Source organism: Vigna unguiculata, chromosome 8, assembly GCF_004118075.2.
Source record: "Vigna unguiculata cultivar IT97K-499-35 chromosome 8, ASM411807v1, whole genome shotgun sequence".
In the NCBI taxonomy this organism is placed as follows: Eukaryota; Viridiplantae; Streptophyta; class Magnoliopsida; order Fabales; family Fabaceae; genus Vigna; species Vigna unguiculata.
The window spans coordinates 628214-771903 of NC_040286.1; the positions used below are offsets into that span (position 1 = coordinate 628214).

Below are 143690 nucleotides of genomic sequence, written 5' to 3' on the forward strand. Positions count from 1 at the left end.
GCATAAAATTGTGTGAACGTGCCTATTGAAAGATTTCCAATTTTATAATGTGTGAACCGTGTGATTACATGGTTTATTAAAATTAAAGTTTAATATTTTTATTGGGTTATGTTACCAATAAAATTAATATTAATTATTTTATTTATATAAATAATTAATAATTTTATTTTAATTTGTAATAATATTTATGTTTGTTATTGTTAAATTAAAATTAATTAGGAAGCTATATAAAGTTTATAGCAATTAAATGTATGTGTATTTATTTATTTGAAATTAAGTATGATAAATTTTGTTAGTCACCAAAGTGGCCAAAATTTTAAAGTTTATATGATTTCAAATTATTAATGTTTTTTATTTTAATTACCCATAGTATGGATGCTAGATTATGAATAATTAAATTTATGGGTTAATTAAAATTCATTAATTATAAGACATTTAAGGATCGCCCAAAGGTTGATTAATTCTTCTCATAATTAATGAACATGATTGTAAATAATTTTGTATGCGTCACTAGTTTTATTTATATAACCAAAGGTAGTAGGTGATTCTAGTTGATGCATATTTTAATTATCAATAATGTTATAATGTGATTAGCATCATTATGTTTATGTTTGTGTATTAGTGGATCTCCCAAAGGAGAACATTAGTATGCATAGAATGATTGCTTATATCTGAATCTGTTTTTACGTTTAGTTTTATGACTCAAAGCATTAATGTTAGGCATGTGTTAATTGCAGTCTCTGTTCCGGTATCTTTACACGCGCATGCTTCGTCTGTTCCAGTCTTTAATGGGTTGAATTTCCCTGACTGGAGTGAGCAAGTCCAATTTCACTTAGGTGTGTTGGATCTTGATCTAGCTCTTCTAGTTGAAAAGCCGGCTGCTATCACGGATGCTAATAGCAATGAAGAGAAAGCCTATTACAAAGTCTGGGTAAGATCAAACAGACTTACCTTAATGTTTATGAGAATGAGCATAACAAGCAATATAAAGTCAGCTCTTCCCAAAACTGATGATGCAAAAGAATTTATGAAATTTGTGAAAGAGCGCTCCCAAACTGCTGATAAGTCTCTCGCTGGGACACTGATGAGTACGTTGACCACTATGAAGTTTGACGGTTCTTGTACTATGCATGAGCATGTGATCGAGATGACAAATATCGCAGCAAGACTTAAGTCTTTAGGAATGGCAATGGGTGAAGGTTTTCTCGTGCAGTTCATTCTGAACTCATTACCGTCTGAGTATGGTCCGTTCTAGATGAACTACAACACCATGAAAGACAAGTGGAATGTGCATGAATTGCACAGTATGCTAGTTCAAGAGGAGACCCGACTGAAGAACTTAGGAAGCCACTCTATTCAATATGTGAAGAATCAAGGAGCTGTTGGAAAGAAAGTTGCTAAGAAACATGGAAAGGGTAAAGGACCACTGAAGATTGAAGAGTCCTCAACCAAAATCCAGAAGAAAAATGACAAATGTCATTTCTGCGGGAAGTCTGGACATTTCCAGAAGGACTGCATAAAGCGTAAGGCTTGGTTCGAAAAGAAAGGTGAGCATAATGCTTACGTATGTTTTGAATCAAACTTAACTGAAGTTCCCCATAATACGTGGTGGATTGATTCTGGATGTACGACTCATGTTTCTAATGTGATGCAAGGATTTCTTACAACCCGAACCATAAACCCAAATGAGAAGTTTGTCTTCATGGGCAATAAAGAGAAAGTTCCAGTGGAAGCGATCGAGACTTATCGTCTAATCCTCGACACTGGATATCACTTAGACCTTATGGATACTTTTTATGTACCTAGTATCAATAGGAATTTAATTTCTTTGTCTAAGCTTCATATTGCTGGATATTCTTTTAAGTTTGGGAATGGTTGTTTCAGTTTGTTTAAGCATACTTTTATGATTGGATCTGGTACACTTTATGATAGTTTATATAAATTGAATTTGGATAATTTATATGTTGAAACTCTTATGACTTTGCATCACACTGTTGGCACTAAACGTAGTTTAGTGGATGAACGATCTGCTTATTTGTGGCATAAACGTTTGGGATATATTTCCAAAGAAAGAATGCAAAGATTAGTAAAGAATGAAATCCTTCCGGATTTAGATTTTACTTATCTGAATGTGTGTGGATTGTATTAAAGGCAAATAAACTAAACACTCAAAGAAAGGAGCCACGAGAAGCACTCAGCTTCTTGAAATCATACACACTGATATATGTGGTCCGTTTGATGTAAATTCTTTCAATAAAGAGAAGTACTTCATCACCTTTATCGATGATTTTTCGTGTTAGGGACATGTCTATCTACTGCATGAGAAATCTCAGTCAGTAAATGCCTTGGAAGTTTATATAAATGAAGTGGAAAAATAATTAGACAGAAAGGTGAAAATCGTAAGGTCTGATAGAGGTGGTGAGTATTATGGAAGATATGATGAAAGTGGACAACACCCTGGTCCGTTCGCTAAGTTCCTTGAGAAACGTGGTATTTGTGCTCAATACACAATGCCAAGCACACCACAACAAAATGGTGTATCAGAAAGGTGTAATCGAACCTTAATGGATATGGTTAGGAGTATGTTAAGTAATTCATGTTTACCTGTATCATTGTGGATGTATGCTTTAAAGACTATCATGTATTTGTTGAACAAAGTTCCTAGTAAAGCTGTTCAAAAGACTCCTTTTGAGTTATGGACGAATAGGAAACCCAGTTTGAGACACCTGCATGTTTGGGGTTGTCAGGCAGAAGTAAGAATATACAATCCACAAGAAAAGAAACTGGATGAAAGAACAATCAGTGGATTTTTCATTGGTTATCCAAAAAAATCAAAGGGGTATATGTTTTACTGTCCTACCCATAATATAAGAATCGTTGAAACTGAAAATGCTCGGTTCATTGAAAATGGTGAAACCAGTGGGAGTGAAGCTTCACGAAATGTGGAGATTAAGGAAGTTAGAGTACAAGTTCCTATAACTAGTACTTCTTTATCAAGAGTTGTTCCACATGTTGTAGAAACTTACAACAATCAAGAAGAACAACAAATTAATGATCCCGAGGTTAATAATGAACCGATAGTAGAACAACCACGAGAAATAGTATTAAGAAGATCTCACAGAGATAGAAAGTCTGCTATTTCGAATGATTATGTGGTTTATCTACAAGAGTCAAAAAATGACTTAAGCATTGATAATGATCCAATTTCTTTTTCAGAAGCCATTAATGGTGACAATTCTGATAAGTGGTTAGATGCCATGAAAGATGAGCTTAAATCAATGACACATAATGACGTTTGGGACCTTGTGGAATTGCCAGAAGGATGCAAGAGAGTTGGGTGTAAATGGGTCTTTAAGACTAAGCGTGACTCTCAAGGCAATATTGAACGTTACAAGGCCCGTCTTGTTGCCAAAGGTTTTACTCAGAAGGATGACATTGACTATAAGGAAACATTTTCGCCTGTTTCTAAGAAAGATTCTTTTAGAATTATCATGGCATTAGTAGTTCATTATGATCTTGAGTTGCATCAAATGGATGTTAAAACTGCTTTTCTGAATGAGGATTTAGAAGAGGATGTCTATATGGACCAACCGGTGGGGTTCGCTGAAGAAGGAAAGGAGCACATGGTGTGTAAACTTAAGAGATCGATATATGGACTTAAACAAGCTACTCGACAATGGTATCTTAAGTTCAATGATACTATTGTGTCCTTTGGATTTAAGGAAAACACCGTTGATCGGTGTATATATCTGAAGGTCAGTGGGAGTAAGTTTATATTTCTGATTCTGTATGTTGATGATATCTTGCTTGCGACTAATGATCTTGGTCTATTAAGTGAGAGTAAGAGGTTTCTCTCTAATAACTTTGAAATGAAAGATATGGGTGAGGCATACTATGTGATAGGAATATAAATATTCCGTGACAGATCACAAGGACTGTTAGGTTTGTCTCATAATGCATATATTAATAAAGTTTTAGAGAGATTCAGAATGGATAAATGTTCAGCATCTCTTGTTTCAATACAAAAAGGAGACAAGTTTAGTTTCATGCAATGTCCAAAGAATGATTTGGAATGGAAACATATGGAAAATATCCCTTATGCATCTATTGTTGGGAGTTTGATGTATGCTTAAACCTATACGAGGCCAGATATTAGCTTTGCAGTTGGTATGCTTGGTAGATATCAAAGTAATCCAGGTCTGGAGCATTGAAAAGCTACAAAGAAAGTTTTAAGATACTTACAAGGAACAAAGAATTACATGCTTACTTATAGAAAATCTGATCACCTTGAGTTGATAGGTTATACAGATTAAGACTTTGCCGGCTGTGTGGATACAAGAAAGTCTACATTTGGTTATGTGTATATTTTAGCCGGAGGAGCGATTTCATGGAAAAGTGCGAAGCAGTTTGTCATTGTTGCATCCACCATGGAAGCTGAATTTGTGGCATGCTTTGAGGCCACAGTTTAGGCTAATTGGTTGCAGAACTTTATTTCAGGACTTGGAGTAGTCAACAGTATTTCCAAGTCGCTGAAAATTTATTGTGATAATTCCACAGCAGTCTTCTTTTCTAAAAACGACAAGTATTCTAAAGGTGCTAAACATATGGAGTTGAAATACTTTGCCGTTAAAGAAGAAGTTCAAAAACGTAAAGTGTCAATAGAACATATTAGCACATATCTTATGATTGCTGACCCTTTAACAAAAGGGTTACCGCCCAAATTGTATGCTGGTCATGTAAAGAATATGGGCATTATGTCTACTAGTGAATGTTAAATGTTGAATGTTAATGTTTTTAATGTTTATGTGACACTCTGAGCTCCCTAACGTATAAATTTCTGAAATCTGTGTTTTCTTCTTTATGTTTATGCATGCAAATTATGATGAAGAAAACAAACTATGTTATGTTATTGCTTTGTAAAATGACATTATGTTTGAACCCATTATGGACTTCTCGTTTTAAGGTCATATTAAGGAGAAAGGGATGATATAGTAGTACATGGAAGGGATCATGTCGATCAAATGATGTGTGACCGCCATGACTCTTATTATGTCTGTATCTTTAATTATGAATAATGATGGAACCAATTTATGCAAGGTCTTTTATTGCGCATTATGTTTATGTATTAAATCACATAATGTTATGACATCATATGAGTCAAGTGGGAGAATGTTAGAATTAATTGACGAATTAATTCTATTAGTGACTCATTTGAAATATTATGATGGGCCCAATTGTGATTTAATAAAATATAAAGACTTATTGGTTATTATTATGGGAAGTGATAATAAAATAAAATAAAGATAAAGATAAAATAAAAACCAACTTGATGGACATTGGTTTATAAAAGGAATAGGGGTTCTGTCTCTGGCCATAAGGTTCTTTTCACGGTAACCCATCAAAAACGTGTGAGAAGAGAAAGAAAGACAAAGAGATAGATTGGAAAATGGTGGTTGAAGAGCACACAAGATTACAAATTTGTAGAACGCATATTCACAGGATCTCTCATGGATCAAGGTTAGTGCTCTATTATGTTTTATGGAGTGAGAATCATAACTCTTAAAGATCCTTAATTAGTTTTACAGAAGAACCTTGAAAATGGCCATGACTTGAAGATGAGTTTTTCAAGATGAGAATGAGAAGGTTTTGAGATTTGTTATATGAATGAAGAGAAAAAATGTGTTTGTATTTATAGCCCATAGTTGAGTGAGAGAAGTGTTGTTGCATTTATTTACCCGTGTGAAAGTGAAACTAATCTATTCCATTAAAGTGGGTTCCTTTTTCTCTCGTTCAAGGTATATATTATAAATTGTTGGAGATTTCTAAAGTAATCAAAATTCTTTTTTGCAAAGAATAAGCGATGTATATATCTATGTTATGGGCATTTGTTATATGCAACAAATAATTATAGTACAGAGAATAAATAAATAAATTTTAGATTTCATGGTTCACTTCAAGTTATGTCAAATTTAATTTGTAAAAATATGTGTTTTATTTATCAAAAAGGTGTAAGTGTCAAAAAATTGTGTGTCTATTCGTCAAAAGATACACGTATAAAATATACTTTTTTTTATGAAAAAAAAAAACGTTTGTCCTTTTATACAAAAATTTAAATGGAAATAGATTTGAAGTTTATACCAATATGGTCCTATTTGATTTTATTTTATTAAAAAAAATTGTGAATTGTAGATTCTGATAATTTTGTTATTACTTTCTTTTTTGTTTTTACTCTTAATCACCATTGCCGGTTTAGCACTAGAAACATAAAATAATAAGTAAGATGATAAAAAAATATTCAAAAATGAGATAAATAGATTTTATTTGAGGGTAATAAAAGATCTTACATATAATTTTCTATTATTTTTAATTTATTCAAATAATAAATTTTATATTACTCATTTATATTTATACCAAAACAATGTTTCTACGTGTGAAAGTGTGCTTGAACTTTTGAATAATTATTAGCACACATCTCAATCATTTTGTTTCATAGTAAGCACCAACTCTCGTCTCTTGTAACCCAAAATAACAAAGTGAAGTTTGGACAAAAATGTTGAAGTCCAAAGTCAAATTTAGGGCCATGGGTCGAACTTAAGAAAGGTTTTTTCTCTGCACCTCCATAATTACTAACTGCACCTCGTATTAATAGAAAAAGGCTAAAGCACCTCCATTGTTATATTACATCACTGTTGTTATATTTGTTCCTAAAGTTTTAGAAATGAATATTTCGGAAGTCACTTCTATGTATAAAGATAAAACATTACTTTAGAAATTATGGGGGTGCAGGACGAAAAAAACCTTAAAAAGTTTCAAATTAAAAACGAAATCTATTAAATACATGTGTAATTCAAATTATTTAACCAGTTTTTCTTAAATTTCATTAATATTAATGACGTAGTAAAATATATTATGAGCAGTTTTTAGCTTTGCAGCTAAAAAATGTGTGAATCGACGATTATACAACCTGATTAATCTCTTCTTAAATATCTCATAGATCGTATAAATGCTCTTTAATTGAATTATGAGTAAAAATAAACAATTAAGTAAGTGAGTTCATTTTAATAAATAATATGAAGTTTGAATGTATAAATGATTAAAAAGAGAGTTAGATTATTCATATTAGCTCGAGTAAAACTACTTATGATAAAGGATGAGTATAGTTTGTATAAAAATAATTCTAACATTCATCTTCCAAAAATAGAGAAAACGAACATATATTATAAATCATTATATTTAAAACTTAAATTAATTTTATTAATATCACTCAAAGTTTAAAAATATTTTTTATTTAATTTTCTTCTAAACTGGTAAAAAAAACCATTATTCCTCAAGCTGAAATATCGTAATTTTGAAAACAAATTACGTCAACCAAATGTAATTTTTTTAATGAGCCCAGTCGAATAATTTCTTTAAGAGCACTAATTTCTATAAATTTAAGCAGAAATAAATAGTAGGAACAATGAAATCGCCTTGTAAAATATATATATATATATATATATATATATATATATTATATTCACCAAGAATAATTGAATTTAATAAAAAAATCAAATATTAATATACTCAATGCATACTACAAAAATTTACCAGCCACTTGCACTAAATTTGTTTTTTCATTCAAAAGTATTCAAAATTGACTTCAGCTCGAAAACTTTCTAACATTGACAATTTCTTATGTTATTTTATTGTTAAAAATTTTCCTGACGTTTAAAACTCCTTAATAAACCTTGAAAAATCACCACAAGTGGTTCATTATATAAGTAGTTCGTGGAATATCTGTAATTCTTTTGTATAAATAGCTTATGTATAAATTGAAAAGAAAAAATTAAAAATTATATAATCAAATTTCTCACTAAATATTTTTAATTTATAGATTTTTTTTCTATGGAGCTCTTGTAAAAAAAAAGTATATAAACATGCTAAAGGTAACTTCTCCACACTATCAAACAAAAATAAATCCACGCAATTGGACAGTTTCTCATGACGAAAAAAAAAAGGTTTAATTAATCGTAAGGTACCCAGTTTGGTATTAGAGTCTCAAATTGGTACCCGCTTTTAAAAATGTGTCAATTGCATCCCAACTTTTGAAAATTGTTTCAATTAGGTCCCTTTCAGACAGAATTGACTAACGCCGTTAGTCAACGTGCCACGTGTCAATCTGTGGTTTTTTTGATTTTTTTTTAATTTTTTTTTTAAATTAAAAATGCCACGTGTCAAGTCCCTGTGTGTGCCACGTGGCATTGTCAGTGCCACGTGGCATTGTAATGCCACGTGTCAGTGTCACTATTAGATATCATTGTGTTGATTTCGATTTGATCCCCACATATGTCTTTTTGTTTCAATTTAGTACCTAAGTATGTGTATTTGATTCAATTTTGTCCCAATTTTTTTTTTAATAATTAAAATATTTTTGTAATCCATTTTTTATAAGATTAAAAATAATTAAGTATAAATATTTTTACAAAATTAAGTACTAATATTTATAATATTTCTCTCAATTTCAGACCAAATTTATTATTTGTATGAATGTTATGCTATTTATAAGTACTAAAATAACTTTTACCACTAAATTTTAATATAAATATCAAATACTTAATTTTTTTAAACTTTTATACTTAATTACTTTTAATTTTATTAAAAAATATTTTAATTATTAAAAATTATTAGGTCAAAATTAAATCAAATACACGTACTAAATTGAAACAAAAAAACATAAATGGGGACTAAATCGAAATCATCACAATGACATCTAATAGTCACACTGACACGTGGCATTACAATGCCACGTGACACTGACAATGCCACTTGTCACACACAGGGACTTGACACGTGGCATTTTTAATTTATTTTAAAAAAAATTAAAAAAAAAAGTTAAAAAATTAAAAAAATAAAATAAAATTGTTTTTAAAAAAATAAAAAAAACCACAGATTGACACGTGGCACGTTGACTAACGGCGTTAGTCAACTCTGTCTGAAAGGGACCTAATTGAAGCAATTTTCAAAAATTGGGATGCAATTGACACTTTTTTAAAAGCAGGTACCAATTTGACACTCTAGTACCAAACTGGGTACCTTACGATTAATTAAAAAAAAAATAAAAATTTTGATGAATAGCGTGGTACAAGGAATATTTTGGTAATTAGCTTTCTTTTTTATCATTATCACTAAAATTAAAATAAAAAAATAAAGCAGAAAAGTGCAGAATAAAGCAAAAAAGTAAAAAGTGAATTTCAAATCCTAATAAGACAACATTGAAAAGACTTAGGTAACTACCTAGCGGATTAAAGAAGAAGAATCGCTATTACATGCAATTGATTTATGTGTCACTTCTTCATTCAACTTAACCCAAAACCTTTTTTCTTCCATGGAATCATTTCTCACACTTCAATGTTCAATCTGCATTCAACATTTTCAATCTTTCGCTTCTCTTCAAAGATGGAATCTAATATTTTTCTTTTTTAGTTTTTACTGGGGTTAAATATATTTTTAAAAATCAGAATTAGTCTATATTAAAAATTTTAAACTAATTTAGTTTATTAACTCTGTAAATATGTTTATTTAGTCACTTTAATCAAATTTTATTAATCAAATTTTATTAATTTCATGTGATGTTTTAAAAACGTTTCTCATATATTAAAACGAATATGTGTTAAATCGGTGTAAACATTAATGTGTTTAACATTCAAACAAAATATGTTTGAAACGTCAAATAAATTTATAAATAAATAATTTAAAGGACTAAATTCATATATTTCTAAAAAAAAAACTAAATTAATTCAAAATTTTTTTTAAAAAAAATCTAATTACAATTTTCACGTTAAAAAATCAAATTATTCGAACTCACGAACAGCACAAAGAATCGAGTACTATAATTCAAACTTTTTTATTCTTCTTTAAGTAATCCATTCATGTTTTTCCTAGAACCCTACCCTATAATTTCCATGCTCATTTAACCATTGCCATAGTCATAGCATGAAATTAATGTGTGATCCATTTTATTTTATTTTTCCCTAATCACAACTAAATAAAATAGTTATGAACCATAATTCTGAAAATTTTGTTCCCTTTATTGGTGGTTTAGATCTTTGGCACTCTTGTTCTGACTTTTGGGTGTGTTTTGCTCTGCCACATACCTTTACTTAAAAAAAGAACCTGATTCTCTGAACACGAGGCACCAATTACTTTCCCTGCCTTCTTTTCCACTGAACTCAACCAAAAACCAAAAGCCAAAACCAACCACTGTGTTTGTAGTGTTAACATGTAAACAAGTAAGCACCGTACAATCTCACTCTCTTTTTGTCTCTCTCAACCCTTCCATTTCAACCTCACCGGCATAACATCAAACACCTTCTCCACCACTGAACCTTCTCTTTCACTTATCACTATATTATTATTATTATTATTATTATTATTATTATTATTATTATTATTATTGTTATAACTTATCATTATTGTTGTAGTTCTTGTTGTTGCTGTTTGTTTGTTGTTTTTCCGTGGAGAAATGGACAAAGCTCGAAACGTGAGGCGTGGAAGCAGTGTGTTCTCAAGCACCAACAAGCGACGACACAAGCGCAAGCACAAACACAACCTCCTCGCTGGTAAATTACACAACACCAACTTTTTCTGCGCTACGAGACAAAACCTATTTTACATTTGTCGTTATTCCTGTCTCTCTCTTTTTTTTTTTTTTTCTTAATATTTTACGATAACGAAGAGTTTGCAGATAACGCTTTCTGTTTTCTCGGTTTTTCTCTCTTGTTTCGCTGCGTGCGCTCTTACCTATTTTGGTTTGTGAGGCGTAGTTTTCAGCCGTGGGGACCTTCGATTCACGGAGAAGTTGAAGAAGGAAAAGGTGAGAAGCTTGAGTGCGGTCGGAACGGCGTCGTCGAGCTTTCAAATGAGTTGCCATCTCTCTCAACCGCAACAGCAACAACAAACACGTGACTCTTCTTCAGCTCTCATTGCCACCGCCAAGAGATTCAAGCTTCATAAGAATGTATGTTCTTCTTGTTATGTGCTTAATATTCTGTTTCATGCCTAATTTTTGTAAAAAAATAAAATAAAATCGAAGCAGAGTTTCGTAAACGAAATTTAAGTTGAAAAATTAAAGCGAACTCTCTACTGGTTAAAATTGATTTATTCTACACTAATTTATACAAACTTTTCTCTGTTATTAATTTTTCTGAAAGATAATTTTAGTTTATTTGTAAACTGTTTTAGAGAAGTATGTTTCATTTTTTTTTTCTGGGAGAATCGCTGAAAGAAACCTCCATGTTGCGTTTCCGTGTGGTTTTTCATTCGGAATTAGAAGTTTATTTATCTGCATAATTACATTATTTTTGACGAAATTTTATTATATGCATAATTTCATTTTGAATGTACTAAAAGCGTATAAGGAAATGGGTTTTTATTTTTTATTTATTTGCTTACCTTCTAATTCGTGGATATTTTTTCTCACTGTGACGAGTTTCTTGTTTCTGGTTCTTTCTCTACTTTGAATGATTTGACAGTTTTTTAATGACTGCAACGGTGCTTCTGTTCCGCGGAAGCTACGTTCAGGTGAGTTCAATATTCGAAACCGAAGCGTTTTAATGTGTGGATAATATGCATTTTCCTTTGTAGTTCTCTTTGGTTGTTGTTGATTTTGGATTAGAGTTTAAGCAATCTCTGAGAAGCGTTTTTTTTTTTTCTTTTTCTTTTCTCTGTTTGTTTGTTGTAATTGTTGGACTACTGATTTGGTTTTGTCTTTTTCTTTTACTTGTGAATTATTGCAATTGTTTTAGTTCCACTGATATCTTCATATACCATAAACTTTTAATTGACCCAGTAGTTTTCTTCTTCTGCATGCAATCTTGTGTAGAAAGTGGGGCAAAAACATTGTTTGCTGAAAATATTATGATTTTTTTGTTTTGTATTTTGAAATTACATAGCCACGAAGAAACGGGGTCGCGAATCCATGTTACTTGATTCAGAAAAGGTGAAGAATAAGGTGGATGGAATAGAATCTCTCAAAAAGGATAGTGTAAAGAAGTCCAAAGTGAGTGTTGTAAGTAAGACATCTGTGGGCTGTGTTTGCCAGTTTCAAAACTTGACACTTTTGCTTTGTTGGTTTAATTTCTCAGCATTTTCTGTTTCCTCAACTTTTGCTTGGAATTTTATGCTTTTGCAGAAACAAGGAATAAGACGACAATGGACCCCAAGAGAAGTTGTTTCTGGGCCCATCACAAAAGATGAGGAAGAGGTTGCTGAGACTCTCTATGCTTTGGCTGGAATGTTCCCTGACAATGCCTCCAATCACAATAATAAGGAACTAGAAGGGGAATCTTTGCCAGATAATTCATCAGTTTTGAAAAACTTGGAGGATAATGCTAGTGCTGCTCGTGCTCTTGAAGGTTATTTTTCATTCTCTCCCTTATCTGGGATACTTGTAAAACTATTTACTCAACCTTTTTCACGCTCTTTATTATTCATTTTGTCATGGATTCTATTCTAGCCTCAGCAACTATTCATGAGAGCTCACCTGTAGAAGCTTCAAAAAAAAGTTGTTTGAATGAAGATTTTGGTCAAGAACAACAGCCTGATTTTCCTGAGAGTACGACGCCCTTCATGCCATCTCATGGCACTTCTCGAACAATAAATTCCCAGGTCATGCCTAGTGTGATTGTTAAGAGTGAAAATGGCAACAGAGTTGCATTGCACGACCCTGAGTTAAGTCTAGCAATGGGGTGGGTAATGTTTTTGTTACATTCTTAATTATCTCTATTTTTCAAGTCCTTTGTCTGTTGGTATTGACATGCTTCATCATCATATTGCAGATTCAGTATGCCCAGACAATCAAGGATTTCTCAAGTAGAGAGGAAACCACCCGTGGAATTTGAGGTCATGAACATTTCAACTTTTACAATTTATTCGGTCCTACCATAACTTCTGATTTCTGAGCTGGTACACTTGTATTTTTGGTACTATTGGCTTGCATTTAGGCCAAAGACGTTGATTGCAAGCAACAGCATATGATCAAGGAACAAAAAGGAAATGGTATGATCCCTCATTCTCGAAGATCAAATGCCCCTTTTGATATGGTTGATATCTCATTTTGATGACTAAAGTATAGGCTAAAAGTTTTTTCCTTAATTTTGCTGATTCTCGAACTTCTTTTCTTTCTTTTTTTTTTCAGAAGGCCTTGCATTGTGGCCAGGCTTGTCTCCATTGGCACCAACTGGCCAGCCTTATCTTCAGTAAAGTTTCTTTCATTCTTCATTTTCGCCCAGTTAAGTACCTTCATTACTGTTTGTCCAATTCTGATCATTTTTTTTTTCATTCCAAGGTCTTCTTCTATTAAAGCTCCTGATTGGCTTGAAGCTGCAATCCGTGCCTCCAAACTGGATTTGATGGAAACTTCAGCTTGTTCGTCAAGTGGGAGGGTAAGGACTAACAAATTTACTATCACTGCTGTTTTTGTTTGACTCTATTATGTTAAAATCTCTTGATCCTAAACTATGTACACTCCACTCAAACAACAATTTATCGTTGCCAATAACAAACCATGCAGGTTTTTATTCCCAAGAGATCATGGAAAAAGTGTGCAGCTCATATTCACATCAGTCACATAATCAAGAGTTTAGAGATGCCAAAAAGACAGGTTACCAAAGAAACCAGGCTTTTTGACTGTCATCAACCGAGAGCACATGAAGGATCAAAGCGTGGAGTTCTTTTACAAGCGCACAGCTTAAACGGAATGAAAAATGGAATTACTTCTACTGTGAGGAATCCCAATGAAAGTAAGAATATTATTCTCCAGCAGCAATGTCATTATCGAGAGATATCACAGTCTGCTTCAACACCTGTGGTTTATGGCCCTCAAAAGCAAGTAAGCCTGAGGTTAATTTTGGTGATGATGCCCCTCTTCCTCATGCACTAATGATTATCCTTATTATGCAGAATTTCAACTTCTTGTCCTTGTCAGCAGGAAGTAATGGGTTAAAGGTCGACAACAATAATAATAACAACAAAATTGGAAATAGGTTGGAACCATTATCAAAATTGCAAATGCCTTATTTTCAGTCACTAGCACAGCAGCATGGGGTGGTCATGCCAATTCCTGTGGCTCAGAGTCAGTATGCCTCCACTTCTTTCCTTGATCAGCTTTCTGTAGCAGGACCACAGGTATTAAATATCTCTTTCGTTGCAAGAGCAATGTTATTAAAGTATCATTAATCCAATAAAATGGGCTCGGAAATCTAGGGTCCGACTTTGGTAAAAATAGTTTAATGTGATTATGTATATGAAATGAGGTGCCTAAAGTTTATTGCTAGTAATGAATTGAACGAACTAGCGTGCAATTTAATATCTCATAAATATGCACCCTTATTGTCCTGCTAGTATCGTCACTCAATGCTTTAATTGGGTGCAGGTTCGGTTGCAGCAACCTCATTATTTTGGTAACCCGTTATGTGGAACTAATTATAGTTCAACGCTCTCACATAAACAAGATCACCGAAGCTTTTGGGGGTTGCAACAAGCAGAGCAAAGTAGGTCCACAGTAAATTTCAATATAACGAGGACCCAATTTCCTAACTGGCAAAGTGGAAGGCATGATTCTTCGGCAATGAGTCCATGCTCCCAAGCCATTCTTCCCTGTTCCTCTGCATCACAAGATACGTTGGGATCTAAGATTTCTTCAATCCCTGGGCAACAGAAGCAGCTCCTTCCACCCTTCCAAGACAAATGGACCAGACCTTCATCATCTCCCTTCATTATATGAAGCAACAATGTGGCTGCCAATGCGATTGTAAAGTCATGACCAACATGAGTACGATTCATTGTTTTATATTTTCTACAGCGCAGCTTCTAGAGCTACACCTTTCATATTAAAACTAGCACAGAACTCTTTTTATTCGCACTAAGATATCCCCAACCGATAATACGTGTCTAATTCATTGCAAGACGTAGAGACACCAACCTTAGAAGGATTGCCCCCTAATCATTTTTCATTTTGCAGGAGACTAGCACCATCTAACTGAAAATAAAACACCAGTATCTGTTCCCTGATGATTCATCGGTACCATCATAGTAATCGATTTTCATTGCATATACACTACAATTGCCCACTTATATTCTATTAAGTGTTTTGCAAACTGTCAAGACGAGCAAATAAATTAAAAAAAAAATACAAAATAGAAATCGACAATAAAAGAAAGGCTATTGAAAACCCTGATTTGATTAACGTCTTACAAATATAAACATAAGCCGAATAAGATGCGTAGGTAAAGGGTACTGAATACACGGCTCAAGAAAAAATATTTTGAAAATTCTGTATCACAATTGAAATGCAAGAATTACGCCAAGGGCAAGAGCATGTCATCGAAACCTCCAAACTGCTACGACTGCAGAAAATTAATGTATCACTCCAGTTTTTCCAGTTCCCCCATTCTCTCAATGATAGCCTGCGAGCACAAAAACATGTTTGTTAACGAATTGAGGTTTTCTATGTCAAAAAATTTACACCAAAAACTGCATTTTCACGGAGAAATGTGTAGGAAGAAGAAATAGAAGTAGACAACTATGCCTGAAATATAATACACACTTAAACCTTACAGCAGCAGCCACACATCAAGTGCTTAGTAACCTAAAAGATTCATACCTTCTTGCTTGTTTCTTGCAGTTCACCCGCTAGAATGAATTCATCAAGTATAAGATAGACCTTCAAAACAAACAGGTAAATTACATGAGTAAGTAAGCGATAAAAAATAGTAATAATATTCTCTGGAAAGAAAATGCGATCAATATGGTGGCCAATAACTACTCCAGTCTTAACACTGAGCCACCATGAACTGAACTCAGAAAGAAAAACAAAACAGAGATCGGTATAAATCATTATATCAGACATACATGCATACACATCCACTGGAGAATGTTGATGTATATAAACGATGACATTACATATTACATATTACATATTGATTATATTCTTTGGTTTTCCACAGGTATCCTCCACTGGAGGTAATCCTGTCTGAGAACCCTTTTCAGACATCAAGTTATAGTGTTACATATTTATTAGTGCAGCAAAATAAACAATGTAGCATATCGATTATTGTCGGGTATGTGAATGGGTATGGTTTGTCAATATTGTAATGTAAGCTCAAGAATATAGAAGGCAGAAGAAATCAATTAATAGCAATACTGTGACTAGAAACTACCGCTTGTAGACATCTACATCCACATAAACAGTCACAACTATTTTGCTGAAAATAAATTATAAAATGCAAACAAGGGAGTGGAATTAAATAAACAATTGTAGAGGGAAGATAAGATGAATAATAAACAAACCTTATGGAAGTTAAAAACCAAATCGAGCTCACACACATTGCTGAAGAAGTGATCCAGTATTTCCACAAACAAATGAATGCATTCTAAGTATGCCAATTCATTATCAGTGATATCAACACAGAGTGAGAAAAACAAGCCAGCGTATCGCCTGTATATTATCTTGTGCGTACGAAACTGCAAGACACGTTACCATCAAACTGTAAGAACACAATAACACCGAAGGACAAAAACACCCAAAAACGTTGTTGTAACAATTCAGACAGCCTAAGGGCGACAGAACCAGAACCTCGTCGCAGTTCCATAACATCAATCAATAATCAGATAAATAACAAATTATATGATAATCAAAAGGGAGAGAAAATTGACCTCGACGAAATTAGTGTACTTAGGATCTCTGTTTACGACGAGGCGATGAACCTGACAAATTAAGGTGAAAATTAGGTTAAGGCGTTGTGTTAGTTGTGACAATAAGAAATGGAATCGTGTGTTGCTATTACCTCGTATTCGACCTTGTGTTTCTCGGAATCCTCGAGAGGAACGTAGTATTTGGCAAGACGGGTCTTGCCTTGTCTGTTCTGCAAGAGAATGAATCGGATCTGCGAACAGGAAAAGGGTAAAACAACTTAGGTAAAACGAAATTGAAAAAATCGGAATGGAAGCGATTGTGAGCATGAGAAATTTACCATTTGCGACGATGATTTAGGGTTCCGGAGAGGGTAATTTGTGCAATTTATCTCAAATGCGAGAGACGAAGAAGATGATCATACCAACGACTTTACTTTGAAACGCTCTGTTATTTATTATTGTTATTTTGTTTCTGCGATGCTGCTAGCGTGTAATGACGACGCAGACGAGAGACAAGGGTTTTGCCCATACTTACCTTATTTGAAGTTTGAACATTCATATTAATTTTGAATAAACACTTCAAATAATTGATCAGTTATATAATCTCTATTTTATAGTTTATATTTACAGCGAAAGAAAATGTTGTTTTAATATTTGTAATAAAATAGTTTTCTTTCCTTTAAAATCTATAATTTTTGTTTTATTCCTGTAAAACATGTAAATTTTGATTTCTGTCCTTTTAAGTAATTTTTATCTTTTGTAGTTTTAAAGTTTATGTTTAAATATTTAATATTAGATGCATAAATAATATTTAATTTATACTTGATTTTTTTTTAAAATTTATCACGTGCATATGGTAACAAATATTAATTAAGAACAGACAAAAGAAATTCTGACTGATGAAAATAAAATATTAAAATTAATTTGTTTTAAAGGAACAAGTTCCTTAACTTATCTTTTTGTTACAATAATAACTGCTATGACTTTACAGAATTTCTTTATTTATTTTTTTCATGTTTCTTCCTATTTTGTGATTCTTTTATTTTTTTCTTAAAAATTATTGTAAATTTAAACCTTACTGAAACAAATTAAATGTATTCATTTTGGTGTCAATCCACTGAATCATAATACATAGTACACCAAGAAATTAGTTAAATTTTTGACATTGTTTAAATTCAATTTTTGGTAGCAATAACTCTTCATTAAACTTTACTCTCTCTTTTTTATTGAATTAGATTATTTTGTTAAACACTGGTGTTCAAACAACAACAACAACAAAACTATACCAATCTATGAACTAACAAGAAGAGCCTTGAATAATTTACATAAAGTTGAAATTTCAATACTACAAATGAAGAATCTTTTAGTTGGATTCTTCCATTGGTTTCTTATTCTTGCCCCCAAATGCACCATCAAGCAGAAGGGGTACCAATAATTGCATGCATGCTACCTTAATGATTTAAGGTAAAATGCCCTATAAGTCTTGTTTGTAGATGGAGTTTGAAGCAGCCAACAGAGCAGCTCCTATGCCAGATCCATCTTTTGTATGCTCTATCACCACATTGTTTGATTTTTCAGTCCCTAACAGTTCTTTCACTGAATCTTGCAAATAAGTCCTGTATTGAGAATACTTTTCATATAAGCCCCCATCTATTGCAACAACACTTCTGTTCCCATTGCCAAAGATGAGACCTCTCTGATCTTCTTCCATTTTCTGCAGAATCCCCACAATTCCTGCACCAGCTAACCTCCCACCTCTCCTTACAATAGTCTCACAAACCTCTAAAACTGTTTTTCTTTCACTTAAATTGGATTCAGCCTGAAGAAAATGAGCCAGTGTCAAATGAAAAATAGTGATTGAGTATTACATGCAATATTCTAAGTAGATATGATAGAAACACATAGCTCTTGTAATAATATAATCATAATTCTGCATCATCATCTTGAAAACCTGATGCACAAGGACATTTTTCTCCATTTTACTTAAGCTTTTATATTTGGATTGTAAAATAACCAGATGGTGCTTCTTTATACTACTATTATAGTTCTCTTGGGAAATTACCATCTTCTTTCTTTGTGTCCATGAAAAAACTATCTGTTAGTAACTTGGTAATGTTGAGTTATGGAACATGTGCTTAAACTGCATTGTCATCAAGTTTAGGTCATGAAATTTTTACCCCTAATATATCATAGAGGAGAGACCCAACTGCATGTAAATCGCCAGAATAGTCTTGCTGCATAGCACATAGATCTGGGGTTCTGTTAAATTCATATAAAGGCATATTTCAGTTCGAATATAGCTCAAAAGTCTTAAGCCAAAAATATACCTTAACCAGTGTAACATGTATATGATAGGAATGTGTAGAGTTACTACATGTAAAGAGTGAAATATGAAAATTGGATGCATTGATGTATACTTTGGAGAAGGAATAATTGACAGAAGATTAGAACTACGTGTACAACATAGTTACTGTTATATGATTTTAACTTGATTAAAATTTACCCGAGTATGAATGGTGTAGATAGTTTTTGTGGGACAAATTTGCCAAACAAACCACCCTCTTCAGTCATTTTCAGTAGCACTCGTCTAACAATTTCGCCTAGATAGAGTCCTGAGATTGTCTTTTCAAAGATCTGCCAAATAACATGAAGAGAATGAATGACTATTGTACTTGCTATTTTGTCATAAGAACATCTAAATAATAGAGAAGATGGTTCAAAAGTTACCTGCTCACCTGGATTGATGGTAGCAGCTTCCATTTCCCGGTCAAACTCGGTTGAAGGGAGACTATTTGAGAAAGCTCCCCACTCGGTGCTAATGATCTGAATCAAGGAATTTTTTGGTCAGATTAAGAAGATATTCTTCATGGTTTAATTAGTCTTTGTTTTTGTTAAAAAATTTCAAGTTAGTCCTCCTGTTTTTTAAATTTCAATTTGGTTCCGATTTTTTAAAAATAATGCAATTTGGTCCTTTTTGTTAAATTTCTTGAAATGGACCAAAGCTTTTTTATAAAAAATTGAAGTTGTTAATAAGAATGATTTGTTTTATTGGTATTATTAACATAATCCTAATGTTAATTTTGATGAAAAATACTCTATCCGTTTTAAGAAATTCAACAAAAATATCAAATTGCATCAATTTTTTCAAAATTCAAAATCAAATTGAGACTTGAAAAACTAGAAAATTAACTTAACATTTTTTTATGAAAAGAGTACCAGAATTGTAATTAAACCTATTCTTCGTCTATAGCATTAATATGAAGGAGAGTAATGAAGTCTATATCAACCATTTTGCCGGAAGAAGAAACATGGCCCTGTAACTTAGGAATGGCACTGATCTGCTCAACATAGCAAGCGTTGGTTCCAGTACCCAAAATGACAGCAGCCACAACATCACTGTCCCAGTATTCTGCTCCAGCTAATGTTCCCACAGCATCATTCACCTGTTAGGTACCCATTTTCTAAAATTATATAACAATTCATGCTTGGATCAGTCTATTTTGGTTAAGTTATTGAACTTCTATAGAACTATTGGGATCAAAACAACATACCAGAGCAGAAACTCGCATATCTATTCCCTGTCTTTCCATTGCCTCATTCAGACAAGCAACCACATCTCTTCCTGCCTGTGTAAAGAGTTTGAAGTTTCAGCCATGCCAGAGTTGGGTTCATATATTTCAGTTACCATTTAACTATATCAAAACACAAAACTCTAGTTAATGATACTGATTAAATGACACAACTTACATTGTCCCTCATAATGCACAGTGCCCTTGTATTAAAAATTATCGTTTGTTTTTAAATATAGTTGCATTGCAACTATTATCCGAGTTTTGTTTGAAGTTTTTCTGCCAATGAATGCACACCAAGTTAAATAATTTGTGAAAGGTAGATAAATATACATACTGTTCCAGAGACTGCAAAACCCTTTGTCCACTTGATCAGTATACCAGAATCAATGGATGTCTGCTTCACAGGAAATGAAAACGTGAATCCAATCTCTCTCTTTCTTCCCGGTGAGATATGAAATCTCCCATCCTCCTTCGACACAAACTTTGCAAGCCCCGAAGCAATGAAATCAAACAGCTCCTGCAATGAAACTCAGTATCTGTTTGATGAGAAAAATAATCTCACCTATTTTCTTAAAATTTGTTTCAAAAATAAGTGTTCATAAAACCAAATAGCAGAAATTGTGCTGAGATTTGAAAGCACTATAGAAAACAAAATGATCATCATATACAATGCAAATAAATGAATTAGTTAGTTACCTCTGATGTAGCAGACATGAGATCCTGTGGTATAGAAACTTGATCAAACTCAGTATCAATAACACGCTCATCTTTCCCACCCAACTGCACCCTCATCACACGGAAGTTGGTTCCTCCAAGATCCAAGGCATAGAACAACCCTTTCTCATTCCTTACATTCCACAACACAACACAATCCAACACAACACACATCAAATTATTAATAACAACACTAGCAATCTCAATATAAGTTTAGCTCAATCCTAAACGATTAACATGCCATAAAGGTATTGCCTTTGTATACTGTGATTTTTTAACATAATATTAATGAAAGTGGATCTAGAACCTTGACGAATAAGGCAAGCCAGAAAGAAAGGGAACATAACATAACATAACATACCCAGTGGGGAGATTTTCAACATAGGTGGGTATCATGGGAAGGCCGGGCTCAAGGCCAAGCCCAAGCCCAAGCCCAGCTCGCATATCATCAGACATGGCTTTGGCCACTTGCTGAAGAAGGGGGAGAGGAGTGGCACACTGGCGTTTCAATTCCGTCAATATTCTCGTTGGGGTCGTTGAGACGTCAGATCGGAGAGCCACCGAGAAACTCCGCCGTGGCGGTCGTGAAAGATAGGAGCCTGCGGCGAAGGAAGTGGCGGCAGCGACTGTAACAGACATCATGTTTGTTTTGCTCTTTTTTGTTGATCCAACACATTCTTCATGTGACACAAACACACGACACTGATTAAAGTCACTTATTTGCTCTCTTTCTCTCCTTCACTTCGTGATGAACCATTTTCAGTCCTAAAACGGTTATGTTTTTTAACTTTTGAGTTAGTTAAACACGGGTTATTTTTTGTATTAATTAATATTATTATTAGAACAAAGTTAATCATACTTACAAAAAAGTAATCTAAGAAAAACTTATAAAAGAGGGAAACAAATTTAAAGTGAAATATTTAAACCGAAAAAAATACGAATATAATCTACTATGATGTAGATAGACAGAAGTGTTTGCTCTATATACGATTAATAAGATATTTATTAAATGCTTAGAATTTTATATAAGGATAATGCCACTGCAAAGATTTTCATTGTGGGGTAAAACATTTTATTTCATTTATAGAATAGATTATATCAAAGTGCATTCATACATCAAAGGCCGTTAAAAAAAATTTAAAAACTGGACTACATACTAAGTACTGAGATAAATTTTGTTTTTCTCTGGTCTTTACCAATGCTGGGCTGCGGATGATAAAGCCCATGTATTGCACTCATTCTTCCTTTTGATGGGCCAACCAAACATTGAGCCCACAAGCAAGTCAAAACTTGATGCCGTCCAAATCCAGTGAAATATTGAAATTTAGTAAGGATATAGTATTTTTTACAAAATTAAAAAATATTTGTTAAAAAAAAAAAAAACTATCTGATTCTAAAATATTTTCCTCCCGTATATGGGTAGTTCCTAATAAACACGCTAAGAAAACAATTTTTTTAATACAACAGAGAACAAACATTACCAAGAATTTTACACGATTTAATTGACATATCTGAAATCATTAACATAAGATTGGAAATTTTAAAAATCTAGTTAGTTTTTATACACTAATCAGAAAAAAAAAAATTATATACGTAATTATAACTATAATTATTTAGCTTAAGTCTGAACAAAAAAAAATGGCATTTGTAAGAAAAAAAAGATTATCCCAACCACACGTCTCCATTGCTACAAGTTTGTTTGGAAAAAAACTGAAAAATGTGATCAGTTAATATTCAACTTTCTAAAAGTAATCAGTTAATTATGACCAATATCATGGAAATTTAATTATTTTTACAACTCATAGAAGAAAAACATGTATAAAATGAAAAGAGTTAAATATGTTTTTTGTCCCTTAACTTTAAGTGAATTTTGGAATTAGTCAATTTCGAAAAGTTAGACCAATTTATTCATTAATCTTTCGAAATGCATGAATTTAGTTCTTTTAATCAAATTTTATTAATTTCATTTGATATTTCAAGCATGTTTGATAATAGTATTTGACTTAACATTAAGACAAAAATATGTCAAACAATATAAACAACTCAAATACAATTCTGAAATGCGTACGAAATATCAAATAAACCTAACAAAATTTGATTAAAAAGAACTAAATTCACGTATTTCGAAAGATTAAAGGTTAAATTGGTCCAAAGTTTTGAAATGGACTAATTTTAAAATTCACTAAAAATTAAGGGACAAAAACATATTTAATCCAAATGAAAAAGTTATACCTATTCACAAATTAGTATATTTTTTTGTGTTCCAAATATCCTTTTAGTTATCTCTTAATAAAGAGCAAAAACCTTTTAGTTCTGTAATTCGGGAAGCATTGAAATATGATTAACTCTACTTATAATACAAATATAATTAATTTTTTTTATTTATGGGATTAGAATATGTAAAGAGTAAAAAACACTTTTTCTCTAAAGTATATAAAAAATATTTAGGATTATCTAAAGAGGCTATAGCTTTTGAGAATGGTTATAAGTGCTAAGAATGAGAAACCCAGAAACCCTAAATTTGTCGTTTTTGCTGTGGAAAAGCACTACAACTTTAAACCTAGTTCTTAATTAATGATTAAGAAAATGGAAGCAACAAAATGATGCACATTACTTACTCCTCTAGCAACAAGAGCTTGTGGGATGTTAGATTCGGTGGGAAAGTACTGTGTTTGTGTTTGGAATGCATGGCTTGTCCCAAAAAAACAATCACACAAGACAGAGAGAAAAAAACAGTGAAAAATGTCCATGTGCTGGTGCATGTGTTTGCAATTATCACCATCATTATCATCTTCTGTTGTTCTCCAATGAACCAATAACCCTAATATACATGCCTTCAAAAAGGAACAAAAAAGGAATAGAAAAAGCAGTGTTCTTCATTATGCTTTGCTCAGTAAAGTGTTGCTGAGAGAAGGACAACCAAAACAGATCACCACCCAACTTGCTCCTCTTTCTCTTTTTTATTTATTATTTCAATTATTATTGTGCTTAATGCAACAATTCTACCTCCTTAATTTGTTGACCATCATCATCATTGTGTCTCACTCAATTCTTAAATCATAATACTAATCCTTCAAATAATTAATAAAAGATTTTCGCCTTCGAAGAAGAAATTCTCGTAAACCACGACAAAAAGTAAAGTTTATGGTGATAATGAACAAAGTTGACAAAGAAAGACTGTCTTTTTATTTTAATATATTTTTAAGATTTATTCTTTTAATTTCTATAATTTTAAAAAAGATCGGCCCTTTTTCAGCGTTATACCCAAATGTCATAAAAGTAATAAATACGAAATAAGTTATAAAAAGATTATTCTTTAATTGCTTGAGCGAGAAATTTAATCTGTTTGGTAGATAAAAAATAAATTCATTCTTAATTTAAATGATTAAAAATGAGAAACAAATTACTTACCATGTGATGTATTTAAATTTCACTCCTTTGAAAACTTGGAAGTAACATTAGTAGTTGCACCGTTACCAATGGTCATCATTTTATTTTGGGAAAGACATTTTTGGTTTTGTTTATAGGTAGAAAACTGAAAGAAAAAGAAAAGCGTGGACTTCCTAATTATTACTGGTCCTTCCAAGAGAACAATGTTTTTATGCTTTATATGCCATCTTGTCTCCCTCACACTAATCCTCCATTTTTTTCTTCATCTAATTACTCCTAACCATACATTAACACATTAACATAATCACATTACTAATTTAATTAAAGCCCTAAATGTCCTCAAATGCTAATATTGTTCCATAAACTCATACATTCTTAATCAAATGTTGTGTATAGAAAACAACATTCTACATAAACTTAGAAAAATCTCATGCAAGAAAAAGTAACTACATTAAACTGGGTTCCACATCCACCTTCCACCATAATTAGTTGGTCTGGCAGAAATAGCAGAAAGTACATTACAACATTCTAATTCCATAACTCAAGAACCATGATGTTCTTACACTTTTACATTTTCACTATTCCACACCCCCATGTAATTAACGATCAATAAATTACTAGTTATCAACTTGTAACTGAACTATACAATTACCAATAACTAGTAACTTATTCATTGTTATTTGGTAGAGTTGTGAAAATTGAAGTTGAAATTTAAATATACAGTACTACCACAACGGATCATAGAAATAATTTTTTAATTTTGTTTTCCTTAACACGAAGGCACTTTATAAATAACCACGAAACAAGGAAGGATAGCCTTTGGATTGAAAACAACCAACTCCTCGAGATTCGAGTAGATTCCAGCGTACCCGGCAACAGAATCATAGGACGCAACCGACACGTGTTCCTCCTCCGACGGCGGCGTGTCCTCCGCCACGCGCTTCACGCGCCCCGCAATCACCCGGCACACCAGCATTGCCCTCCGCGTGCCGTCGCCGCACACGACGGAGTCGTGTGCCCTACCGCTGCTTGCGGTGGTCCTCACGCCCTTGCCTTTCGCGTGGTCGTTTCCGCCGCCGCCTTGGAAACCGTGCCTGATGATTGTGCAGACACCGCAGCCGGGTACGGAGGCGCACAGCGAGGATGACCCACGTGCGCCCAGTGCGCACGTTAAGGTGGTGCAGTGGAACCGCAAGAGTTCGTTGCCGTCGGCTGCACACCTAGGGTTTTTCTTGGTGCTCCCCAGCGCACGGTTCTTTACCGTGTCCCTGCACTCCTCGAACCGTTGGATGGTGCGTTGGGTGTTGTGCACTTTTAATATCCGTTCGATCTTGCATATGGGATTATCCTTCTTCAACCAGCTCGACTTGAATATTATTTCCACTATGTTCCTCCCCGAATCCTCCGGTCCCAGCTCCGAAACTGTTCCCCAAACACACAATTTAATATTATTATTATTATTATTCAACGTAAAAATAGAATATAAATATAAATACTATAATTAAAGAAGTGATAGTTAATAGAAAATTTGCAATTGTCAATTTTTTGTTATATTTGGTGGGTGGTGCAGTGTGGACCAATAAAGAGGTGGCGCGTTGTGGAAGCAGATCATTTATCTTCCTTGGCAGCAGACAGCTGTGATCTCTCGTACGTATTCTCCTACACAACAAGTTATCGAGGATGTTTTGCCCCCACAAACTAATGCACTGAAATTTTTGGTGGGTGCATTTTCTGAATTTCAAAAATTTATCATAATCAAGTTTTCCAACATGTTAAGATGAATCGAATCCTAAACAACAGTGTTACGAAGAGCAAAATTATCGGAGAAAAGGTTCCATGTTTCGGATTTCGAAGCTGACTTTTACGTTTTAACCCCACAAACACGTTCCCTCAAGCACAAGGCAGTTCAATCAATTAACTTTGACAGAGACAGAATTGTTAATAATGCTTCAAACAAATCCATCAGATCTATCTATATCCTACTGTTCCACATCGGTGCTAAAGTTTTTTTTTTTTTTTTTTTTAATTTCCTCCGTAAAGTGAAACACTCATGATATTAATTAGTGAAAGGAAACCAGAATCAAAATGTTATTATAGTACCTTGATTAATTGTTCTATTCATTGAAAACAAAAGAAGTTATATACCTTCATAAAAGAAATAAAGTCAATGGATGCACTTAATGAATTAATTAAAGAACATTAAATTCGTTTTATAAAATATTCCAAACTGATTTTTAAGTTTAGCTTGAGACTGCCAGGTTGAAACCACTGTATGATGCTTTTTCTTAATTTAATTAAATGTTTTTTTTTTGCATTTTATCTTTTTATTTCTGCATGAAAATAAACGTGTGTGCATAAATTAAGTGAAAAATAAAAATCTAATAAACAACGACAAAATAATTAACATTATCTTAAATCTGAAAAAAAAAACTACAAAAAAATCACACTTACAAAAGAAATAGAAAACGGAGGAAGTATAACATATTTTTAATATCATGAAAAAAACTAATTCTTGGAGTTAATGATAGAAGACCTTTCTCTTTGAGGATTAACGATATAAAACGTAACCTTTGTTAATACTAGCACTCAAGAACGAATAAATGAATAATTAAATGGCATTAAAGGAAAGAATTAATATTTTTCTGAAAATTAAATTAAATCACATTACGAAACGGAATTATAATATATGATGCATGTATATCTTCTGAAAAAAAAAAAAAACAGAGAGAGATATTAAAAATACCAGCATGACGAACAGCTTGATGAAGCTCCAAACTCTCCATTTTAGGGAAGACCTCACCACAGTGAGAGCAAGAACACACAGTGCTCCTTGCAACTGGTAACCTGAATTACCATTTTTGAAGCCATTTTCATTAAATCAAGAGTTTGAATATATATTTACTATAAACAAAACTTAATTAATAATCAATTCAGTAGAAATTAAAGCAATTAATTTGAAGTGACTGTATAGTAGTACCTGCTAGGGTCAATGATCATGTGACATTCATAACAGCCAGATAGCTTTCTGAACTGCATTCCCCTGGAAGAAGAAGATGATGATGATGATGATGACGTGTAGGTTGTTCCAGCGTTTGATTTTGCGGGTGTGGAGCGTGTAGAACCAGTTACCGGTTTCCTTGTGAGTAAACCGGTTTCTTGACCCAGAGAACTACTCTCCGGTGAAGAGTTATCAGACCTATGCACCACACGTGTGTTCCCATGAACAACGTCTCTGAAGCTGCATATGGAGCTGCAAGAAGACCCTATCTTCGAGTACCCTTTGGAAGGGTCATGAACCCTCGAACCTTCCACCTGTTTGCAGGTTAAGAGGTTCTTGATTTGATCCCATGAAGAACCTGGTTTTTGTTTCTGCTTCTGTTTCTGTTTCTGTTGCTGTTGCTGTTGCTGCTGAGGTTGTCGTTTGTGGCGTTTTGGGGTGGTGGAGTGTTCAGGCAAGGAAGTTAAGAGAGCCATGAAAGAGAGCTTCGTGAAGCAAAAGGGTAGTTCTCTCTCTGTGTTTCATACAAGGAAAAGGTTGTGTTTTGAACAAGTTTTGATTTTTATTTTTTTTTTCTCTCTGGTGTAAATGAGAGACAGAAGAATAGAGGATCTCAGATGAGTAATAAAGAAGAATGCAGAGAGTGGTGTGTGTGGTGGGACACACACTCATTATTTATATTTATTTATATTTATTCAAACAAAATGTTAGTATATAATTGAGTAAAGTAACAGTATTTTTATCGTATCACAATTTAATTTAATTTTTTTAATTTTTTATACTATAGTTATTACTTTCACTGCTTTGGACCTACAAACGCGTGAAATTAAAATGCACTTACCTCTGGTACAATATTGGGAATGTAATAAATAAATGTTACACTAAGATTTTGGACGTGTTCAAATACTAGTATATTTGTTGGTTATTCTTTCTTCATTCATGTTCGTATATTCTCTCTCCGCTTTAAAGTTTTTAACAGAGGATGGTGGTGGGGGTGCTTGTCCTGCAACTAAAAATTTATGGTACAAGCGATGGGAGATTTGAATTTCTGAGCTAGAAGTTGGGGTTTGATTTTATTTGAACGTGAAAGTGCGATTGAATGTCTTAAAAAAAATTGAAAAATATGAAATGGTAATTAATATTTGATACTTTTTTAAATGGCCATGTGAACACCCCTATAACTGGGAGGTGTTAACTGTGTTGGAGGGTCTTCAATTGTATGTTTCAACATTCACCCCATCCATGTGCATATATGTAGAGTTTGTACTTGTATACATGTGAATATAACTCATCCACAAATAAGAAAATTCTACACTTTAGTATAAATGAAGAATTGAGGGATAAATAAGAAAAATAAAATTTGCAAAATATTAAATTTTATGTCAGAAAAATGTTAAATATATATTACATGAATAATTTATATATTAAGATAAATAGTGGAGAGGAGTTAGTTTTGTTAATTAAGAACAAATTGTTATGAGAAGATGGCGCAGAAATAGGCACTTGACCAGGATGTGTGGTTCGTGAGAATGGTGCCATTAATGGAACATAAACAAAACAATCACTTGTTGCATTGCATATCTACGTACGGCAACATTTGTAACTATCCCACATGTTTTGCAAGTGTGCGTTTTAAAAAATTTGAAAAATTATATTTTGACTACCATTCTTTGTCTTTGATAATTTACTTTCTGATGTATGATGTGATTTAGTGTGAATCATTAATTCATTCAAAAAAAAATAATGGTATATTAATCAATGACCTACATTAAGTCACATTATGAAGTAAAAGATAAAAGTCATAGTATCATTGTCCAATAACTCGTATGTTTTTTAATTGTTTGTAAGTTTACATTTCAAAACATAAATAAAAGTATTTGTTACACAAACTTATCGAATTTTAGTACATCATCGGCCAAAATAATATATTACATTATCAACCCATTAGAAACAATTATAAGTATAGTTATTAAATTGATAATTGCAAAATAATAATTTATGACTAAATGCAATACTCAATATTACATATTAATCTAGAAAAAGACATTGTGTTAGTTAATTTAGATGTTTTATGCTTTGTACTACTTTCCTTTTAAGAAAAATCATGATCTCACAACAACAAATAATAATTCTTTATAACAATAATAATATTTGAAACAATTAACAACATTTTCATAAGTAATTAAATAAATGGTTGGTAATAGATTATATAAATAATATTAGCTGTCAATATATTACTATTTTCCTTTTTTGACTATATATAATCAGTTAAATTTATAGTCAATTATTACCTTTTGTTTTCAAACGTTTTTTTTAATAAAAATGTGTAATTTTTTCATAAAATTTGTCACTTTATCTCCTATAACATTGTATTATTTTTATTTTAATAAATAATTTCTAACATTATATATATATATATATACTCTTTCTTTATATTTTTAAATGATCTCATCTTTAAAAATATTCCACATGTAATAACATAAAAAAAACACTTTTGTCTAAAAACTAATAAAAGTATTAATTATGTAAAAACTGATAAAAAAGAAGTACATTTTTATGTATATTTACATTTTTTTAATAACGTAACAACTGAGTTATAGTAAAAATTATCGATTAAAGTTGAAGCTTTCATTCATTTATCAAGTATTTTCGTTAAACATAGATATAAAGAAAACATTATTAGTTTATTGTTTTCCTTTTGGAAAGTTCGTCAACATGAGAATAAAGCAATTAGAATAGTGTCAAATAGATCCGAGAAAGTGAATAGTGCAGTGAAGCAACTTGTGAGATTTGGTTTGAGAAAGTGTGGATTGGGTATTTCTATTCTTTAATTTTGCTAAGAAGAAAAAATCATATACAATGGACCCAAGATTCCAAAAGGAAGCAAAAGTTAAAAGCATATGAGCCAAAAAAACATATGCTAATTTGCACCTTCCAATCTCATTCCTTAGTTTCTTTTTTTTTTCCTCTAAGAATATAATGTCCACTAATTAAAAGAGATATTTATTTAGATGATTCTTTTATGAATTTGTTTTCCATAAATTAAAATTTAATTTATATATAGATTGTTTTGTATATATTTTAACATTTATTTAAAATTCTCTGTTGCGAGTGACATCAATTATCCCATAACTGAGACCAGATGGACCGAGTTACAATCGAATCATGGCGCTTGAACTCATACACTCTTAAGTAGAAAGAGTTGTGTTCTAACTATTTATAGCTTTTGGTCAAATGATAAGCGTTCGATCCAACATTCTCTACTTACATAAATAATCAAACTCTTACTGTTTTAATAAAAGCTTCATGGAATTCAACTATAACACTACTTTACATAAGTCAATGTTAATTATTTGTACATAACACAAAAAAAAAAAATGAAATAATTTAAGTTAACATGGAGTTGGTGTTATTACATATGGCATATTCCATTAGTTTGTGTGAGATTCAACGTACAATGCAAAAAAGAATGAGAAATCAATTTGAATATTTAGTAAATGGGGACAAGTCACATAAAATTAGTATTATTAGGTGAGACACAGATTTGGCCAACCATTCAATTAGAAGAATTAGAATAAATAAAACACATAAACTACACATCACCGATCCAAACCCTATTTTTTAACACAAAGTATCTTAGAATAATAATATTAATAATAATAATAATAATAATAATAATAATTTAACAACTAAAATGAAAAGACATCATCTACCCTACAAGAGCATAAATGGGTTACATATCTTATCTTAGTATGAATTGTTTTTTAATTGTCAATTCAATTACCTAATCATTCAGGATTAAGAAATTGGTTTATAATCAATTCATATCCAATCTGAAATGGGATGAAAGTTATATGTTTTCATTCATTTAGAATTCAACAGTATTGATTAATTGAATAATATTCGAAATGTAATTCAAACAAAAAAAAAATGTTATGAAAGTTAACGATTTGCAATGATAAACTTCCAAAATATATATTTGTAAAATCAATTATAATTTTGTTAAATGTGGAAAATATTTATTTTGTAAATAATTTATTTTTTCAAAACAATTGAAAATAGAAGGACTAATTTGCGTTAAATAATTATCATAAGCGCGATTAAAAATAAACATATTTTTTCTGCATTTAAGGAATAATTATACTCAAAGTAAAAACAATTTTAAAATTGAAAATAATAATAATAATGAAGTACTAAGATAAAATCTTTTACAGGTATATAAGGATACCAATTATATATTTTTCGTACTATTATTATATTTCGTGAGACTTTACAAAATTTACGCACAAATTGAAAATAAATATTATTTTCTTAATAACTTTTAGAGAAAATTTAGGTACAAATTCAATTACAACAGTGTTAATTTTGTTGTTATTAACAAATATTATTTGTATTTCGTTAGTGAAAGAGATGAACCATTAACTTTTAATATATAAATAGTTTTATAAGCGTTCAAGATAACATGTATATAAAGATGTGGAAATATGAGTTTTTTATTTTTTTTAGTTTAAACAAATTATTATTGGCTGCTATAAAAATTAGAGTGGACTGAAGTATACATTTCCAACATATAACTTTTTTATATTTAGAAAACTAAAATAAAAATGTTTGGGTGAAGATTTTAAAAAAATAATAATATTGTTGTGAAAACATAGAATGTTCCATTTAGACTTTCACGTTACATAAATAATACTTTTCAGCTAGAACTATAAATATTTTAGTCGTTGAAGTCTCACATTAATAACATATATAACCAATACACCATATATAAATATATTCAAATCTCACATTTTAAATTGTTCATTATATAGGTTTAAATTAGGTTTAAAATTCATATTTAGTACTTAACATGGTATAAGAACAATAAATTAGGTTTATTTTAATAGAATTTGTTATTTGTTAGATACATTATTTGATCAATTATCATTCACTATTTAATCATTACCTTAGAAGATGATTTTTTAAGTTCGAAGTAGACTTACAATTATTTTTTAATATAATTTTTATTCTTTTAAAAATAAGTTTGATGATCAAATTATTTTTATATAAGACTACTATAAACATTGGCATTGTCGTATATATATATATATATATATATATATATATATATATATATATATATATATATATATATATATATATATATTAAATATTCTATTATTTTAAGTTTTTAAAAAAAGTTATTTGGATTCATAACCGATAAATTGATATGCTAAAAATGTCTAAAATAATGAATAATTAACAAATTATTTGAAAAATCTAAATTCTTAAAGTTACAAAATTACATAAAATAGAAATATAGGTTAAAAGTTTTAGTAAATTTTTAATCCAATTTTTTAGTAAAAATATAAATAGTTTTTAATAAAAATCTTAATCCAAATTTGAAAATACAACAAAATCAAAATATTACCAAATAAAATATAAATAAATTTGAATAAAAATTTTAATCTAAATCTAAAAACACAACAATCTATAAAATATTACCAAATATCAAATAAATATTTTTTAGTAAAAATTCTAATCTAAATTTTAAAAATAAAAATCAATTTTAATCTAAATATATAAAAAACAAATAAAACTAACCAATGTCAATTTTATACGATTACCAGTTAATAATCATATTATTAAGCATAGAAACAAATGTACTAAAAAAGATAAAATATATTATCTTTATATATATATATATATATATATATATATATATATATATATATATATATATATATATATATATATATATATATATATATATATATATATACTATTTTGTTCAACTGAGAGAATCAATATCTTATATTATGTTTTTGTTACGGAAGAATAATTTATTTTTTAATATTCAATTAAGATTTTCTCAGGATTTATAAGAAAAGGTCTCCCCAATATTTATAAATGCACATTTCGAATTAATTTAAAAAAAAAATATTTTTAAAGAAATCGTGATTAAGATCCAATTACACTTAAGAAAATGTAATCTAAATTGAGTTGGGTTGTTTTCCCACCCACTTTTAATATTCAAAATTATTCCTATTTAAAATACTCATTTTCTTTTCGTCATTACTAACTGTACCAATATTAATATCCCTCTACTGTTACAGCTGTTATTACTACCTCTGCCATAATATTATTTCCGAAAATAATTTTATGCTTTTCAAAAAGTTTATTTTGTATTTTAAAATTTGTATTCTAAAAAGTATGACACATTTTTGAAAAGTTTGTAATCAAAATTTGTTCTTGAATACTTATTTTAGAATGTTTTCAAAAATTTATTGTAAATTTTTTATTTCAGAAATCTTATCTTAAAATTTTTGTTATAAGTATATCTCTAACAATATATAACAATATATAAAGATAATTATTTATTTTATATTTATATTTTAAAATTTCAGTTTTATCCTTTAAAATATAATATTATTTATTAAAGATTTTAAAATTAACTGATATTTTAAATTTCTTTTATAAAACAATCTATTTCTGTTTTTTTTCCTATTTATATTCTCTCATTTTTTATATATTTTATTTTTAATAAATATAATTTTATTTTATATATTAACTTAATAATATTATAATATTATTATTTACTAATATAAAATTATATATATTTAAAAAGATCCGTACACTTTTACGCTAATTATTTTACGAATGAAAATTTTGGAGGTGCAGTAACAAATGGTGGAAGTAAAGGAAGAAATATGCGAAGTCGTCGTTAAAAAAGTTCGTCAGAAGTTAAAAAGCCCAACATATTTCTAAGAGAAGGCCCAACCCAAGTTTACGAGATAAAACGCAACGGTTAGTAGTTCCTTTTCTAAAACCTAATTCTAATTCCAATAGTACCCTAGTTTCACTGACAAGGGGTTTATGCATGTGACGCAACACAAACCGCTTAGCACGAGAACACTAAAACGGCTACACGATCAAGAAACACGTATAGTTTAGTTGAATCATATTATTAGATCTTTCTCTGTGTGTGTGATTGAGTTTCATCGTGAAACACTCAATTTAGGAGTTTATTTATTTAAATAAAATTGTGAAGAAGATGAACGAAGGTAACAGTAGCAATGGCAGAGTCACTTGGGAAGGTTGCAGCGTCTTGCTTGATATCAACGACGGAGACCGTCTCGTTTTCGCTCGTCTTTCTCCTGCAGCGTAAAGTTTTTTTTTTTTTTCTTTTTTGAGTGTTTAATATTATTTGTTGGTTTCTAAATATTATTAAAATTGGTGTTGCAGGAAATTGAAGATTGGGAATAAAAATTGCTCTCTGCAACCTTTAATTGGTCGTGCCTTTGGTACCGTTTTTCAAGTGGATACCGCTCCCGGTGGACCTTGTCTTTCTCCCGCACAAGGTTCACTCATGTTCCTTTTCATTTACTTACTTTTGGCCATTCCCATTTTGAGTGAAGTGTTATTTGTTATCGTTGTGCATTCACTTCTGATTAAGTAGTGCAAAGTAAACTATTTTTAATGTCAACAAGTCGGTAATCACAGTATGACTGTTAAGGTAGGTAGTTGCTGTAAAAGTAAGTAAATTTGTCTTGCTTGTTAATTTGTGATTAGAGGATGATAGTTTAAAACTACATTACGGTTTATAGATAGTTTTTTTTTTTTTTTTTTCATTTGCCATTTAGATTGTACTTTGTTATTGAGTTGCTCTGTTTTATAGGCTGTAGTTTGTACTTGGGTTCATATGAGATGTATGTTTGGTGGTGTTTTTTTAAGTAGCTGCCGCGTATTATTAGGTGGCGCGGTATTTTTGTGTGCAGGGGTTATTATAGGGATGTAGTTTGATGATAAAGACATGTGGGGGGAGGTGGAAAAGGTACAACGTGTTTGAGTTGTTTGGAATGGTTACTGCTACTGTATCAGTACACTTAGTACAAGCAAATATGTATGGAAATTGCCACATACGGGATGAGTTGTCGTGGTTTTTTTAATTATTTTAGATACCTTTACGGAAAGGGTGGATTAGTTTAAGGATGAAATGTAAGGGTGGATCTGCCATGTTTTGCATTGTCTCAAGCTTTTTGTCGTTCTTGTAACACTTTGGTTGTTCAGTTTGAACACCTTGTGCTCAAGTCTGATTTCAATAGCTTTTCTGCCTCTTCATGAAGAAAAACTTCCATTGTTCCGTTGTATGTTTATTTGTGTGATGTGAGTGTGAGTGATTGAATGAGGTTATATGTGATTGTTTTTTTGTGTATTTTTTTCTTTATGGTTAGCGAAGCATTTTTCTGCACTCTACCATTGTTTTCTCTTAATCTAACATGTGTGGTTTCTCTCTATTTGCAATTCAGTTAATGTTACTAATGCTGAGGAAATAGGAGATGGTCAAGGGAATGATGAGTGGAGGGACAAAGTTAATGTTAATAGCGCTGATGAAGTAAGAGATGGTGCAGTGAATGTTGAGTCAAGAGACAATCGTGCGTTGGTTGACAATAATACTGCACAAAGTCTCACTGGTGAAGATATAGAAGCCATGAGAAGGTGAGTTCATCTTGTCGTGGTTGAATTTCTGTTCTTGGTGGTAGCTTTTAAGGTTTAAACGAATATTGGTTCTGTGACTTTAATATGACTTGTACTGTGACTGTGGTTTTAGTGTTGTTCTTTGTTGAGTTCATTTTTTTTTAATTCTACATGCTTTTCTGAAATGACCTATCAATATATTATTTCTTTGCCAATCTTGTGGGATTTGATGGTGAAAGGATATTCTGTATCTTTTATGTAGGCAGGGTGCAAGAGGTAATGAAATAATTGAAGCTCTCATTGCCAATAGTGCGACATTTGAAAAGAAAACAGCATTCTCGCAGGTATTTTGACTTATGAAGCCTTTATGGTTTACTACGGAGTAAATATACGAAAAGCTTTTTGTAAATTCTCAAACAGCTTTTTTTCTTCATTGAACAAAAACAACTCGATTCGATAATTTAAGCTATCCAAAACATTCTCTAAAGGTACTGCAACAACTGATTTCAGGACCCTATATGGTTGTAGGTGGGAATGTCATTCCATGTAAGCATTCTTCAGACAAATAGCATTATATATGCCTTTAGTAGGGTATTATTTTACGTCAGTTTCTCTGTTAGGGTTCACAAATAACCAATAACCAAATAACGGAAGGTTGAAACTGTTAGCATGTTCGCAACTTTGTTTGGGGGACTACTTTGTAAACCTTTGGAGACCAACATATCATAGTATTATCTCTTTGGGACCAAGTTGTGTGTGTGTATATATTTTATTTTAGGAATGAAACTGAAGTAAATTTTGTGCCATTTTTGCAGGAGAAATATAGACTTAAGAAGCAGAAGAAATATGCACCAAAAGTACTTATGAGGCGTCCTGTTGCCCGAAGGTTTTCATTATTATTTTTCTTTGCTGCTTTTATTATTACATATTGATAATGTTTCACATAATTTTGTGCAACTGATCACTGTGCCTTGGTTATAAGAAATATACCTGAAAGATCTATCCTATATGGACTTCCTGAGTTTTGTTCTGTTGATGACAAGACATTACGCTGTTATGCCATCTGTCATTGTAGTACAAACTGTTTGCTTATGGTGGGATCAAGCAGCATTATATTGATTCAATAAAAGTTATACAAATAATTGTGTAAAGAAAATCATATTTTTCTATAATGAAGTTGTTTGTGACTTATATTTTGACTGCCATATCTTTAAATGTATACTGTATCAGTTTTTGATATTTCGAGCCTCTACTCTATTACTTACAGTTAGTATTTTTTTTCTCCAGTATATGTGAAGCCTATTTTAAGAAGTATCCATCCAAAATTGGGTAAGTATTATCTTCAGTTTTTTTCCTCACGTGTTTAACTATCTGTATATATTGTCTATTGGTTTGAGTTATTCTTATGGAGCAAGATGTAAATTATGAACAAGTATTAAAATATCTTTGATATACGCATGTGGTTTTAAAACAAAAGAAAAAGAAATAGAAGAAAGCAAATCTCAACATATTGTATATGTTAAAGTTTCGCTGGATAAAGAGGCTGTACAATTTCTAATTTTCTGGTTTTTATGAAACCAAACTCCCAACTTTATGACTACAATACATATTCGGCCGTTCATAAAATTAAAATGGTGGGTTTATGTTCTGTAGATGAAGTGATGCATCTATCCTTGATATTGTCTCTGACTAATTATTAATGCTTCAGATTCTTGCGGGTAGACACGTTGTCCCTTCTACTTTCCATGGCTAACGTTTCTTCAAATTCTGACATTCTCGTAGTTGATATGATTGGTGGCCTTCTCACCGGGGCTGTGGCTGAACGTTTAGGAGGTATAGTATACATTAAACTAAGTTGGCGATTTAGATAATAGTGCATTTTTCCCTATTAATAAAAATGGTTCTTTTACAAAAAGAAGCTGTAACAAATGGGTCCTAAATATGTAATTAGGTATTGATTATTGCCAGTGAATAATATGGTAACATAAATGAAATAGCACTTCACTGTTGTATATATACGTATATTCTGTTGTTCTAAACGTTCTTCTGACTAAGCAAGTGATACACATGTGATAACTTAAATATTTTACAGGTACCGGTTTTGTATGCAACTCATATTTTGGGCAGGCACCTTATTCCATGGATATCGTGAGAATATTTAATTTAAGTGATGAAATCTGCAAGAGGTCAGATGATGTGTTTTATTGCATTAATAATTTTTATTTGTTAAAATCATCATAATCTGTTTTATCATTCTTGCTGTCGTGAATGCCTTGCATATTTTAAGCTTTAATTTTTCAAAAGCAGTTTTGGATGTTCTTTTGTAAACCTGTATATTTTTTACATTATTAAAAGATCTTTTTTTTTTTCAATTCCAGACGAACAGTTTTAGACATTTTTTCTTTGAATTTAATAATTTTATGAAGCTCCGAAATAAAGAGAGAAAAGTTTATGTAGGTTTCTTTAGAGATAATGATGGATAATTTAGTAGAAATAATTGTTATATTATGTGCTCCGTTCACCATATGAATCTCTTATATTCGTATAACTCATATATTAGTTTTATGATTCTATCTGGGAATCATATAAAATGACTTTGAACTGGTTGTTTGATCACTGCCACATTAGATGGGTGTTTTGAATGTCTGTGTTCCATCGTTTTGGTTCTTGTCTCTGGCTTTATGATCATCATCTCTTATTTGTTGTAGAATTCTACGTTCTCCCATTTCCGACTTGTTATCACCAAAAGAATCTTCTGAAAAAATTCTGCAACATGATGTCTGCAATGTGGAAGGCCAGTCAAATGTAAGTAGCATCTTCTTGATCTCTTGACGAGTTCTATCTTGTTTGCAGACTAGAACAAGTTATGATGTTGCAGGATCAAATATCTGCGTCGGTCAGCATGGTGGAAAACTCTCATTCTTCGGAAAATGGAATTTCTGATATTGGGATAGATAATACTGAACCTGCTATAGAAGTTCGGAAAGCTCCAAAGGCTGGAGAGAGGGCGCAGAAAGAAGTCATTGACTCGTGGAAGGAAAATGGTTTTTCTAGGTATCTGACTTTAAATATGTCCCTTACTGTTCAAAGAATAATGGAAATGAACATTTTCTTTTCCATTTTACAGTCTAATTGTTGCTGCACCTGAGTTGGATACTTGGACAGTGGTTAAAGATCTCTTGCCCCTTTTAGCAAACTCTGCTCCGTTTGCAATTTATCACCAATATCTTCAGGTATTTTCTATGAATTATTATTTAATTTATTGTTTTCATGAATGATAATATTTTCTATTATGAATACAAAATATTTTAAGAAATCAAATGTTTTCTGTGTTGCATCTCTCTGAACCGATTTCTCCAATTCTTCACGCCATTGTTTCATGAAATTTCCTTCCTTATCCTTTTTCTCTTGTCCTGTACCAACGTGCCTTCAGCTAACAGAATCTTCGTCCACTGTTGTATAAAATGCAGCCACTTGCAACCTGCATGCACAATCTACAGCTTGGGAAAATGGCCATTGGATTGCAAATATCAGAGCCTTGGCTTCGTGAATACCAGGTACACGTTATTTATGTCATTCATATCATTGTTACGAAATTAGAGAACTTTTACGAAGTCCTTTAGTTACATAAGTTATTTATATTACTCATCAAATTTTTATGGTACAAAATACAGATCACACCCTCCCTTTATTCATATATGTATATGTATATACAGGTACTTCCATCTAGAACTCATCCATGCATGCAAATGAGTGCATTTGGGGGTTACATTCTCAGTGGAACTAAGATATGCAGCACAGCTAACTCCGCAACTCCAACAGATTAGTTTTGCTCTGATTACCCACTTTCTCCATTTTCATCCTTACTCTTTCTAGATCAGTCCAATTTCCAGCTTATGCATATATATTGGATAAATAGCACATGAATCCCAATGCTTTCAGGGGCAAATTGTCATCTTTTCTGCTGCATAATTTGCTCTGTGCAAATTTAACATTTTTGAGTTTCCGACACGGTTTTCGTCGGCCAAAGGCTAGACATGGAGATTGTACACTAGTTATTTATTTCAATGTTTACTGCCAGCAATCCTTTTAACTGTCACAAATTTTATTGTTGGCTGTAATCTGATGATGTTTTTACCCTATACAATATTTATTTGACCATGCTGTCCTTTAACCTGAGTAACTTCAATTCTGTATTAGCATATCTTTCATGAAGCATTTGACGAATTTAACTTTGGTGATGTTTGGGTTAACATATTTCCAATTATATTAAGCTTGTTTTTCTCCATTAGAACAAAACTGCAGTGCATATGGTGTGTATGTGTCGACTTAAAAAACTTAGTAACCATGTCATCCACATATTTTCATTCTATATAAACTGTTTTAAATAACTGAACTAACTTTTTATTCTAACCCAATAATTTTATAATTTTTCATGGACCCCACACTTTTGAATGCAAACCTATTTGTTTTTTAGTTCGGTAGATTGATTTGATGAAATTAATTTTGAACCTTTTAAAAACATAATAAGGCACTGCAACAGTGCCAAAACATGTACCACAAATCCGAAGAATTAGTGGTTGAAGTTTACCAAATAGGCACTGCAACAGTACAAAAACAAAATAGAACACTGCATCAAGTGTTGCTATGAGATGCAATTAAAATAGTTGGTAAGGAGTTTTTAAACATAAAACAACTCTGGGACCTACTAATAAATGAGAAGTGAGATATAACAAACATGAAATTAATTCAAAGTTGTTTATTTAATACTAATTAGGGGAAAATCCAACTGAACAACTCCATCAAGTTGTTAAAATTCATTCTGTATAAAACTCACTCTTCTCCATAGTACTTCATCAATTTTACCGCTTTGAACAATTCAAATAACCTTTTTACTCTAACCCATAACTAAAATATTTCTCAAATTGGCCTCACAATTTTATTTTTGATTATTTATTTCTACTTTACGGTTTATGTGAGATTACAAAAAGATAGGAAAGGAACAGTTAAACAATAATTGTTGATTGTTATGGCATTAATGCCATTAAGAACAATAGATGCTTCCACTAGCAAGGATGGTACAATGCTGGTGAGGGATCACTCTCTAGTGATCTTTAATTACTATTTAATTTACTTTTGTCTTTTTGATGCTTTTCCAAGGAAAAAAAAAAAAACCTTTGATGGTGTACTTGCTCTTCTTGTTAAAGTTGGTGTCACCTAATAACATCCATTATGTATAACTGCATATCTCTTATTAGTAAGCAGATGAAAGGGTTACATAGTGAGAATCACATAAGTGTATATTGTATAGTATTGCATTCTATTGTAATGCCAAGAGGGAAATTTAGATTCTCATATTGACCTTTTTTTCCGGTGTCTCTTAAATGTGTTATATTAAATTTTTTTAATGGTTAAATATGTTTTGGATTTTTAATTAATTAATCTCTTTTTTAAATTTTGATCAAATTTAGTTTTTCAATTTTAGAAATTTATGAGTTTAGTTCTTATAACCAAATTTTATTGAGTTTAATTGGCGTTTCAAAAGATCTCAAATATATTTCTGATTTAATATTAAACAGGGAATGTATCAAAGAAGGTAAACAATTCAAAACTTATATGAAATGCATCTAAAACATCAAATAAACTTATAAAATTCATTTAAAAAAATTAAATCCACTCATTTATAAAATGAAAGACTAAATCATATCAAAATTTTAAAAAATAATTATTTTTAATTTTTACTAAAAGTTAAAGGACAAAATACATATTTTAATTTTTTTTAGTATATGAACATTAATATATTGTTTAACAAATAATGACACTAAACATTCTATCAGAGAGAATGTGGACTCTGAAAGAGTTGGTTAGTGATATTTCCGTTAGAATTATAATGAGAATATTAATGTAAAGTATATGAAATGGGAAAGTGACAGTGTGTTGAAGTTTGCCTACTTTTGCAGGGTTAGTTGGGTTGTCAAGCTCAGAGGTTTTACATACCAAAAGCAATTGCAAATATAGGTCCACTTTGCTTATCACATCCTCTCTTTTTTTTTTTTCGTTGTTGCAAACACTTCAAACTAATCCCTTTCTAACCTAATCATATTCTAAAGAACAATGAATGTGATTAATTGTTAATGAAGATATTGAAATGTTTAATAGTAATACTATTAACTTTATCTCAATTAGTTGAATGTATAGATATAAAAATTATTATATCTACTTGAGAACTGTACTACTGATTGAATGTGACTAAAATAGTGCAAATTTTATTCTCTAGTTTTTTAAAAAAATTACAAGTTTAGTTAGGTATGATGAGAAGGTACGACACGAAATAAATAAAAAAATCAAATGAAAACTATTTTACGCATAATAACTTCTTCAGTTCAAGTTTGTATTCTCTCACAACTTAACCAAATTTATAATTTTTTTTAAATGTTTCTACTTACCTAAAAAGCCAATAATTTTACACTATTTTAGTAAAAAAGTTACAATGATTAATATTTTCATTTACATGCACCACAATAAGTTTGTATTATCTTGTTTCCTTTCTCATCAAAGATATGCTATGATATAAATTGATTAAATTCAGTGAACAATGAAAGGATAAGATTGTTAAAAGTCAATGGTAACGGCTAGTGGGAAAAAATTCCCTTACCCAAACCCTTGTCATGTGCTGAAAACTCTTTTTTTTAACCCTTTTGGGATGGGAAATGGTACAAATTATTCTGCACTCTCTTTTTTCTATTGCGCAATTATAAAGAAATCAGACAAATTTAGCATGAATTTTCAACTTTAGTATATTACATTAATCAGAATTGATTTTTTTTTTCGATTTTCACACTAAAATTTGAAAATATTTTTTTCGTAGAAATTAAGCACTGCGTATAAGGGAACTTTTAACAATTCACATATCTTGCTCAACAAATTAAGTTTATCTCTACAATTTCATTCTAATTAGTAAAATCTTTGAATGAATTTATATATTTTAAGAATTTTTGCCAAAAATATAGTAAACAATAATTTTATATTAAAATATTGATACCCATAGTAAATATTATGTAAAAAAAAAAAATCCTTGCAAAGTGAAAGTGAAGACTTAGTTAACAATATATAAAATCTAGTGGATTAAAAAATGACCAAGTCTTTGTTGCAACGGTTCAATTTGTTATAAAATTCCAAAGTCAAACCGAAGTTAAATAGTATATTGAAAATGTAAAATTCTGAATGCTTTTGACAGTTTACTTTTGAAAATTGGAAATCATGTAGAATTTCATAGTTCAACTTTCTACTTGCTACCACGTCCCGTCCTTCACCTAAAATCTTATCAAAGTATTCACATTATGGAATAAAGGAAACTCATTAAGGTAGAATTTAGATAAAGAATTCAACATCTCAAGGCTATTTAAAATCAATGGAAATGTAAATGTTTCAAATTTTAAGTATGTCTGTACTTCGTCTATTATCAGTTTTAAATATATGACATTTTTAAAATCCTTATTATTATTTATAGTAAATTTAATACCAATCGTATTTTAATTAGTAAATCTTAACAAATATAAAACATTTTATTACTTTTCTCTTTTAGAAATTAAATCCCTAAGAGGAATATATTAAGGTTTTCAATTCATCAATCTTATAGAAAAATAAAATTTATCCTTATTCGAAACTTTGATATATTTTAATTTCCAAACTTTAAAATGAATGAATATAAGTTATTTTAAATCAATTTCGTTAATTTTTTTACTTATTAGACATGTTTCCTAATTTCTCCGGCCGACATTGAAGCGAGATATGTCAAACAACTTAAACTATTCAAATTATAGCATGAAACATGTTTGACACTTGAAAAAATTTTAACTTAACGTAATTGCATTCAAAAAGATTATATTAATTTAATTTTAAAGTTTGAGGACCAAAATATATCAAAGTTTCGAATAAGGATAAATTTCAATTTTGCGTCAAAATTTAAGGATTAAAAATATATTTAATCCTAAAAAAATATAATATAAAAAATAATTATAAATGCATGAGTAAATCATAATTATTTTTAATAAAAATTGAATGCTAAAAGTAAATTATTGATTGAAAAATATCAAGAATTTAAAACTAATTTTTTTTGGGGCTAAAAGTATATTTAAACCATGTTTCAATTAAATTTTAATTTTATGTAAAACAATATTTCAAATTCTTCATTAGCATAATATAATTCATGAGAAATTAAGTTTTGAATTTATTTTTCAAAAAATTGTATTTCAATATAAAATTTATAAAATGTAGCTAATGTTTAAATTATAAACACAAAAAAAATGTTAGAAATTGAAAATTTTAAAAAAATTATTAATAAAATATTTGACATAAATGATACATGAGTATAAGAAAATAGAGTATCTGATATTTCAATTTCAACATAATTTGTAATTATGAAAACCGTTTTAAAAGAGAAAAAATAAGCATTGATAACTGTTTACTAACTAATTTTTTAACCAATTTAAAACACTATATAATAACTATTTTTTATACAAAAGTTAAAGTTTATAACAACAAATAAAAATTTTAAATTTTGTATTAAAAAACAATTAAAGTTAAAACTCATAATAAATAAATAAATTTAAATTTATAATGAATGATTTAGGTTGCGCTATGTTTAGCCTTTCTTTTAAAACTCTTTAAATTCAATTTGAAAAACGAAAACGATTAAAAAGAAGATAATTTGAAGTGATTAAAGAGAAAGTTCCAAATTAATTACGAGGATGGTGTGCAAAATACACACATCTTAAAATAAAAAAACAAAAAATATTATGTAAGCTGTTTGATTGAGAAAGTATTGGAAAAAGTAGGAATCTCATTTTTGAAGTTGTTAATGATTAGGGACATAGAAGTACAGAAGAGAGTATGGGAGAGAGGTTGGTGAAAAAAGATAACGGGCATGTGATAGATAAAGAGATGTAAAAGACAACAAGTAGACAGAAAAACAAAAGCATAGGAGAATAATAAGATGCTGAACAGAAAGACAGAGGAGGGTATACAGAAGAGATGAATTGGGATCAAAAGAGACGCTGAAATAAAATAGAAAATACAATAAAATTGAGATGCTAGCCCTTCGAAGAATTTTATTTTTTATAATGTCTTCATTTTGCTAAAAAAAACTTTGTAGATGTACCAAAAAAGAAAATTCAGACAGAAAGAAATAGAAATTGAGTATATTACTGTTGTGTTTGTATTGATGACAGCAATCAATAACACTGCCATGCGGATTGTAAATAAAATTTGTGAAACCAACTTGGTTTGGTTGATGTGGTGCATAAGCAACCTGCTTCACCTAATGCCTGCAAAAAGGTATTATGGAGAGAAGTGGGCAATTAATGAAATATTCTGCCTTCCCTGTAATGAAAAAACTTGGTAATACTGTTACACCAACATCAAGACCAGCTATACAAAAGCATCCGATGGAAACTAAGTCCATATAAAGTGGCATCATCAGGCTACAAATGCTTCCATGCCATCACAAAATTTATGAAAAAAATATATAAAATGAAGCAACAAATGGAATGGAAACTTGGGAAAACAGATTTACATCAAGTTCTACAACAATTCAATGCTCATAATTGTCCACCTACTTCCTATTTCAGGCTAAAATTTTGACAATATTCCGCGTGCTAGCGAGTTCCTGCTGATCGGGTTTTTCTTAGTCTGCCACGTGTTAACCGAATGCTTTCTTCCATTATGGTTTCTTTGGTAGGAGTAGGAGGATTCCCATTTACATTTACTGAAGAAGATGAAGATGGTGCTTCGATCTGCTTTGCCTTTGCCTCTGCCTCTGCTGGTGCAGACTGGATGCTTGTTTCAGGCGCAACATTAGACTTTTGAGTGCTCAAAGCAGCTCCACCAGACTTCTGAGTACTCAAAGCAGCTCCACCAGACTTCTGAGTACTCAAACCAGCACCACCAGACTTCTGAGTAGTCAAACCAGCTCCACCCGATTTCTGACTACTCAAAGCTGTTGCAGATGTGGCTGCTTTAGGAACTTTTGGAGAATCCAATTCCTCTGCTACTTCCCTCTGGAGCTGACTCGAAGATGTGCTAGAGGTAGGGGATGGAGGTTCCTCAACTTGTGGTTCTGTTGCAGCAGCTGGTTTCTGACTTGCAGGTGCTGGTTGACGGACCTTCACACCTGGGCGTTGCTGTGGTTTCAAGAGCAATTTGTTTTCTTATTGGTATGCATAAATAACAATGAGTTGGATGATTATTGTATCCTTCTCAAAAAACAAGCAACTAATAATTTACTAACTGAAGTTACAAATAGATAATAACTGTATATAACTTTTAACAACGTAAAAACAAGAAACCAAAAACAGTATCTTCATTTCAACATTATCATGAAAAATGGAAATATTACTTAGAACAATATGTTCCTCTTTCTTTGGAAAAAATTAGTATAATTTCAGGTATTAGTTTCTTTCTTTCTACAATATTGTTTTAAGAGGAATGCAATCGTTCTGACCGGCACCTTTACACGTACTTATGCATAAATTTAAAAAAATACATATTTTATTACTAAAAACCAGAAAAATTCAGGATAAGTGGCACAATTCAATCGCAAATTTCGAAAGCCGATAATTGATATTCTAGTACACTTAAGTCAAACTCGATCATAATAGCAGACACAACCAGTGCATAATCATAATCAACTACCTGAGCAGGTCGAGGTGCTGGAGTCGATTGTGCAGCAACAAATTGCAAAATGTCATACATTCTGGTCTGACCATAACTGAAAGCTCTTTGCCAATACAAAACTGCAATGTCCCCTGCCCTTGTCCTCAGTTCCAACAAGTTGCGATCAATCTCCGTCTCGTGTTTGGCAACATATGGTCTGAAGAAGGAGTCATACACATATGTTGTTCCCTAACACATCAATATTAAATTTTACTGTCATATTGAAGAGAAGCAAATAAGAAAGTAATAAAGGATTTTATACCATAGTAAGTAGTTTCATACCTTAGTTTTGGGATACCAAAGAAAAACGAAAAATGCCAACTTAGCTTCACTGTACATTGGGACCCTTCATGAAGAAATCAATTCAAAGCTAAGAAGTCATTATAAACTCTTTTTTTTTTAAATAAGGAAAGCAGATATTCTTTGAGCACATCCAAGATAGAATCCTCTACCATGATATAAAAGTATCACCAACCCTCTCACATACAGTTAAAACGGCCACCAAGATCCTGCAACACGGGGAAAAACAAAGTTGGTATCAGTATTTGTCAGTAGAAGTTATCACGTTAAGTTAAGCACAAATAACTAATCTATAATGCGTTCCAAATTAGCTCTATTTTGAAGGGGAAATGGATTATTTTCCAGCAAAATCATGAAAAAGCTACAGAAAACATATATGATTATTTCTCTTGCCAACAGATGAAACAAACATGGTAAACGCATACCAATACTGGCACCAAAAGCGGAGTTGTTCAATTTCCGGCTTATTCTTTTCAACCGCTTTATAGCATTCATAAGCTGGATAAGCATAGCCAAAGACCATCCTGTAAATAAATCAAAAAGACCAAATAAAACGATTAACCTTCAAATCTCACACACAAACCATTCGTATCAGAAAAAAAAAAAGAAACTGGACTTTTGGAACAGCAAAAATACATACGCTAGCGCCCAGGTAAGAAAAGATCCTATCATTTTGTATCCCTGACATTGAAAAAAAAAGGTTACTCCAAAACAGCATAACGTACTAACATTCAAGCAACTGAAACTGAATAACAGCGATTGCATTGCCATATCAATTAATGTATCTCAAAATATTTTACATAACAAATCCAAAAATCGTCCAATTCCAAGCTCGTTAAAATGTCAGCATGACAATATACTCCCTACAGCCTATTTTTCTCCACAGAACCACAATTCCTTCAGTTTTATTTCCAAACTTGAACAGTAACAAGCGCAGTGTTCTTAGAACAGCAATAATCGTGAGTTGTCAACCTAGATAATGCTCATCAGTCTTCGCAATACCTAGTCGTGGAATGCATAGAAAAATGCAGAGGCGGAAACCAGTGAATCGAAAAACTAGGTCGAAGCAATGCGAAGTAAATTAAAGATCAGCGTGTAAGATGAAAACTCCACAACACTAGCACGGGTAACAGAACCGTCAAATGCACTAAAACCGTTTGATTTAATCTGATTTGTTTCACACGTCGCAAATCAACAATGAAACCAACATTTAAAGTGAAAATGAAGAACAAATACCTAGAACCGAGTGTATTGCGTTGAAGAAAGAGAACGAGAAAAAAAAAACAAAATGATAGTCGGAATCCGAAAGGAAAGGAGCAGAGGTAAATCTGGCGGCGGAATATGGAAGAGATCGGCGACGGCGCCGGGAACGGCCACCGCAGACCGTTACGCTGTCGGCGAGAGGTGTTGGAAGAAAAACAGTGCTAAGAGGGAAAAAAAAAAGGAGAAAAGAAAGAGGATTAGGATTTTGGATTTAGAACAGACGGAGCGTTTTAAATGGTTTTTCTGTTCATTATATGGATCAGTTGTGAGAGTGTGTGTGTGTGCAGTGTATTAAATTATAGACTATTGATGACTCACTACTACAGTGTAGAGAGTAGCTAGAGAAAAGATTGTGTGCGTGGAGGTGTTGCAACCTTTGTCTGTGGCGTGATCCTCGCTCATCAATTACCCTTCACCTACACTCTAATACTCATGACACCACAAACCAACATTTTTTATTGCCTCAAGCACATTCATGTAACCATCATCAATTAACACAATTTGGAATTGATGAATTGCTTTTGGGAAAATTTATATAAAGTTTTCATAATTTCAAAAGAATAAAAATAAAATTTATGATATATATTCGATGTAAACGAAATTTGATTTTTTATTATTATTTCTCTATCTTAAATTCAAAATATACAAATGAATACTTATTTGTATATTTTAAAATTTATTATTAGAAAATTTAATATGTCAATATTAATATATCTCGAAGGGTTAAATATATTTTTGGTCTTTAAAAGTGAACTTTAGAATTGTATGAATTTAGTTTTTTTAACCAAATTTTGTTAAATTAACGCTTCAAATACGTTTCATGATAGTTTCTTAGCTAATAATGAAGTAAAAAAGGTGTTAAACAGTGTAAATAACTCAAATACTATAATCAAATGCGTTTTAAACATCAAATAAACTTATAAAAATTTGGTTAAAATGACTAAATTCATGCAATTCTAGAGTTATAAGATTAGATTAGGTCAAAATTTCAAAGAGAAACTAATTACAATTTTGCCTAAAAGTTAAGGGATCAAAAATATTTTTAACTCTATTTTTAATGTTCAACATAAAAAAAAAAAATGCAATGCACAATTTAAATTTTGTGCAAACCTCATATTACAAATCGGTTTTAAAGATTAAGTGGGTTTGAAATTCATCTTTTATAATAATATCAAAATCATTTGGAGAAATTTATTACTTATCTACCTATCTTTCCGTCTATCATCATTAATATCTAATTTCACGTTTAAAATATTGTAAAAAATATATTAAAAATCTCACATCGATCGTAAAAAAGAGAAATGTATAGTATATAAACCTATTTTATAGTTTTTCTTAATTGAAGACATGAAAATTGGGTTGGGATGATTATTATGTTTGAGCGGTGGAGTGGAGGGCACGGGTCTTGGAGGGTTTTTGTCAACCACAAGAAAGCTAAGAGAAGCAACGAAGCATGTGTCCATGGTAGATTTATTGGGTTCAAAAGTAAAAGCTAAGAAGAAAAGAGCACATCCTCAAGTTCATTTCAGAAAGGCAAAGGGACCCTAAGATTAGATGACACTATAAGGGTATCATTAATAATTTATGCATTATAAAAAGGTAAAGAAAAGGGAACCATGTGGAGATTGAAGAAGTTGATGTTTCCTCATCAAGATGAAAATGAAAATGAAAATCAAAAAGAAAAAGAAGGGAAAGCCTTGGATTCTACGTTTCTTCTTAAAGTTTATGAATGATCCATTTCATTGCATGTTATGGGGCATGCCAATGTTGAATATAGATATTTTCATGTACCATCATAACAATTTTCCAAAGTTCAACATCAATGTTCATTGTTGCTCATTCCCTCATGTGCCACCTAATTATTTCTATTTGGTACCCTTTCGCTCTCATTTTTATCTATATAATACCCATCTCCTATTTAAAACCTTTTCACTTTCTTTCACACATAAACTCATTTCTACTTTTTCGTCCTTTACCTTATACAAAATCTATGAAACAAAATCATGTTTCATATTTCTTTCTTTCATCGATACTTCACATTAGGTTAGTGTATTTTTAGTTTATCTTAATTTTTTTAAAAATTGGAATCATCACCATAATTACTTTTGAAAAAACTATAGAAAACTATAAAAATAAAACAAATATGCTAAAAAAATGTTAATTTTTCTGAGTCAGAAAATCAGGGTTGTTCAGATTTGGATTTTGAACCGAACATGGTGGAATTATAAAGCAAATGATAACAAAACATAGATGGCATAAACATAATGTGTTTGGAATGCTATTATTTGGAATAAAATTCAAACGAATTATTGTGTCAGAAATAAAATGTGCATGCATGTGATGTCGTAATGTGTCTGGAGGGTGTCCCAATGAAAGACAAAATCAAATTTCATAAAAATCAATATAATTGCTTTAAGAAATTATTATTATTATCAAGAAAAATAATTAGAAAAATCTATCATTTTGATAAGGTTGGTCTTTCTAAGAAAAATAATTTTTTCTATTGATTTTGGGTCAGTTTTTAGCACTGACAATGTCACAATGAGAAAGAAATTGATTTATAAAGATGGACAAAATAACGAAAACTAATTTATAACGTGGGCTAAGCCCAGTGTGAAAAGGAGGCGACAAACTACAAAAGACAGCTTCTTTCTCCACCTCTTTTTTTCTTCATGCACCTGTGTCGGAAACGTCTAATTTTTCTATAATTTACATTTTCAGATATGACATTTGAAAACAAATTTTTGAATTTCAAAATTTGGAATATGTTTCTACATTCAAAAACATATTCCAAATTACATAAACCAGAAATATATTACACAATTTACAATTAAACCAGAAAATCAAGTAAAATTTTATAATAGATAGTAAAATTTGTCAAATAATAATGATAATAATAATTAAACGATAAATTTTACAATTAAAATTAAAATATAACACTGAAAATCAAGTTTCCTATCTACTTAAACCAAAAAATACATTAGACATGTTCACATATTTTCAATCTCATTAAAGATGCAACAAAAACTAAAAGAGCTAGAGTTGGGCTTTACAAAATGACGGGCTTAGGAGTATTAAAATAGACTATTACTTTTTCCACCCCATAATCACTAACTATATCCCCACAATATTAGAATATTGCCGTAAATATATTCTGGAAGGCATTTTATGAGTTTCATTACGAAAATCATATTCTTAAAATTTCATTTTAGTAATTCTGTTTTAGAAATTTCATTCTAGAAATATTATTCCGGAAATTTTAAAAAATTATTTTGGAAAATTTTTGAAATATATAATCCAGAAATAAATTTTCCAAAAACCAAGATGTGATTTAAAAAAAATTTGTGTTAAACAAGAAACTAGTGAGTGATTCATTAACAACTCAAGACGGTTGGTGGAACAAAACGTTAAAAAAAATTCATTAAAATAGACTTTAATTTTATGTTAAAAGTAACTTTTTAAGCCTAATTTAATTTTATAAAACTAATTTGTAACATAAGAATTATATCAATTTATATATTATAAATTAATTTTATCTCTACTCAGTCAAACTTTACGTACAAATCAAAGCATTAAAAAAGTAAAAGCGTTAAAATATGATACTAAAGAATTGAAATAAAATGCAGGATGATGAGGATAATAGAGCCACGTGTAAGATGGGACAATGACTATGTGGTCGTTACTGCCACTAGTTTTGGTTGGATGACGTTGTTAGGAGTTTCATTGCCTCACTTCTCATTCTTAACGATTCCTTTTCAGTTCATTCCAGATATCACAGAAACTGATCAAAATATAAAAACAAAATTTTAATTGAAGGGAGTGAGAGATGACACTGTCTCCTTCTCTTTCTCTCCCTAACTTCCATTCTTCCTTTCTTTGTTGCCCTCTAAAATCCAAGCCTTCTGCAACAACTTTTATTCAACCAAAACCCTCTTCTTATCCACGCATTAGAGCTCTGGAACTTGATCAAAACACGGTCAGTTATTTCTTATTTCTGCAACTTAGCAAACGTAATCTTAATTTGTCTTTGTTGTTTTCAAATTACTTTTTGTTTTTCAGGTAGTGGCTATAAGTGTAGGACTCGTGAGTGTGGCTGTTGGAATTGGCATTCCAGTGTTCTACGAAACCCAAATCGATAATGCAGTGAAGTGTTTTTACTTTGCACTATACCCTTTTGAATGTGTTCTATTTTTCATCTCGTGTTTTGGGTTTTTCATTACAGTTTCTCTTTGTTGCAGGCTAAGAGAGACAACACGCAGCCTTGCTTCCCATGTAGTGGATCTGGTGCTCGTAAGTTTTTATTTTCTATATGAAGCATTATTCAATCAGAAACTGAAACGAGTTTAATTTCTCAATTAATCAGAAATTATTGTTATTACTATGGTTTATGCTTGAATGATGGTATGAATATTCTTTGCATTATCAGAGTGCATACACTGTTTATTCAGTCGTAACTGTTGAATAAGGATTTGTTTGCCTATTTAGCTCAATTAAGAGTTTCTCATTAGGTTCTTAGCACATAAGAGGTTGTAGCTCAACTCCACACAGAGTGAAAGTGTACTTGGTTATACAGTTCCTCCTATTTAGGTAACAGTTATCACCTTTAAGTAGGGAAAAGCAACAAAATGGTGTAATTTCTTTTTTTAAATTATCAAAATGAGCAGATTTTAAGAATCACATAAGTTGTGTCAGCTTAGTAAGATTTATTGTGGAGAAGTTATGTCGGTTTGACACGATTTCAGAAAATTGTGATGTAAACTGACTCAAAAGTCATGTCAAATTCACAAAGCGTTTTCACATAAACTTCTTTCTTTCCTCTGAATTTGAGAGTTCAAGAGTTGGTAGGTTTTTGACCAATCTTGTTTGAATTGTTATACTGTGGGCAGAGAAATGCAGATTTTGCTTAGGATCTGGCAATGTGACAGTTGAACTTGGTGGGGGTGAAAATGAGGTGTCTAGATGCATAAACTGTGATGGTGTTGGTTCACTCACATGCACAACTTGTCAAGGTTCTGGAATTCAACCTCGTTACCTTGATCGCAGGTATGAAGTTCTGCAACCTTATTCTCTTCCTTTGTAATTTACCAACAACACCAAAAGTTTTGTTCCATTAGTTGAGATCAGTTACATGAATCATACCATGTCATATCTCTAAAATGTTTTTGTGTCATATCATACATTCATTCTAACATTCTCATTTATGCTACTCCACCCATATTATCTAGTCTTCTAAAGTCCAACTTTCATTGCCATAGCTTTCCCACAAAACTCTTTTTGAGTTTGGTGGATATTTTCTATCATAGTCAGCCATCCACTTGAATATTTTGTGTGACATATGTGATGCATCGTTATTTCAACTTACGTCAGGTCTGACATGTATCCGTGTTCTATACCTTTTAAAATACTTTATTGATACTTATCAATGAAGTATTTCATCTATAAAACAGTTATACTTTTATGATGACAATAATTTTTAATTTTTTTATTTTGACAATGTTTGATATGTATGATTTTAATTTGGTTTCACACAATATCATAATATACCCTATCTTCCTCTTGCTTAAAATCTCTGTTTCCAAAAGAATGTACCCAAAAATTTACCTTAAAAATTACCAAGAACAAATTTAGTGAATATGCATACCATGGAAACTTTGTCAATCAGCATTCATTCTGGTATAACAATAAGGCTATAAGGAATGAGTCAGCATATAAGAGGCTAAAAGGATGAAGAGTTTTGAGAAACCTTAAACTATTCTTCAGCAAAAACATGAGCTTTGCTTTGGTTATTCATAGAAAAGTTTTCAAGTCTTCTGTATTGTACTGTTGACTACTGTTTTTGTGGTTCATATTAATCAGAGAATTCAAAGATGATGACTGAGGCAAGCTAAGAATAATTGGCTCTGATTTTGGATCTGATATGAGGTTAATGTACTTATTTAATGGGTTTGATATGAGTACACACCTAATGCAATTGGCAAAATCAAAACCATGTTCATCCTTTGATTTGTTTACATTTTAATCAGTGATTTGATATTATTAGGCTACTCACTTTTGTTGCCTATGTGTGTTGATGTTATTCTTTTTATCATCTTCTAATTTAATCCAAACATTGTACATCAACACATTCTATCAAAAATTCGTTATTTCAATTTCTTTTCATTATTATGTTTTTATTGTTTTAACGCTTAGAATTACAATTTTTAGAGGCATTTTAAGGTGCATGGCTTGGACTAAAAGTACCACACGGTGCATGCTGCTCTAACCATTATTAGCAAATTTATTAAAATTAAGTAATTAGTACACATATCATAATCAAACCTATTCCAACAAATCAATAATTTTATTTTGAAGCTAAATTAATTTATTTAAACAAATCATTGGTTTTGTTTAAATAAGATTATATTGACTTAATTGTAAACTTTGCTGGTTACATAATTCTTTATGTTTCATTACAATTTACACGTACCAGTTCACTCGAAAAAAATAATAGAATTATTAGTTATATTAACTTCTAGTACTCAAACTTTACTACTTTCTAGTTGTTTCATTGTCAGTTTTTTTTTTTTTTTATTATTCCATTAAAAAAAACAGCTTGTCCTCTGTGCTGAAAATATGTGTAAAAACTTGTCCTGTATTATATTATACTAAGCAAGATCTCTGTTAAAAATGTTTCTTGTATTAATGAGATTAGTGTGAATAAATTTCAAGCGCTTTACTATTGACATTAAATAAAAAGATCATTAAAGCACGAAGGAGTTTGAACTTACAATATACTAATAGTTTTGCGTATAAAAAAACTGGGCGTTATTTTGAACCTAAACAAATAATTAAATACGTGTTATTTTTTGTAAGACTGACGAGTATAACTTTATCATTAAGCACAAAAAATATTAAATGGAAATTAAGTGAATATTGTATATATAAAACGCTAATTTTTTATTTTATAGAAGAGTGTTATATTTGCACAATTGATTTTTTAAATGATAAATACAAAAGATAAATTTAAAAGATTGACAATTCAAAAGGGTGAGTAAACACGAGTTGGAATAATGAACATATAATAAGGAAAATAGGTTTAAAAATGTTTTAAAAAGCCTTGTGAAATAAATGTATTTTTATTCTGGTTCCTAATTTTAATCTCTCTAGAATGAGAATTGTAGTTATTAATGTTATAGAATATATGAAATTTGGTTTCAATTCCTGTAAAATATTATTATTTGTCTTTCATTCTTTTAAAATTTCAAATCACTAATTGTAGTGTCCAGCATTTAGAATAGACAAATAGCACAAAAATTTAAAAGTTCTTTTTGAAGATTTGATGTGATCACATTACTTTTGGTTCAACATATAAGTAGCTAAGAAATATCTGGTAACAAATTAAAAATAATAATTTACACTTTGAGGAAATAGAAAAAAAAATATATTACAAAAACTAAACATTTTTAAACCCTAAAAACTAAGTGGAATAGTAAGTTGAAATAATTTAAAACAGAAAAATAAAATATCATGCGACAATTTTAGCAATAAAGAAGTATTATATGTAGACTCCTGCTCAGAAGGGTGCATTTTCTCGGCTTTTGATCTGAATGAACAATTGAACATAAGAAAATGATTTTATATATTTTTAATCAGGTAGCCATTGATTATACAGAACTCTTCTGAATTATGGCACAGCCCATGTAACATCAAATTAAACATTTCCAAAAGAAAATCTGATGGTAATTACCTTCGCCCTATGTGGATTGAAGTTTGATGTTCTTGTCATTCTAAAAGGTTGACCAAATATACATTTGTTCACACACCAATAAATTGAGCATGCTTAGCAAAGCATTAGATGACTTAAATCTAAAGGGTCCATAAATTACCCTACTAACATGAGTAAGACACTATAACAACATCCATCCATTAAGAAGAATGGTATTTGAGCATTTTCAACATAAATAGTTTACATTCAGTCAATAGGATTAGCAGGTTCACAAAAGTCATATTCGAAAAAGTAACTATAAATCCAGTTGAAAAAGCACGTTGTATAAACAACTACGGCAGGTTGTAAAAGTTGAAACTAGGAATGGCATTACTTACAGTCAAACAAAAAGGAGGGTATAATCGACTGAGCATTGTGTTGTGACTATGAAATTGAAATCTATTCTGATGATTTGGATTTTCTAATGGAAGGGACTTCTACTGCACTTTCCCTGTAACCATGTCAACCTTATCTTGACACTTTTTAGAGAAATGAATGTCTCCCTTAAGCTAGGGTTCTCAAAGAGATCCAGGGCAGAAAAGTAGAGCTGTTGATCAATACCTTCTATCTCATCTAGAGCCTTAATGCAGTTTGTTATGGAAAACTTGTCATCACTTACACTTGAAACGACTGCCCTTAACCTTGAAACAGCAACCATATCTAACAAGGCTTCTGCCATAGCATTGCAGGTGTCTTGATCCAGACTAGTTGTTTGTGTCTCGTACGACCGTTTCCGTTTCCTATCTAGAGAATTCTTGGTCATCTTCTCAGAAGTTGAGATATTCCCAGGAATAGATTTAGATGTTGATGGGTTTTCATAATGTGAGACCTTAGCTTCTGGACATGGTGTAAAGCCAGATGCTTCAGTTCCAAAAGATTTGTCCAGCTCTTCGTAATGACTAGACTGGGCGTATTTCCCATCAGCTGCAGAATCTATGAAGATTGTGCATAGTTGCTCATATATTGGACAATCTTTCCCTTTAACTGTTTCGTGCCTAGGCTGTGCCTGCATACAAAAAATAGCACTATTCAGGTTACGAATAAAGAAAGGAAAATATCGCTACAATGAAAGGAACTTACCCCTATATCATCCCACTGCTCAAAACCAATGCAACAGGAATCATCCATTACAAAATCATTATTCTGATCATAAGCGGATTTCAAATTGTAGAAGCGGGTTCGAAGAACATCTAGATGTTTCCTCAATTGATTGTTGTTGAAACTAAGGTCTGTTTGCCTATTAAACTCATCACGAATATGATTCCATGTTTTCTTGTCAAAAACATTGTTTGGTCTGTTTCCCAGTTGAATCTGCTTGACAACCAAGTCTGCAAATATCTTGTCAAGGGATGTTGTCCATCTTGTCCTTGATCGCTCTTGCTTGGGCTGATTGCTGGCTTCAAGTTCCATCCACACCTGCACAAATGATTATAATTCAATAATTTACTCAATAACATCCTCAGAAAAGCCCCTCCTGTAGTGATCCCACTAAAATTTAAGAAAAAGTAAAAGGGCCCCCTGAGTTTGAAGCTTAAACTTATTACCCAAAACAAAGTCGCATATCAACAATTTAATTTTTTCAAAAGTGTCACATTATCCATCACGACAATAAAAGGCATTGAAGAAAAAATGTCACTCCAAACAGCATAACATAATAACATTAAAGCAAATGAAACTGAATAACAACGATCGCATTGCCATAATAATTCTTGTATTTCAAAACACTACAATTCAAAGCGAAAAATCCTCCAATTACACACTGATAAAAACTGCAACATGACAATATCCAATAGACTATCCCTAATTCCTATAGCCTAATCACCTTCAAAAAATCACAATTCCTTTTGGTTTTCTTTCCAAACTTAAACAATAGCAAGGACTCTGCTCTTACAACGACAATAATTTTGAGTCGCTGAACGTAGATAGTGTTCATTAGTCATCTCAATACACAACTGTGGAATGCACAAAAAAATGTAGAGGCGAAAGCCGGTGAATCAAAGAACTAGGTCGAAGCAATGCGAAGTAAATTAAAGATCAGCGTCGATGATCAAACTCCACAAAACCAGCACAGGTAACAGAACCGTCTAATGCAGTTAAAGCCTTTAATTTAATCAGATTCGTTTCACACGTCGCAAATCAACAATAAAACTAACATTTGAAATGAAAATGAAAAAGAAATACCTAGAGTTGAGTGTGTTGCGGTGGAGAAAGAGAAGGAGAAAAAAAGAAAAGGACAGTGTGAATTCGAACGGAGAGGAGTAGAGGTAAATCTGACGGCGGAGGATGGAGGAGATAAGCGACTGCGCCGGGAACGGCCACCGAGAACCGTTACGTTGTTGGCGAGAGGTGTCGGGAAAAATAAATAGTGCTAAGAGAAAAAAAAAATAGAAAAAAAAGAAAGAAAAATATTAGGATTTGGGATTTAGAAGAGAATGAGCGTTTTAAATGTTTTTTCTGCTCTCGGATTGTTATTAATAATCTAAATCGCCTTATTTCAATATCAGATTAATTATTTTTTTTCTTAAGTTTTCAATTAAGTTTGACTTGTTTTTAGAAACAGAGTAATGTAGTCTTTTTAATTTCAAATCGACGAAAACGACATTAAAACTAATACTTTATATTTAAATTTAAAATTATATTTTTTTTATATTATGCTTGATCTTTTATGTTATAGTTGGATTTTTTTTTCTGTTATGGTCAACAATCTAATGTTAAATTTTCAATTTTTGTTATTATTTGATTTTTAAATTATGAAAATATTTATGAAAAAAACAATGATAATTATTCGAATCATAAACACGTTGTTTTCGGTGATATATTGTGTTGTAACTCAAATTTTTAAAATCAAAGATAAATTAATATTGGTTAAAATTTTAATGTCTAAAATTTTACTGTTGTCAAGGTTGATTTTTTTTTTTTAACCCTTTTCAGTTCAATAATGTATTTAAGTCTAATTTGACTAAGATAACATATTACAACTATGTATCGAACACCAAGAACCACTCCACTTTGGCTCTAATCTGTCATTTTCGATTAAAAATTGACTTGATCTTAAAATACATCAAACTATTGTCAATTTATAATTATTAAGTAATCAGTTTCATGCAATCGATTCAAAATAACCTTGGGGAGCAAACGAAATTTAAAAAGATATCCAGAAGTTGTTTCAACCATTTCTTGGGGTTTAGACATAAAAGGATGAATCATATCTTGGAAAACAAAAACTACAACAGCAACTCAGAAGGAGAAAATGTACTATTTCATTTTGTAAAAGTAGGTTTCATTTTTAAGTCTTCAAGATTTAGAAAAAATGACTCCTTACTGGGATGTAGAAGAATACGAATCTTCTGAGCACATTCTCATGCGAACCAATTTTAGTTTTCAACTGGTTTTTGAAAAAAAATATGAAAGAAAAATTTTTGAAAAATCTATTCAAACATATTTTCTTACCATATATGGATGCTCTCTGTTTAACATAAGGAGAAGTGGGTTTTCATTTAGTGATGTTAAATGTCCCTCTCTAAATTCTGATGCAAGCCAGCGGAGATTTAGATAGGGAAAGTTCAAAGAATTAGAATGTTTGTAATACAAATTATAATGCATTTTACTTGATCGTTTTGGCTTCTTGTTTTGATCGTTGAATGCGTTTCTTATTACTCTGATATTTGGATTAATCCATGAACACCATTTTCATTAAAACATCAGAATTACGTTTAACAATGTATAACAAAATCGGTAACAAACAGGCTTCTAAAGAAAAAAAATTCTCACATGAGGGCTTTCCCTAGAACATAATTTCTAAATATCACAATTCCTCAGGTTGCCATGATCTCCCTCCAAGTGCAACTATTGCCGATTCTGTGACAAACGTTATGAAATAGCATTAGAACAAGCAGTAAAACCATATACAACATGCATCTTATCACGAAATACAAATACCACATGGGAATTACTACGGAGAAAAAGGCCATCTGAAAAATACGTACAAATTTTATTGAAGGCTACAATGTCACAACTCTGGACATATTCACTGATGGGCTCAACTGTGAGATATTCCTCAATAAGATTGTCAACAGAAACTAGGTCATCCACAATAGTAAGCATAATCTGTAGTTTCTTGATGCCGTACCCAACTGGAACAAGTTTGGCTAAGGAAAAAAATTGATATCAGAATCACATAAGAGGAGCACAAAGTACGACTTTACTCTAAATCAAAGACTAGATAGAGAGCAACATATATAATAACATTTACAGATACAAAAAAATTGAATCTTATCATTCAACTATTTTAGCAAGTGGATCAAAATTAGAACAGTTCAAAAAGTTCAAAACATGTACAAATAACGACAACCAAAGCCAAAAAAATGTGATATATATATATATATATATATATATATATATAAATGACATACATGCACCCCAAAGCAACCCTTCCATGCTAACAGATCTCACTGCTTCCTCGAGCTTCTTCATGTCGGTTTCATCGTCCCATGGTTTCACATCCATGAGAACAGATGATTTCCCAGCTGAAAAATGGAATCAGCAAAAAATCAATGCCCACACAAAGTGCTATAATCATGGGAGGGAGCAGGATAAAGTTTAAAGATAAGTGGTAAATGACCAAACTAAAACTTACACTCTTTCTTTTTTCCAGATGCCTTCACTGCAGCTGCCCGTTCCTCAGCTGCCTTCTTTTCTTCCTCTGTCTCTTCCCCAAACAAATCGACATCATCGTCATCATCGTCATCCTCTGCTGCAGCAGCCTGAAAAACAATTTGCACTCACAGTTAAGCCATACGATGCAGAAAAAAGCTATGAAACTAACACCACAGTTGAAATATCTATCACTAGAAAGAAACTTGCCTTTGTATCAGCAGCTGGGGGAGTTGCAACAGGCTCGGCAACAAGAGATCCCTTAACGGTTACACCGGACCCCTCACCAGAAACACCACTGTGGATACAAAAAATTGGCATACAAATATAATCAGATCCATATCAAGTATTACACATATAATTGGCGTTCAAATCAAGGGAATCAAACTTACGAGATTCTCAATAGAGCATCAATGTGTTTGTACCACCTGGACACATTCACATACTCAGTTGATGGAGCAGTTGACAAAGCTGCATAGACAGTGAGATCATCCTTTGAAGCTTGGTACCTAAGAACACGAGAAATTAATTAATGGGAAAATACATGAATAAGAAAGATTAGAAAAGAAAAAATACAAATGAAGATGGATAAAAGCCATACCCTGTGATGTAACTGCGTGAGAGAAGGTACTCGTCAAGCTTCTTCAACCCAGAGGTAGAGCTAAGGTCGTAGAATGTGACTGCCATGCTTGCTATGTACGTTAATTCTTCTGAAAAAATTACGAAACATGAATTGCAACAGCAGCAATACGAATTTCAAAATTAAAAAACAAGAAAAACGAAATATTCGGTTCAAATCCATTAATAGAATGTTTCAACTGCGAAATGAACTAAAAAGGCATTAAACCCAACAAAACTGTAATATTTACGAAGATAATTCGGAAATTCAGATAGAAAAGTGCTACAATTAGCATATGTTATGGGAACACAAATTCCAGAGGAAGAAGAAATCATGTATCGAAAGAGGTTTCTTACCAGTGCGAGCAAGGCAAAGGAATGCAACAAAGCAGAGAGATTGCGAGTGTAAGAGAAAGATAACCTCCTTCTATTTGCTTGAAACTGAAACCCTAAGCCCAAGTTTGCAATCGGGATATGGGTCATCTAAAACTGGGCTACATACCTGTTGAACGGGCTTTTACTATTCTCACCAAACTTTTTTTGCTAAGTTTACTTCTAATTTATTATAGCATTAGTTGTTCGTTCCTTCACACACTTTAATTCAAATGAAACATCAGCATCTCCTCTTCTCCAAAATTCTAGGGTGATATACAAAAAAAATTCAAAATTTAATTTTAAATGTCAATATATCATTTTAAAAAAAATGGTTGAATATATCATTTTCTTACTACAATATTCTATCGTTGTTATCATTATCTATTTAAAAAAATGGTTTTAAAAATCCTATTTCAAAATATCTGCTACTGTTCTGAAAATTTTGTTTCAGAAAATTTAGAAAAGTTGTTTCAATTTTTCTCTAAAAACAAATAATTTTGAACTTACTTTTATAAAGGAAGGGTAAAATAAAAATTTTAAAAATCACGGAGATGTATCTAAAAATTATGGAGGGTGCAACAAGAAAAGGTCTTCAAGAACCCATCTACAAATATGAAATTGTTGGGCTTAAATATTCTGACATTGATGTTTTTACAAAAAAATAAAACATATTTTTTTAGTTTTGAAAAAATCAGAGATTTTCAATTTCATTATTTTTGTTCTGTTTTCTTCTTATAAAATTTGAAATCGTCATTTTTAGGAGAGATTTAATCATTAATTAAATTATGTTTTATTTGTTTTTTGTTTAACGTAATTAAATTTAATTAAATTAGGTGCATTTTTTTATTCTTTCATTTAGCAACTTAACTAATTAGGTCATTAAATGGAGTATTTTAAAAATATATTTATTAAAAAAGTACCTTAAAATTATTTTTTATAATATTGCTTAGTAATTGTATGATAATAAAATATAATACATACGTAAATTTCATTTGATAAAATATAATAATTATGATAAAGGTGCTATAAAATAATATTCTTTTATTAAATAGTTGGATTGAGTCGGATTTATCGACTTTGAATTTTATGAGTTCTTCTAAGTCTAATTTTAATTGAGTTTACTCAATAAAATTCAACCAAACTCAACCTATAAAAATGTAATTGATCTTGTTAAATTAAGTGAATGTATGGGTTGGGTAAAATCCACTTATACTCCTATTTTCTAGTCCATCTAAAATATATTATTTTTTGGTTTTAGTCTCCATAAAATACTGTCCTTTAATTTTTTTCTCTTTTTGAAATTTGAAATCACTACTTTGTAATTTTAATATTTACTTTAAGATAAATAAATAATACTTATATTACGAATTTTTGTATTTTTTTTAGGTGTCACATGACACTAAATCTTTACACATGAAGTCACGTCAAATAGTTATTTGGTATTTATAAAAATTAGTGATTTCTAATTTTGGTGAGGTTAAAAATTAAAAACATATTTGATCTTTTCAGCAGACCGAAAGATACACTGTTTTAATTTTTATTATTACCTTAACTTTTCCATTATTTTTTCGAAGTAATGTTTATGTAGGTAGTGTTTCCATAGATTCGTTTAGTGTATTTAGATAAAATAATTTAAAAGAATAATTTACTTATTCAACGAATTTTAGTTTTTTAGAGTAAAATAAATATTCTTTAAATAAAAAACAAAACCTAATGACTTCAAAAATATATTTTAAATAATAAAAATAATAAAATTTGAAATTCACCTCCATTTCATATATATACATATACATAATATTTTTTTTAATATTTAATATAATTTTTAGTTATCGTTAAATGTTTTATGCATTTACTTGGTCGAAAAAGAAAGAAAGAAAAAAGTGTGTTAAAAGACGATTCTGAAATTTTATATCCTAATTACATGGATATTATAACTATTTATAAAAGAGTAACATACTAGTAGTAAGTCATTGAATAAATAATAAATATTCGTTATCATATGAATGCTCTTGTGTTATTAATACATTAGCTGAAAAACTTGAAAATATGAAAATATTAGTTATTACTTATTGAATGCGAAGTTATTGTTAAATTAAAATGATAAAAAATAGAAATATTTTTATAGCCAGTTTATATATATAGTTTCAAAAATATTCATAAATTTAGTTTCAAAAATATTCTCCTTGTAAAACATGTAGTCAAATTTAAATAAAATGAAAACAGCACGTAGATATCATACTTTCAAAAGTTTTTTAGTATGATTATTGGAATATATTGCTGTATAATAAAAATAATAAAGTAAATGATGTAACGATTAAAATAAATAATGTATTATAAAATATTAAAATAATAGAAAAGAAGAGAGTCTATTATGATTATGAATGTGTTGAATTATAATATTAAAAAAAAGAATAAATTTTATTGGTACTCCTTAAATTTTTCCTTTATTTGCATTTAATATTTGTTTTTGTCCTGTTTACAACAATCACATCTTAAAGAGGTAGATGTTAATATTTTGTTAAAGAGTTAAAGCAGATTAGTGTAATGCATAAGGAGTGTTAATATTAGTTATTAGTATAGTGTAATGCATTGGGAGTTAATTAAGAAGCTCTATTGGTTCTATAACAAAACAATCACTAAAAAATAATCCAAAGGGTCTAAAACATTTTATTTGGCCTAATAAATATGATTAATAAATTGATTAATTAATTAATATGATGTAATGATATGTTTCCCAAAAAAATGCACATCCCATCATGGATTCCAAATATCTGGATTTGCAACATTAAAGTACTGATTAGATACATGTTAAGAAATTAATTTTAAATTTAATTTAATTTTAAAAACTTGATTTATAAAATAATATTTGTATTCATTTGTATATTGTAAATTAATTTCATTTCTAATAGATGGAAGATTTTTAACATATATAAATAATGATATATATATATATATATATATATATATATATATATATATATATATATATATATATTGTACTTAGATCGAAAATATAGGATATATAATGTTGTTTTACATAAATTTTTGTTGTTGTTTTTCCAATCGTTCATGTCTCAATACCTTGAATTATTATGTCTTTTATATTGTACTTAGATCGAAAATATAGGATATATAATGTTGTTTTACATAAACTTTTGTTGTTGTTTTTCCAATCGTTCATGTCTCAATACCTTGAATTATTATGTCTTTTTTTCACCATCATGGCATGAAATTCTAAATTAGTGATTTTTTGTCGCTCACTCAAATAATTCACTAATATATATATATATATATATATATATATATATATATATATATATATATATAATCTATAGTTTCATGAATTGATTTTTGCAACATGATTCTTGGCTCTTACAAAAACATGTCACCATGCTACAAAGGTCTTCTCTATTTTATGCATATATAGTTGATAGGTGTATTAGTAATATGCCAAGTGGCTCTTTCTTCAGCCACACCCATTGGAGTAGATATATAGTTGATAGGACGTAACCGACTCAACAAAAGCCATGCTACACAATAATTAATTATTAAATAAAACATTATTTTTTTTGTCCCTTTATAATCCTATTTAATGATTCCCATTACCCAATTTTAATTGTATTTTATCATCACGTATTTTAGTTTGTCAATATTTCATCAAACTGTTAAATCTCTTCAATTGACATAGAAGAAATTTGAAAAAAAAAACATAATTCTGATCATATTTCATCTTATTTATTTTAATTTTTTTACATATCGATAAGTGTTTACTATTATAAACATACATTAAAATAAAATTAAAAAAAAAAAAACAACGATGACAAAATTTATACAAAAACAACTTAATAAATATTTCAAAATGATGATATAGTTTGTTGTGATACAATGCATGGTTAATCTTAAATATAAATGAATAAAACCTATAACATATAAAATAAGAAAGACTTATAGCTTTGTTTCTTCTTCTACCTTCTAAAGGATATATATAATTAAACATGAAAAAAACTTCAACCCTAATTATATAATTTGTTATGTGAAACCACGTTATCAACCTTGTTAATTAAATAAACCTTGCTCAGTCAAATACACCTAATTGAAGTAGTATTTCATGGTGAAAAACCCTATTAATTAAAAAACTATAAGTTCAATGTTCAAACCGACCCTATTGTACAGTCAATAGTCTTCCTTGAATTAAATATATGTAATCAAATAATGAAGGATTATGAAGTAATGCGTGTGAGGTTTGTGTTTTATAATAATATGTCCTTAATTGCCTTTTGGAAACACCAGCCTCACTAATTATGATTAAGAAACAAAACTTTATAGTTTCGATAAATTAGAATATAAAAAATGCTGATAAAAAAATGCGTTTTATTTGTTTAATAATATGACCCTGTTATTTCATATATTTATATTATCAGTTATATATCAAATAATGTGCTAATAATTTTCAATAGCATCATGTTATTTGTACAAAATATTCAACAACTTTAGTGGCTCACAAATTTTAGTGTATAGTTTTTAACTGATCCCTCCCTTCAACTACATGTTCTTTATATTCAAAATTATTCAAACCTAAGATCATACTTCCATTTTATTCAATAATATCTCTTAAATATAGTTCCAATTAATTGAGATGTTGTTTTCAATTACTGTATTCTTTATATCAAATTTTAGTAAAAAAACTATTTCTATCTTTTTTAATAAAGCTAAAAAATATTAAATAATTTTTCAATCAGCATAAAAGGTTAGATAACTTTATTTATAATTCAATATCTATCATATATATACACTAAAATTAAATCCTAACAAAGATGATACACTAGTTTACAAGAAGTAGTGTGTTGGAAGTCTTATATCGACTAAAGATAAGACAATTTCATAATATATAAGTGATGTGCAAACTATGAGATTGACTTAAGTTTAAAGTTCACTTTAAGAGTAGTTTTCCAAAGAAATAACAATATATCATTTTGTTACATCAAACATATTCAGAAACATGAATTCACATTCATAGGTGGGTTGGTAATTTTCAAATCATAGAAACATAGAAAAGAAAAAAAAAAGAAAAAGAAAAGAAAAGAGATGATAGAAACAGAAAGAAGCATGAGGCAACCACCACCTACCTGAATTAGATAAGATTGTGGAGAAAGCTCTGAATTGGATAAGTCTGAAATTAAAGTGTGGAAGATTCACTCATTCATATTGCCATAATAGATAGAGCACTCAGAAACTCCAATATATGTTTATATATTATTTCTTTCAATTTACAATATTAATTAATTCATTAGGGTTCATATAATGGATGATTTGAGCATAGTTTAATATATGAAAGTTTGTGTTTTTGGAGTAAATGTTTAATAAAAGAAAACAAATGCAATTTTGTAAATGAAAAGAAAAAAAAATTAGAAATCCAAGCAACAAGCAACAAAAGAAAAAAAAATAATTAAAGAATTGAGAAGCTGAATATCCACCTTTTTTGTGTTTTGTGTGTGGGACAAGGATTCCATGATTGTTTTGGTTCCACCCATTATTTCTCACGTGGCATTATGAATATTGGAAAGTGGAATTTATCATGGGTGCATTAATATTAGATATATGCTTTCTTGGAAATAATTATGAGATTGATCTTTAAATTAAAGTTGATAGTCAAATTAAATATTTTCAAAATTGGTGATAAGTATTATATAGTTAATAAAATGAGGTTGAGTATAATGATAACAAATTATTGGGCCCCCTTTATGCATCGCATCATATATATCATTAGGTATATATATATTAAAATATTATAGCTTGGAAATTGAAGCTTATCATGATCGAGAGATAGTCAAATAAAATTCTTAGTAAATAATGAATGATGAGTATTTTAAAATTAATAAATATTGTTGATATCACTTATGATTGAAAGCCTTAATTAATTAAATTAAAAATATGATTTTCTTATAAGCGGACATTTCTAAACAAATAGTTAAAGAAGTAATTTCCTTCATTTATTAAAACAATCAATGCAATTTATTTCTTTGAGTAAGTCCTTTACTCAAAAATATTAAATTATTATATCTCTATATTTGAGGAATTTGTATATTGAGAAGTAACACTATTACAAAAGAATTTTTTTTATATCAGTGATGCTTCTTAAAGGTAATTAATTAAATAAGATTCTCATATCATCTAAAGTTTTTACAAGTTTTGAAGCACATAATTGCGTAATTTGATGATTTAGTATTTAAAATTAGTGTCCTTGATGAAATTATTTCAGTACAGTAGATCAAACAATGATTTTTGAAAATACGTTGTTCAAGATTTTATATCAACTAATAATACTATAAGATCATCAAATTATGAGGTTTTCTTCTAAGGAGAGATATACAAGAACATTTAATACTAATGAGTCGTAAACAAGTTCATATAAAAAATAAAGACACAATTTTTAACCCTTAGTTAGGATTATTCATTTACTTTACATATATCATATTTGTTTGAACCGTACAATCAACTCTGATATTATTATGAGAATTATTACTTTTCACAAAAAAACCTTTCAAATAACGAGTTTATGAACCATTCTATTTATATATTATCTAATGTGCAACTTCTAAATTACCTTGAATTCTTGACACAAATTACATAAGTAAAAACAATTATCATTACTACAAGTTGTTGCTTTTGTAAAAATAAGTTAAACTTGAATTATGAGTGATAAAATTGCTACCAAACCATAACCTAAAGTGACATATATAGTTTCACTTTTTTAATATAATAAGTAGTATAAAAGCCATCTATGTAATTTTTACCGAATAGACAATATAAAAACTCACATTAGCTGCATATGAAACAATAGTCTTTAAGAGAAGACAAATGGAAATGTTTATAATTTTAAAAGAGAAAAAAAAATAAAAATTAATGATATTTTGACTACTAAAATTTTACAACTTTATCTTATAACATGAGGTGTTATCTTTTAAGTGGGTTTAGAATATTGAGAATGAAAAAAAGAAAAAATAGAAAACCACTTAGAAAATAATACTCAAATTTGTAAAAAAAAAAATTGTCAAAATTTAGTAGTTAAAAAATTATTTTTGAAAAAATAAGTAAGTGTTGGGATGATAAATTGAGATAATGATGTAAGATATGATGCATTGCAGACATTGATATGTGATATAATGGTGTGGGAGGGAAGGGGGCATCATAGAAGATGAATCTCATTCCTCTCACATTATTTAAGACAACAATTCTCGATTCTCAATTCACATCACTTTTCTATATTATTGTTATTATTATCTTATTATAGATTGCTTCCTTCTTCACTTCTCTCTTCTCCAAGTTAACATAACATATAACAAAAAAAAAAAAAAACAAACACCTTTGCATCCTATATATACATTGAAGGCAAAATCAAATTGTTGAGTTTTGGTGTTATAGATGGAAATTGAAGAAGAAAGCCTGATAAAGATGAAGTCAAGGTTCACACGTATCTGTGTCTTCTGTGGAACCAGCCCTGGCAAGAACCCTAGCTACCAACTCGCTGCAGTCCAACTCGGCAAACAACTTGTAAGTCGTATAATAATGTCGCAACACAACTCATTCTCATTCTCTTCTTCTACTCAATCATTAACCTCTTCGGACAAAACCATGTTGTTATTTTTTTTCAAATTCACAAATTAAACCATCTTTGTTCATAATCACACAACTTTGTCTCCACTCTTAAATTCTCTTAAAAACATCTATCATATGAGAGTGTACAACACCCTTCAATTTTGTTTTGTTCTTAAAACGGAGATGTTAGAGAAATTTTGAGTACTTATACTCTTAGGTCTACGGTGGAGGTTTTACCGAGGAGAACAAACACAAATGAGACATGAGTCCAACCACATAAGACATTGACATCACTCGCAACCCAAAATCTTAAGGCGATGGGTTTATGAGTCTTAAACTCTTATATAGTGTTCAACTTTCTCATTTTTACTCAATGTGAGACTTAGACTCACACTTAGATTTTTAATAATGTCCTAACATTAATCTTTTCGTAACGAGAAATGATTGAATTAAGGTTATTGGTTATTAGATTGATGAGATGATGAGAGATTAAGAAATGAGATTGAATGAATGAATGCAGGTGGAGAAGAACATCGATTTGGTTTATGGAGGAGGGAGCATTGGGTTGATGGGGTTAATCTCACAAGTGGTGTTTGATGGTGGACGCCACGTGTTAGGGTATAGTTTTTCATATCTCTCTTTCTTTCTTTTTCATGTATCACCTAATTATAATTTCACCATCTTCAACAATTGCAGGGTCATTCCCACAACTCTTATGCCAAGAGAGGTATTTTATTTTTCAATAAATAATTTATCATTAATTTATATATATTAATTAATTAGAAAGTATAAATAAATTGAATAGATAACTGGAGAAACAGTTGGAGAAGTTAGAGCTGTATCAGGAATGCATCAACGCAAAGCAGAAATGGCTCGACAAGCTGATGCATTCATTGCTCTCCCAGGTCTCTTCTCTTCTTTTCAAACTAATTAAAAATACATAAATTATATTTATTATATAAAACCTAAAAAAAATTGATAATGTAACATCTTCAATATAATAAATAAATAATAAACGGATGTGTTTTTTTCTTAAGCATCTCAAACCAATCTTTATATGTATATATTTCAATCACCAATGCAAAAAGTTTCTGTTGATGCACATGACAGAGAACTCTCTCCTAAGTTATGAAAAAGACTTTTGCTACATTATTATTGAAGTTATTATGATTTGGGAACTTTAATTAAAAAATCATTTTAATTAAAAAAAATACCGAATATATATCTTTGTCCGTGTTCCGCGCAGAGAAAATAATTTCTAAAGATATCTTTTTATCAGTAACGGATCATAACTGTCAACTGTATGCTGCAATTAATGAGATTCCTGCACCTCTTATGAAGGTTCTATTCATGCATTATTTCATCTGATAGTTATATTAGAATTAGAATTTGATTCTCTGAAGATTTTTTTACTGTTTTTTATTGTATTTTTATAATATACCGATTATTATTAATTTTTTTATTAAAATATTTATATAATATATTTTTAATGTTTAGCAGATTACAAGACAAAAACTTAATAAAAAATCTGATATCGTTATACTATACTGTAACAACAACACTGTTTAAGTTAGAAAAAGTGGTTAATTATTTTTTTTTTATTTTTAATTATTTTAGGTGGATATGGCACTCTGGAAGAACTACTTGAAGTTATCACTTGGGCTCAACTAGGAATCCACGATAAACCCGTGAGACATCCAAAACCTAATCACTTAATTTCTTTAATTAATTATTAGTATTTAAGGAAGTGCTAGAAATTCGTTAGTGGAATGAAGTGTATATACAGTAGAAACTTATATATATTATTCAAAGTCCATAAGTTGGGCACACATGGAAAAGACTTAAAGCCATTACAAATGTGACACACACATATGAATTATGAATGGATGTTTTGATTATAAGGCTAAATTATTTTTTTTTCAAATTACAATTTTTCTTTTATTTTAAACTTTGATATATTTGAATTTTTAAACCTTAAAATTAAATTAATATAATTGTTTTGATATATCCAATAAATCTCATATCATATAGGAATCGAGGTTAAACGATGAAACGCAGTTCAAATACTTCTTCCTCCTTCTCTTCATCTTTCAAGACTCATTCTTAGGATAAAATCGTAAAATCGTGATAGAGTTCCACATTTCATAACAGATGATACTTTGGAGATACGGTCGTCGTTTCTAACGTTGTTATCGGATGGATTTGGGTCAGATTTAGCGTTTGAATTATTTACAATAATTATATGTTACGACTCAAATGTATGTCAATTTAGAATGCGTTTAAGATCTAAAATGTATCAAAATTTAGAATATAGACGAATTTTAATTTTATATTTTTATCGTGTGTAAATGAATGAATGATTAAGGGGAAAAAAATGGTGGCAGGTGGGGTTGTTGAACGTGGATGGGTACTACAACTCGTTGTTGTCATTCATGGACAATGCTGTAGACGAAGGTTTCATTACACTAGCTGCCCGTCACATTATTGTTTCTGCCCAAACTGCCCAAGACCTCATGTCCAAGCTTGAGGTATCAAAATTTTCATTTTACTTTTATTTTTCCATTTTCTTAAAGTAATAAAAAATTTCATTGTTTTTTTCCTTTTTTATTTGATAATTTTAGCAGGAATATGTGCCGAAGCACAGTGGTGTGGCACCGAAGCTGAGTTGGGAGATGGATCAACAGTTATAAACATTTCCCAAAACAAAGATGAATGAACCTTCATATTTATTTCTCAATACAAATCAAGTCATTTGTCTCACATTTTGTATTTTCTTAATTACCAACTAATTATCATCAACACAAGAAAATTAATTACTTGTCATTTCCCTCATTAATTAATTCTCGCTGCTTATAGATTGTGTGCATATGTTAGTTTTCAAATTTCATTCATATTGGTGTATTGAACGCAAAAGTATCCAAATTCATCATGAATATAAAACTTAATTAAATGTATAAAAAAAATAATTATTAAAAATTCAAAAGGATGAGTATATACTTATGAATGAATTATTATTTAAATATTTGTTAAAAGTGTGTTTTAAGCCTAACTCAACCCCACAAAATTGTGCGTGGGAAAAACATTAGTGGGTGAAACAAAATGTCCAAAAAAATTCGTTAGAATAGACTCTAACTTAGATCTGATACCATGTTAGAAGTGAGTTTTAAGCCTAACTCAACCCCATAAAACCCAGTTTGTAAGGTGAGAATTGTACACACTTATATATTGTGAATTGATTTTATCTCTAGTCGATGTGAGACTTCCAACAATTTTAATAGAAATTGTGTTAAATATAAAGATAGTGACTCCGGAAAATATGTCTTTATACAAATAAGGACAAGTGGAAATTATCTCTATAAAATATAAATTAATTTTAAAGGGGACAAAAATGAGAGCAAACAAAATTTCTAATAAATAGAAAACGATAACTAATAAAAAGAGTGTGATTTTGTCTTTCTTCACAACTTTCGGTTTTACTTATTTCAGTTGTTTATATTTAATTTTGTAATAGTTTAGTTCTCCTTATTTATATTTATTCCATTATTTGTACAAACTTATGTTTTTATTGTTTTACTTTTTTATTTATTAAATTCTCAACGATCATTCACACGTCTCACCTTTTTTTTTAATTGAAGTTATTTTCGAAAGTGGTGTTTTTAATTCATCTTTTCTGCAAATCACTTTTTCAGTATTATCATTTCAAGTTTGTGTTTATTTCTCCCAATTCAGAAACCGTGTTTAAATTTTGCCTTTGTGTTCATTTAAAATTAGATTTAAATTTCTGTTAACATGAATGTCCAAAAAAAAACATCATAACCTACATGTTTTACTGAAATTATTTACCTTTTATAAATTCAAGTTATTTGATATATTTTTCTTTTACTCAAATTAAATATATTTACAACTATTAGATACAAAATATTCACAAATTTGATTTTTGTAGTTAAATACTTTAAATAAAGTTGTAAATTCAAATTTGCTAGAGAAGATTTATTGGAAAGACACAATAAAAATAAGATCCGAGTTAAATTTAAATAAGGGATTATACTATTTCAAACACAAAACCAGCATAATGATTTTTTTTATTAATTTTTTAGTTCTTTTTTTCTAATTTTTCTTTGTGATTGTATTTGATTGCTTTAGCATATCTTACCTTAAAGTCTTGAATTTTCTTTTCTTTAATAAAATAATTTTGTTATGCTTTTAAAAAAAACATGAGTTAAAATATGTTTTTGTCCCTTAACTTTCATTGAATTTTAGAATTAGTTTATTTCAAAATTTTGGATCAATTTAGTCCTTTATCTCTCGAAATACGTGGATTTAGTATTTTTAATCAAATTTTGTTAGGTTTATTTGATGTTTTGTATACATTTCAGAATTGTAGTTAAGTTGTTTATACTGTTTGACATATTTTTGCTTTAATGTTAAGTCAAATACTATTATGAAACGGTTTGAAATGTCAAATAAACTTCACAAAATTTGATTAAAAGGACTAAATCCACTTATTTCAAAAGATGAAGGATTAAATTGGTCCAAAGTTTCTAAATAAACTAATTCTAAAATTTAATGAAAATTAAGGGACAAAAACATATTTAAAAAAAAAACATATTATATAATTTGAGCAAAATTGGATGGTATAATTTGGTTCACATGTTTATAATATTATTCTAGTGGATTAGTTGTTGACTTTAGCACAAATCTAGCTTTGCAATTATAAACCTTTATTTTTACCCATTAATTATAATAATGTGCAAGAATTAGTAATGGGTTGTTGTTGTTGCACTAGAGCTTTCAATTAAAAGATTGATATAGAAAGGTTACGATGGTGACTCGTTGAAATGAAGAAAATTTTGAATAGTGGGTTCCAATTCGCCATTTATGAGCACGAAATTCTGGATAAAATAAATAAACATTGTTAGAATTATCTTACAATTATTTTAAGCCACTTCCATTTATGAGCACGAAATTCTTTCTTTTTCATTTTTTATTTAATAAATTCAAATACAAACTGATAATGCATATTTTTTATCATTCCAATAAACTAATTGCATCCATTTGCTATTTGTTTGATTGATATCAATTTAGTTTGGTTTTGGATTTTTTAATGATTTTTTTTTATGTTGTCCTGTCTTATTACTAATTTTAATATTTTAAAATAAATTTTTTGAAATATATCAAAATCAATATATTTTAAAGATATACTAAAAAAAGTAACACTGCAAATTCAATTGAGAATTTAGACTCACTTAATTCACAACAAAAAAAGAGAAAAAAAACATCATTTTATTGAATATAGTAAAATTAAATATTTGTATATCCAATAAGAAGGTATGTAAAAGTATAAAAATAATTCATAATCTAATTATATTATAATAAACAATAATCTAACTCACTAGTAGACACACATTTCACACGTCTAGTTTTTCTTATCCTTTATATGATTTCAAAATGTTTAAAATTAATCTTTCTTTTTTCCATAAGATATTTTATATTTGTGATGTTTCTTTCTATTCAACATAAATAAATAATTTAAATTTAGATTATAAAAATACTTAAATGGTGAATTATTTGTACCATCCTCATAGATTAAGGGGGAGTATGTTCTTATGGAGATTGTGGTTGAACTTTTAATAATATAGTTTTTAATTAGCAAACTAACTTTACTTATTTACATGCAACAAAGTCAATGAATAAATGCTTATCATTTTTGTCACGTTCATCTTTTTCTTGGAAATTAATTTTAAGGAGAGTAATAATTGAAGAAAACATGTAATGGTGACTTATTCAATGGACAAATGAAGAAGATGGCAAGTGTGAGAAACAAAAAGGAAAGGACAAAGTGAGTGACAATAGACAAGGGAAAGTGTTATAAAACTTGAATAAGAACTCTTAAAAGGGTTAGGAGAATATTCATATAATTCAATACATTTTTCTTACTTTCACAATAATTTGAGATTTTTTTTTTCATCGTTACTGTGTTAGTTTATATTGACTAAAGATAAAATCAAATTATTTTTATGAGTGATTGAAACTTCATCTTTTAAGACCAAGTTTATAAAGTTAAATTAGAATTATACCCATTTTTAAACATGATATTTGAATCCTGTTAAAACATATTCTAACAAAATTGGTTGTTTGTTAAATTTATTATTCCATTCATGATATATAAATACATAACATAAAAAGATGTATTAAAGATTTAACGTGAACTAAACGTAAGAGATAAAAGCCTGAGATTTTTACTAATCATACACCAATTATTGTGTTTGTCGTTTAAAAAAAAAATAACAAATTTAGCTATCCAATTAAAATAGAATATCTAATTAGTCATCACTCTCACATCAAGAGACACACGTGAATATATCCCACTCAATTCAAATTAAGAAGCAATAAGAAACAAAAATAGATAATTTTGATTTTATCATATTAAACTTAGTCTATATATTTTCTTTATAAACTAATAAGAAAAAAGAGAGTATATGCTCTAGTTTTACTTTATTTTTCCTACAAATATTTAGGTAGGAATATATCTATTCATATTCTGATTTTAAGATTTGTATTATTACACAATGAATTTTAAAATGTTTTATATTCCATGTATCATGTTTTTCAAACTCGCAGCCATTCATTTGGTTCATTTGATTTTGACATGGCAATTCAGTTTAGATGAATTGAAAAACTTAATAACATATATATTTTTTTACGAGTATTATGTTTTTGATGATGTTTCCTCACCCAAAATATACTTGAAGATTTCTACAAATGTTATTAGGTTAGTTTAATGTTTGTAAAATTTGAATTATCACACTCAAAGTGTTTCGAAGAACATAAAATTTTTTCATAATCAAAATAATTAATTAGATTTAGTATATGATCAACTATGACAAGTTAGGAAATACGTTTTTAAACTGATAACAAAATAATCCATTACAATAAAATATAATAAAGTTATCTTTAGGCTTCGTTTAATTTATTCATATACGAAAATAATCAATTAATTTACTTAAATCTAGAGTTAGTCTCTTACACATTTAATCAATTAAACGAAGGGATAATCAATTATTTCAAGTAGTTTTTAGAACTTATCATTATGCAAATAATTGATTAAGTTAATAATCAATTTCTATCTAACTCAATTATTTTTAGAATTTTGAAATGAACAATTTAATCAATTATGTTTAAATATTAGTCGGTTATAATAGTTTGTAACAACATAATCTTTCTAAAAAAGAGTAAAAATACAGGTTTTTCTTTTCTGATATTAAAAAGTGCCAAAGTGATATATTTTCAAGTGATAAAATCAACTTTGATTTTCTCAAAATTCATTAAGGAATAATGTTCAAGATTCTAGTTTTTTAGTTGTAAATCAATATATTACACGTGATATTTTTACTTTAGTTTTCTTGTATTTTGAATTCAGAATTCTTCCACAAGTATTTGGTGTGTTAGGTAATTGATTGTATTTATTATCTTGTAATTAGACATTCACCAAGAATTAAGTTGTTTGGATTAAATTGAATATAGGTTCGAGAAGAATAGAACAAATATAATTCTTTAATATTTTATTTAATTCTATTTTATTGACACTGTTAAAGACCATTAAACACTGTATGAAATTCTTCATATTAATATTTAAAAAAAAAATCATTTTAACAATCAATTCATCCATCTTAGTTGTGTTTGAACCATTATAATTTATAAACTAAGAAAATGGGTAAAGTTGATGAAAATCATTCAAAAGAAAGAACATAAAAAAAACATCTTTTTTCCAGTGTCTTTATGTTCTAGCTTTGTCCCCTCTTTATGAAAAGGCTTGATATGTGGGAATCAAACACTTTTAGTTTTAGAGATTTTTTTTTTTTAAATATGTTTTTGGTCCCTCAACTTCCAGTGAATTTTAAAATTAGTCTTTTTTTGAAATTTTATACCAATTTAGTCATTTATTGTAAAAAATGTGTGAATTTAGTCATTCTTACCAAATTTTGTTAAGTTTATTTGACATTTTAAACGCATTTTATGATAATATTTGAATTAACATTGAAGTGAAAACGTGTCAAATGGTGTAAACAATTCAAATACTATCATGAAATACCGTTTGAAATGTCAGATAAATTTAACAAAATTTGGTTAAAATTACTAAATTAACACATTTTTAAAGATGAAGGATTAAATTGGTCAAAAGTTTTAAAGAGAGACTCATTCCAAATTTCACTGAAATTTGAGGGACCAATAATATATTTAACCCCTTTTTTTCATTTCATTTCGTTTCTCCTGGTTAAACAATTAAAAGAAAAGACAAAAGAATATAAAAGCTGATTCAATATTTGATAATACTAATAGCTACCTTGATGATGTAATTAGCAATCGGTCCATATTCCACAAAAAAGTTTGTCTAGAAGTTACAATTGTGTGGCCTTTTCCTTGTGTTGATATGTGTTAATGGATTTTGATTTAATTTCCCACTTAGTTTCACATCAATCTAAAAATGTGTAGACATCAAAAGATAGAAATAAGAATAACATTTTTTTATGCTCACGTGTTGTAATAGACTTTGATTTCAATTTCCCCTCTTTGTTTCACATCAATCCAAAAGTGTGTAAACATGATATCTCCACTTAATACAAGATATTAGTCAAAAATAAATATTTAAATAATATTTGATAATTTGATTTTTTTTTCAATAAAATTGTGTATATAGTGTGTATAAAGAGGGAATAACAAAGTGTGAAATTTGAATTTCCTTTTTTACTTATTTTAAATTTTATTATTTTAGTTATTTAAAATGTTTTTTTTAATTTTAATTTGCTTTTAATTATCTTATCCAAAAATTTATTTTACTTCAAAACATTTAAAATTTATAAAATAATAAATTACTCTCATATCATCCAAACACACTATAACTACATATTTGTGAATTTTTCTTCTTAAATCATACTCATTTTTATTATTTTTATAGAAATGGTACTTTGAACTCGTACTTAAATTCTTAATCATTTATGATATAATTTTCTTAATCATTTATGATATAATTAGCTACAACATTCAACTAAATGATGGTATATTACTTATATAAATATTCATTTTCACACAAACTGTGCTATTTTAAAAAATATGATTCAAAAGAGAGAAAATGAAAAAAAAAAAATCAAAGTAATAATATTAAGTAAACTTATTTTCAGCAATATTAAGTAACATACTAGACTTGTTTAAAATAAGGTTATCGCACTTTTAACATTTACCATAAACGGAGCAAATTTTTGTGTGGAGTGTTTAAAAGTACGTGACATTGTAAGACTGCAAAACTAAGATTAATAACATTTTTAAGCAATGAATAATATGCTATTTTAAAGAAATAATAAAAATAAATATAGATGGTTTGATATTATTCAATTTCAATAAAGGCCTTTGAGTTTTTGTGAAAATTCAAAAAAAGAGATGCTTTTTTTAGGATATTTGACAAAAACCTTCTTATTATTTAATTTTTTAGGATACTCAAATTTATGACAATCTATCTGTATCATTCTTAATCACCCAACACAATTCAATTATGTCATGATTCCCCATGCTGCTTTACTATGGTTATGAACTTGTCCCAATCTGAACGAGTCAATTCGCGATCATGTTAACAAAAAGTTAATTCATTGGCACCCAAAGAGTTGTGTTGGGCACGTCTAACACATTACTAAAAAGCAAGCAATATCCTTGAAAATAATCGTGTTTGGCCATACATAATAGATGCGGTTCTTCGTGTCTTAAATGCTTCTTGGTTTAACTGTTTGGATTGCCCAAAAAGAGAAGAACGAAAAATTCTAAGAACTATACGAACTTAACAAGTTTACAGGCCAACATAATAGAGAAATTAATGGGAAACAAGAATGAATTGAATCAAGTAACGGATTAACTGATACGGCGCATTGGACTAAACAAGAAACAAGAGTTACAAGCCGAAAACAAAAGTATATGTTTGAATTGAATAGCCTATAAAGAAGGAAAATGTTACAACCTGTGTTCTAGGGTAGAGATAATAGGAGAAAATGCAGGTACAAGTCAGAAACCTCAACTAATTGAGAGAAGAAAAAAAAGATATGGTACAACAACTTACCGAATGAGGCTATTGGCGATCGTAACCAGGTGGTGGCATTGGATTCCTGTTTCCTCTTCTATCTAATAAAGAAAATTGATTGGAGGAATGATGACCATATTCCCTGTTTCCACTCTGATTGTTTCGCGGAGTCCAACTCTGATGGGTTCTAGATGGTTGGAAGTTTGGGTTGTGGTGAATAACTTGGTGATGATGACTAACATCATGATGGTGACTACCATATGCACCTTGCGTATTGTTGATAAACCTGGCGTTCTGATTATATCCTGAGGATTGATGCTGATTATACCTACCCCCACTACCCTGATGCTGATTTCTTTCATAATGATGTGATCCAGGGTGTTGATAATCATTTCTTTCGTAAGAATTTGATGGCTGATGAGGATTGTATGGTACCGGGGGAGGTAGGTATTGTTGATTATAGCCATACTGCTGAGCATTGTAAGGTGCCAAGTGGGGTCTGCCATGGAGTGAGGGAGCAGGAACAGGTGGCATTGCAACGTATCCTGGGTGTGATTCGTAACCATAGGAAGACACCGGTGGTCGATGACCCATTGGTGCAGGATAAGATATAGGAGGTCCATTATGTGGGTGACGGTAGCCATTGGAGTCAACCTTCATCTGTAAGGAATTCACAACGAGTCTGTGTGCAGCATCTCCAAGCTCCCGACCAGAAGACCCTGGAGGGTGGTTTCTCCTGATATACAAAACCAGATCCCCACTCAGTTTCAGCCAACTAGATGACTGGATATGCTGTGCATGCAATACAACAATAAATCATAAATTTAACTCAAAAGAAAGCCTTACCTCCCATTTTCAGTGTGATGTCTCCTACCCGAATCTTCATGCCATAAAACAGGTTCAGGTTTTAGATCCCCAATGGTAACAGACTGTACACAAAGCATATACTTTCATTTTTCCACCAACATTACAGTATAAGTAGACAAAACACAAATAAGTATATTCTACTTTAAACAGAACAGGGTCTTAATGTGGCAACGTTTGAAATTAAAAACTAAATTGGGAAAGGGAGTTGGAAATTAGAGGTTACAGACAACGATCTGCTACTAAATTTATTACCTTATTAGGAAATTTAACTCCTTGTGGTGGTCGGGTAATGTGTTTATGAGCATCTGGAAGTCTATATATTGCGCATCTGAGCAAAAAGGAACGAAAAGGAAAATAGATAAATCACGGTGAGATACAGATCCAAGACCATAAGATGTGTTCTTGTTGAATAGTACCCAGCATCGACAGACTTACATAACTTGATTGTCCATGATATCTTCCATGCTGGCAACAGGAGACCTAAAGACAGGAGGGCAAGGTTCTCCACCGCATAAAGATAAGTAACCATTCATTCCACCACTGCATGTATCCCCAAATAAAATCAGAAGATAGTCCAGCAGGATATTAAAAATGTCTTTTCAAAGTTAAATTTTTATGAAGTAAACAAACTTGACCATTTCATACATTTGAAAAACAAAGGCCTCAACTTTTTTCTTAAGGGTTTAAATTCAATGTGTATATTCCATAAAACTTCAAAGTTCATATTATTGCTACATCATAATTCCAAGACATGTTGTGACGCGTGAGAATAAATGATGTTCCAACAAATGCACTACTATAACATAAGCTAATTTGCTTAGAAAATGGCAAAGCATTATGCACCAACCTTTCTATGGGATTGATTTTTTCCTTCACCAAAGCCCGTTCACTGTTTGACATGTTTTTACACTTGTTGTCCAGTGTACTTATGCATGCAGAAAGAGGGTGACAAGAATTCACAAAGAGCAAGTCATACATTATAGCATTCCGTCGCTTTTCCTCTGGCTTTTGATTTTTTCAATAGAGATAGGATGTAGAAAAAACATAAGCTATAAATTAGTAACATTTACGATGCGAGATGAATTAAGAACAGCAAATTGAACCAGATGTGCATGCATTTAAGCTCAAAGGAAGACCAAGACATACTGTTAAAAAATTTTCAATCTTCTGAACTTCTGCAAGAAGACGCCCTTCATCAATAAAAGGTAACTTGGCAATACCCTGTAAAGAGGAAGGAAGATATAATCAACTGCGATGAAGCCATATCTAGAAAATAGTAAAGAAAAAAATGCAGGCAACATAAATTTGGATCGAACCTGCCAAGCAAAGCGTTTTCCATTCATGTCAACTTCAAAATCTGAGACAACATTAATGTTAAGTAGGGATCAATACTGATAACACAGTAGAACTTCTAAAACTTAAATTAATAGACTTTGATAAAGACATACCAACAGGATAAAAATCAATGATAGGTGAGTTTGGTTCTGTCATAAGTCTCCTATACGGCTCAGGAAGAGCATGAGAGCTGCAGATATGTCCATAGTACCAATGTTATTACACTAATAGAGTTTAGAGTGCAAACAACAATAGTAAGTTGGGTAGCAAGCAAACCTTGCAGCAGGAAAGACCCCTAGAAGCTGGTCAAATGGTTTGAATGGGGTACCCAGATTAAAACTAATATCAAGTTCACCAAGGTCCTTGAGATCAGACGCAAAGGGGGCATAGTGATATGGATAAAACCTATTTTATAACACAATAAAATTGGTAAAATAAGACTTGGAATTCTTGTAGATGCAATCTGGATTCTAAACAACTTGAAATTCACAGGCAAGAGAAGTAAATATATATTTTTATTCATGCCCTAGCTGTGTTTCCTTACTAGTATATCTAAAAAACGTAACCCACAGAACAAGCTTCCCCACCCAGTTAGGTCTACAAAGGATAGATGTTTGTGGCCTTACCAGTGATGGACAGCAAACATTATAAATTGTTAATTTAGGTTGTTTTGTGATTAATATTGTAAACATAGATGGCGAGATAAAAGTATATAAGGTATAAAACAGCCTTTGTTCCAATATTTTCAAACAAAGGACTTTGTCTGAGGAGTGCTAACAACACATTTCCCTACTGGTCGGAATCTACTGAGAATTACAAAGTCAAAAAGAGACTCAATAAATGAGAGAAGAGATCTTTAAAAAAAAATATTTTTATGGAAACGATTGCTCTAAATTGTGTTGGGTACACGAGTATTCTTAATACAACAATAAGAAACAAAATCAATATTTAATAATGGGAATTATTAGTCAGATATTTTCCTACCGAATCATATCATATCTCCTCCCTATTTAATATAAATTTAAATCATATTCCTAACACTCACTCTCAAATTGGAGCATATGTGCCATATGAGACAAACCTGTAAGAAATGTTAAATACACAAAACCCCTTGAGAGAATCATGTCAGCCAGTTGGTTGCTGGAGCTGACATAGTAAATAAGGAACTGATATCTTTAACATTCCCTCAACTTGAAGCATACGTATCATCTGTGTCAAGTTTGCTAAAAATGTCAAAGGGCATGGCGGCTGTTCAAGAGCAAAAAAATGGAAGGAGATCACAATGCTTGCCAGGAAACAAAGAAACAATACACAGAGTGTGGCAGCCGATTGAGAGAAAAATGTATGGAATGTTTGGCGAGCGCACTGGCTACAGGGGGGCAAAGATACTCAGAAAACAGCAGAGAGAACAATGGCTGTGGGGCAGAAAGAAAATAGGTATGTATGTGCATGACATTTTAGAAGAAACAAGGATGCTAAATAGTAAACCATGCAACCTTATGGATCTGAACATTATAACAAAACATGAGCAGCCATACTGGGAACCAAGTTGGTACAACAACAAAATCTTATCCCACTATGTTCCCTAGAACCAGGTAGATAACAAATATTAAATAAAATAAGAGCTTACTTCCCCGAATATTAATCCCATAAAAATACACTTCAAAGTAAATTTATATCTAGATTACCATAAAATTTTAGCATCTTCTTTTCTGCTAAAAGCACGAAAGTCAATCAAAAAGAATAAACCCCATATTAAGAAGGTTTATGTGAGGAGGAATAGAGAAATAACGATGGTTTATTCCCTTGGTGTATATCATAACCATGTACCAGACTGACAGTAGTTAACTAGGGTAAAAATTAATATAAACAGACTGAAAAAGAAAGGAGGGAGGTGTCAGAAATTGTAGGGGGCATCCGTAGGGAGAACAATGTACCATAACCATGTACCAGACTGACAGTAGTTAACTAGGGTATAAATTAATATAATAGACTGAAAAAGAAAGGCGGGGAGGTGTCAGAAATTGTAGGAGGGCATCCTTAGGAAGAGCAATGGTCTCTACAATGAGTAAGAGTGTACTTTTTTTCTGTTTTCCTGGACTCTGCCACCACACTGGCACTGTGTCAGAGCAGAAGAATTTCCAATGAAGATTATATTATGTAATCAATCTGAACCAGTTGCTAACATAATATCAAGAGTCGGGCCTGAAGGACCTTAGTCACTAATACACAAATTCACCAAAAATATTAAAGGGCTTTGATCAAGAAACTGCAGCAGAGCAGTGAAAGAACAGGCCAGGAACAATAAGCAAGCATCACATTTTACACAATTTTATGTTCAACCAAACAAGTGTTAAAATGAAGCATTCAACATAAAACTAGGTCATCACAAATTTGATAGGTGAGGAAGAAAAATACCATGATGACAAAGTAAAGATAAAGGAAAGGCAACATAATTTCAGGATTATACAGTTAATCGCAAGAAACAAAAGAAGGAACTTACCAGTTCCAAGAACAAACACCTTCGTAATAATAGTGCATCACCCAACATAGGCCTTCAGTGTACTTCAAGACCTGAAAAATAGAAAGCAATAAGAAAACCTAAATCTCCAAATGAATCTGATAGGATATAAGAGGGGGGTTTTAGTAGTTAAGATAGTTAGAATGTTAGAGGGGTTAGCTAGATACAAATAGGGAAGAAGGATGGGAGATTCAGATTTGTTATCATTTTAAATTGAGCATTGGCTTTTTGTGAGAGGAAACCCTTCCAGAGTTGTTGCTATTTTCATCTTATTCGATGAAAGTCTTATCTCTCTCCCTTCAAATCTAGAATCACAATATAGCTCTGACCTGCCAGATCTTCAAAGGCCAAGAAAGTGTTATATAGAAGAATACTTTGGGATGCAACAGCTTAGATAGAAAAGATAATTATGGTAGCCATATCTTTGAAAGATAGACTATGATGAAGATCCAATGGGGCAACCAACAATCCATGAACAATCAAAGTCAATGGAGAAGATAGGATTGAACAATTGTTGGAAGCTACAAAATGAGATTGCCAAGATAAAAAATTAAATAGGTTGAAGGAGATATTAGGGAATGATTGGAGCTTCATAGGCTGGAAGAATTTGTTTCCAGTAGAAATTATACTTCTCTCTGTAACCTAAGCCAAGAGAGATGCAAATTAACCTAAGCTTAGAAATATCCCCAACTAATTTAAGTTTTAATACATGGACATCAGCCCATAGCAGAGCCCAGCATCACTGAGGAGTATTTTTCCATGCCTATGTTAGGTTGCAGACAAGCAAGGACCTCTATTTTTACATTAGGTGTGCCATTCGCATGCTTAAAACATGTTCCTTCTTCTCCAGGCCAAAAAGGCGCACCAGTATACATGCTACAGGTGTGATGTGACTTCCTTTTGAAATTTGAACTTAGCACCCAAGTAAGCTTCACGCATAACTCCACGCGTTTTTAGGCTTAGTGTTAGTCCTACACACCAAAAAGAGTCGCTTCCCTTTGTCTCTGGGATAGGCTATAAAAGCATCACACTAGATCTCTTTTGAATGAATAGAAAATTGAGAGAAATTTTTCTCATGTTAGTTTGAAACTTTTTCAATCAATTCTTATATTGAATTGCTTAAGTAGATTTACGCTGATAAACTTGGATGGTTGGGTCGCTGGTGACATGAGTCACAGGGATGAAGAGAAATTAAGCAACACCCAGAGGTCCAGATTATTCAGAATTTGCTTTCGCCCTGGAACTCACCAGAGCCACTGAACCCAATCTTGCATGCAGGGCAGCGGGTTTCTCCCAGCAAAAGATAAAATGGGTGTAGTTGTCTTCCCGCAAACAGGGAAAACTTGACGAAGTGTATTATTTCAGTGTGGAATTCCAGTTTTCAAATTCCAATCTTGAGGAAATTAAGGAGGGGTGTATGATTAGGATTTAAGAAGGGGAAATCAATTGAGTGAGATAGTTAGAATATTAATGGGTTAGTTGGTAAGACGGGTTAGTATGATGTAAATAGTAAGATATAAATAAGAGATTAGAACTTGTGAAGGGGAAACCCTTGGAGGAGAGTTTTCTCATTGTTCTTTTCATCCTTTTCAATAACAATCTTACTTCTCTTCTTTTCATTTCAATTAAAGGTTCCTAACAAAATAAAAATTAATAAAATTTTGATTCATTAACTTACAACATCTTTCCGTATCGCTTCAAGTTCCTCAGGAGTTTTAGCATGAAATTTTTCCTCATAATACCTCTCTTTCCAGCCTGGTTCTCCCAACTTAATCTGTCGAAACCAGCAATATTAGCTAAATGAAGTGAAACAACTTCAGGTTAAACATATGATTTAGTTCCTATTATGTAACAAATTCTCAATTTAGTCTGTATGCATAAAATCATGTTAAATCAGTACATACACATGGAAAACATTGCAAATTTGGTTCCTGTCACCATTACTCCCTTCTTACACATCCTTGATTTGGTCCATATACGTCCAACACATTCTTAATTTGGTCCCTTACATACGGGTACAAAATTAAGAATGTGATACAAGAAGAAGGACCATATTAGAATGAGCTATACTCATAGGTAAAAATTAAACATGTGTTGCACAAGAGTCATAATTGCAAGCTTTACTATAGATGCATCTCTCATGCTCCTCAAAATAGCAAGCTATCACCTAGATTCAAAAAGAATTTAGAAGGTTCTGCACATAACTCAGTTCTATGTAGCATTATCATCCAATCAATTTCCCTAGCTCCTGTTTAGCACAGGCCTAAGCGAAGGGTAGTGCAACCATGTTACCATTTGAACTTGTTATATTGGTCACATGGCAAGAACTCCAACCATTCCCTATGCATACATTAGTAAAGATCATTCTGAGGCATGCACTTCAAATTCAAAAGTCCTTTGGAAATAAAGAATAAATGCAGATCCATAGTTTGAGAAATTATAAGGTTAAAATGTCAGTTAATTTTCTTCAGTTCTATTTCATGTTTTGAACAAAGGTTTGTCCAGGACTTGATTGAAAAAACCTTAAAAGTGAGGATATTGTGAATACAGGGTCAAGTAGGTTATATAATAATGGAGATAAAACTGAGAAACACTTCCAATTTTAAATATTTAAGAAGTCCTTCCAATTTTTTTTGTTCCTTCGTTATGAAATTTAACTACTCAACGTCAATCTAATTAACATTATGATATCCTAACGAACTCCCAAAATTTCCTCAACATAAATTACAGTCTTTAGAATGGTAGAACTAATAAAATTACCAACAAAAAGAAATTTGCCCCACATTGGATCAAAAGATCTATTTTCCAAAACATGCATTGAACCATATAGTGAATCAAAAGATTCATGACAAATAATAAAAAATGCCATAACAAATATTTTAACAAACAAAATTTTTTAATCTAATACCCACAGGGATGACAACTTTCACATATTTGTTACTTATTAAAAAACAACAATGAACAAACATAAATGCATAGGAAAACTAAAATACAAAACAAAAAGACTATAAGAACTCTACATTTTTACCTTGTCCTCTTCGGCATCTTTTGAGTTGAATACATCAGATTTCTCGCGAAGTATCTCCTTCAATTTTGTTTTCAATTCATCTTTATTATCTTTTTCCTGAAAGGTAAAAGAATACTAAACTCAGACAAGACACAGAGGACCTAACCAGATCACTGTAAAAACCTTAGAATAACAATTATTTGACAAGATAACAAAGTGCATCTAATTCCTCGCCAGGCTCATACCCAATAATAGGTTAGCCCACCATATATTAGTTCTAAAGAATGCCTCTCCCGAAGCAGGAAAACATACTTCTATTTCAACACTACTCTCGGCTTCAACGATAGCAGCAGCAAGAGTGGCTCCTGAAGATAATCTAGCCACTTTATGGGGCCTCTCAGAGGTTTCTTTATGGTATTTTTTAACTGATGAGGACACTGGAGAGTTATAATGCCCAGATTGTTGAAATGGTGATGGTGTTGGAGCTGAAGCAAGACGAGAACCATGGAATCGTGAAACTGCAACTAAAGACTCTGGTTGAAATTGAGGCTCGGTGTCATCTCCCCTTCTTGCCTGTGCCTTCTCACGCTTTATTCTTTCCACTTGTCGCTGAATGCAGACAAATAAATGCAAAGAATAACTTCAAAACATGCAGTCAAATATCTATATATAAGAAGAAAACTATATAGATGTAAAAAAAAATTATCTCACTTATTAAAAAATGTTCCCGTCAATTATGACAAAATTTGAACAGACACACTTCCTCAATTGTGTGACAAACACATTCTACCAATAGGCACAAATTGATGAACTCTTTCTATGTAAACCTTAAAGGGTGAGTAGATGCAAAGCAACTAAACAAACCTGATGCAATCGAGCCCTTTTCTGAAATATTTTATCTTCATAAGATCCAACAGCCTGAATGAAGTGCTCCACCCTGCTCAAATTTATCTAAAAGGAGGCAGGAAAGAAAAAGACAATGTCAATGAATATGTCGATGAAAAGTGGCACAGCATTCACACAGATCCCCACCATTAATACCACATACCGTGCTACCATTGGTTAAATAACCGCCCAATTCCCTAAATTCCTTCTTGTATACTGCTATCAGCAAGTTGATTGCACCCTATGTAGAAGAAATGAAATTCCCAAGAAATAGATCAGTTACATAATAAAAATCAGCATATAAACATAACACTTCACGTCAGTTAATACATGGCAAATATAATAACAAAATAATTACTACACTACATAAAAAATTAAGAAATTTAAAAGGATGCTAAAGATTGGGACTTCTTTCCGCCTCAACATTGAGACCATTCTTGAAGTATAGACAGCAAGACAATTCGGATCCATTTATCTTCACTAACAAATTATGCAAAATGATTTAAGCTATGCAAAATGTTTAAAAATAATTCACAATCAGTTTTTGTTTTACTCAATTAAATCAAATAGAATTGAGGTTTGAATAACAGATAACATTCTCTATGATTTTACCACAAAATCCATAGGAAAGGTCATATTGATGTGATAATACCTCACTCATTGTTTCATTAATACATTTCAAAGTTAAACCTAAAATCCAAATACCAAACTTGACCTAAACTGAATACAAAGCACCATACGTCATGAATTTTTTTGGTCACTATAAACTCTCAAAGATTTTCCGAAAAGAATATATGAAAAGGTTATCTCAAAGCCATTACTACTTTTGAAAAAGATAGACCATACATATATCTTAAAAGTGTTCCTAGACCATACAATATATCTTAAAAGTGTTTTGGTTCTGTGAGATACCAAAATGTATGGTAGTCACTTCTAAAGTTTTTTTTTTTTTTGCCAAATATATAACATTTGTTTGCCTCCTTGTAAAAGCTTGAGCTTTTCAGATAGTGTTCGTAGTAAACTACAAAATCCTGCAAAAACACTCGCATGCTTGAAATTAACTTAAAATTCAGCGCAAGGTAAAATTATTTTGATACTCTATCCGGGCTTCACCTCAAAGCATTTCAGCCTTGTTCGACCCAACAATTTAGTCTTTCCAGATAGATAGTTCCTCATTATTTAGATAGAAGAAACCCATCACTTTCAAAATTGACCCAATTATTGAAGTTAGGTACCAAAACCCAAACCAGAAAAAAAAAAACCGCTCCATTTTTTGTCCAATACCAATTACAAGTCAAAGAAAAAATCCACAATTAATGCTTACAAAATAGAAGAGCAGTCCTGAAATTTGATTCATAGCAAGTATACAGTAGTAGAGAAAAAAAAGAAATAGAATACCGGACCTCACGAATCTCTAGTGTAGGCATATGTGGAAGAAAATCATTGCCGACAAAAAAGCACATGAAGATAAAATCATCCACAATGCATTCAAAATCAAACTCGAAAGGAGGATTAGGTATTCTCATCTCATACTCCAGATATTCTCTTAGAGTCCAAATATTCAGGAACTACAAAAAAAAAAGGAAGTAAAATTAAGGACTAAACACAAAAAGTGTCGTATTCAATATAAGATAGGAATTTCATATCACAAATCCTGACCTGGTATGGCTTTTTAGCCACGACAGCCTCTCCTTTTTCATCAAACTCTCCTGCCTTTCTTTTTTCCTTTCCTTCGCAGTTTGCTGCCAAATGGCCCATCTGACCACAGAGGAAGCATTTGTCTTGTCCAGGAGTAAATACAACCTGCAATAACACATTATTTACCAATGATTCTCAATCACTCACAACAACTAATGGAAAGAAGCCAAAAATATTGCATAAAATTTATATCAAACATTCTTCATGTCAGCATCATATACTTATTTTACTACTCTAATAAACTCCAATTCAGATACAAAGAACAACTCGATAGGACACAAACCTCTCTAAGAATTGAAAAATGAACTTCATGGGTAGCCAATGCCAACATAATCAAATCGGCATCCTGTCATCCAAACACATCATAGGAATTTGTTAATTACAATCATGCTAAATCAAGCAAAAAAGATACAGTGAAAGTAGAAAAGAAGTTAGATTTTCTTTTCTTTATAAACAAAATCAAAGTTGAATTTTGAAGAGTAAGAAGATGTGGAAATAAGATGCATACCAAACCATATAGGCAATGTCGTGTATTTGGATCAAAACCATTAAGATTTCTCTGCAGGCGGATATAGGACATAATCTTATGCTCCCCTTCACCAGGAACATTTGCATCAGAAAGAATAACCTGCAGACACAAACATAAACCATGACATTAGTGAAGATTCCCCATCATGAGACGCAATTGCCACAGCCAGACAGTTTATATAAAATGAACTCTCTACCTTAATATTTTGCCAACCAGGGTCATTGTTCAACCTAAGATGAACATAGTACTGAAGTGCAATTGACAAAACAGCCATAAATTCAGTTCCTGGTGTAATGACATTTGAATCAAACGTTTGGGACTCTGCTTTAGGAGAAAGTTTTCTGCCCTCCTTCTCAAATTCCTCCCTTAACCTTGCTTCTTCAGCAGCCTATCACAAAATAGAAAAACAGGCAAACATGAGCAGAAATCATATCTACACATCTTATCATATTTCACCATTTCTTGACAGATTAAAGTCGCTCACATAAACATCAGTATCATAAGAAAGCAACAACATTAACCTCAAAGAAAGGGATCAATGCAAGAAACACTAGCAGTAGCCACCCCACACAGCTACAAAAAACGTACATTTTATCATAATAACCCTACCACCCAAATCAAGAAATATTTTACCAGCACATGTAGAAAGCCACAAAATTGTGATAAAAAGAAAAGTGTGTTGATTAATGGTTAAATATTTGAGACGAAGACCAGAGTATGAACTATATATATATATATATATATATATATATATATATATATATATATATATATATATATATAATATGAGTAACCGGACAACGGCAAAGTTCAAGCTTTCAATTACCCACCAATGTGGTATGCAATTGATTGAACCTGATTGTTAATAACAGCAAAGAGAGTACGTTCATATAGAATCCACGGCAATTGCTAGCTAGAGATATGTTATTCATACAATCACTTTTTGTTTCTATCTCTCCATCATTAGTTACACCTTTTACTTCTCTCTTTCTTTCTCCCTATTAGTCGTAAAATCTGTAGTTCAAATAATATTTCCTTGCTACATTCTAAGAAACACGAAAGAATGAAGTCTATTAGGAAACCCAAAGAATCCAAAACTACACAAAACCTTACTAAGGATTACAAAAATTAAAAATGACCAAAACACATACCGCATCAGCAGCATCTTTCGCAGCCCTAAACCGCCTAGACCGTTGCTGGTTCATTTTCGCCCTCGGCGCAACACCATCTACAAGTCAAACCAAACATAACAAATAGGCCCCGCAGCAACACAAACAACACAATTACAAATTACAAATCACAAATAATCAAAACGAAGAAACAAACACACACCAATAGCCATGTAGAGCAGCTTCCGCGGCCGCACCATAACAAACAGCCTGTCAATGTAGTCAAACATGCACTCAAACACCTCATCGAACGACGTCGGAGAAGGCTGCATCGAAACACACAACTCGTAACCATCGTCAAACTCGCATGCTCGAAATTCAACAAAACATCAAACAAATAAACAAGTTATTGAGAGGAATTCGCATTGAAATTAAAGAAGGAGGAGAAATGTTACCCTATCCTCGGGGTGGAAGCAGGGATGAATGATGCCATTCATGTCGAGGTAGAGGTTATCGTATTCAATGTTGTTAGGGTTCTCCTTGCTCGCATCGACCGGGATTTGAATGCCGTCGATTACAACCGCTTCCTCTTCGATCGCGTCCACAATCACCATCGGATACTTCTCGGCCAGCCACCGGTAGAAGGCTGGGACTCCCATCTTTCCGTCACGAACTCAGATTCAATTCGTCCGAAACGAAAAAACTCTTATCCAATTCACTTCTCTCTCAAATCTAAACGCAGAGGAAGACGAATATGCGAAACAAGTAAACACTGATTCCTACACTGCGCTCTCGCGCGCGGGTTGGAATATTGGGAATTTGGGAGGTAGAGAACGGAACGAAAGGACGATGCTGCCCTTCGTAACTCCTATGGTATTTTGATATTTAAGGTCTTTTGTCTTTCTGAAATGCACAGATAGTTTAGGTTTCAATACTCATTCAATAAAGTAGTAGCAAAACCTAAGTTAGTTTTGTATTGTAAGCTATATATAATATTTTGTACTATTTTTCAATTAGAATAGAAATTAGGTATAATTATTGATTTGGTACCCCAAGTTTTTGGCTAAGTTCAATTTGGTACCCATATTTTTGGTTTGTTCAAATTTAGTACTCCAATTATTTGAAGAGATTCAATTTGATCATCTCCGTTAAGTTGGAGTTAACACCGTGTGTCCGCACAGGACACGTGTCAAGCCATGAAATTTTTTTTAAATATTTTTTTTTTTTTCAAAAAATTTAAAAATTGTCACGTGTCAGTTTATCATCGTGCCACATAGCAACTTACAATCATGACACATGGCAATGATAATACTTGTTTTCAATTTAGTACTCTAATTTAAATTTTTGGTTGAATTTAGTACCCAATTTTTTAAAATGATTCAATTTCGTCATTTCCAATTTGAGACCAAATTAGTAACTAAGTTTAATTATAACTTATATATATATATATATATGTTAAAAGAATTTTTTTTGAATTTATACATCAAATCACTATACCTAAATATTCAAATTATTTTATTTTTTACAAGTGTAAAAAATTATAAATGTAAAAAATAAAATAATTTAAGTATTTAGGTGAAATGATTTGATGTACATATTAGAAAAGTTATTGTAACATGTATATATAGATTGTAATTAAGCTTATTTACTAATTTTGTCTCAAATCGGAGAGGGCGAAATTGGATTATTTTAAAAAATCGGGTACTAAATTAAACAAAATTTTTAGTTTGGGGTACTAAATTGAAAACAACTATTATCTCTGTCACGTGTCATGATTGTAAGATTTCACGTGACACTGTGATAAACTAGCAGTTTTAAAATTTTTTGAAAAAAAAATATTTTTTTAAAAAAATAATAATTTTAAAAAAATTAAAAATTTCATGGCTTGACACGAACACGGTATTGACTCTAACTTAACAAAGAGAACCAAATTGAATCTTTTTAGAAAATTGGGTACTAAATTGAACAAACCAAAAGTTTTGGATACCAAATTGAATTTAACGAAAAAGTTGAGATACCAAATTAGTAATTATACCTAGAAATTATGTGTATGCATCTGCCTATATTTAATGAAATGTTTTATTACTTCGTTTATTTAAAATTCAAATTTGGTTGAAAATCACAACATCATAATAGTTTTGTTTTACCTCTATCTTCTTATGTGTCATGAGAATAATACCATTTACCTAATTCATCTAATTAAAGAAATAATTTAATAAACAAAAATAGATGTATTCAAAATTTATATTTTAAAAAATCATTAATATCTGTCTTTCTCAAATGTTTGACAACTATAATTTTACTGGTTATATCATACTGTAAGAATAATTAATAGAAAAGGTACCAAATCTTGTAGAAAGAAAGAAAAACAAATTTTAACTTAGGTTTATAATTAAAAACTGAGACATTGCTTTTTTTTCTTATCTGAAAGTCAAATCTATTTTCATATAATTCAAATTTATGCATCCTAACTTGACCAGTAATTAAAAATAATGATAACTTATATTTATCTCGCTAAAAAGTTATTTTCTCTATAGAAAGGTTAGATAGATAACTTAAGTTTAAAGGAAAAGATTTCTATTAACTTTATCAAATGATTTTCTTCTCCTGCAGTGGAATATTTAAAATTTCATTTTTGTCTTTTTTGTCGGAAATAAGGTTGAAATTTGAAAAGTCTAATGTAAAAAATATTGGAATAATTTGAAATTCTTGTGCTAATTTGATCAGAGTCTCGCATATTAAAACGATTCAACCCATTTATATAAGAAAATAAATAAATAAATGGACCAATTTAACCTGATTCAGCAACTTCCAAGTCAGGCCACACTAGTCATTTTTACCATTCGGGTCAATCAAATGGGGTAGGGTTGGCCCATTTCAATCTTTCACTATGAAAGCCATTTTTATATCCTCTTGGAGGCTCATTTTCAAGCATTTTTTTTTTTCTAATTTTCGTTAGTGATTAATAGAATACAGAGAGTCTTCCCTGTACCAATTTGAGAACAGATTTATCTCTGCATTGCCTTTGATATATTGGAGGAAAGAAAAACTTATTTTAGTTTTCTATTTATTACATGAAAAATCACTAATGTATTGTTGTTGACAAAGAATGAAGGTATGCTGCATAAATTTCTGAAATACAACAATATTCAACATATCCTGTAACAGTTCAGAGGCTATGTCAATGTTTGCTAATTAAATTACAGAACAGAGGGAGTAAAACAATGGAAAGGAAAAGAAGAAAAACATATGTTTACCATGTACAACCATTAAATACAAGAACCACCCAATAACCATTGCATTCTGTTGTGTTTTAACTAGATAAACCTCCCAAGAACTCAATTCTGTTAAATCATGAAGGAGATTGAACCTGAATGCTTTCCAAATGCCGATGTTGTTCTGTGGCTCCCTCAATCAGGAATTCCCATCGGTCATGCATGCTTCAATCTCAATGACCGTTTTTACCTTTTGAAGAAAAGAACCTACTAAAACCTCTGGTGTTTTTCTCTGGCGTTGGAGTGGAAGAAGCTGAAGATGAGGATGACTTGGTAGGCCTTTGGTTTGGATTCTGTACAGAAGATATGCCTGGAAACATTGAGTCGTTATCTGATGGACTATATAAACTGTTGGTAAAATGTAAAGGGGAATCTCCACCCAATGTTTGCACAAATGTAGAAGTAGCACTGTCCATCTCTGCTTGATCTTGCAAAGTTGGACTATCAGGTTCACGCTCCGTGAAGCCTTCAATCTTTGAATAAGGAGATCCCAGTGGCTCTGTTTGAGGATGCAGAGCTTTTAACTGTTTGCCAAGAAGAAATATGGTTTCCTGACACTCAGCTAGCTTTTCAGCAGCGGCAGTCAAGTCTCTCTCCTATGACAAAGGAAAAAAAATCAATCTTAGATTGCTTACTCATCACAAGAATCCTAGATTGAGATGCCTATTTTGATGTTACATATTATGAGTAGGGTTGAGTTTAAATAAACTTCTTCGTATAAGCTTATTTTTAGCTTATGAAAAAAGTTCAATTCATTTTAATTTTTTTCTTATAAATAATCTCTTAGAAAAAGTTGTGAAAGTAAGACTTAGATCTAAAGGTTCTCCAACTTAATAGTATTTTCAAGTATTTGAATGGGATTACAGCTTTACCTGTTTAGTCTTGATGTCATTATCAGCAGCTGAGCTCTCACTCCTGACAGAAAGTAGCATGGAAAATTAGCAATCAGAATTAGAACCAGCAGGTGACATTCACATAAAATATTTGAAAACATGTCAATGTGTAGCTTCAGTATTTCAGTGTCCAACCTCTGTAGTTGTTCTTCTAGCTCCTTGTGTTTGGCCAAAGCTGCTTCATGAGCCTTCTTTTCATCTTCCAGTTCATTCTCCAGAGCTGATGTCTTCATTCGCAGATGAATAAGCTCAGTCTCAAACTCCCTTGCACGTGTTTCAATTGACCTGTACGATTCTGTCATACATTTTAGCTGTGTCTCAGCTAAGCTATTTGCTCTTTGAGCAGAAGCCATCTGTGATTTAACTTCAGCTAGATGTTGCTCTGTCTCTAGTAACCGAGACTTTGTCTGTTCAAGATTTTCAGCACATTTTGATAGATCTGCAACAGCCTTCTCTTTCTCTAACCTCAATTCTTCAAACTCCTCCATTGAGAACTTCTGTGTCGTGGCATTTGATTCATAGCCTGAGGCCAAATTTCCATCATCAGGAATTTCAGGATCAGAACAGGGATTAAGAATATGGGAATGACCATTTTGATATCTCTCCCCTGATGAATCGTCTTGAACTAACTTATTTTCTGGCAGAGCAATCTTATCTATGCAATCAGGACTGTTGGTTTCGGCTTCCGTACCCTTGTAACCAAGTATATTAAATCTGAAGTCACTTGCTTTGGTTAGAACACTAGACAGGTCCAGAACAAACTGTGGCAAATTTTCTTCATTGGAGGTAACTTTATTAAAAGTGACAGAGAACTCTTGCATCTTTTGGCTTATTCCATCTCCATCAGAAGATATATCATGTGCTGCCATTGCTTCTTTGGCGAGGAGCAATACAAAGTCATGAATTTGAGACATTGCGGCTTCTAGATCCGTCGTTATCTGCACATATTCTGGAGGTTGCTGGGATGAAATAACTTCTTTCTCCGCATTTAAGGCAACATCTTCAGCGTTACCCTGCTTATCACACGTAATATCAGAAGGCGTGACATCATGGGGAACGGCAGATACAGAGTCCTGGACTGAATCGCCATATGCATCTTCAAGAATGTGTTTAATATCCTTCAATATCTTCTCCATATCAGCATCCTTAGCCATGGACTCAAAAACTGATAATATTCTTGATTGAAGCTCTGCTAGCGACAAGCTAGGAACATCAGATTGGGGATCAGGTGCTGATAACTCCTCAGCAGAAGACACCTCACTTGGCAGTGGATTTGGATCACTATTCTCTTGGGAGTCAGAGGGAACATCTTTCCCAGTGCTGACTTCTGATATTTCATCAGTCACAGCTTCGTTTGCTATATTGTTTGAAGTGCCTGAAACTTCACCGCAGTCATTTGATAATCGAGCCAGTTTCTCCACCTCCAGAAAGTCATCCATTAGTTCCAACTTCTTAGTGGTATCAGATATGCTCAATTCCTCGGTATTCTTTCCTTTAGGAAATTGGGATAGATCAGACATAATTGCTGTAGACCAAGACTCGGCACAACTTCCCACATCATCATTTCCATCTTCAGACATGGAGATGAAGCTTGGTGCATTGCTTGCATTTTGACTGTAAATGCTTTCATTTATGATGGATTTAGGAGATCCCTTCTGCTGATTACTTGTCTGAACCTGTGCTTCCAAACTTTGAAGTTTGCTCAAAGTTTTCGCAAACATACTCCTTGAAGCCTGCAGTTCACTATTACGTTTTGCCAAAGCTTCTTTCAGCATCTTTGTTTCTTCTTCCATTGCCAGCAAACGCTCGGTAAGAAATTCATTATCTTTGTGGAATTTCTGAGCATTATCTAGGGAGAACCCAGGCATAGGAGACATGTGAGAACTAGGGGGTTTGACAGGAGACTTCCTTAATCGAGTTTCTCCGTATTCTCGACCAAGACTTTCGACTTCTAGCTTCATTTGTGCAAGTGCAGCTGGACCAGGTAACTTCTTCCGCACAAGACCGCGTAATCTTTGGCACTCTGCTTCCAATTTAGCAATTTTTTTAACACCCTCCATGTGCTGCTTGTTAGCAGCTTCTGCAGACCTCATACTCATATTCTTTTCTTCATTGCGAATCTCAAGCTCTTTGGCAATAACATGAACCTCATATTTGAGTGAATTGATTTCTCTTTCACATGATTCAATGTTGCCTTTAAGAAGCTCAATTTCAGCCTCAGCGTGAGCTTTTTCTTCCCTTAAATTGATTATCATGTTAGATCGCTCTTGCAAGGACCTTGACAGAGCCGCATTGTCGGAAGCAGACCTGAGGAGTTCCTGTTCAAAGCTTGCTATCTTAGCCTCAAGCTCACCCTTAATCTTGTCCAATTGCTTGGTTTTTGTGAGAGCAACTTCCTGTAATTTCTGTTCATGTTCTTCCTTTAGGTTTCTTATCTGTCGCATACATTCTTTAAGCGCACCATCTAACTGTGACGCCTGATCCTCAGCAGTGAGTTTTGCAAGAGTGACAGACTCCAGATGGTTCTTCAAAGCTAGAGCTTCTGCTTCTGCCTTTTCCCAGCCTGAAGGGTTTCAACGAATATTAATTCCAAGAAAAAAAAAAAAGGTGCACTACATAATAAGGCTTTTGAATATTTTTAAATAGGAACCATTGAAGAAGTATACCTGAGACAGCCTCTTCTGCTACTTTAGCATGCTGTTTTACAAGGGTTTCCTTTGTATTTATCTCCGAATTAGCTGCAGACAGTTTTTCATTTAATTCCTTAATATCATCCTCCAGTGTCTGAACTTTTTCTTCGTATGCCTTCACTTGATCCTCCAAACCAGTCAGATGAGAATATGACTCTACTGAGATTTGGACGTAGCTCGGCTTCTTGTTTACCCAAAAACAAATATCATACGTAAGTTTGAAACAAATTAAAGACAAATGTAATGGCTAAATGAGTAAATGTCCAAATTCAGCCTTTGAAAAAACTACAGTAGAAAATTTAGCCCCTTCCAAAAAAAAAATAATCATATAGTCCTTCAAGAATGATAACAAAAGTGGGGCACATTAGTTCTTCGGTCATTTTCTCTCCCTTGTAAGCATATGGTTAGTCCTTAAAGAAGTTAATCCTGTACTAACTTAGTCCTTGACAAAATAATCAAAGACTCAAATTGTCCTAGTAAAAGTTAACTCAAATGGGCAAAAGGACTAAAGCATCCCATGTTTGAAATCTTGAAGGACTAAATAGAATTTCATTTTTTACAGGGATCAAATTGTCCCCTATTTTGGGGTGGGGGACCAATTTGGACATTTTCCACTCGTTAAAACTAAAATCATCACGTGTGAGTCAAGAAGGTAAGAAAAAAACATACAGGATAATTTCCTCGATCAGAAATATTAGAAACTACTAGTTCTTTGCTCTAGAGAACCGACAATAAATACATACCTGATTGGCAGCACCCGCGGCAGAGTCCAATTCTGCAGCTGCTTTCTCCATCACAGCCTTGTCCGACGATTTTTTCTTCCATGGCCAGCGTCGGTCCATTGAAAAGTACGGACACCTTATAATCGAAAACAGTGGAAATTAAAACCTACAGCAAGTTTTTTTTTTTTCTTTTACTTTCCTTTTCCGTTTTTTAACCAATGGGTACTACTGCTAATTTCCCACACACTGTATTATTACACACCAAACAGTAACTCAAACCGAATACTCAATCATCCCACCGTTTCACAAAAAGCCACCACGATACCATCACACAAGTGGCTTCCATTTTCAAGCCTACATAAAGTATATATGGTATATGCACTCGTCGGTAGTGTCGGTGGCCATAGAAAGCACACAGGACACAACACCAAAAGCGAACAGTGCAACAGGGCAAGGCCAAATTGTAGATTGCTCATAATTTGGCACCAATTTTGGGTCCCCGATTGACTCATGTCACTATATTTGTGATGTTGATGCATTCATTCACACAGTAGCAAACATAAGCCAATGATGCTAACCGCGATCTCCAAGATCTAACCAAAGCACTTCACATATTCTCGTTCCAGGATATCACAGAACCGAACACTCGAACAAAAATGCATTTCCTCTTCAGAATTTTTTTAAAAACAGAAAGAAAAAGAACCTTAGTCCTTTGGTAAACCAAAGCATCCTCAAACACAACTACCAGCCACAACACTATTAAAACTCTTCTCTGGAATATTTAAAGCAACTTGAACTCAAACTTCAGATTAAACTGAAACAATTTAATACCAATTAATTCAAATCCAAATTACAAACTCGAAATTAGATCCAAATTAGTCAAGATTTTCTGAAAACGGAAACAATAAATCTGAGGAAAAAATTGAACCAAATCTTCGGAAATGAATGGCGGAATTGGACTCTCTGCAACTTCGTTCTTTCTAATTTAGCAACAAGGAAGATGTAACACTGAGCTAAAGTTGAACTGGAAGCGCTCCGAGCACAAACTCGAGCCACCGACAAAAATTGAAAAGTCAAGAAAAATCGCCGCAATGGCGAGTAATAAAAAAAACGCACTCGAACAGACACACACAGCAACAGAGGTTTATTACAGTAGAAATTATCACAGCGCACAAACTTCTGTAAGAAAAACAAAAACAACTCAAAAAAAAGTAGGAAGTAAACAACAGCATTGGATGATTCACTCGAAGAAGAAACACCGGCGAGGGCAAAATCGACTTACCGGAAAAAATGGAAAAATGCGAGTAGCTAGCTAACGCTGCTGCAATGAGAGAATGGTGAAATATAGGGATTGAGATTTTACAACAAAAGGAGTGACGGCGGAGGTGGAGGTGGCGGTGGTGGTAGTGGCGGAGGCAATGGTGGTGGCTGGTTGGGCTGAGATATTCGGAATTAGGTGGCTCTTAAAAAGCAAGACGTTGCAGAAGCTCCAAAAACCATCACCTTTTTCACCCCTCTTTCTCTCTCTGTGTCTGCGTTCTCTTCGTATTCAATAACTAATAATAAATATTAATTAATATACTCCCCTTTTTTGTAAAAAAGTATAAAAAATAATAATATTATTTTGTGGTGGAATTACGAGATTAACCTCGGGAGAGCGTGGAAATAGCGAGAATAGAAAGCTTGCGGCAGAAGGAGGCGTATGGTGGGATGAGCTGTATCCGAATAATGGGAGTGTTTGTTATTATTATTATCGGTTTTTTGTTTAATTAATTAATAATTAATAGTGGGATTATTAATTACGGTGAGAGAGAAGAAGAAAAAGAAGAAGAAGAGAATAGGGTTAGAGGGAGTTTTTGTTTGGACCACCGTCAGTGAGTCACTGACTGGCATTTTAGTTTGTACAGCTCACGCGTTCGGTACGTAGACGTATGAGTTGGCTGCTTTCTAAATGCGTTAGTGTCGCCACTTCTTGACATGACAACAACGTGGACTTAGAAAATTCGACCAACGAACGTAACACGTTATTTTCTTTTTCTTATTTTTTACTAATATCACCCACATAGCATCTGTGTATCAATTAAAAAAAATATTCGATTAAATATATTTGTGTATCTTAATTAAATTTTAGAATTAGTCTATTTTAAAATTTTAGATTAGTTTAGTTATTTATCTTTTAAAATACGTATATTTAGTCTTTTTAATCAAATTTTATTATGTTTATTTAATATTTCTTGATGTTTCGTACGTATTTTATGATTATATTTGAATTATTTATATTATTTGACACATTTTTACTTTAATGTTATAAAACACGCTTAAAATAAATTTAACAAAAATTGATTAAAATAACTAAATTCACATATTTCGAAAGATAAAGATTAAATTGGTTTAAAGTTTCGAGATGTACTAATTCTAAAACTCACCGAAAGTTAAAGGAAAAAAACATATTTAAGCTAAAAATATTTTATATTAAAAAAAACTCTACACTTTTTTTAGTGAGTATGAAGTTAATATGAGTTGTATGATACTACCATTTGTGTAACATTATTTAACATCAATTTCTAATATTAAACGGGTGAGACACGTTGTTACTTAATCACCATCACCTTTCAGAAGGGGAAAGCTATTTAATATATAACATGTGTCTAGGGAAACCCCAGAGAAAAAAAAATGTACATATGATTATTTTTTTAATCCTAAATTGAAGGACCCGATGAACAAAAAACAGACCAATTCCTATCGAATGTTCCAATGGATTGAAGCGACATTATTTTTCAAATGGTCTTAGATACATTAGATATATAATATAATACTTTTAAAAGCTTGATAAAAATAATTTGTAATTAATTAGTTTTGGCTAAACTAAAATTATGCTTAATGGATTTCATTATCAATCACATCACCTTATCTTTATACGAAAAAAAATGGTTAAATAATTCTCCAGAGTACGCACAAAGAGACATGAACCTAGCTGTACTCAGATAATAAGACATTTATATAGTGGTGTTTGGGATGGAACATGGAAGTGTTATAAATTTATTTCATTTTTCTTGGTTGGAAAGTCTTTCAGAATTATAGTATTTCGTGATGGTTTATAGAACCATAAATGTACTAGTTTAACTTAGTTTTAATTCTCGTATATGAATATATTATTCTTAAGTTTATATACTTTTAGTGTCTCAGAGTAAATTAATTTAATATTAAGATAGCCACACGTTTGGCAAATAAAATTATCAATTTGACTTGATTATACTATCAAAAACCGTGTTTATGTTTAATCTTGTTTCGATAAATCTATTTCTCTCGTGATTATTTTAGGGTTTTCAAGTATGTGCTTTGAAAAGGTTTAATTAAATTTAAAATTTCTTAAAATAAACTTAGTTTGTCATACTACAAATGTTTCATACTTTAAAAAATGGGACTAATCATTAATTTTGATCTCTCGGGTAAAGGACGAGGATATAGTTTGATAACATTGATTTAAACTATATGTAAAAAAAATTAAAACCAACAAAATTATTGTCATGCAAATATTAAATGAAGAATAGTAAACTTACTTGCTTCGAAGACAAGCTAAATCCATTTTTTATATAAATTTAATATTATGCGATGGTACTCAGAGAAAAATGGACTTAACTAATGAATTTAATTAGCGTGTAATGAAAATGTTCACACCAATATTTGGTCATAATTATATAGGTCATGATTGTGTAGCATATGATTTGTTGACTTTTGTAATAAAAAAAATTCAAACGATACATTTGACATAATTTGAAATCAATTAATTAACAGTGTAAGCATTGATTAATTTGTCAAAAATAAAAGTGCTATTTATTTATCTAATTGCATCTAACCAGCAAGTACTTCAATTCAACTTAACCTAAACTAAGCATAGTTTCAATTGAGCTGGCAACTAATTTAAGATCTTGGTGTTACTTAGGAGTCAACACAAGTTATATATATATGTACCTGTATTATACGTATCTAACCTTTTAATTTTTCTTCTTCTCAATATGTTCAGATTGAAAACGAACCTTTACCAAAAGACATAATTTTTATTTCAATTTCTTGTATTAAATACATTTTCACTAATTTAATCAAGAGATTAATTATCAAATTAGAAACAACAACTAATTACCTAGAGATTTTAAAAATTATCTTTTCTTTATAAAATATCTATCATTTGCACATTTGTTTAATCTATAAATTTAGGGTTAAATATGTTTTTGGTCCCTCAAGTTTCAGTGAAATTTGAAATTAGTCCCTCCTCAAAACTTTCGATCAATTTAGTCTTTCATCTTTAAAACTATGTGAATTTAGTTTTTTTTAACCAAATTTTGTTAAGTTTATCACGTTTCAAGCGTTTTTCATGATAATATTTGAATTATTTATACCATTTGACACATTTTCACTGTAATGTTAACTCAAATATTATCATAAAATGTGTTTAAAATGTCAAATAAACTTTATAAATTTTGATAAAAAAGACTAAATTCATATATTTCGAAAGACTAAACTAGTATAAAGTTTTGAAGGAGAGCTAATTTCAAAATTCAGGAACCAAAAACATATTTAACCCATAAATTTATAACCAAATTCACTTATTGACGTAAAAGGGGTGAAATTAAATTCTTAATATTTCTAAATAAATGTCTAAATATTTTGCTTTTATTTCATTAATAACTGTTGACGGTATGACTAGGTCAAATATCTATGCTTACAAAACAATAATAAGATGATATTATTATATCAGACTTTGTGATTAGGGTTTGGGATTAGGTCTAACAAACACACACAGGAGAAGAGCATATTATGGGCTATGAATATAAAATTAATTTTCCAACTCTATTATCCATTTTTAAGACTTTTCTTTTTCTCCACCAAATACACAAATTATTTTTTGAATAAACTGTGACAGGGACAAGAGAAACCATTTTCTTAATAAATGGTCCCAGAACAAATACAAATGATAAATTGCCAGAAGAACAAGATTTTGATATGATGTTGGTTTATTGGTTTGAGCAATTTTGTTTAGGCACTCTAAATTTGATTCTTCAATTCCAAGAACAAGGGTATTCATGTCCATGTAATTCATTGCAAAATCTTATACAATATGTTTTGGGACATTAATTATTAAAAGAATCAAATATATGTTATGGGACAAAGTTTCCTAGTGCAGCCAGACAATCCACATTGAAAACCTTGCCTCTTTCTTTGGATTCCTCATTTGCGTGTGTTGTTGTTGGGAGATGAAAAACGTATAGGGTTTGTGTATATAATAATTAAAAAGTAGTGTTGCTTCAGCTATGAAAAGAAAAGAAAAAGAAAACATAGGTATAAAGGAAGTTGAAACGATTAAAAAAACACTTTAATAATTCCTTTCTTTAAAACTAATTATAAAATATAGTTTAAGGGAATAAAGAAAAGAGGACCCACTTTTGTATTTATTTTATTACTATATTTTCATATATATATATATATATATATATATATATATATATATATATATATATATATATATATATAATGATGAACGATGAATTTTAAAAAATTAAATATATTTTTTATTTCTTAACTTTCAGTAAAAATTAAAATCAGTTACTTTTGAAAATTTTGGATCAATTTACTCTTTCAATTTTAGAAAAATATGGATTTAATTATTTTAACTAAATTTTATTAAGTTTATTTGATGTTTCAAATATGTTTCATGATTGTATTTGAGTTTGTCTATATCATCTGACACAATTCTGTTTCAATATTAGCTGAAAAACACGTTTAAAACGTCAAATAAATTTGTAAAAAAATTGATCTAAATGACTAAATTTACGTATTTCTATATATGAAATACTAAACTAATTTAAAATTATTTCGAAAAAAGACTAATTTCAATTTTTACTGATGATTAAAAGACAAAAATATATTTAACCTATTTTAAAATATTAATATATATGAGTTGTAAGATTTATAACGATGCATAATAATATTTAAAAAATAACAATAAAACAGATTTTATATTCAACTAACTCAACAATTAAATACTAACAATTAATTTTTATCAATAAAAAAAATTAGAATAAAGAAAAAAAAGAAAGAATATTTATGAGGGAGTAGAGGTAGCTTGCATAATGGCATAGGGGGGCACACGTGTTCATATAGAGAAAGGGGACCAAACAGAGGCAATAGATAGCACACGTGTCATGCTACACTCACCTCATTCCTCTCAAACCTCAAAAACCTCACTGCTCTTTCACTGCGTCGGCAGAAACACTGTACTTTGTTTAATCATTCTAAATAAAAGTGGGTAACCAAAAACAGGTTAATAAAATAACACCATAAAATCAACGTTCCTGCTTCAGTAACTTTTCTTCACCCTGTCACTGTCTTCTTCCTCTGTCCTCCTAGTAACCAAACCTAAGTTTTTACCACAACTAAACAAACCGCGTACAAACAAAAAAACAAATAATTTTTTTTATCAGCACACAAAAAAAAAAATAATAATAATAGTAACATGTTAATTTCAACACCTATTTTCCCCTATTCTCTAACCCTCCAACTTTCTCTCTTATACCTGCTAGAGTCCAAAATCAATAGAGACAAGTGTTGCACCTAAAAACAACACTCCCAGATGAAGTTAAAAAAATTCAACAGTGAAGTGCTTCATGTGGAATACCTCATAAATTGGAAAAATAACTACATTTTTTATCGGTCACTGCCTACTTTGGCGACAGAAATGTCCACTGTAATCATGCCACTGAGAAACCATATAAGACAGATACTGAGGGCTGAGTCTAGAAGAAAAAGAAGTGGTGCAATTTTCTTTTCACTTTAAAGAAGTGGTGCAATTTTCAATAGATTGTTCAATTCTCTCATTTATACTATAAATTCTCATTTAGATTTTCTAATTAGGCTTAAAGTTTAGTTTTTGCATGATATTATTATTATGAGTTATCATAGAAAAATTTGTTGTTTGTTCGGTCTACTGTGTCACCTACTATCGAAATATTTGTTGTTTGTTGGATCTATCGTACTATTTGTTGTCAGATCACTATTGGATCATTCATTAATATTCAGTCCCCACACTACCTCAATGTGAGGAGTGTGTGTTAAAGATTTCACATCAACAGTAGGTAAATGAGACAAGTTTATAGTAAGGGGATGTAAATTTCACCTTACAAGTCAATTTTGTAGAGTTCTAATAAGCCTAAAGTTTACTTCTTCACACGGTATCAGAGTTATACGTTAGAGTCTATCATAGCGATATTTGTTATTTGTTGAGTCTATTATTTTACCCACTATCAGACCATTGTCTAATTTCACGCACGAGATATATATACATTAATACGAGGGGAACAAATGGAAGTTTCTACTAGAAATAAGATTAATAATTCACCATATATAAATGAGTACAAACCTCACTTGTTTTAAGGTTGAATTATGCTTAAAATATTCTCAACACCAACTGTTTTGGCACACTATATATTTTATTGAAGTAAAAAAAAATGATTTATGGATAAGAAACATGTGTATCTACACTTCATATATACTAGAAAGAGAATGAAAATAATAGATTTATAGATTATATGATATGATATTGAGAGAAATAAAAAATAATAATGTAAAGTATTTATAGGCAATTAGGTTGTAAAATAAATAATATTTTATCATCATATTAAACATAGAATATTGAGACTGATTGACCAAGGTTCTTCCACAAGTTAATGAAGTTGTGATGCAACACCTATACGGTTAGTTTATAGATACATTATTTTCAATGGTCCTTTTGTATAATTTTTTAATAAGTTATATATTAAAACAAAGTAAAAATAAGCCACTTTACCATTAAATACTCTCACTGTTTCATAAAATTCACTGTTCACGCATTCTTCTTACCTAACTCTTCTTCACCAAACAAATGTAAACACAATAAATACTTTAGAACATAATTTAGCATTACCTTGCAAAATTAAAAAAAGAAAAAAGGTACCTATTGTCTTCTTGAGCGAGAGAATGGAAGAGACAATATTAACAAAAGGAAAGAAAACATATCAAACAAAAACATTAAAAGACGATATAATTAATTTATTATTCATATTTTAAAAAGATACTAAAGATGTTTGATATTTTTCTAAATTTCCCACAATAAAGTTACTACTCATTAATTTATACGCAATTCATTTTTATTTTTCGTGTATCATCTCATTATGAGACAAGAAATTGGTGAAGCATGTTCACTTTCTTTATTTTCTCTTGAAATGATGAAACAGAGTTAGTCACAAACAAAATAGTGATGGTCGAAGAAAGTGTTTGTAGTTCATCACCATAAAGAGGTAGATGGTAGAGTATATACAAAGTTACTCATTCATTATCAATGAATCTTTTAAATGTTAATGTTTCATCAACATCAACATCGGGTGTAACGCAAATTTTTTTTTATAATTAGGTGTGAATAATGATGTCAACGAATGAGTAGGGTATGTGTATCCATTTTTAATATCTATTTCCTATTTGTTGCGAGTTTTATCCATAAATATATGTGAGTATAATTTTTTTTAACATTCATCGATATTTGTATAATAATTACCCATATAAAAAGTATTATATTCTAATAAAAAAATGTTTATGTTACGTTATATTACAAAAGGGAAATATATTACATGTGACATTATGTGTTTGCACATTATTTTGATTTCATTTTTTATCACAAGTATAAAAGGAAACAAAACCTTTTATTAGTAGATGAAAACTTAAAATGTCACATTCTAATCAACTTATTATATATAAAAAAATGCATCACTCGTGTACCATTCTAAACTTATACTATCTATGTTACAAATTGTTTTATAGTTTATGAAATAAAATATTGTAATATTTTTCACTCAATGAAATTATTCTTATGTACAAAATTTATAAGTTATATGTTCATCCCTCTTTATTTGCAAGTTATAAATAATATCAGATGTTTTCAGTTTAATGAAAATTTAAGACAGGATAGTCTGTCAAATTTATTAGAAGAGAACTATAAATAGTTTAATAATTAGGATGAAACAATATAAATTGAGTTTGACTTTTGTTGTATTTGTTAACAGAAGTCATTTACTTATTTAATTAATCATTTAAAGCATGCTTGTTATCGCATATTTCTTTTAATATGAAATTTGAATATAGAGTAAAAAATAACAAATATTTTAGATTGTTTTTATTTTTTATTTTTAAATAGCATTATACTAAGAACTTCTATTAAAACTATCTTTATTAACCCACTATGAACCCAATTTACCAGTTTTATTTATTTTTTAATCAATTAAACAGTGTTGTAATAATTAATCTCTAAACCAGTCTTCTCGTTGAAATGGATCACTAGTTTTTTGGATTATACCTACTTGATTAAGTTGTATAACATATATACTAAACAAATTTTAATGTTAATTAAATTCGGCGCCCCTTGCTAATCTAATGAGAGTATAGTTCTTATTATTCTCTTAAACCTTTATTTATTCAAACCAAAAATATTTATTATTGCTAATTGATTCCTTGAAGGAAAGATAACCCACGTTTTTTTGTTATTGTTCAATGAACATATATAGATGAGAAAAAGAAAAATCTAAACACTAATTTTCTATCACACATGTATTAAGAAATGACTAGTGAAACAAACAAGCTAACAACCTGATTAGAGGTGTATTATTAACCAATAATGATGAAACACAAATCCTAATCAAGGGACCTTGCAATAATGTTCATAGCTAATGGATATTATTTTCAATAGTGAACACACCAACCAAACTTTCAAGGAACAAATAACAATCTTTTCATAAACATTTTTTATTTTATGATAAAAGTAGGCTTTAAATCTAAATCAACCCCACAAAACAAGTTTGTAAGATAAGGATTGCACCCACTTATATATTGTGTGCGTGGGACAAGGAATTAGTGGGTGGTCCGTTAGCAGCCCGATATTGAGTGGAACAGAATGTCTAAGAAAGTTCGTTAGGATAGACTTTAATATGATTCTGAGATCATGTTAGAAGTGGACTTTAAACCTAATTCAATCCCACAAAATTGACTTGTAAGGTGAGGATTGTACCCACTTATATATTATAAATTGATTTTATCTCTAGTCGATGTAAGTGATTTAACGTAATAAAAAAATAAAAAATCCACCGTATGTGGGTTGGTCCCAATTCCAAAAACAGTTACACAAACTACACACTTTAGGTCAAAAAAATTACTATTTTCTCTTCATTTTACTTTGTCTTGTACTGTCATAAATCATGATCATTCATTAGACATGGAAACAAGAACATGGCACTATCAAATAAAACACTGTACCACAATTCCAAGACATCAACATCATGTCAACCACACACTCTAATCATAATATAATTACATATTTCACAATCATTAGAGTTGCAATTCGGATAATGACCATGATGGTGACACTCATTAATAACAAAAACCTGTAAGAAAATTAAAAAAATTAAAAATGGGACAATTAATGTTTTTTTTTTTCTAAATACAATCATAATTTATTTTCTGGTATAATAGAAAAAATAAATATATATGCACAGATCTATACTAAATTTCATGACAGACAAATGTTCTAATTTATTATTCTTATGTGTTGTCGATATCTTTCCACAGGAATCACTGAAAGTTAGTATACTAATAGAAAACTGGTTTGCGTACCAAATTAAGATTACTTGAACTTGATCATAAGACAATGTTGTTGAACTATAATTAAACATCATATAAATATCTCTTTCCTAGCATAATTACAAATTGAATATATCATTTGGAAATTTCCTAATTAGTTTTATGTTGTATTGTAAGTTGATATCTTTTACAATGTAATGGTTTTTCTCTAACTTTTTATAAAATACAGCATTTTTTATGACTTAACAAAATCAAGATAAGTAATTACTATTATTATTAAATATTAATATTAATATCACCGAAAGAAGTTGTTCATATTAAAATATTGCTTTGTATTTCAAGAACCAAAATTTACCTAATTTGAAGATAGGTTTCTTATCATAGCTCTTGAATTTTTTTTTTTTAAGACCTTGAGGTACTATTTTATGCAGAACTGTAACCTACTTCAAACATCGTAATGATGATGTCATAAGACCAAAAAAGTCAATAATGTTGATGTCAACGGTTCCATTCTGTGGCATCTTTTTCTCTTTTGTACTTAGTAATGTGTTTGTGAGAAAAGAAAAAAAAAATGACTATTTTAATTGCATTATGAAAAAAAAAAGTACCCGAAATATTGTGTCCGAAAATATCAAATTTTACACTATTAATTCATTTGTCATTTTGTGAGAAATAAACATGTATAGTGGTAGCTGAGAAATATTTAGAATAAAAAATTCATATAATGAAGTAAAGAACACGATGTTTCCTTGTAGTGTCTCTCTTATATTGCCATGAATTGGCCAGCTGGAACAACACCATCACAAACCAAACTATATATACCAAATTATTTTAAGATTAATTTGTTTATAAAAATAATTATTTATCTTAGTTTAACTTAATGCAATCTTTTAGAATTATTGAATACAAAAAAATTAAACTTATTCTTAGAATAATTTGTTTTTTACTGTATATATTTACTTTAAATATAAAATTAATCTCTTGTTGATATGAATCAAGAAACAATGTGGGGGTTCTGCTTTATTGCTGGTTTGGTTGCAGTCACTCTTCAGTGTCCCACTTAGTGTTGTTGTTGCCTCAAAAATCTTGTCCTCAAATATTATAATATATATATATATATATATATATATATATATATATATATATAATTTTTCATACAATAGTGGTCTTTAGAGTTAGTTAAGTGTTGTTAAGAATATAAAATAATTAGGGTATGATTAGTTTTTTTTTGCTATTTATTTGAATTGGGTTGTTCTTTTTTATTAGTGTAGACAATTTTATATTTATGTGTACTAAACAAAATTATCAAAAGATTTAGTTTTATTCCCATTGTGGGATCAACAAATACTATAAGTGGATTGAAAGACAGAAATTCTTAATAAGACAAAATAAATGAAAATTGACAACACATAGATTACTCGTTAAACTATGATTTACTAATATATATATATATATATATATATATAATCATTATGGAATAGTTTTTGAGAATGTATTGATAGTGATTATAATAGTTTATGTTTTCAATATGCATATACTTTTGCAAAGCCATGTTTTTCTTCATAAAGTGATGAAGTTTGGTATGAATCGAATCCTGAAAACATGTGAAGAGATGTGTAAATTTAGCAAAGGAAGCTTCTGATTGGTGAGTGTTTAGACATAGAAAAAATTGTGTGAAGTTGAAAGCACATGCATGTAGAAAAGGAACATCAAAATCAAATTATTCCTTGAAAAAATTTGCAGCTACAATATTCTAGTAAAGAGTGATATTTTAATTATTAAATTTTGATAATATTCTCTTATACTATGAAATATCATCTTTTAAATGGTTTTGAAATATTGAGAATGAGAAAAAAAAATTAAAAATTACTTAAAAAATAATATTTAAAATTATAAAAGAAAGTTGTGAAAAAAATCGTTTTCATATTCGGATATATGTTAATGTGTAAAAAGGTGTGAATGCTGACCCATTTGTGCACAGAGTTCTTAATATGGTAAGAAACAAAAGGGAAGAAGTTGCAGCCATATGAAGTAAAACAAATTAAAGGAAATTAGGTTAATTGGGTGAGTGAGTGATTGATTTCACATCAATGCTGATCCAAAAACACAAAAAGAGTTATTGAATTGATATATAGAAAATTTATAAGTAGTAAGTGGTGTTAATTGAAAAGTAGATACACCCTAGAATGTGACATGTGGTGGAAAAATAGCGTTTTTAGAGAGAATCATGACCCAACATAACGCGTCATTTCTAATAATTGTGCACCCATGCGTTTTCATCTTTTTGCACTCCTATTTTTCAACTTTGCTTTTTCCATACGAAACTTTTTTAAGAGTATGCGCCTCTATTGGGTAATATAATCATCTTTTATATATATATATATATATATATATATATTCTACACTTTATGTTCATACAATTTTTACATCAACCAAATGCGATCAATTTATATGTAAATATAAATTTTATCTTATATCTTATAATTCATTTATATAAAATTAAGTTAAACTTAAAGTTATATTTTTATATGAAATTAAAATTATGAATTAGAGTTCTATTATATCACTCATTAATGTTTAATTTTACAATCGATATATGTATGTGTTAAGAATTTTGTATTGACTAAAAATAAAATCAATTTATATTGTATAAATTAATACAAACTTCAGCTTACAAACAAATTTTACAAAATTAAATTAAATTTAAAATTCACTTCTTAATTATATACAATAATAATATAATGGATAAAGTCTTATTTTCTTATAATAACTGTATTAATCCGAGTAAATTTTTTAGAACCATTAGATTATGCCTAATATATATATATATATATATATATATATATATATATATATATATATATATATATATATATATATATATATATAAATTAATAAAAGTGTTTTTTTACCTTTTCTTTCTTTGGGATTCGATTTGCCTTTGGTACTTGTACAAGGAAAAACTTTAACAGAATAAAGCAAAAAGTTGTTGTCTGCACACTTTCTATTGTGCTTTCTATGTTTCTTATATTCAGTCTCCCTCTTAATGCTAAATGTACTGTATTTTTGTGTATCCAATGATTCAGATTTTAATCAAATTAATTATGACAGATTCAATTAAAGTTAATTATGATCGATTCGATTACTGGGCTATTCATAAGTACTCTATCTTTGTTTTAGTTATTATTATTCATATAGAGTCATGACATTGTTGGTGTTTGATGAACACAAAGTGTAACAATCATGGGATATAATCAATTAATTTTCTTTTCCCATGAGAATTCAAACTATACTATTGAAACGAATTCATCTTAGATAAGTATTCTAATAACTGAAATTCTGAATTCTTTCTCAGAAATTAATTTATATATTGTATGTATATACTCTATTTCTATTTTGAATATATTGATTTTTAATATTAGTTGTATTTTTTATTTTCTCTAGTTTACATTAGTTATGATTTTTAGTCTCTCACATTATTTCAAACTAGGTTCTTCTATTTTATTTAAATATACGAGTACATATGATATATTTGCAATGGTAACTAGTTAAAGAGGCTCAGAAATATAATAAGCCAAACACTTGATAAAAAAATTGAGGAGATTTCATGGCACTTAGAAAATAGACCAATTTTGAAACATTATTTAAGTTCAGTGAAGTGAAAATGGTTGTAAATATCACATTATTATTTTTAAATTATGATATTTTACCTTTATTTTACATATAAATATCAGAAAATCTTATAGTTAGAACTTTCATATTTTATGTAGTAAATATCTGAATTTCAGAAACTAAATCAATTAAAATTAAAAAATTAGTTAAAAATTAAAATTCAAAATAAATGACAAAAAAATAAAATAAAAAAGGAATAAAATTTAATTAAACAATAAACAAATAAGAAGAAAGGGTCATGACTTGCACGATACTCTAACCCAAATAAAAAGGAATACAAGAGAATGTAAATTTTATTATATATCGTGTGTACTGGTTTTATTTATTAATTTGTAATTATGTCACTTAATTTACTTTTTGTTATATATAAATTTTCTTTATATATTTATATTTGTACGATTTAACCTTTTTACCTTTACGGATTCATTTTCCCTCTATTAAATTTATATTTATATAATTTGATTTATCTTGAGCCACACATGACTCTTATTAAATTTAAGTTATATTTATATAATTTATTTTATCTAATTAACAGTTGATTCTTTTTATTAAATTTACTTTTGTCATTTAATATATATATATATATATATATATATATATATATATATATATATATATATATATATTTCCAATTACTTACTTATGTTCTTTATCATTTTATATTTTTGTTAATTTATTTATCTGTAATATAATATTCCATATTTAGTTTTTTATTTAAAGTTGTTGCTTTTGATTCATATTTTATTTTATTCATATTATGGTAGGTGTCATCTTATATTTCATAGAAATACATATAAAGTAATATAGAAATACATATAAAGTAATAGTAAAAATAAAATAAAAGTACATATTTTTCACTCAACAAACTTTGATAAATAAAGCTATCGATATGCACCATTATTATTTTTGTAAATTTTTATGTGTTTGGACTATCTGTGTAGATCATCGGTCAAGATGATGTATATTAATAATTATTACATTAAGTGATATTTAAAAATGTCAAAGAGTATAATAGTTGAGAAAGAGTTTTAGGTTTTGTTGCAATAATTTGAGATTGTATTAATGTAATTATAATTGCATCAATATTTTTTAGGTTAAAATATTTCCTTGGTCCATGTTTTCGCTGGAAAATCTCAAATAGGTCCATAGATTTTTTTTAATCTCAATTTGGTCCATAATTCTTCAAAATTGATTTAATTAAGCCCAATTCGTTAACAACGTTAAGTTGAGTAACGATTTTTTGTATAACACTGTACACGTTTCAATGGATGGTTGATGTGGATTTATTTTTTAATGTGAACAGTATAAGGTGGAAATTAATTTTTGAATTAAACAGACATGTCTTAAAGCAATCGTCGTTTTGTTTATTCATTTCGTAATTATAACGTCGTTTTGGGATGATTTTAAAATTAGGGATTAAGAGAAATAAGGATTGCGAGTAGGGTTTGGGATTGCGACGAGGGATTGGGATTGCGAGGCGGAGGAACGCAAGGTGGAGGAAGGCGCTGCCATTTGTCAAGGTTGATTGCAATCTCCAGGCTTTATCGTGACGACATTGTTGAGCGACGGTCATCTACATTGAAGGTTAGAAGTTGGATTTGAGAATTTTGTTTGTTATTTTCGTTGATTGGGGTTTAGGATTTTTTCGACTTCGGTTTTTTATTTGCTTTGTTTTCATGGATGGAAGTGTGGGAGTGTTGTGTAATTGGGGTTTAAGGAGTTTCATTTTCCATTTTGTGCGTGGGTTTGTGGTCCCCCATTTGCTTTGAGCAGTGTAGTTTATATTATTTGTGGTCCCCCATATTAATTTGTCGGTTTGACGATGGTATGGACGGTAATATGTGTATCCTTTTGTGGGCATTTTAATTTCAGGTTGGATGTCTGCAGATAGTTTCGAAGTGGTGGTCCACCACTGTGGGCATTTTGTCAGTGATGGGAAGCTACGGTATGACGGTGGGGAAAGGGTGTCGTGGTTCTGTGATCCTGATACGTGGAGCTATTTCGAGATTCTGCATGAAGTACGAGAGTTGGGACATCTTAATTCGAAAGAGTTGTGGTACTCTGTTGGAGGAGAGTCAGTGCTAGAAGATAGGTTGGTGCAGCTAGTTGATGACAAAGCGCTATGCATATGGCCACCATATCTATGATAAATGGTGTTGTTCATCTTTATGTGGTGCACATGATGACTGAACCTGAGGTTATTAACATGATCGAAGGGGTTGTGGTTGATAATGAAGGGGATAAAGAAGTGGAGGGTGATGATGAAGTTGAAAAGGAGTTGGATGATGAAGTTAATGGACAAAAAGAGACAGATAAGGAGGATGTGCATGATTTTGATGCTGAAGTTGAAAAGGAGTTGGATGATGATGAAGTAAATGGAGAAAAAGAGACTGATAAGGAGGATGTGCATGAGGTTCATGCTGAAGTTGAAGAGAACTTACATGAGGCAGATGAGGTGGAGGTGGTTGAGGTTTATGACGAAACCGAAGATAAGTCAGATGCAGATGGTGAGGATACAAGGACTGATGTTGCTGCAGAGCAGTTTTGTGATGAAGGGCTTGTTGATGTCAGTGTTGAAGCTGACGAGGAAGTTGAGCCATGGGATGGTCACGTGGAATGTGAAGTTGGTGGTACTCGAGAAGATATTGGAGGAGCAGGTTCTTCCAGTCAACCACAGTGTAGTAATTCAAGTGAGGATGAGGTTGGAGGAGTAGGATCTGGTGATGAATTTTCAGATATTGAGTGGCACTCAGATGAATTCCTTACTGCAACCGACATTGATGAGGAAGACAATGATGAAGAGAGTTATGGAAGCTTTCCAACCTTCTCAATGCCAAAAAGTATGGACCAATACAAATGGGAAGTTGGTACCTATTTCACAGAGAAAAAGGAATTTACAGAAGCTATTTGAACATATGCATTGGCAAATGGAAAGAATTTAAGATTTGATTGAAATGACAGGAGTAGAGTTACTGTCAAATGTTTTGGTGCGGAGGGAAAGTGCAATTGGTATGCTTACTGTGCATATATGTCTGCAGTGAAGTCTTTGCAACTTAGGAAAATAATTGATGAGCATAGCTGCAATAGAGACTTTAATGTGAAGTTAATGAATGCAAAATGGTTGAGTAAGAAGATGAAAAAGATTGTTAGAGAAAACCTGCATACAAAGGTCATGGATATCTGTGACAAGGTATCTAGGAAGTGGAATGTCTGTATATCTAGAAATATGGCTTTCAGAGCAAAAGCAATTGCAAGAGATGCTGTTGATGGTTCATTCACAAAGCAATATAGAAGAATATACGATTATGCACATGAGCTTTTGAGAGGGAATCCGGGTTCTACAGTGAAGGTTAAAGTGGAAAACATTGATGGTGAAGTCATATTTAGTAGGTTTTATGCATGTGTGACACTGTGGTCAACAACATGTGTGAGTGATTCAATAGTGTGCTACTTCAAACTCGGACCAAGCCCATCATAAGCATGTTAGAGGATATCCGAGTGTACATCATGAAGAAATTGGCCAGCAACAGAAAAAAAATTGCGGCTTATAAGGGGTCAATCATGCCAAAAATTCTTGATAGACTTAAACACGAATCAAAATTAGTGAGGCATTGGTTACCAAGGTACATTGACACTTTGATTCTTTTTTTTCTCCTTTTCATTTGGTCCCCTGTCATTACAAAATATTTGTATTTTTTTATTGTAATTAGGTGGGCAGGAGATAAGTTGTTTGAAGTTCGCCACACCTCAGCACTTGGAGAACAATTTGTGGTAAACATTGATAAAAGGGAGTGCACGTGCAGGAAATGGAGTGTCAGTGGAATTCCATGTTGTCACGCCTTATGTGTAATCAAGTTTTTGAACATTAATGCAGAAGATTTCATTCCAGATTGCTTTAAAAAGTGTACTTATGAACAAACATATGCATCGATTGTTTATCCTATCAATGGTGAACAAGTGTGGGAAGTAACTTCTTATCTAGATGTCATGCCTCCAAAAAAACGAATATTGTCTGGAAGACCTAAGAAGAAGAGAAGATTGGAGCCATGGGAGTTAAAGAAAGATGATACTCAAATGTCTAATGGAGGGTTTCGTAAGAGGTGTAGTGTATGCAGGCAACTTGGACACAACAGGAAATATTGTCCTATTCGACCACAGCAGACTAAATCACAACCTGCACCACAATCTGGCCCAACACCTGGTCCATCACAACCTGGCCCAACTGGTGCTTCATCACAATCTGCACCACCACAATCTGGGCCAGCAGTAGTTGCTCCACCGCAATGTGCTCCATCACAATCTGCTGCATCACAATCTGGGCCAGCAACAGTTGCTCCACCACAATCTGCTTCATCAAATTCTGCTCCATCAAAATCTGGGCCAACAACAATTGCTCCACGAAAATCTGCTTCATCACATTCTGCTCCTCCACAATCTGCTCCACCAAGCCAACAAACAGCAGGGCCACCAAATACGCGCCCAACAGGTGCAGTCCAACCAATGAGGTCTAAGCTAAAAGCTAGAAGGGGACGTGTTTGGAAGCCATGAATCTGAAGGGGACATCTTTAGAAGACATGTTTTGAAAGTGTTGATCCCATTTTGATTTTTTGCATCTGTTGTAATGATCAAACCAATGCCATTACTTTGTGCTGTTTTTTTGTTGATTTTATGCATGTGTTGTAATGGTAAAACAGATTGATATTTTGTGGTTTTTTTGGCTCTGTTAAGAGCATGGCTTTGTTATGTATGTTTGCAGTACATTTGTGATCAACACCTATATAACAGTTTGGATATTATGTTGTCAAATTGGGTCTGATATAGCAATTTCTTTATTCAATTATGATATGGTGTATGAGGCCAAAAGTTTGGGTCTGTTATAACAACACCAAAATTATGTACCTAAATCAAACTTTTTCATTCAATACACAATCAAACTTTTACAATGCATTATGGATTTTTCATCAACAACGAAAATAATATTACATTCAATACACAAACAAAACAAACCCCCCAAAATAACACCCTTATCATATTTTCCAAATTCATGACAGATTTTTCTAAAATAAGAATTTTCATCCTTTGCCCGTACATTTCTTCCATATTCAGCACACTAACATCCCTTTCTTCATTCTTCGTGACTGAACCAATAATTTCTTCATTTTCATCTCCATTGAACCAACTAAAGTAATTGCAGCCAACCAATTGTTCAGAACCCCTCTGTCCAAAAACCATACATAAACTCGTCAAAGATCTCCTGCTTAACTTAAACGAAAAAAATCAAAGTTCCATGGATCTTACCTTATACTTAGGACATCCCCAGAATTGTTTCCCCCTATTTTTAGGGGTTCTAGCAGTTCTCAAGACAACTTTCTCACCACAATAGCAAACAGGCATCGAACCAAACCTCTTTGACCCACCTCCATGACAAGAATCACTTCGATTTTACACCCCTAACCCATTGCAGGAGCACGTCGACCATGAATGAGAAGAAGCCATAAACAAACTATTCTCTTCTTTCCTTTCAGTTCCTGCCACCCAAAATGCTAGGGCAAACTACTAGATGTTACTAAATAGGAGAACACCACGTCATTTGCACTGCTTCTCACAATTAACTAACAGCAAAGCATGTACAAAACTCAAGGTCATCAGCAGTAAACGCCGTTTATGAAGAAATAACGGAATGGGCTTAATTGAATCAATTTTGCAGAATTATGGACCAAATTGGGATTAAAAAAAATTTATGGACCTATTTAAGATTTTCCAGCGAAAACATGGACCAAGAGAGTATTTTAGCCTATTTTTTACAATAAAAATTATTTCACAACAAAAAAATCACCCCCAATTTTTTATATAATACTCAAGATGTTACTTCCCATATAAACAATATATACACAAGATTGCTTGGATCAAGAAATAAGAGTAAAAAGTAAAAGAATATGTGTATAAACTTTATAATTGATACGATATATTAAGTTTTATTTTTTTTAATTGATGTATTTGCGAAATGACCATGTTATTATTGTCTTAAAAATAAATTTAGATTTAATATTGAGTTTTTCATACTTACTACGTTACTTAGACTAATATTCTATGTTACAAGCCGATCTTATATCCACTTGTAAAATAATTTTAAATTATCAAGTATAGTTAGTATTTGTAATAATGTGAAAGATAGCCTTTTATTAAATTAAATTGAAATTGAAATAAAACTAGAATTAAGAAAAATATTATCAAATCTTAATGCCAAAACTCAAATGAATTAAAACTTGAAATAATAAACTCAAATTGATAAAGGTGTCACATCTAGTTACATAACTAAAATTAGGCATACAAAGATATAAGAAGATAGATAACATACAAGAAAAGTGTAAGATTACACGATTTAAAATAAACAAATTTAAAACAATAAAAATATTAACTAATTATGAGAAAATTTCGTAATTAATATCTCAAAATATTTTTGTTTTGAGATGTTGCATCATAAGAAGAGTATCTTCAAATTGGATCATGTTAACAAAGTATAACGCATATGTTTCATTGAGATACATAAACCAATGTTAAGTTCTCTTTTGTTGTTATTTTGAGACCAGTGTGGGAAACTGAAATAGGGTTTGAGTTTGTTGAATGCAAAATGTTGGACATGACACTTTCTGTGCTACACAACCACTTTCTGAAACTTCACATGTCAATGCATTTCTATCTCTATCTCATTCATTGGATTCTTCTCGCTCATCTCTCTCACATGCAAATTCTTACACTTTTTTCTTGCAAAATTTTCAAAAGTCAACAACACCTTTGACTTTCATGCAATCTAGTACCTGATAATCACCGTATTTTTAAAGGATGGTCCATTTTGAAATGTTTGAATTTTGTTATGATTTTGTCTTTAAAAGACGTCTCAAAGGGTAGAGAGAGATAAAAATATTTAAATTTTATTTGATCTCGACTTCTAAATGATATGAGACTTGTTGGGTTTACCAGAACAAAAAGTTGAAATTAATGATAATCAATGTATTATAGAAATACAGTAGAAAAATAATAAAAAAAAGTTAACAGAAAATCCAAATTTGTACTTAAAATTTTATGAATGAACAGAAAGAAAAAAAAAAGAATCTTTTAACTCAAAAGACTCACTTCACGTGTTCCATTCATTAAATTTACATAGAAAGTATAAATGAAATACAGTGTAGAATATTTGAGGGGTGATGTTTTTCACACCAATTCAAACAATTAAGAAAGTGTTGTTGCATTGCATGGATTGAAAATGAAGATAAAAAGGGTTCAACCGCATGAGTAATGAAGAAAAGCAACATTGGGATTTTGTCTTCTGAAACAACAGAAATGTGATCAATGCACTTTACCCCACTCAATCAATTCTCTCCCACCCTTTCTTTATCATTCTTGCATCATGTTTTCTTCAATTTCTGCCTCGTGCTTTCATTTTTCATCACACAATCAAATTCATTTTCACTTAAATCAATTTTGAAATAATGTAATTTTACCTTTTTTTTATGTTCATACAAAACCGGCTTGTACAGTGAGATTTGCACCTTAAATAGGTTTTGATATCATATTAGAAGTGAACTTTAAGCCTAATTCAACCTTACAAAATCGACTTATAAGGTGATGTTTGTACCTTACTTTTATTCTATGAAATTTTCTTATCTCTAATCGATGCAAGACTTCCAACATAGATTAAATCTATTTTATCCATTTATTATTTCCATATTTTAGTATTTTTTTCTTCTTTCTTGTGAGGATTCTATTTTCTTTGTACAATTGTCATTATCTGTTTAACAGTTTCGGCATTGTGCACTTTTCAGTCACCACGAGAACCCAAAAAAGGGGGACCAAAACAATTTCTCGTTTATTCAAAAAGATGATATTATTGATAAAGTGAACATTTTAATAATTATAAATTTCTAAGGAAGAATCATTTCAGTTGTTCTATTGTGGGCCAATTGTCAATGTAGCAGAGCCTGAATTTTTGTATAGTGGACCACTTGTTCATTGCTGTTGCACTTTTGGGCCAAAATAAAGATGAATTTTTATTCTCCTAAAACTTAGGCTTTTCCTTCCTGCACCCCAAATATTAGTACCTTCACTGTATAATAATATGAAAAGACTAAAATACCCTCCTTTGTGCTCCATACTTTTTCTACCACCACTTTTACTGTCGTCACCACTGCAGCCATCACCGACTTATGATGGATGACTTGTTCATTACTATTCCACTGTTGGGCCAAAACATATATGGGCCTTTTATCTCCTAAAAATAACTGTGTCTTTTTCTTCCTACATCCTTAAATTATATCCTTAATCACATAATAGCAGGAAAAGACTAAAATACCCTTACCTGCGTTATCTCTAACTGCACCTTGGTTCTCTATCATCGTTACACTCTTTGGGATGAGGAAAAAGAAAAGATTTTTATTTTAGAAAACTCGTTTTAAGAGTATTACATATGTTCCAAAAAAATTGTTTCAGAAATGTTATTTTGGAAATTCTCTTTCGAACTACATCTCTTAATGTTCTAGACTTTTTTTTCGAAAGCTTGTTTCATACGGAAAAACTCATTCCAAAAATTATATTTGATTGATAAAAAAATTGAACTTGAACATCTTGCATAACCATTTCAGGTTTTCTTTCTTCTTTTTTAATTTAGATCTCATTATCCATCATAATTACAAGTAGAATTAGGTTATTCTAAAGAAGAAGAAAAACTAAGATTGATTGATTGATAGTTGTAATATAAGAAACAAATAAAATATGTATTATATATAAAAAAAAGTTAAGATTCACAATGTTACAAACTAATCTGTTGAAATTTCTAAAAATATAAAGGGCAAATGAAAAAGTGAAGAACAATTTTTATGTCCAAGGCAAAATATAATAAAAAATGTATTCTGTTACTTAATAAAAAAAGGTAATATCAATATTTTATATATGGGTTGAGTTCGTCTTATTAATTTTGTATCTCTTCATGATTTTATATCAAAAAGTAATATTTAAACATAAAAAGGTTTTCATTTTAAAAATCTAGTAGACTCCATATAGTGAAGAAAAAACTTGAATATAATTTTACCATATAGAAATTAATTTTGTCATGTTAAACAAAAAAGCATGTGACATATTGAGAATGAATAAAAATTGGAGTGTGATTAATGATAAAGATATCGTGGTGTGTTCAAATTCGAATGTGAAATTGGGTCACCACCAAACTCGATTATTGGTACGATTCAGGCTTTTTTCCACATCAAAAATCAATACGTGTCAATTCCTCATTTTTCTTCTATTCTGTTTTTCGAGGTAAACAACAGTGATAAGGATTTCCACTTCCACCATTCTACAGAATTTTTCTGTCACAACAAAATCAATTTGTCAAACCAAACCAAAAAAACTAATAAAAATAAAAAACAAATACCAAATTCGTGAAAGTGTTCTTTCCGCATATCGATCACTTCACCTTAAAGCCTAGAACATTGTTGAAAAGAAACAATCTGATTGTGACACCGATATTATTCTCAGAGTTGGGTCATACATTTCGTCAAAGGATTCGAATGAACACAATGCTTCGAACATGCATGGTGGACACCCATGCGACTTCGTTTCTAACAAAGATGTTTCTTTTGTTCTAGGTTGTTCACATTCAATCAAAACACCACACAAAAACTTACCTTAATCTCAATCATACATGATATCAAACTCATCTCTCACTATTTTTTTTATCCTATTTTTCTTAAAAGACTTGATCATTCATTAAGGATGTTAGATTTAATATGTTATTAATATTAAGCTAGTTGATCAGGGGTGACAAAACGGGTCAATCCGGTCCGTTTTGGTCCGACCGTCTGTGGCCCGTAAAAAATGGGTCGGGTCGGGTTGGTTCGTCACCAATAAACGGGTTGGATATTGTAACCCGTCTCATCTTAGGAAGGGCTGACCCACCTCTTTTTTATTTTATTTTTAATTTTTTGTTTATAAATCTATTATATATATATATATATATAAGTTTATTTATATAATATAAAACAAGTATTATTTTTTAATTATTTGTAATTTTAAACATAAAAAAAAAAGTTGGTGGGCCAAAGTGGGCTAGTCCGTTTTAACCCGCTAAACTGACGGGCTAGGCAGACCGGGTTATAGTGGAATGACAGGTTGAAAATTCTCACCCGACCCGCCCTTTTCTTGGCAAGCAGGTCCGATGGGTCTGACTCACTTTGACATCCCTATAATTGATGTATTTCTGTGTTATGGCATTTTATGTAATATCAATTAAGGTTTTCTTCATGACAATATTAATTAAAATTGAGCAATAATAACGTTAAGGGGATGCGTTAATTGAAATTATTTTGCTTGCATTATAGGAGTAATAATAATAATAATCAAAACTTGTGCTTAATTAGGTGAGTACTTAGCTGGCACAAAGGTCCTCTCTCTCATGAATATAAAGACTCTTCTTTTGTATGATTGTGATTTGTGATCATGTTCACTTTCTTTTGGTCAATGAGGTTCTTCGTTCTTTCTATCTATTTCTTTTTTTTTTTCTTAAATAAATTTCATTTCACAAATTTTTTGACAAAATATTTGACAAAAGAACAGTGATAAGAGTATAGTTGGGACAGAACGAAGATCAGGTGAAAACATACATTTGAAGTGAGAGAGATAGAAAGAGAGCTTTCACGTGGGTTCGTGTCATTATAACTCCCACAACTGCTACTCTGATTGCAACCTCCACACATACCAACAAACTTTACACTATATTTAATACCCTCCTCCAATTATTTAAAAAAAATAATTAATAAAAAAAAAACACTTTTAGTGAAGTTAAAAAGAGTGAATTGAAGTTGAAAATTCTCTACAATTGATGGAATAAAATACATAAATAAACATAATAACTTAATAAGTGCTTTTTTTACATCATGTGGGTGTTACCATGACAGTTAGAGACTCATATCGCAGCTTTGAAACGAGCCATGAAATCACAGCCTCAACTCGGATCCGAACCCGGGACGACTCGGTTGTGCCGTCTCCTCCATCGGCGATTCCCGGACCATTCTTCTAACACTGATTTTACGATATGTGTAACTCGACTCACATCAAAACAAACTCTCTCTCACTATGAAAATGAGATCTCAACTCAGTAATATAACAATAACAAATTATATTAAAGCCTCTCATCACCCAACTCAAATCTCGACCAAACCCAGGTTTATCTAGACCGGTTTTTTTTTTTTGAAAAACTCAGCGGAGTCGTCGACAGAGTAAAATTCCGAGTTACCACACGGTTTTGTCACTGGGACCGTGTAGGAGCGGTCTAGATTCTGGCCAGAAATCGAGGTTGTTGTTGATTCTGATGTGGCAACGTTGTTTCAAGTCGTCAAGTTCGAGGTTTACGAACCGGTTCGGTTTTGCTGATTCGGACCAGGAGATGAACCGGAGAACCTCGTGGAAGAGCATTTCGTCGCAGGGGATGACCAATGGACCGTGGTTGGAGAAACCGTACTCTTCTTCGGCTTGAAGGAGAAGCTTCTTGAAGACGGGGTGGTTCAGGTAAGTTGCGCGCACCACGAATCTGGTGAGGTTGGTGCCTACGCAGACCGCCACGTGTCCTGCAGGCACATCTGACGGTGTGCGGTTTGCGGACATGCGTGCCTTGTTGCGCCAGCGCCGCAGCATCTGGCGGAGCTGAACGATGTGTCGGATTTGGCTGCATTTTGCGGACATTTTTTTTGCTATGTTTTTTTCTTGTGTTGGTGTTCTGGTTTTGTTGTTGGGTGAAGGAGTTGAAAGAAGTTGCAGTGGAAGTGATGATGATGAATTGTTGATAAAAATAAAGGTTGGGGGATTTGAAGAAGGGTGTGAGATTAAGGATTTATAGGTGCAAAGTTGGGAAAGTGCCCTTAGTTTTTGGGGATATTTACCAACTAGGGGTCACCTCTTTCTCTGTCTCCAGTTCTTGTAGCAATATTCTTTTTTTTTTTTTATTAGTGAGTGATTTTAAATAATTTAGCAAAGACATCTTTAGTTGATCCCTCTATATCCAAATTTAATGAAAAAAGTTTCAATATATATAAAGTATTTACATATAAAATAACTAAGTTAAAAATTCATTCTAGTTTGAACCCGTGTGTGAATGAAAGATATTTAAATTTAAGTTTAATTAATGATTTAGTTTTTTTAATTTGTTGTTTTAGTTATTTTGATATTTTTATTATTTTTTTGTTTACTTTAATTTTTTTAAAATGTTCAATTTGATTTTTTATTATTTTTTATTCAATTTAGTTATTATTTTTTATACAATGATCAATTTTGTCTTCTTCAATTTGATAATTTGAGATCAAATTAGTAAATAAGTTTAATTACAAACTTATGTATATATGTTAAAATAATTTTTTAAAATTTATACATTAAATCAATCCACCTAAATATAAAAGATAAAATAATTCGAGTATTTAGATGGAGGATAAAAACTAAAATAATTTTAGTATTTAGGTGGGGTAATTTGATGTATAAATTATAAAAAATATTTTCACATATATATAAATTGTAATTAATTTTAATTATTAATTTAGTCTTAAATCGAAAAGGACAAAATTTTATCGCTTTAAAATAAAAAATGACTAAATTGAATAAAAAATAATAAATTGATCAAATTGAAAATTTTTAAATATTGAATGACTAAATTGAACTCAAAAATAATAAGAAAATCAAAATGAACGAAAATGACAAATTAAATGACTAAATCACTAACTAAATCTTCATTTTATTTTCTTGCCTAAATAATAATAAATAATAATAAAAATTTACAAATTTTCTTGTTTTTAAATTGAAAAAAATTATGTTTAGATGTTAAAAGATTCAGTTGAATTTAATTTAGTTATTGTAACTTTTAATTCAACATGGGGTTGATTTTTTTTTTTCTAATAATATTTTATCAAAAAGAAAAATTAATAAAATTCATCTTCATCATAAATAATATCATTTAATGCACACACGACTTTTTCTCACCGGTTAAGAAATTAATTTTTGAGAGTAATATCATGATTAGGATGGTAAAATATTTCACTAATTATTTCATTAATTTAAATTTTTATGATTAAATTTCTTATCATTCAACTTAGACTACAATATAACTTATGATATTAAAAAATATGTTTTAATAATATAATGTTTGTTGACAATAGTTTAAATATTTTGGATAGTTAAAGTAAGTTAGACTAGTTCAATATTTTAATTTAATTTAATTTCTAACCAATATATACTGGTTTAGGGTTTAAACTGATATTCAAAAGTTTATTCATCATCTTTAATTTAATTTGTGCATATCTTTTGTTATTATTGGTAATTTTTCTAAATTTTATCAGATATTTTTCACTATAGAGTTAAAGTCTTAGTTTTGTTTATGGGTTTCTTTCTTCTACATCATTTATAAGATTTTTCATCAACTTTTTCTCAATATAATACTCTTATAATTTATATTCTAGTAAACAATTTCTTTAATTGTTAGCAGAATCATATGTTTTTAGAATAGAAATTATGTTTTTTTTTTATGATGTATGATTTTAAATTTTATATTACATTAACATATCCGAATGACAAGAGGTAGATGTTAAACTTATTTACCTTATAATGCATCATCTTCAAAAATTAAAATATTTTTGATCTGTTTATAAATATAAATAAAAAATTTATATAAAATATGATGAATATGGTGGGAACATTTATAATGCTTACGCAATTTTCATCATATCTGGATAGCGTGACAAGAAAGCAGTGAAACGAAACAAAGAAATTGAATAAGTGGTCCTAAAACCTAAAATTGCTCAATCCCACATCGGTGAGTGCTCGCAATTTCAATTTCACCGAAAATTTTATGTTCCCGAAAGGTTGACTCTAAGAAAATAATGCATGTCTTTGCAAAATTTGCCACATATGATGTATTTCTTGAGATTATCATCGTACTAGTATCTATCTATAATATTATAAATTCTTTTCACAAATTCAAAATTGAATATAATCTCAATTATAAAAATTACTAAATGAAACAAATATGTACATTTTCTATGTATGTGTAAAATGTGATATACTTATAAGAAAAAGTAATATTAAACATTAACTAAAAGGTTTAACTACAATCAAATAGTCACTGGAGTTTTGAAAAATCATATATTATGTAAACAGGAAGTTGTGTAATTTGATTAAATTCAAAATGTAAATCAAAAGTTTACCAATCTATTTATTTACAGTAATTTTCACATAAAAAATAAAATTATTGAATTTCACTTTGAATAATATTGTTCTAATAACTGTATGTACCAATTTGATCACATAGTGTATTAATTAACTTAATAAATTATAGTTAAAATTTAAACTGTATAAAAGTTAACATATTTCACAAAAACTGTTATTACAAGGCTTGAATAAATAGATTTAAATATTCATGAACTATTATTAGTTGAATATATTTTCAATTGTTTAAATTCACATTTTAGTCAAAATATATTATATCATTTTATCAATATAGACTACTTTTATTACATTGTCATCATTAATAATATTTATATTTTTTGAAGAGAGATGTGTATAAACTTGATGGAAGTCAAACATGCTTATCAATAAATAAACTATCAATGTTTGCTTTGTCAAATTTCCAATGAAATTGTTGTAATAAACACAAAATTAATACTTTAGAGTAATATAAAAGTGGATGACATCATTTGTTTCTATCTATCTCTGGTACATCTACCGGTACTTTTGAGTAGTATGTGATTTTGAATAATCTAGCAAAATAGATTTTTGGTTCATTCATACATATCCAAATTTAGTGAAGGTTTTGGTATTAAATATATTTGTTTTCAAATTAAAAATTACATAGCTGTTTTAATAATTATGGAGTGATTTATAAATGACAAATTATATAAGCTAGACAAAACATTAAACATTATATTTAACCTAAGCCTAAGTTAAATATTCATACAAGTTTGATCAATTGTAAGATCAAAGATGCATCATCTTTTTTTTTTTTTCCTAAATGACAATAATTTTACAACTTTTTCTTGCTTTTTGTATAGTTCAATTTAAGTATTTTTTTTTTCTTTTCATGTTGATGATAAATGACTTCATTCCCTAATTTTGTTGTTCCCTTTTATTGCAGAGGACATTCTATGAAGTATTAATTTCCTTAAACAATATCTATTGTGATAATCAAAATCTTAATTTTTTTGTATGAATTTGTTTGTGTTTACATTACTTCTAACGTCTTTCTCCATCTTTTAATTCAATACAAGAATGTTATAATCTACATTATAATAAGTTTTAGTGATAAGATTTGGATGTTTAAATTTGTAGTCAAAATACTCTTAATATATTTACACAAATAAAATTTTTTAAAGTCTTATAAATTTGGAAAAAACATTTATGACATTAAAGTAATTCTTATCTTTTTTTAGATAACTTGATAAGATAGCATTGAATCGAAACAAAGAATTGAATAAGTGATTACAACATTTAAAATTGTTCAATCGAACATCGATGAAATTGAAATTATCAGTCCAACTGAAATATATTAAATTGGACTGATAATTTTAATTTCACCAGAATTTTATTCATGAGATTGACTTTCTAACAAAATAATAATGATATCTTCAAAGGAATTAAGAGAACAAAAATTCTCTCTTGAAAATATCATACTACTATCATCTATCATTATATTGTAAATTAGATTTTATAAATTTGAATAAATGAAAACTAAATCTTAAAAACTACAACAAATTACTTATTAATTTGGAACAAATATATCGTTTAGTTGGAGAAATTTCAAATAAAACAACATTTTGTTAATGTTATTTGAAAAGGAAAATCATCCTCTAATGGTGGAGGGCTAAGGAAAATAATTTTCATTTTCTTTATACTTCATTTTGAAACTTTAAATTTTATCACAATTTTGTCATTTAAAAGTGTGAATATGTATATTGGTTAAATTATCAATCATTTTAATATTAATTGAGTTTTTATTAGAAGTAAGTAAAATGAGTCAAGTAATAATAGGATTGTGATAATTGAATCTTATATTTTTTAAATTAAAAAAATTAAATTAGGTATTGATCATGAATCATTGTTTTTTATTTAATCGTACACAAGCAAAACATGAAAAAGAAAATAACTTTTTGTTGTACCGTTGTTCAATTAAAAGTGCTTTTAATTAAACAAGATGTGAGAAGTAAAGAGATTTTTGTTCAAGTAAAAACAAGACGAAAAAATGACCATTTTTATTTGTATAATTTTCGTTCAAGTGAAAAATAGTCGCATAAATGATATAATTCAAGTTCATATCATTGTAATGAATTTTTACATATATATAATTGAAGTTTATATGTATTGAGGACCGTGATATTCATATTTAATATTTGTATACGAAGATACGTAATACATATAATGTAACAAATGATATATATTGCTTGTATATAGTGACGGATGCATACTACAACATATCTAATACTCTTCTTCTTCTAGAACACTTCATTTTAAGAAAAATATTAATGAATGAATATAAATTAAAATGTAATAGTTTATTTTTTGCTGAAAGGATCATAAACCAACCAAATAAGAGTGTGAAGGGAAAATATTGGTCCATAGTTCATTGTTGCCATATCGAGTTTAATAAATTTTGATTTGTTGTGGGCATGTATTTGTGATATTGTACTCTACTAAATGATATATATGTATATCTTAATAACAACCTTAAATAATGTTATTTATTTTCTCATACTTTTCGTGAAAAAATATGAAAATAATACTATTTTTATAGCTTCGAGAAATTTTTTTTTTAACTCTATTCTTTGTTTCTCTACTTCATATAATAAAAATAAAAGATATATAATTACTTTACAACTCTACCAAACAATGCATTTCTTAATCAACTAAACCAATGAATGTGTGAGGCTAGGCTGGCACAACATTTTCAATGTTTTTTTTTTTCTTTTGTTCATCTCTGAAAAAAAAGGGACCATAAAATATTGAAACAAACAACAACAAACGTAAGTTTAGTATACATCTCTTCTAAAAAGGCAGCATTTTTTTCACAAACCTCCAAATCTGACCACACCCCATGTGCTGGGTTACCCCATTCCTCTCTTTCTTTATAATTTTCCAATGAAATGCCAAAAAACCCTTCTTTATCCCCCATTTATCCACCATCTCAAAATCAGATTTCAATGTAATTCTCTTCTTATTTTATCATCATTTAGTTCATTCACATTTGTCACTTCTCAATCCTTAAAATTAATCATTTACATTATTCTCAAATGCAAATCTTTTAGAATCTCTAATCTTATACTCTAACATGGTTAAAAATCTTATAATGAGTCGATGCAGAATTGAAAAAATTGATACAAACTTTAAATTTAACTCAATTTTAAATTTGAAAGTATGTTTGTACTTATATAATATAATTTTGTCTTATTTTTAGTTGATGTGAAATCTTCATTACAACATTCTTATGTCAAGATATATATACATATCGAGTATGAACTAGACATTAATCAGCAATCTGGTGGCGAGTGACATAGTATGACTAACAAATAACAAATCGTTAAGATAAACTTTAAATGATTTTAATATCATCTTAAAAAGTAAATTTTAAACCTAATTCAACTTTGTAAAATTCAATTGAAATTTACAATTACTTATTATCACGATAAACGATAAATTTATGTTATTTTTAGTTGATATAAAACTTTCGATAATATATATAAAAAATTCATAAACACCTATTATTTTAAGGTTTAACTCATATTTTATTGATTTTAAACCTAGTGGATGAATCTTCTCGAAATATCCATAAAATATTACAACAACGTTATTGCATTTAAAAACTATAGTTAAAATGTTGGCCTATTCCTTTGGTAGCTTTGGCAAGAATTAATTTAAAATGGTGAATCCCCTTAATGTTATGTTTGTTTGATTTGAGCATAGAAATCCACTAATAAACTTTGGGTCATGGCATTTATTTGCCTTGTTCAATGTTTTTCAACAAAACATACTTCCTACAAAATCTCCAAATCTAATTAAGAAACTTGAAGGGACAAAAAGATGTGAATAATGTTGTTTGTAGGTTGCGAATTATGTTCCACCCGTGTAGTTAGTTTGGTGTTTTGTTTTCGTGCTTTCATGAAATATTATTTAATTTAATTGGTTTCTTTTTATGCTTACACAGAAATTGTAAGGAAGATTGGAAGAATATGTGTTAGATTTGAAAAGAGGGTTTCCAAATATACAACCACAATCACTGCCACTTTATTCGCTAACATTTTCTCCTAACTTTCTTCTCAAATTAACTTATACATAAATTAATTAATATATAAAAATATTAGTTTTTAGACAGTTACTCATCAATGTTTCAAATATGTAATATAAAAAGCAAGTTTACATAAGTAATATAAAAGAGGAGACAAAGTGGGATGGCTGCGCGGGCCGGTCTGCAAGTCTATATGAAAAATGCGAGACAGACAAAGATTTTAAGTTCGTCAGCCTGCATGGGCTATGGACGGGGTGGGGCGGGGCAGGGCAGGGCAGGGCAGCTCGTGTGGTTTACATAAAAAAATTTGCACTTGTGTATGTTAATTAATTTTCTTCTAGACTTCTACATAGATGTTCTAAATTCTTGTATAAGTGAAAAAAATGAATGTTATATATTTTTGAATGTGCTAAAATTTCAAGAATTCATCGTGCATGGCAATGTATGAATATGTATATGATGAAAATGTTTAGATTATCAATTTATCATTCAACTTCCCAAAATATCTGCTTAAATTTGTGAAATTATTAAAGTTTTTCAATTTGTAAAACATAGAAAGCTTTATCATAAGAAATTGTAGAAAAAAAGATCGGTCCACGAACTAGAACCTATACGAGATGAGCCAAAATTTTGAATCAAAATTTTCAAAGCAGGACGGGCCAACCCTGTCCTAATTTTGCGAGTCAAGTGTAGGCAAGCCTAAATAAGTCAGATCGGGCCGCGTTATCCCTAAGAGGAAGTAAAAAATTTATATATTGAATAGTTTGATTACTACATTTTTAAATATTTTACATATTAAATAATTACAATTGATAATAATGTTTTTGTTGATATTTGAATTAAAAACGTTAAATATATACATTTTTGTTAAAATATATATTTTTCATTATATGAAAAAATTATATATATCTTATTTTGATTAAATTTATATATAATTATATTTTTTAGACATGTGTATCAAAAAGGTGGTCAAAATAAACTCTTCAAACATGACGACTTAAGTCCACTTAATAACATTCTTTTAACTCGAATATAAACGGAAAAATATTTAAGTTTGACCAGCACAAAACATAAATAAATTCAATTAATTTTACTGGATAAATGACTATTAATTAGTCATCGAAAGAATGAAATATTTAATAAAGAATGAAATTCAGTAACAAATCTATTGTTGCGTGTGTTTTTGTGTATGTATTTATTTCAGTTGACGTACTTTTGCGCGTTTCAGAAAAAGCACTTCCAGGTTCGTATACATACTTGTACTAACAGTGTCACGGACGTAACGGACGCATGCTTCCGTTCTACTTTCAGTACGGCCACTATCATTTCCAAACCGTAATAAAAACTCAGTATAAATTTATTTTAATTTTTTTTATTAAATGAGTCCATTAAATAAATATTTTGATAAATCATTTTATAATTTGAATAGAAAATACTTCCATAATAAAAAGCATTTTTTATATATCAACATTTTGAAAATTTAAACTCTTCGATATTGTTCACCTCCAAAAATTATTACACAATTATCCCTCTCTTTTGGACTTCATCAAGTAATGCATTTAATTATGGAGATAACAAATTGATAGCTATGACTCTGTGATTTCTGGAGCCAAAGTAAATATTATTTTTTACGTATATCTTCAACTATATTGGCTATGGAGATTGTGGTATTATTATTTTTTTATATATCTTCAAATAAATTGGCTATGATGGGAATGCATTAATGTAATGCGCCATCAAATTTATACTCAAACCGATAAAAAAAACAACAACATCATCATCCTCTATTCAAACTTTAAACACTATGTCACATTATTTTCAGATTTGAATTTCAAAATTATTATATAAATTTTATTATCGGTAACTCTCTATAAGAAAAAAATTTATTTAATTTTAAAATAATTTTAAATTAATATAAATATTTGTGTATATAATTTGTATGAAATAAAACATTTCTTATATCACATCCTATAAAAGTTACATTGATATAATTTGATTCATCCCTCTTATACATAAAATAGATAATTCACCTTTATCTCTAGTTCTATGTGTCTCGGTGTTAGGGATGAAGATTTTGGATCATGACACTCACTTTAAAATCTTATTGTTGGAAGAAGTAAATGAAATGTAGATAAAGATTTTGTATCATCACACTCCCAAATCTTATTATTGGAGGAAGTCTCTACAAAATCAACGTGATATCGATAGAGACAATAATTTTAGAGTAAAATTCAATTGTTCTAAAAGTGATGTGGATAGAGATAATAATTTTATTCTCGATATATATTTATTAAGTCAAAACAAATAATCAGACAAGACAATGAAAATATTGAGATATTTGAGAAGTAATGTGAAAACTCTAAATACTAACTATATAATTATGAGATGAGAAAGTCGTTCATTTAGGAAGAAGACTATAAACACGTTTTAAAGTTTTATATTGGAGGTGACTTCAATTTTTTTATGAGGGTTAAACTCATATTTTGTTTATATCATATTTGATGCAATTCTCTTCAAAAATTACTATTTATATAATATTTATGTAAGATTGAAATTGAAAATAATGTGTTCTAATTGATCAATTATTTAAGTTCGTGATAATGAGTAGCATCATTTGTTTTTACCAAATTAAAATGTATTCATAAGACATGTTCACAAAAAATATTTTATCTTCTTCTTTTCAACCCGAGATGTATTTAATTAACTCACTACAAAAGTTGAAAAGTATTCTCTTCATGTTCTTTCATATCCAAACTACAAAGATACCTCGTCATTCAAATTAGGTATATGTGCGTAAAAAATAATAAGTGTTCTTGAATATGTAATACTTATCTTGTAAATAATGTTATTTATAATACCTTTATGAGCTTTTACCATAATGGACCTAGATTACATAGATTAGGAACCTTTTTAGGTAGTTTAGAATTTTGCTAACCGACCGATTTATCTAATCATTGATTGACCATATTAACCTTGTTTTGTAAAGTCGATAGGATCAAGGTGCATGTTGTTGTTATAACCGAGATACTCGTGCTGAAAATATTATCTTGAATTGACAACATTGTTTTGACCTTACACAACACATTATCTTGAATTCGAGAGTATATTATTTTGTAAGAAAATATAAAATTTCTATTTGATCATCATAAGTATATTGAAAAACATTTTTTGAGTGAATTTGTAACCAATTTCATAACAAAAAAAAAATCCAAAATTACAGTGCCTATTATGACATAGATGTCACATGGTACGCCGTTCGAATCATACATAGCTGCTGGTATTCCGTAGCATCTCCAAAAACAAAACACTTTTACATGATAATTTATGTTGTGGATTCATAATCAGAAGCTTTCGGTGCGTTCTAAACCACGAGACACTGCCACGTTTCTTGTTCCATTTCTCAATATTTAATCAATTTCATTATTAAAATAAATGTAATTAATCTAACTCTACCACGCCCATGCTTAAGATAAACAAAAAATAGAATTTGATTACTCCCACATGCGCTGGCTCTGCGGCTTATTCTCGATTCGTAAAAGTGAATGAACGTTTCTTTGGGTTTGATACAAAGAACACATTATGTGTATGTCTTGTATGCATTAATTTAATATTAATTTAATAAACATTTAAGGATAAGCTTTTACATTATGAGCTACTACAGCTACTGCTATAATCTTCTGTCAGAAATCACCAAAATCGTTGCATGCACATAAATAAAATGATAACAACAATACTAATAAAAGAAACATGAATGAAGAGATAAAACAAACTAACATATTTAGGTTAGATTCTTGACCTTCATTCATATCAATGGTGGCAGAAGCAAACAAAATTTGATCAATCAATGAAATCAAAGTTTCATGCATGCGATCATTACATGCGGCTTAGAATATATATAATATTCTTATTTATTTTTTTTAAAATATATTATTGATAATGTATTTTTTTCTAAAGTTGAGTTTTAGCCCTTTAAAAAAATATTGTTTTTTATTTCAAATTTAAAATATATAATTTTATTTATTTTCAAGTGATTTAAATAATAATATTTTAGAACAAAAAAAATCCTTAATCACTTATTTCAACAATGAATTGTAAATATGCATATGATTAACACATTTGACCACTAAAATATGTTAGGATTGAATTTTGGGAATAAGCCAAAATCACAATCGGTTGGGTTGTTTGTTAGTTTCATAGATAATAATATAAACATATATATAATTAATTTCCAAAAACCCAACTTTACCAATAAAACTTGATCATGATTCATGAATATTTGTTTATACAAATATCATAAGATATATATGCACCTAATGAAAGAGTAAATTTATAGTACTACGGCAACTGCTGCTGTATCTCATCGATGTTGACCTATTCATTTTTTATCTCTCTCTTTATATTCTTGCACAAAAAATTGACTTCCATAAATAAGAAATAAATTATATATTATCCATACAGCTGTGAAGAAATTAAAACCTATACACCTAATAATAAAAGAATCCATATATTTTCATACAATTATGAAAACTTGTGTTTTAGTTTCTTAAATTTTCAAAATTTTAATTTGTATATTTTTCTAGAACAACTTAAATTTAAGGGTTAAATATGTTTATTCTCCCTCAAGTTTTAGTAAGTTTTAAAATTAGTTTCTCTTTGAAACTTTATACCAATTTAGTCATTCATCTTTAGAAATGCGTAAATTTAATCCTTTTTATTACCAAATTTTGTTAAGTTTATTTGACATTTTAAACACATTTTATGATAATATTTGAGTTAACATTGAAACAAAAATGTGTCAAACGGTGTAAATAATTCAAATATTACCATGAAATGCGTTTGAAACGTCAGATAAACTTAACAAAATTTGGTTAAAAGGACTAAATTCACGCATTTTTAAAGATGAAAGACTAAATTGATAAAATTTTTTAAAGAAAGACTAATTCCAAATTTCACTGAAACTTCAGGGACCAAAAACATATTTAACCCTAAATTTAAAAACCAAATCCCAACCAAGAATTGGGCAACACACATATATATTCATTAATTATTTTTTTCTTATTTGACTTTTTGTTTTTCGGTTTATTTTCCATGACATTGTATAAGCTACAGGAAAATTCTCGAAAGAAAAAAAATGTTGAATTTATCAGTGAATGATCTGAAAATTCCAAACCCTAGTCAGAAATATTTAACTATAGAAATGGAGTTTTGGAACATGCTTTTTTTATTTCTCAACATGCAAAGTATTAATTAATATAGTTAGTTGTATTATTTAATTGTAGAAATATATAGAAGTATTTGATCCGCATCTCACGCCTCTGTCATTGTCAAAACAGCACTTTGAAGGTAGCTACCAGAAGAATCGCGGTGGAAAAGGAATTAAAAAAAGTGAGTTTCAGAGAATGGTAGCATTGTGGTGTTACTTGAGAGATTGCAAACGCGTGTTCATACTATATACTTACATTCCAATCTCCATCATTCTTTTTTATTGCATGCAGAGTTTTATTAAATTCATGTTTATTACTTAAAATATTTATAATCAATGATTAACAGAGGTTATGCAGAGAGAGATTCTAGCTTGGTGTCGTTGACACACTTTTGCAGCTACTTCCTTCTCCCCAAGCACAATGAACTGCTATGAAAGGAATAGGTCAACAACTGCTACATAATTTAAACTTTCTTTTGTTTATTCTTTTAATCTTCACTTAATTACTCATGTTAATAGTCACATTATTAGTAAGAGAATTTTGGAGTAAGAATTTATACACAAGACACAACATTAATAAAGTATGAGTCAACTTACAAGAGATTACTACAATTTTCAATGAAAGATTTTACAATAATGAGTTTTTTTCATCTTGTATTATTAACTTTTTCATCTATCACTTTCATAGTGATTTGAACTTTTATTAACGTAATATTAAATACCACGTCTTAATTGTTTTTAATATGAATATATTTTATAACCAATAAATTAAAAAGTTTCTATGAGTTTTTCTTTTTCTTTTTTTATTGGCAAAATATGAAATTTTAAAAGTTAAATATATTTTTAATTTTCCAGTTCCATGCAAAATTATAATTTATTTTTATCAAATTTTAATACATTTTAGTTCTAAAATTCTAAAAATGAATAAATATAATAATTCTAACTCAAGTGTATGAAACTCTTTTGACATGTTAAATTGCATTACATATCATCACGTTTGAACTATTTATACAATTTGTCACTAACTCAAATAACAGTCATTAACATAAAAAAAAGTTAACAATATTAAATTAAAATAGTTTATTGATTTATTTTTAAATATTAAAAACCAAAATATATCAAAAATTTGAAATAAGAACGAATTTTAATTTCTCATGCAGGAGAATTAAAAACATCCAATTTTGTTAGCCGAAAACTTTTAAAAGTAGTTTTCCCTTAATATTAGAAACACATACATAGAATTAAAGGTGTTGTAATTTTTTTATGTCCTTTGTATTAATACATTTTTATTGACTAGATTAATATTTCAGTATACATTCTCGTATATTATACTTAAATCCTTAAAAAATAACATAATGTTTGTTTAATTTTACAGCATTATATTTTTAACATGGAGGGGCAAAATTACACATATTCACGAAACTAAAGGGGATAAAAAGTAAATTACGTAAAAGAAAAAAGAAACATGATTAGTAATTCTTTCATGTTACTGAAATATAAAGGATGAGAGTTCAAACATTGTCTCCATTATTCTTCAACACTTTTATCAACTTTTCCTATAATTTAATGGAGAATAGCACTGTCCCTGTCGTCTATTATGATGATAATAGCTTCTAAGCCATCCCTAGTTATAAAAAAATACGATCACTTTCAAATGTATTAGTTGTAATTTTTTATTTATTTATTTTGAAATTTATTAATGAAACACAATTTATTTTTTCATGCAAGTGAATTTAAATTCACTCATTAGATAGATTATAACTCATTTTCATGTCGATAGAAAACTTATTCCTTTGATTATCAGTTGTATCATTATATATATATATATATATATATATATATATATATATATATATATATTATATATATATATATATATATATATATATATATATATATATATATATATATATATATATATATATATATATATATATATATATATATGGGTTAAATATGTTTTTTGTTCTTTAAGTTTCAGTAAATTTTAGAATTAGTCCATTTCGAACTTTGAACCAATTTAGTCATTCATCTTTCGACATACATGGATTTAGTCCTTTTAATCAAATTTTATTAGGTTTATTTGATGTGTTTCGTACGCATTTCAGGACTGGATTTGAGTTATTTATATTGTTTATTGCATTTTTGCTTTAATATTAAGTCAAATATTATTATGAAACGCACTTGAAATGTCAAATAAATTTAACAAAATTTGATTAAAATGACTAAATTCACGTATTTCGAAAGATGAAGGATTAAATTGGTCAAAGTTAAGTTTCGAAATGGACTAATTCCAAGATTCACTGAAAGTCAAAGGACCAAAAACATATTTAACCATATATATATATATATATATATATATATATATATATATATATATATATATATATATATATATATATATATATATAACATAAACAAAGTGATTTTATAGTTATTATGGAAAAAATTTATGATAAATTATGAAGTATTTCATTCTTAATTTCTCCTCATTACACCAAAGAAAAACTTGAGTGAATACATAAAAAAGAAAAAAGTGAGAATATACCACCCGCACATGGGTTTGAAAGGGAGTAACGTCTAGGTACTACAATAATTATATATTTTTCAACCAAATGTTTATGACATTATTTCTGAAAAAAAAAAAAAAAAAAAAAAACCTTCTACATTAACACAAACAATAACTCATGTACTACAAGTACTTGCAAACCTTGTTGGTCACATCTTCATTTATTCCTTTCTGTTTCTTCGGTGAGTTTCTTTTGCTCTGAAATTGTTCCAACATTTTTAATCATTTTGTCATGTGTTGGTACCTTTGTTCTCATATTTTCATTTTCTTGTTTTTTTCCCTAACTCTATCTATTCTGCGTTACCTTGTTTATTTTTATTTGGTTGGTGGATGGTGCAATTTTGTAATGTTACTTTTTGTTAACTAACAACTCATTCACACTTAATAAAGTAAACCTATCTAGGGTTTGCGCGATGAGGAATATAACCTAAAAGAGACCCTATTATGCTATGACCCTATGAGAATCTTCAACCCAACATTTGAATTTTTGTTCTGTATATGTTGATGCATATGTCAACACGAATGCATTTTGCGTAATAAAGGGTAAAGGTAAAGAAGCTTTTGACGCAAGCAATAATAAGATAATAGCTTGAGCCAGAGTGCACCTCCAATAAAAAAAGATTGTTCTTCTATGTGGATAATGTAAAAAGTTTAATTGGTGTTCCCAAAATTATTTTAATCTTTGCCTTTTCTCATGTTGTCGTTGATTCCTTTCGATTAACTTTGATCAACCCCTCACGTTGAAATGTTAGATATTTATGGAGGATTCGGTAATAAATAGTACAATATGTTCATTTCGTTAAGATAAACTTTCATATTTGGCATGTGAAACAAAAATATTTGGGAATAATTCAATAATAAATGACTATGTAAGTTTAATAAATCTATTTAAATAAATTTTGGAACTATATTAGAAAAACAACATGTTTATCCTAATAAAAACAACATGTAAAGTAAAATTTGTCCTCACGTATTCATGGATTTTCAAGAGGATTCATTAGAGAGATACAACGTTAATAAAATCCGAATTCAACCTACATAAAACATTAATCACACTTGCGATCCAACATATTAAGATGAGAGATTTATGTGTTTTCTTCTTCATAAGGTACATAATTTTCTTATTTCTATCCATATAAACACTCGAGGGCCAATCTCTGTCTGGTTCGAGAAAACCTTTGCACGCCTTCATTACCTTTGGGGAAGCCTACGCCCCATAGAAATTGTCAAAACTGTCTACCTGAGACAGTCTCCCGGCCCGTAAGTCCTGACATAATGTAAGAATTCTAACTCTTTCAGAGTGGTATCTCACTTATGCCTCTGACCCTCCAGAAAAAGAGGCTTCTTTGCCCTCAACCTAAGTTGTGCAGGAAAAACCCAAAGTCATTAGAATCATATAAAATTTCCAACAATTATATATTTAATATAATTAACGTGAAATCTCTATGAAGAAGCAAAAGCTTCCATGATTTTGGACGGTGATAGTGTTATATAGAGCATATAAGAATATTTTCTTGTTATAGAATCACTATGATAGATTACATCACAACTATAAGACCAAATATTCCTCTTACACTTCCCAAGAGATGTAGAAATCAATAGAAAAATATATATGCATATACAATTATATAATGTAATGTAGTCCATCTAGGGAAGCTCACTAACCATTGTGATTGGTTGGCAATGAAGCTTATACACACTTTATATATTAGTAATTTATTAGTATGATATATACTTGTACACCATACTTGATTATTATTATTGTTCTCTCCCTTTTTTTTTAAACTAATGCAGCTAGAAACCTTTTGGGGTGACACAAAACAATCGAAAACAAAATTTCCGTACCCAAAAGAAGTGCTTTTTAGTGATGAGTTGATGAAGAATACTTGTGACCTAATTCCCTTTTACTGTTTGAAAATCCGAATTAAAATGAAGTGCCAGCAGAGTTTTGTCCTCCACTCTCTCATCATCACACTCTGTTAGTCACTATCTTTATGTTAGCTGCAGCCTTAGCAGCAATATGGTTTGCATGCTCAGCTCAAAGTTCTTTCACTCAAACACGCCAACACATTCATCAATTTCTTCATTCACTTTTGTTGCACTTGTTGGGTATGGGAGTTTCATATTTCATCTTACACTTCTAACATATTTCATACAATATATTTCTTATAATGTTAGGCCCCATTGTACTCTCAATATTGTAGTTATATTTGACCTCCAAAGTATTCTACTCGAAAAACATTGTTTCGGTACAGGGGTTACACTTAATACTCCCATCGTTTAGGAGTCGAAATCAAAGGTATTTAAATATTTCTTTCTCCTTTTATATCTTTTAAGATACATTTTAAAGACAAAATCATGATAAAACTCTCTTAAAAATCTCACATCGACTGAGATAATAAGGATAACACATAATATATTGCCGAACTTATCTTATAAAAGTCGATTTTCTATTATTTATATTATTAGCTGAAATTACTAAAATAATATAATTAATTTATATCTATTTGATACCGAGAAAGATAAATAATATAGATTAAATATATTTTTAGGATTAAAAACAAAGTTTTAGGTAACAACTAAAAATAATAATTATATATGAAAAAAAAGTTTTTATTGTAATCTATAGGGTTTTGAATTCTGGTCATTAAGAAAAAAAAATACACCACAATTACTATTGCATTATACCTATAAATAAAAAGAATAAATAACATTTTTTATGTCTAAAGAAGTAAACTAGGTTCCTTATACTTAGAACCAACCCTAGATGCAAATAAGAAGTTGAACAACGTGTATGAAAATGTTAAGTAATTTGGAATTTGGGTATAAAATGTATATTTATGCTTGCTAAATATATTTAAATGATTTAATTTATTTTGGGTAAGTTAGCTCATTTAGAAGAAAAAAAATCATAATATACAGAATATATAATTGTATTCTATTTATGTCATTGCCGCTAGTAGAGCTATCAAAACGGATAATCTGGTCCGACCCGGGTCGACCCACCACGGGTTGATCATTTAGTGAGCCAACCTAACTCAACTCACTTATTAGCGAGCCAAAAAAATTCCAACCCAACCCAGCCCACCACGGGTTGGTGGATTAAACGGGTTGGCTCACAGGTTCACTTAATTAAAAAATACATTTTTTTATTTTTTTTAGTCAAAACTATATTATAATTCTAATTAAAATCTAAAGAAACTTTAATACAATCCAAATACAAACCAAAATCACAAAAATACAAATTATATATGTGTTTGCTAAAAAAACAACCTAACATCACCTAAATACAAAGTCCAACTTAAAAAATACTTGTGTGACCCTTTACTTGCGGGTTGGTGAACTAACCCGGCCCCACGGGTTTAATCCGGGTGAGCTGGGTTCTAGGTGAGACGGATCAAAAATCAATCCGTATTAAAATTTATAAAAAAATTTAACCCAACCCAACTCAAACCCGTAATAAACCATGTTAATTAACGAATTTCAACCTATTTTGACGGCTCAAGCCAGCTAGCTGCCCAATGACATCCACTTTTGAAAATGGGTTTTGATGAATCTATATATAATACATTGTTGAAATGAATATATAAAATGAAAAATAAGGAATATGCGTTCTCTTTTGACGTGAATAAGTTATGGTTGACGAAGTGAACAAACATGATGATGCCAAGAGAAGACTTCACTAACCCAACAGTTATGCATTAATGAGTCTGACAAATTTTGGTGGGTGGGGCCATCTTCCCTTAATTACTCAATTCAATTCCTTAATCATTTTCATTAACTGTTTTAATTTTTTTAGTACGTCAAATGATTGAAAATGATTGACATGCACTAACCACTACATCGATGAATCAACCATTCGATTACAAATTCTTCACCTTAATTACGTACCTCTTTCCCTTCATTTTCTTCTTTACTTCAACATTCTACCAATAACCTTTCAACAATCCAACTTATTACATAATGCCTAACAAATAATTAAATTGTTTCTCCATTTTATTATCAACATAGAGAAAAATAAATCATCCAAATCAAATAAAAACTTATAAATACAATATTATTCTAACATCGTAGTACAAAGACTCGTTTCCTTTTATCGTCGTTTAAAGTTTTTTTTTTACAGCAGTACAAAATATATTTTTTTTATAATCTTTTAATACAATATTGGAAATTTAACGTCGAGTAGAAATAAGACGAATTTATCATATATAAGTGGATGTAAATCTTATTTTATAAATTGATTTTGTAGGATTAAATTAGACTTAAAATTTATTTTTTTAAAATGAATATCAGAATCATTTGAAATTGATTTTATCGATATTTTTTGTGTGCTGAACTTATCATGTCACTCTGCTATTGAACTATCATAAATATATAGTCTCACATTCAATATGTATATGTCAAATCTCGTCTTATAAACTGTAAAACTATGTTAATTTTTTTTATATGTATATAAGAACTAGAAAAAACAAGTTATGATTGCAATGAAGAATTATAGCCTAGGTTGACCTAGTGGGGATTTAGTAGTTAACATAAGGTCTTAAGATTGCTTCCATATTGTAAGAAAATATATAAGAATCGTGCTTCCATTTATATCTAGTATTGATTTAAGCTTTGAAATGTCTAAGTTC

The 143690-nt window shown here is 30.2% G+C and overlaps 13 protein-coding genes across 18 annotated transcripts; 4 read left to right on the forward strand and 9 right to left on the reverse strand.

Moving 5' to 3' along the window:
• Positions 1 to 10125: 10125 nt before the first annotated feature.
• Positions 10126 to 15092, forward strand: LOC114194387. Of its 4 annotated transcripts, none has more exons than XM_028084572.1 (14): positions 10126 to 10268; positions 10461 to 10598; positions 10803 to 10996; positions 11511 to 11559; positions 11931 to 12046; positions 12170 to 12392; positions 12500 to 12725; positions 12816 to 12879; positions 12981 to 13035; positions 13175 to 13235; positions 13325 to 13421; positions 13550 to 13867; positions 13939 to 14163; positions 14411 to 15092. In XM_028084572.1, exons 2-14 carry the CDS (start codon positions 10502 to 10504, stop codon positions 14759 to 14761), a joined length of 2076 nt encoding a protein of 691 aa, XP_027940373.1. In that variant the 5' UTR covers positions 10126 to 10268; positions 10461 to 10501; the 3' UTR covers positions 14762 to 15092. The 4 variants fall into 4 exon arrangements, with proteins under 4 accessions (XP_027940373.1, XP_027940374.1, XP_027940372.1 ...); XM_028084573.1 differs by having other exon boundaries at positions 10127 to 10268; positions 11931 to 12037; positions 12494 to 12725; XM_028084571.1 differs by having other exon boundaries at positions 10128 to 10268; positions 12494 to 12725; positions 13178 to 13235.
• Positions 15093 to 15167: 75 nt separating this feature from the next.
• On the reverse strand, positions 15168 to 17259 carry LOC114194389 (AP-2 complex subunit sigma). The gene is made up of 6 exons (XM_028084574.1): positions 17010 to 17259; positions 16824 to 16922; positions 16693 to 16743; positions 16327 to 16500; positions 15641 to 15700; positions 15168 to 15443 (listed from the first exon to the last, which is right to left on the reverse strand). Exons 1-6 carry the CDS (start codon positions 17010 to 17012, stop codon positions 15402 to 15404), a joined length of 429 nt encoding a protein of 142 aa, XP_027940375.1. The 5' UTR covers positions 17013 to 17259; the 3' UTR covers positions 15168 to 15401.
• A 631-nt stretch (positions 17260 to 17890) lies between these two features.
• On the reverse strand, positions 17891 to 21719 carry LOC114193286 (hexokinase-2, chloroplastic). The gene is made up of 9 exons (XM_028083015.1): positions 21319 to 21719; positions 20940 to 21090; positions 20578 to 20760; positions 20223 to 20297; positions 19959 to 20114; positions 19399 to 19494; positions 19175 to 19305; positions 18849 to 18930; positions 17891 to 18490 (listed from the first exon to the last, which is right to left on the reverse strand). The coding sequence occupies exons 1-9, from the start codon at positions 21597 to 21599 to the stop codon at positions 18146 to 18148; spliced, it is 1500 nt and encodes a 499-aa protein (XP_027938816.1). The 5' UTR covers positions 21600 to 21719; the 3' UTR covers positions 17891 to 18145.
• A 3036-nt stretch (positions 21720 to 24755) lies between these two features.
• Positions 24756 to 27955, reverse strand: LOC114195684 (integrator complex subunit 5-like protein). Its single transcript, XM_028086229.1, has 3 exons — positions 27325 to 27955; positions 27091 to 27191; positions 24756 to 25769 (listed from the first exon to the last, which is right to left on the reverse strand). Exons 1-3 carry the CDS (start codon positions 27819 to 27821, stop codon positions 25117 to 25119), a joined length of 1251 nt encoding a protein of 416 aa, XP_027942030.1. The 5' UTR covers positions 27822 to 27955; the 3' UTR covers positions 24756 to 25116.
• Positions 27956 to 34164: 6209 nt separating this feature from the next.
• Positions 34165 to 40034, forward strand: LOC114193241 (tRNA (adenine(58)-N(1))-methyltransferase non-catalytic subunit trm6). Its single transcript, XM_028082962.1, has 13 exons — positions 34165 to 34488; positions 34570 to 34685; positions 35634 to 35823; positions 36065 to 36146; positions 36618 to 36688; positions 37090 to 37131; positions 37511 to 37635; positions 37895 to 37988; positions 38511 to 38607; positions 38681 to 38856; positions 38930 to 39035; positions 39273 to 39359; positions 39519 to 40034. Exons 1-13 carry the CDS (start codon positions 34379 to 34381, stop codon positions 39627 to 39629), a joined length of 1407 nt encoding a protein of 468 aa, XP_027938763.1. The 5' UTR covers positions 34165 to 34378; the 3' UTR covers positions 39630 to 40034.
• A 5127-nt stretch (positions 40035 to 45161) lies between these two features.
• On the reverse strand, positions 45162 to 48345 carry LOC114195625 (HVA22-like protein i). The gene is made up of 7 exons (XM_028086153.1): positions 48052 to 48345; positions 47456 to 47496; positions 47241 to 47339; positions 46968 to 47024; positions 46798 to 46861; positions 46495 to 46704; positions 45162 to 45983 (listed from the first exon to the last, which is right to left on the reverse strand). Exons 2-7 carry the CDS (start codon positions 47485 to 47487, stop codon positions 45459 to 45461), a joined length of 987 nt encoding a protein of 328 aa, XP_027941954.1. The 5' UTR covers positions 47488 to 47496; positions 48052 to 48345; the 3' UTR covers positions 45162 to 45458.
• A 3452-nt stretch (positions 48346 to 51797) lies between these two features.
• LOC114193725 (protein disulfide-isomerase LQY1, chloroplastic) lies at positions 51798 to 54238 on the forward strand. Its single transcript, XM_028083636.1, has 5 exons — positions 51798 to 52054; positions 52138 to 52221; positions 52317 to 52368; positions 52965 to 53121; positions 53935 to 54238. The coding sequence occupies exons 1-5, from the start codon at positions 51905 to 51907 to the stop codon at positions 53954 to 53956; spliced, it is 465 nt and encodes a 154-aa protein (XP_027939437.1). The 5' UTR covers positions 51798 to 51904; the 3' UTR covers positions 53957 to 54238.
• A 1745-nt stretch (positions 54239 to 55983) lies between these two features.
• Positions 55984 to 58248, reverse strand: LOC114193480 (L10-interacting MYB domain-containing protein-like). The gene is made up of 3 exons (XM_028083303.1): positions 58004 to 58248; positions 56903 to 57238; positions 55984 to 56828 (listed from the first exon to the last, which is right to left on the reverse strand). The coding sequence occupies exons 2-3, from the start codon at positions 57230 to 57232 to the stop codon at positions 56244 to 56246; spliced, it is 915 nt and encodes a 304-aa protein (XP_027939104.1). The 5' UTR covers positions 57233 to 57238; positions 58004 to 58248; the 3' UTR covers positions 55984 to 56243.
• A 1238-nt stretch (positions 58249 to 59486) lies between these two features.
• LOC114195617 (elongation factor 1-delta-like) lies at positions 59487 to 61566 on the reverse strand. Its single transcript, XM_028086144.1, has 8 exons — positions 61451 to 61566; positions 61077 to 61185; positions 60868 to 60984; positions 60686 to 60773; positions 60459 to 60585; positions 60235 to 60348; positions 59809 to 59970; positions 59487 to 59680 (listed from the first exon to the last, which is right to left on the reverse strand). Coding segments are annotated over exons 2-8 (696 nt in total). The 5' UTR covers positions 61163 to 61185; positions 61451 to 61566; the 3' UTR covers positions 59487 to 59678.
• Positions 61567 to 68702: 7136 nt separating this feature from the next.
• LOC114195618 (cytokinin riboside 5'-monophosphate phosphoribohydrolase LOG3-like) lies at positions 68703 to 71900 on the forward strand. Of its 2 annotated transcripts, none has more exons than XM_028086145.1 (7): positions 68703 to 69019; positions 69585 to 69682; positions 69761 to 69791; positions 69870 to 69969; positions 70682 to 70752; positions 71449 to 71592; positions 71686 to 71900. In XM_028086145.1, the coding sequence occupies exons 1-7, from the start codon at positions 68891 to 68893 to the stop codon at positions 71752 to 71754; spliced, it is 642 nt and encodes a 213-aa protein (XP_027941946.1). In that variant the 5' UTR covers positions 68703 to 68890; the 3' UTR covers positions 71755 to 71900. The 2 variants fall into 2 exon arrangements, with proteins under 2 accessions (XP_027941946.1, XP_027941947.1); XM_028086146.1 differs by having other exon boundaries at positions 68718 to 69019; positions 71689 to 71900.
• Positions 71901 to 78940: 7040 nt separating this feature from the next.
• Positions 78941 to 91967, reverse strand: LOC114194319 (5'-3' exoribonuclease 3-like). Its single transcript, XM_028084457.1, has 23 exons — positions 91534 to 91967; positions 91302 to 91404; positions 91121 to 91197; positions 90166 to 90357; positions 89949 to 90068; positions 89724 to 89786; positions 89402 to 89545; positions 89146 to 89310; positions 87906 to 87983; positions 87722 to 87808; positions 87170 to 87466; positions 86879 to 86974; positions 85529 to 85624; positions 83833 to 83903; positions 81606 to 81734; positions 81443 to 81519; positions 81311 to 81351; positions 81141 to 81215; positions 80842 to 80999; positions 80430 to 80534; positions 80247 to 80322; positions 79974 to 80056; positions 78941 to 79863 (listed from the first exon to the last, which is right to left on the reverse strand). The coding sequence occupies exons 1-23, from the start codon at positions 91735 to 91737 to the stop codon at positions 79176 to 79178; spliced, it is 3225 nt and encodes a 1074-aa protein (XP_027940258.1). The 5' UTR covers positions 91738 to 91967; the 3' UTR covers positions 78941 to 79175.
• A 2204-nt stretch (positions 91968 to 94171) lies between these two features.
• Positions 94172 to 100214, reverse strand: LOC114195208 (filament-like plant protein 4). Of its 2 annotated transcripts, none has more exons than XM_028085603.1 (6): positions 99941 to 100214; positions 98680 to 98794; positions 97913 to 98117; positions 95382 to 97809; positions 95226 to 95268; positions 94172 to 94949 (listed from the first exon to the last, which is right to left on the reverse strand). In XM_028085603.1, the coding sequence occupies exons 2-6, from the start codon at positions 98776 to 98778 to the stop codon at positions 94527 to 94529; spliced, it is 3198 nt and encodes a 1065-aa protein (XP_027941404.1). In that variant the 5' UTR covers positions 98779 to 98794; positions 99941 to 100214; the 3' UTR covers positions 94172 to 94526. The 2 variants fall into 2 exon arrangements, with proteins under 2 accessions (XP_027941404.1, XP_027941403.1); XM_028085602.1 differs by having other exon boundaries at positions 97913 to 98120.
• Positions 100215 to 123730: 23516 nt separating this feature from the next.
• LOC114195237 (auxin-induced protein 6B-like) lies at positions 123731 to 124833 on the reverse strand. Its single transcript, XM_028085635.1, has one exon. It carries the CDS (start codon positions 124714 to 124716, stop codon positions 124267 to 124269), a length of 450 nt encoding a protein of 149 aa, XP_027941436.1. The 5' UTR covers positions 124717 to 124833; the 3' UTR covers positions 123731 to 124266.
• Positions 124834 to 143690: the final 18857 nt, after the last annotated feature.

Coding starts and splice junctions, on each gene's coding strand:
- LOC114194319 (XM_028084457.1), bottom strand. CDS start 91,737: ATGGGAGTCCCAGCCTTCTACCGGTGGCTGGCCGAGAAGTATCCGATG. Junction 86,975..87,169: donor AGAGTAGTGTTGAAATAGAA/GTATGTTTTCCT, acceptor TTTACCTTTCAG/GAAAAAGATAATAAAGATGA. Junction 81,520..81,605: donor GGGGTCTTTCCTGCTGCAAG/GTTTGCTTGCTA, acceptor ACATATCTGCAG/CTCTCATGCTCTTCCTGAGC.
- LOC114195618 (XM_028086145.1), top strand. CDS start 68,891: ATGGAAATTGAAGAAGAAAGCCTGATAAAGATGAAGTCAAGGTTCACA. Junction 69,683..69,760: donor GGTGGACGCCACGTGTTAGG/GTATAGTTTTTC, acceptor CAACAATTGCAG/GGTCATTCCCACAACTCTTA. Junction 69,792..69,869: donor CAACTCTTATGCCAAGAGAG/GTATTTTATTTT, acceptor TAAATTGAATAG/ATAACTGGAGAAACAGTTGG.
- LOC114194387 (XM_028084570.1), top strand. CDS start 10,502: ATGGACAAAGCTCGAAACGTGAGGCGTGGAAGCAGTGTGTTCTCAAGC. Junction 12,880..12,980: donor AACCACCCGTGGAATTTGAG/GTCATGAACATT, acceptor GCTTGCATTTAG/GCCAAAGACGTTGATTGCAA. Junction 13,422..13,549: donor CTTGTTCGTCAAGTGGGAGG/GTAAGGACTAAC, acceptor CAAACCATGCAG/GTTTTTATTCCCAAGAGATC.
- LOC114193286 (XM_028083015.1), bottom strand. CDS start 21,599: ATGATGTCTGTTACAGTCGCTGCCGCCACTTCCTTCGCCGCAGGCTCC. Junction 21,091..21,318: donor GTTGAAAATCTCCCCACTGG/GTATGTTATGTT, acceptor GTGGAATGTAAG/GAATGAGAAAGGGTTGTTCT. Junction 20,115..20,222: donor ATATGCGAGTTTCTGCTCTG/GTATGTTGTTTT, acceptor GGTACCTAACAG/GTGAATGATGCTGTGGGAAC.
- LOC114193241 (XM_028082962.1), top strand. CDS start 34,379: ATGAACGAAGGTAACAGTAGCAATGGCAGAGTCACTTGGGAAGGTTGC. Junction 35,824..36,064: donor GATATAGAAGCCATGAGAAG/GTGAGTTCATCT, acceptor TCTTTTATGTAG/GCAGGGTGCAAGAGGTAATG. Junction 39,360..39,518: donor CTTGGCTTCGTGAATACCAG/GTACACGTTATT, acceptor ATGTATATACAG/GTACTTCCATCTAGAACTCA.
- LOC114195684 (XM_028086229.1), bottom strand. CDS start 27,821: ATGGCTCTCTTAACTTCCTTGCCTGAACACTCCACCACCCCAAAACGC. Junction 27,192..27,324: donor ATGATCATTGACCCTAGCAG/GTACTACTATAC, acceptor ATGGTAATTCAG/GTTACCAGTTGCAAGGAGCA. Junction 25,770..27,090: donor TCAAGCTGTTCGTCATGCTG/GTATTTTTAATA, acceptor TTTGGGGAACAG/TTTCGGAGCTGGGACCGGAG.
- LOC114195625 (XM_028086153.1), bottom strand. CDS start 47,487: ATGATAGGATCTTTTCTTACCTGGGCGCTAGC. Junction 47,340..47,455: donor TTTCTTACCTGGGCGCTAGC/GTATGTATTTTT, acceptor ATTTATTTACAG/GATGGTCTTTGGCTATGCTT. Junction 47,025..47,240: donor CGCTTTTGGTGCCAGTATTG/GTATGCGTTTAC, acceptor CCCGTGTTGCAG/GATCTTGGTGGCCGTTTTAA.
- LOC114195617 (XM_028086144.1), bottom strand. CDS start 61,162: ATGGCAGTCACATTCTACGACCTTAGCTCTACCTCTGGGTTGAAGAAG. Junction 60,985..61,076: donor TCACGCAGTTACATCACAGG/GTATGGCTTTTA, acceptor TCGTGTTCTTAG/GTACCAAGCTTCAAAGGATG. Junction 60,586..60,685: donor CCCCAGCTGCTGATACAAAG/GCAAGTTTCTTT, acceptor ATTGTTTTTCAG/GCTGCTGCAGCAGAGGATGA.
- LOC114195208 (XM_028085602.1), bottom strand. CDS start 98,778: ATGGACCGACGCTGGCCATGGAAGAAAAAATCGTCGGACAAGGCTGTG. Junction 98,121..98,679: donor CCGCGGGTGCTGCCAATCAG/GTATGTATTTAT, acceptor TGGGTAAACAAG/AAGCCGAGCTACGTCCAAAT. Junction 94,950..95,225: donor ATGACATCAAGACTAAACAG/GTAAAGCTGTAA, acceptor CCTTTGTCATAG/GAGAGAGACTTGACTGCCGC.
- LOC114195237 (XM_028085635.1), bottom strand. CDS start 124,716: ATGTCCGCAAAATGCAGCCAAATCCGACACATCGTTCAGCTCCGCCAG.
- LOC114193480 (XM_028083303.1), bottom strand. CDS start 57,232: ATGGAACTTGAAGCCAGCAATCAGCCCAAGCAAGAGCGATCAAGGACA. Junction 56,829..56,902: donor AGCAGTGGGATGATATAGGG/GTAAGTTCCTTT, acceptor TTTTGTATGCAG/GCACAGCCTAGGCACGAAAC.
- LOC114193725 (XM_028083636.1), top strand. CDS start 51,905: ATGACACTGTCTCCTTCTCTTTCTCTCCCTAACTTCCATTCTTCCTTT. Junction 52,222..52,316: donor AAACCCAAATCGATAATGCA/GTGAAGTGTTTT, acceptor TCTTTGTTGCAG/GCTAAGAGAGACAACACGCA. Junction 52,369..52,964: donor ATGTAGTGGATCTGGTGCTC/GTAAGTTTTTAT, acceptor TACTGTGGGCAG/AGAAATGCAGATTTTGCTTA.
- LOC114194389 (XM_028084574.1), bottom strand. Junction 16,501..16,692: donor AGTACACTAATTTCGTCGAG/GTCAATTTTCTC, acceptor CGTGTCTTGCAG/TTTCGTACGCACAAGATAAT. Junction 15,701..16,326: donor TGGTTTTTAACTTCCATAAG/GTTTGTTTATTA, acceptor TTTGTTTTGAAG/GTCTATCTTATACTTGATGA.